The 123,198-nt window shown below is 66.3% G+C and overlaps 19 protein-coding genes and 1 long non-coding RNA gene across 25 annotated transcripts; 10 read left to right on the top strand and 10 right to left on the bottom strand.

The window, feature by feature from the left end:
• The first annotated feature begins 4,370 nt into the window (after positions 1-4,370).
• Positions 4,371-7,442, top strand: LRRC55 (leucine rich repeat containing 55). Its single transcript, XM_042785697.1, has 4 exons — positions 4,371-4,575; positions 5,160-6,021; positions 6,154-6,389; positions 6,579-7,442. Exons 2-3 carry the CDS (start codon positions 5,409-5,411, stop codon positions 6,387-6,389), a joined length of 849 nt encoding a protein of 282 aa, XP_042641631.1. The 5' UTR covers positions 4,371-4,575; positions 5,160-5,408; the 3' UTR covers positions 6,579-7,442.
• Positions 7,443-12,943: 5,501 nt separating this feature from the next.
• On the bottom strand, positions 12,944-14,887 carry APLNR (apelin receptor). Its single transcript, XM_032983299.2, has one exon. It carries the CDS (start codon positions 14,315-14,317, stop codon positions 13,205-13,207), a length of 1,113 nt encoding a protein of 370 aa, XP_032839190.1. The 5' UTR covers positions 14,318-14,887; the 3' UTR covers positions 12,944-13,204.
• Positions 14,888-17,575: 2,688 nt separating this feature from the next.
• On the bottom strand, positions 17,576-28,046 carry TNKS1BP1 (tankyrase 1 binding protein 1). Of its 2 annotated transcripts, none has more exons than XM_042785373.1 (13): positions 27,811-28,046; positions 27,457-27,560; positions 26,873-27,000; positions 26,074-26,710; positions 25,233-25,302; positions 23,151-24,458; positions 20,927-22,860; positions 19,598-19,889; positions 19,237-19,369; positions 19,008-19,147; positions 18,673-18,839; positions 18,171-18,236; positions 17,576-17,879 (listed from the first exon to the last, which is right to left on the bottom strand). In XM_042785373.1, exons 3-12 carry the CDS (start codon positions 26,958-26,960, stop codon positions 18,176-18,178), a joined length of 4,830 nt encoding a protein of 1,609 aa, XP_042641307.1. In that variant the 5' UTR covers positions 26,961-27,000; positions 27,457-27,560; positions 27,811-28,046; the 3' UTR covers positions 17,576-17,879; positions 18,171-18,175. The 2 variants fall into 2 exon arrangements, with proteins under 2 accessions (XP_042641307.1, XP_042641306.1); XM_042785372.1 differs by having other exon boundaries at positions 25,233-25,305.
• Positions 28,047-28,768: 722 nt separating this feature from the next.
• On the bottom strand, positions 28,769-35,869 carry SSRP1 (structure specific recognition protein 1). 2 transcript variants are annotated; one of them, XM_042784926.1, is made up of 17 exons: positions 35,650-35,869; positions 35,010-35,150; positions 34,459-34,647; positions 34,116-34,221; positions 33,393-33,583; positions 33,073-33,303; positions 32,873-32,976; positions 32,622-32,750; positions 32,094-32,315; positions 31,934-32,006; positions 31,299-31,437; positions 31,121-31,166; positions 30,269-30,392; positions 29,921-30,091; positions 29,604-29,695; positions 29,312-29,495; positions 28,769-29,102 (listed from the first exon to the last, which is right to left on the bottom strand). In XM_042784926.1, exons 2-17 carry the CDS (start codon positions 35,061-35,063, stop codon positions 29,034-29,036), a joined length of 2,124 nt encoding a protein of 707 aa, XP_042640860.1. In that variant the 5' UTR covers positions 35,064-35,150; positions 35,650-35,869; the 3' UTR covers positions 28,769-29,033. The 2 variants fall into 2 exon arrangements, with proteins under 2 accessions (XP_042640860.1, XP_042640861.1); XM_042784927.1 differs by having other exon boundaries at positions 34,459-34,644; positions 35,650-35,867.
• An 852-nt stretch (positions 35,870-36,721) lies between these two features.
• Positions 36,722-40,574, top strand: P2RX3 (purinergic receptor P2X 3). Its single transcript, XM_042784928.1, has 12 exons — positions 36,722-36,914; positions 37,356-37,491; positions 37,591-37,662; positions 37,759-37,825; positions 37,923-38,016; positions 38,120-38,197; positions 38,301-38,442; positions 39,166-39,302; positions 39,390-39,483; positions 39,565-39,630; positions 39,912-39,989; positions 40,209-40,574. The coding sequence occupies exons 1-12, from the start codon at positions 36,769-36,771 to the stop codon at positions 40,329-40,331; spliced, it is 1,233 nt and encodes a 410-aa protein (XP_042640862.1). The 5' UTR covers positions 36,722-36,768; the 3' UTR covers positions 40,332-40,574.
• Positions 40,575-41,668: 1,094 nt separating this feature from the next.
• On the bottom strand, positions 41,669-43,386 carry LOC122152539. Its single transcript, XR_006164643.1, has 4 exons — positions 43,225-43,386; positions 42,987-43,121; positions 42,110-42,221; positions 41,669-41,859 (listed from the first exon to the last, which is right to left on the bottom strand). It is a non-coding gene; the product is annotated as an uncharacterized LOC122152539 (long non-coding RNA).
• A 3,352-nt stretch (positions 43,387-46,738) lies between these two features.
• LOC116964355 (proteoglycan 3-like) lies at positions 46,739-47,928 on the top strand. The gene is made up of 3 exons (XM_033003830.2): positions 46,739-46,921; positions 47,391-47,502; positions 47,809-47,928. Exons 1-3 carry the CDS (start codon positions 46,739-46,741, stop codon positions 47,865-47,867), a joined length of 354 nt encoding a protein of 117 aa, XP_032859721.1. The 3' UTR covers positions 47,868-47,928.
• An 88-nt stretch (positions 47,929-48,016) lies between these two features.
• Positions 48,017-57,162, bottom strand: SLC43A3 (solute carrier family 43 member 3). Of its 3 annotated transcripts, none has more exons than XM_042784930.1 (13): positions 57,140-57,162; positions 54,539-54,752; positions 53,548-53,677; positions 53,046-53,092; positions 52,879-52,955; positions 52,682-52,774; positions 51,677-51,816; positions 50,866-50,966; positions 50,180-50,341; positions 49,956-50,069; positions 49,651-49,703; positions 48,660-48,783; positions 48,017-48,384 (listed from the first exon to the last, which is right to left on the bottom strand). In XM_042784930.1, the coding sequence occupies exons 2-13, from the start codon at positions 54,744-54,746 to the stop codon at positions 48,032-48,034; spliced, it is 1,602 nt and encodes a 533-aa protein (XP_042640864.1). In that variant the 5' UTR covers positions 54,747-54,752; positions 57,140-57,162; the 3' UTR covers positions 48,017-48,031. The 3 variants fall into 3 exon arrangements, with proteins under 3 accessions (XP_042640864.1, XP_042640863.1, XP_042640865.1); XM_042784929.1 differs by lacking the exon at positions 57,140-57,162 and adding an exon at positions 54,917-55,491; XM_042784931.1 differs by lacking the exon at positions 57,140-57,162 and adding an exon at positions 54,917-55,068 and having other exon boundaries at positions 48,102-48,384; positions 49,651-49,837.
• Positions 57,163-59,526: 2,364 nt separating this feature from the next.
• On the top strand, positions 59,527-64,019 carry RTN4RL2 (reticulon 4 receptor like 2). Its single transcript, XM_042785350.1, has 3 exons — positions 59,527-59,790; positions 61,887-62,371; positions 63,064-64,019. Exons 1-3 carry the CDS (start codon positions 59,757-59,759, stop codon positions 63,808-63,810), a joined length of 1,266 nt encoding a protein of 421 aa, XP_042641284.1. The 5' UTR covers positions 59,527-59,756; the 3' UTR covers positions 63,811-64,019.
• Positions 64,020-65,162: 1,143 nt separating this feature from the next.
• Positions 65,163-65,947, bottom strand: TIMM10 (translocase of inner mitochondrial membrane 10). The gene is made up of 2 exons (XM_042785352.1): positions 65,666-65,947; positions 65,163-65,404 (listed from the first exon to the last, which is right to left on the bottom strand). The coding sequence occupies exons 1-2, from the start codon at positions 65,734-65,736 to the stop codon at positions 65,203-65,205; spliced, it is 273 nt and encodes a 90-aa protein (XP_042641286.1). The 5' UTR covers positions 65,737-65,947; the 3' UTR covers positions 65,163-65,202.
• Positions 65,735-70,757, top strand: SMTNL1 (smoothelin like 1). The gene is made up of 8 exons (XM_042784895.1): positions 65,735-65,775; positions 66,559-66,667; positions 69,008-69,131; positions 69,272-69,305; positions 69,478-69,618; positions 70,124-70,226; positions 70,306-70,457; positions 70,534-70,757. The coding sequence occupies exons 1-8, from the start codon at positions 65,735-65,737 to the stop codon at positions 70,676-70,678; spliced, it is 849 nt and encodes a 282-aa protein (XP_042640829.1). The 3' UTR covers positions 70,679-70,757.
• A 210-nt stretch (positions 70,758-70,967) lies between these two features.
• Positions 70,968-72,697, bottom strand: UBE2L6 (ubiquitin conjugating enzyme E2 L6). Its single transcript, XM_042785351.1, has 4 exons — positions 72,633-72,697; positions 71,948-72,037; positions 71,373-71,559; positions 70,968-71,264 (listed from the first exon to the last, which is right to left on the bottom strand). Exons 1-4 carry the CDS (start codon positions 72,651-72,653, stop codon positions 71,098-71,100), a joined length of 465 nt encoding a protein of 154 aa, XP_042641285.1. The 5' UTR covers positions 72,654-72,697; the 3' UTR covers positions 70,968-71,097.
• Positions 72,698-73,591: 894 nt separating this feature from the next.
• Positions 73,592-77,159, top strand: SERPING1 (serpin family G member 1). Its single transcript, XM_042785285.1, is given in 9 exon segments — positions 73,592-73,694; positions 73,982-74,051; positions 74,136-74,634; positions 74,717-74,854; positions 74,926-75,129; positions 75,699-75,841; positions 76,139-76,234; positions 76,236-76,359; positions 76,859-77,159. Coding segments are annotated over 8 exon segments (1,524 nt in total). The 5' UTR covers positions 73,592-73,694; position 73,982; the 3' UTR covers positions 77,110-77,159.
• An 809-nt stretch (positions 77,160-77,968) lies between these two features.
• YPEL4 (yippee like 4) lies at positions 77,969-81,063 on the bottom strand. The gene is made up of 6 exons (XM_042784896.1): positions 81,044-81,063; positions 80,264-80,446; positions 79,436-79,766; positions 78,788-78,831; positions 78,513-78,621; positions 77,969-78,265 (listed from the first exon to the last, which is right to left on the bottom strand). The coding sequence occupies exons 1-6, from the start codon at positions 81,061-81,063 to the stop codon at positions 78,176-78,178; spliced, it is 777 nt and encodes a 258-aa protein (XP_042640830.1). The 3' UTR covers positions 77,969-78,175.
• CLP1 (cleavage factor polyribonucleotide kinase subunit 1) lies at positions 80,341-83,549 on the top strand. Its single transcript, XM_042785488.1, has 3 exons — positions 80,341-80,894; positions 81,042-81,667; positions 82,723-83,549. The coding sequence occupies exons 2-3, from the start codon at positions 81,062-81,064 to the stop codon at positions 83,392-83,394; spliced, it is 1,278 nt and encodes a 425-aa protein (XP_042641422.1). The 5' UTR covers positions 80,341-80,894; positions 81,042-81,061; the 3' UTR covers positions 83,395-83,549.
• A 341-nt stretch (positions 83,550-83,890) lies between these two features.
• On the top strand, positions 83,891-106,127 carry ZDHHC5 (zinc finger DHHC-type palmitoyltransferase 5). The gene is made up of 12 exons (XM_042784777.1): positions 83,891-83,984; positions 90,697-92,081; positions 100,322-100,443; positions 100,908-101,065; positions 101,179-101,351; positions 101,464-101,566; positions 102,082-102,173; positions 102,286-102,418; positions 102,841-102,964; positions 103,927-104,039; positions 104,207-105,087; positions 105,522-106,127. The coding sequence occupies exons 2-12, from the start codon at positions 91,978-91,980 to the stop codon at positions 105,685-105,687; spliced, it is 2,169 nt and encodes a 722-aa protein (XP_042640711.1). The 5' UTR covers positions 83,891-83,984; positions 90,697-91,977; the 3' UTR covers positions 105,688-106,127.
• A 607-nt stretch (positions 106,128-106,734) lies between these two features.
• MED19 (mediator complex subunit 19) lies at positions 106,735-109,524 on the bottom strand. The gene is made up of 5 exons (XM_042784778.1): positions 109,307-109,524; positions 108,616-108,872; positions 108,417-108,513; positions 108,234-108,328; positions 106,735-108,096 (listed from the first exon to the last, which is right to left on the bottom strand). The coding sequence occupies exons 1-5, from the start codon at positions 109,500-109,502 to the stop codon at positions 108,028-108,030; spliced, it is 714 nt and encodes a 237-aa protein (XP_042640712.1). The 5' UTR covers positions 109,503-109,524; the 3' UTR covers positions 106,735-108,027.
• A 228-nt stretch (positions 109,525-109,752) lies between these two features.
• Positions 109,753-112,448, top strand: TMX2 (thioredoxin related transmembrane protein 2). Its single transcript, XM_042784885.1, has 8 exons — positions 109,753-109,981; positions 110,525-110,585; positions 110,757-110,870; positions 111,269-111,345; positions 111,422-111,528; positions 111,620-111,685; positions 111,801-111,930; positions 112,052-112,448. Exons 1-8 carry the CDS (start codon positions 109,793-109,795, stop codon positions 112,196-112,198), a joined length of 891 nt encoding a protein of 296 aa, XP_042640819.1. The 5' UTR covers positions 109,753-109,792; the 3' UTR covers positions 112,199-112,448.
• A 177-nt stretch (positions 112,449-112,625) lies between these two features.
• On the top strand, positions 112,626-114,160 carry SELENOH (selenoprotein H). 2 transcript variants are annotated; one of them, XM_032985419.2, is made up of 5 exons: positions 112,626-112,890; positions 113,295-113,470; positions 113,558-113,703; positions 113,782-113,895; positions 113,968-114,160. In XM_032985419.2, the coding sequence occupies exons 2-4, from the start codon at positions 113,325-113,327 to the stop codon at positions 113,880-113,882; spliced, it is 393 nt and encodes a 130-aa protein (XP_032841310.1). In that variant the 5' UTR covers positions 112,626-112,890; positions 113,295-113,324; the 3' UTR covers positions 113,883-113,895; positions 113,968-114,160. The 2 variants fall into 2 exon arrangements, with proteins under 2 accessions (XP_032841310.1, XP_032841309.2); XM_032985418.2 differs by having other exon boundaries at positions 113,324-113,470.
• LOC116959808 lies at positions 114,161-116,366 on the bottom strand. The gene is made up of 3 exons (XM_042784898.1): positions 116,355-116,366; positions 115,245-116,111; positions 114,161-115,064 (listed from the first exon to the last, which is right to left on the bottom strand). The coding sequence occupies exons 1-3, from the start codon at positions 116,364-116,366 to the stop codon at positions 114,870-114,872; spliced, it is 1,074 nt and encodes a 357-aa protein (XP_042640832.1). The 3' UTR covers positions 114,161-114,869.
• Between the last annotated feature and the right edge of the window lie 6,832 nt (positions 116,367-123,198).

Raw genomic sequence — 123,198 nt, forward strand, 5'->3', positions numbered from 1 at the left:
TTCTCACACTTCGCGACCGTTTTGCACCCCATTTGTTCCCCCCCCCCTTCCTTTTCTTCTCTTTTCTTCTGGCTCCTTCCTTCTCACGCTGCAGTGGAGGGTTCTGCTGAAGGCATGGAGACCCCGGCACCCGGCTGCGGTAACTCAGCTGCTGGCACGTCTTGCTCAGCTTGGGACATGCCGGCGAGCCAAAAGAGCCGTGGCTGGGCAAGGTGGAAGGTAGATGGTGGCTTCTCCTTGAAATTCATCTTGCCAGGGAAGGGTCTGGTCGGCTGCCCCACCGCCAGCTTCATATGCTGGAGGAGGGGGCTCGGCTCTCCCCTGAGTAGGGGCTCCTGCAGTGGGAACGGGTCACATCACGGGCTTTTTGCTCAGGCAAAGAGCTTCAAGAACTCAGGCTGCCTTAGGGGTGACACACCTAAAAATCTAGTGGGATCTGCCAGAGCTGCGGCCAGGGGAAGGGGCAGGCTGAGGAGAAGTCCTGAAAGTGAAATTCAGGCTGAATCTGGGCTGCAATCCCCCCCGCCCCGGGCTGTTTGTACATGCCTGGCAATGAAATCCAGCCGTAAGCAAACAGCCGAGAGCGGCTTCATTGGCACATGGGCCGGGACAGGGTACAAAAGCCTCTCGGGCAAACGTGGCCAGCGCTGCAGGGAGGGCACGGGTGGGCGGGCGAGTGGGGGGTGAGGTGGCTGACCCCCCCCCAGGAAATAATTTTACGGTCCCGAGCGAGGCGCAGACAGGAGTACGCAGGTGCAAATAGAAAAAAAAACAAAAAACAAAAAACAACAACTCTAATACTGAAACTGCAAAAATGCCTCTGAGGCGCTTGCAGGAGGTAACAGCGTGCAGAGTGTGAAAAGAAACCAAGAGTGGGTGCTGCCCCACCTCCAGCTCCTGCCCGCCCAGCGCTGATGTTAATCGTGTTGGCTGAGAAAAACTGCAGTATCCCAGAGGGGGGGTCCCACTGCCAGGGTTTAACCCCAGCCTGCAGCCCAACCCCACGCAGCCGCTCACTCCCAACCCCTCCGTTGGAGGGGGTAAGGAGACTCATAGGTTGAGATAAAAGCAATTTAATAATTGAAATAAAATAAATTTAAAGTAATAATGGTAATAATAATAATAGAAAATACAAACAGGTAATGCATGGTGTGACTGCTCACCACCCGCTGACTGATGGCCAGCCCATTCCCAGCCAGTGATCCCAGAGAAGAGAGAATCCTGAAACCACCACCCCAAGAACATGAGTGGATCCCTCCTCGATCCACAGAGGATGACACTGTAGGATATGGAATATTCCCTTGTCCAGTTTGGGTCCGATGCTCTGGCCGTGCTCCTGCCCAGCTTCATGTGCAGCCGTGCACGGGCAGGACATGGGGAGTTGAAAAGTCCTGGATTTCTTAGGAACAACTAAAACCACCCGTATATTATCAACATTCTTCTCATACCAAATGCCACGCTGAATTCAAACAGCAGCACAATCCTAGCTGCTAAAAAGGAAGGGGATAAAAAAAAAAAAAAAAAAAAAAAAACAACAAAACAATTAGCTCTATCCCAGCTGAAATGAGGACATGTGTCCTGTGCAGCACGAGGACAAATAACACAGGAGCAAAACCAGCTCAGCCGACTGCGAAACCTTCCAAAGCTGTAACATCCCACCTTGGTGTGGACACCCCACGCTCGACTCTAAAAGCCCCTTTGGGGTTGGGATTTCTACCACCAGCTCGTGACTAGGAGTGTCAGCCAAAGGAGGAAAGTATCTTGGATGGAGAGAGACCCAAAGCAAAGTCACACCGAGCCCTGATGCCGCCGGGATCCCGGCACGCTCACGGTTCCCTGAGTTTGACCCGTCTTGCAGCGATGGTGTTCAGGCTGGGTTAGATGAGGGCAAACTCAGTAACGGCTGGGGAGCATGAGGTGGGTTGTTTTTGTTTTTTTTTTTTTATAAGGATTGGTGTGATGTGTTGAGAGTGACAGTGGGGAAACCGAAGGCCAATCTGGTGTTATTGCCGAGACACCGGTGTCACGGGGGCCGGCCCAGCGCTCGCCCTGCACCACGGCGGGACCTGGCACGGGGCTGCTCAGTGCCCCACGGCTCTGCCCGTGCCCCACGGCTCTGCCCGTGCCCCACAGCTCTGCCCGTGCCCTTCCTCTGCCCTTCCTGCCTGCCGGGGAGGCTCGGGGCTGCGGTTTGGCGGTTGCCGCTTCCCCCCGGCACCTGAAACAAAACCTCTGCATCCCACGCTGCAGCCCGACTGCCCGCCCGCCTCGCTCCTCCGGCGAAGGCCGGCGGCTGGCGAAACCCCCCGGGGCCAGGAGTGGACCCTGGACCCTGAGGTGTCCCAGCTCTCCCCCGGCTCGCCCGGGCACGGGGAGATGCTCAGCCGCCAGCCTCACCCCCTGCCCCGTTTCACGCCTGGGTGCTGGCAGCCGAGGTGGATAAAGTGACCCTTATTTTCCTTTGAGGGGCTGCCAGGGGCTGAGCTGCCTATGGACATGCCGAGGGGGCCGGGGACCCCCTGTTTGTGACCGACGGCTTCGCCCACCCGTCAAAAGAAGAGGTGTAACCACTCCTCTCCTTTCCTCCCCCTCTCCCAAACGTGCACACACACCGATTAAACGACGGGGGCTATCAGATGCTGCCCGCCCTGAAAGAGATAAAGCCCTCAATATAAAGCAGATTTATCCAGCCAGGCTCCTCGGAGCCATCCCAGGGGACCGGGGGGAGCCCGGCTGGTGGCTGCCGGCAAGTGGGGCCGAGTGGGAGAGGGGGCTGCCTTACTGCCAGCGGCCCCCCCAAAGAAGGGAGGGGGAATTAAAATTGGAAAGTGGGGCTGGAAGCAAGTTCGGAGCGACCATCCAAAAAGCCAGCACTCTCCTGCCTGCGGTTTTGCCCCATCAGTGCTGTTTCGGTGGGGCTGGGGTCTGTGGGTGGGCTGGTGGAGGGCAGCCCCGTCTCCGGGGGGGGTGGGGGGGGGGCGGTGCAGCTCCGCCGGGGATGCTCGGGTTGCCAGCCCCGCTCTACTGCGAACAAGCCGCAGTCGGGGTAATTTGCCGGTTTATTTGTTGCCAATGTAGCCCAAAACACTGGCGGGGGGTGGAAAAAAAACAGCGCAAATAGATGCTGGGGAAGAGCTCTGCAGCCAGGCTTGGGGTTTATCTCTAATTATGTGTCTGCCTGAGCTGCAGCTGGCTCCTGGGATGTCTGGGCGTATTTGGCTCCCGGAGTTTCCCTTGAAGCCTGCTGGGAGCCCGGGCTACCAGCAGCGCCAATTAATAGCCACCACGGGGAGAGGCAGCCGCCACAACGAGGAGCAGCCGTCCCATGGGATGTGGGGAGCAAACAGCCCCCGGGCGATGCCGCAGAAACACCGGGATGGGGCCGGAGGTTTCAGCTGGGGGAAGGAGCAACTCCAGGAAAACAGCAGGCGAAAATTAGAACAAGGGAACCCCCCCCACCCCGACTGCGGGCAGGCTGGGTTTTGAAAGTGCCTCCTTTCTGAAAAATGCCACAGCCGTGGTGTTGCAACATTTTCAGAGCAAAACATGGGCACCCTTTTGATCTGAAACGGCCACTTTCATGGTAAAAAGCCGGCCGCAGGGATGACAGCAGCTTGCTAAAACCCGCTCCATCCCCTCTGCATCCAAAAGGAGAAGGGAAACAGAATTTTTCGGCTCACACGGAGCAAAACAATCAGTGTCAACCTGAGGCATTTTCCAGGTCCACGAGCAGGGGAAAAAAAAAAAAAAAAAAAAACAACACATTTCTGCTTTTAGCAGGCTGGAGGGGGTTTTGTGTGTGCTGGGTTAGGCAGGCTTTTAAATGAAAATGCAGCGTTCCTGCTGCAGCCAGCACCCCTGCAACCCCCAGGTCAGCGGGTCCCTGTGGCCTGGGTGCACTGGGTGCAAACATTTGGGTAACGTTGCGCCCGGTCGGATCCGGGATGCCTTATTTTTCCCCTCTGCCGATACGTAATTTGTTTCTGTTTTCAGAGGCCAGGAAACCCTGATTCACCCCATCCCACGGGGGATGCTTCCCAGGGCCGGGGGCTGCGGGGAGGGCTGGGGACCAGCCAAGCCTGTGGCGGGGGGGCAGGATGCCACCCTCTTCCCACTCTGTCCCGCCTGGATGCCTCAGGCATTGGGGTGCGGGTTCCCCCCCCCCCATCCGGGGTGTCCCCGGGGCGGGGGCATTTCTACCCTCCGCCGTCTCCATCGCTCTGGCGGCTCTGCATCCAGATCTCCTGTTGCTCAGAGATGTGGAGGCAGTTGCTAAGAGACACCGAAACGTCAGTATCTGGCCCTCAAGGAAAAAAAGAGAGAGAAAAAAAAAAAAAAAAAAAAAAAGAGACAGAGAAAGAGAGAGACAAGGGAGGACGAGGAGGAGGAGGGGAGGAAGGAGGTGGGGAAAGACCTGCTCCCATTGCCAGGCTCGGCAGCAGCCTTGGCCGTGTCTGTGGGAGCCGCTCGCCCAACTTGTCGGCCTCGAGGGCGAGGGAGGCCACCTGGGGACCCCCCCTCACCGCCCAGGCCCCGTGGCTGTGGGGAGCCCAGCCCCGCTCACCCCTGGCCTGCGTAAGTACCCCGGGGGATCCCCGGCACGGCTGGAGGGATTGGGGGCCTGGGGAGAAGGAGGGTGGCCGGGGCGGTGGGGTCTATGTATCCCCCCCCCCCCGGTAAGATGGGGCAGTGGGGAGAGGATGGAACCGGGGGGGGGGAATGGGCGAGGGAGGAAGGAGCAAAGATGGTCAGGCAGTGGTGGGCGAGGGCGGGCTGGGGGGGGACCCCGGAGGGTGCCAGGGAGGGGGGTTATCCCCATGGGAGAGGACGGGGAGGGCATCCCGGGCACCGGGCTGAGCCGGTGGCAGCGGGGGGGCTGGTAGGGGGGCTGGGGAGGGGGGCACACCCCCGGCTCTGGCCACCGCCGGCCAGGATGAGCTAACCAAGGTCAGCAAGGCTGAGGGGCTCCTTTTGGGCTGAAATCCCTGGGAAGGAGGTGGAGGGGGGGGTTGGAGGAGCGGGGTGGCCCTGGCACAGGGCGGGTGCGGGTCCCCCACATGGCCACCCTGGCCGCACAAGCCGCGGCCCACCCCACACCCCCCCCACACACACCCAGGCGTGTGGCTGTGGTGGCTTCCTCCTGCTCCTCTTCCTCGCAGGCAGCTGACACCGTCCCAACGCCCCGGGGCTCGCCGTGCCCCTGGCAAGGGGGTGTGGGTTCAGCGTGCCCCCCCCCGCCCCGGATCCCGCCGGGATGCCCGGAGCATCGCTCCGCTAGCTCGACGCCAGGCCCCTCTCCCCGCCGCCGCTGCCGGCGGCCCTTTCCCCGCGGCGGGATGGCCCCCGCCGCCCCGTGAGGGTCCCGGCTTCCCCTCCGGCGGGGGGGGGCTCGCCGCCGCCACCCCGCCATGCTGCTGGGCCCCTGGCTGGTGGCGGCGGCGGCGGCGGTGTCGGTGTCGGTGTCGGCGGGCTGCCCGGTGCTGTGCACGTGCCGCGGGCAGGCGGTGGACTGCAGCGGGCAGCGGCTCTTCTCGGTGCCCCCCGAGCTGCCGCTGGACACCGGCAACCTCAGCCTGGCGCACAACCGCATCGCCAGCATCCCGCCGGGCTACCTGGCCTGCTACGGCCAGCTGCGGGCTCTCGACCTGCGCAACAACTCGCTGGCCGCGCTGCCGGCCGGGCTCTTCCTGGGCGCCCGGCGCTTGGCTCACCTCGACCTCAGCTACAACAACTTCAGCGCGGTGGGGGCCGACATGTTCCTGGAGGCCAGCGGGCTGCTGCGCCTCGACCTCAGCCACAACCCCGGGCTGCGGCGGGTGCACCCCCAAGCTTTCCGGGGGTTGGCACAGCTGCGGGAGCTGGACCTCAGCTACGGGGGGCTGTCGGCCATCAGCCTGGACGCGCTGGAGGGGTTGCCGGGGCTGGTGGGGCTGCGCCTGGGCGGCAACCCCTGGGTGTGCGGCTGCGCCATGGAGCCCTTCCTCAAGTGGCTGCGGGGACGCATCCAGCGCTGCGCCTCGGGTAGGTGCTGTGCATCCCCCACCCCCCCCCACCCCGCGCCGTGCCCCCCACTTGTGCCAATGGTGGTGAGGGTGGGGGGTCCGGCGGCCAGCCCTGACACCACGTGTGTGTGTATGTGTGTCCCCCCGGCAGATTCGCAGCTGGCCGAGTGCCGGGCCCCCCCCGAGGTGGCGGGGGCCCCCCTGCTCTCGCTGACGGAGGAGAGTTTCCAGGCCTGCCACCTCACCCTGACGCTGGACGACTATCTCTTCATCGCCTTCGTCGGCTTCGTCGTCTCCATCGCCTCGGTGGCCACCAACTTCCTGCTGGGCATCACCGCCAACTGCTGCCACCGCTGGAGCAAGGCCAGCGAGGACGAGGACGTTTAGGTACCGACGACGTCCCCCCCCTCCCGGCCGCCCCGGCGGGGACACCAGACTGTGCCTTGTCCCCGTCCCCTCCCGCCGCCCCCCATGCCGGGGTGGCCCTCGAGACGCCCGCCCGGCCGTGGCGGGGGAGACTGGGGGGACGGATCCTCGTCCTTCTGCCCCAAAACGGGGAGGTTTTGCCCCCTCCAGGATTGTTCCCCGCCGCACCGTGAGCTTGGACCCCCCCGCCCCCCATTCCTGCTACCCAGGCGGCGGTTCGGGGTCCCATGGGGGTCCCACGGGAACCTCCACAGCACCGGTCAGTGGGGGCCGCAGCCAGGGAGCACCCCCCCCCCGCTTGGCAGAGACACCCCAAAAGCAGTGTGCGCTTTGGGGGACACCGGCCACCCTCCCTGCGGGAAAACCGAGGAAATCCCTGCTTTCAGCCCAAAAGCAGCACCGGTGCAGCCCCGCTGAATCCTGCCCACACTCCCCGAAAAACTGGAGGATGGGGGTGGGGGGGTCAAGCCTGGGACCCTGTGCCAGCACCCAGCTCGGCACCATCGCTCCCGTGGGAGGGACCCGGGGGACGCCTGCGCCTTGCTGGTGACACCGGGCCGTGCCAGGACGGCACCGGGGCGAGCTGCGGGCGTCCCCCGGGGGTCTCGCGCAGGTTTGGGGCCAAACCGGGCCCGGCGGCTGCAGGACCCCGTCGCCTCGTCCCTGCTCGCCGGCGTGGAAAGGTTGGGAGGCCAAAGGAACGCCAAAAAAAAAAAAAAAAAAAGGACAAAATCAAAAAAAAAAAAAAATCAAAAAAAAAAAAAAAATCAAAAAAAAAAAAAAATCAAGCCAACGACCCCTCTGTCCAGCCGGGGTGGCCGCCATCCCCGTGCGCGTTTCACACCGTCTCCGCGGCCAGCGTGTGTCAGGCACGGGAGTGGGGCTGAGGGGGGCTCAGCACCCCCCAAGAAGGGCCTGCCCGTGAGTTGTTTCGTTTTCTTGCCGCGTTTCCCCCCCCCCCGCGTGGAGGCAGAGTGTAAATGTGGGTGCAGTTTAAAACCAAACCAACCAAAAAAAAAAAAAAAAAAAAAAAAAAAAAGCAGAAACAGGGAAAAATGAGGCAATGTGCTGTCTCGGTGATGCCACCCCCACCGCTGAGCATCCCCCGGGGCCAGGCTGGTAGTGACCCCCCCCCGGGGGCGTGGGGGCCTCCGACGGGACACCCCGTGGGGCGGGGCTGCACCCACGGGGAAGTGGGGCCCACCGCCACTTGCACCCACGGCCACTTGCACCCCCACCGTGGCTGCACCCCCCCACACACCCCAAGCCCCGCGTCCACCGGAGGGCAGCAGCCCCCGGCGCTGCGCCCTGGGAAGGGGCACTTGGGCGTTTTTTGGTTTATTTTCCCTTTTTTTTTTTTTTTCCCCCTTTTTGCTAAGTTTGAGACATTCCCCCCCACACACCCTCTGGACGCCGAGGACTGGACGCGCGGCAGCTCCGGGGCTCCGGGGACAGCGGAGGAAGAGCGGCCCCCCCGCCCCCCCGAATCTCCTGCCAGACCCATTTTCTCTCTTTCCGAAGCAAAACCGCCCCGGCCCGCTGCGGGGGGGGCTGGATCCTGCCAGTGTCTGCCCGACCCGGCCCCGCGTGGGTGTCCCGGGGTGGGTGTCCCTGCGTGGGTGTCCCCGGGTGGGTGTCCCCACGGTACGGCCACCTCCCTCCCCACCGGGCTGGGGAGCACCCGGGCACAGATGCAGCCGCCCTGCCCTTTGCCTCACCCTTGCCCTCATCCTCTTTCTCCGTTTTTCTTTTTCTTTCCCTTTTTCTTTTGTTGCTCTTTGTCTTTTTATTTTAATGTTGCTCTGCCTCTTTATCCCTTTCCTTTCTTCTCCTTTCCATCTTATGACTTTTCTCTTTTTCTTTCTTTTTTCTTCTTTTCTCTTTTTCTTTTTTCTTCTTTTCTCTTCTCTTCTCTTCTCTTCTCTTCTCTTCTCTTCTCTTCTCTTCTCTTCTCTTCTCTTCTCTTCTCTTCTCTTCTCTTCTCTTCTCTTCTCTTCTCTTCTCTTCTCTTCTCTTCTCTTCTCTTCTCTTCTCTTCTCTTCTCTTCTCTTCTCTTCTTTTCTTTTCTTTTCTTTTCTTTTCTTTTCTTTTCTTTTCTTTTCTTTTCTTTTCTTTTCTTTTCTTTTCTTTTCTTTTCTTTTCTTTTCTTTTCTTTTCTTTTCTTTTCTTTTTCTCTTCTCTTCTCTTCTCTTCTCTTCTCTTCTCTTCTCTTCTCTTCTCTTCTCTTCTCTTCTCTTCTCTTCTCTTCTCTTCTCTTCTCTTCTCTTCTCTTCTCTTCTCTTCTCTTCTCTTCTCTTCTCTTCTCTTCTCTTCTCTTCTCTTCTCTTCTCTTCTCTTCTCTTTCTCTTCCTCTTTTTTCTTCCCTCCTTCCATCTTTCCCCCTTTCTCCCCTGCTCACTACACCCGGTGTGGGTGGGTGGGGAAGGCGAAGGGGGAAAAGCCAAATTCCCCCCCGGGTCTTTGTATGGAGCACATTTTATAACCGTGGACTTTTGTAAAACGGCAAGCACTTTTTCAGAGCTGAACGTCAATAATAAAGAGCATCAGCGCAGCCTGGCTCGGGGCCGGGGACACGCATGTGCAGCGCAGACACACGTGTGCAGTGGGGACACGCGTGTGCAGCACAGACACACGTGTGCAGCAGGGACACACATGTGCAGTGGGGACACGCGTGTGCAGCACAGACACACGTGTGCAGCAGGGACACGCATGTGCAGTGGGGACACACGTGTGCAGCAGGGACACGCATGTACAGTGGGGACAAGTGTGTGCAGCAGGGACACGCATGTACAGTGAGGACACACGTGTGCAGCGGGGACACGCGTGTGCAGGGCGGGGGAAGGCGGCGGCCCACAACCTGCAGAAGGCATCAGCCGTGTTTTTCCCCTCCCGGCGCTTCCTGTTATTCCTCCGGCCGCATCTCCCAGCCCCGGCGGGGCCCAGCTGTCGGCAGCCGGGTCACCTCCGTGTCACCTCACTCCCCGGGACCCCCCTCCCACCCCGGGGGGGGGACACGGGGGCTATTTCAACCCACCGGAGCGGAGAGGTCGGGCAGCAGCTGGGCCGTGTCCAGCCCAGGGGGGAGCCGGCTGGGGGCTTTGCCGGGTGGGGGCAGCCCCCATTGCCCACCCGTGTCACAGCGTGACCCCACTCGGTGCCGTCCTGCCAGCTGGGTGCTGGCAGCAGTGGTCATGGGGTGCCTGGTACCCCTCTGCCCCCCAGCACTGCCCTGCGTGTCCCCCCACACTGCCGCAGCCAGCCAGCCCAAGGTCCTCCCACCCATCCCTCCAGCTGTCCATCCGTCCATGTGTCCTTCTCCCATCCACCCCTTCAGCTTTCCATCTGTCTGTCCTTCTAGACATCCCTCCATTCCTCTATTCCGGCACCCACCTTTCCCTCCCCCCCAACACCTGTCCGTCCGTCCATCCGTCCATCCATCCACCCATCCACCCATCCATCCATCCATCCATCCATCCATCCATCCATCCATCCATCCACCCATCCATCCATCCATCCTTCCTCCCACATACTCTTGACCACTTGAACCTCCAGAAACACAGGAGAGAAAAAAAAAAAAAAAAAAAAACAAACTCTCTCCTTCCATTTCACCCAATTTCCTCTCTTTTAACTCCCACCTCCTTACTCATTGCCTAAGCTCTCTCTCCCCAAAGCCCCCAGCACTTGCCACAAGCACCTGAAGCTCTTTCTTCTCATAACAAGGAGAAAATTGGTCAGATTTTGGGTCGGTCACCCAGGGTTTGGCATGGTGGGGACACACTGGACAGGGACCACCCAAAATGCCCCCCCCCCAACACATCGCTACCTCCAAAAGCCAACAGCTCTCACCCCAATTATTTTCTCTGCTATTTTTAAGCCATGAGGTCTGTCGAAAGCTCCTCTGCGTGGTAAGGAAGCATGGCTTTGGCAAATCCACATTTTCCCAGCATAAATCGGAGCTGGACCCCCCTTCGTGGGGATGCGGGGTCTCCCCTCCATTTGCTTTGGGGTGGGATGTGTGAAGGCAGCCCAGAGCTGGGTTGTAAACAAAGAGGTCACTTCAAAGGGGACACCCGGGGACATCAGCCTGGCTTAGCACACTGCCAAATTATTTTGGTACCCCCCAGGTGGGATGCTTGGGAGGGGGGGTGTTTGAGCCTCCTGCTCAGCCGTTTGGTAGCTTGAAAAAGCAGCTCGGGGCTGGGAGGCTCCCTGGGGCATGGGGGAGCTGGCTTTTGTCCCTGTCCCTGTCCCCATCCGCACTGGCCGTGCCGCACCCATCTCTCCGTCTCTCCCCGCCGCAGCCCCACACACTTTTTGCTCCAACCGAAAGCCCCTGTGAGGAAGAACCTCCTTTTTTTCCATTTCCACGTCCCCATGGCTCATGATTTGGGGACATCTGGCCGTGGCCCCAGCCCCCAGCCAAGTCTGAACGCACAGCGGGCTGCAGCAAGCCAAAGCATCGCTTTTTGGGATTGGGGGTCCCCAGATTCACCCCGGGGGAGCCCCCCCCCCCAGCTCCTTGGCCTTCACAGGGTTTTCTAAGGATGCTCCCAGTTTTAGCAGGGTCCTGCTCCCCATCCCCCCATCCCGTGGTCCTCCGCTGTCCCCCCTCTATCTTCCCTCCTCATCTTTCCTCCACCGTGCTGCCGCAGGAAGGCAACACCTTCCTTATCTCCTTCCGACGGGTGGTCCGGGCCCCCGCTGCCCCTTCCCCCCCACCGGCTCCAGCCTTGTTTTTTTTTTCTGAAGTGTCCCTGCATTTCCCCCCAGAGACTCCTCAGCTAAACATTTCCCTCCTGGAAGGGAAAGGGAAATCTCCAAGAGGCGGATAGAAAGTCAGCGGCTCCCGTCTCCGCTGGCACTGAGCCCTGCAGCCATTTCCGCGCCGGCCACCGCGCCGAGGAGGAAACCGCCCTCACCAGCCCCCCACCGAAAAACGGGGCCCCCGTCACCCCCATCAGTTCTGGGTCATTTGGGGCTGGGGGAGGGATGGAGGGGTGGAGGGGTAAAGGGAGGGATGGAAAGATGAAGGAATGGGAGGATGGATAGACAGATTAGATGATAGATAGATAGATAGATAGATAGATAGATAGATAGATAGATAGATAGATAGATAGATAGATAGATAGATAGATAGACAGACAGACAGATGGATAGATGGATAGAGGGAGGAATGGAGGCAGGGAGGGAGGGAGGAAGGGACGGACAGATGGATGGATTGATGGATGGACAGCTGGACTGACAAATGGACAGACGGATGAGCAGCATCAAGGGGTCTCTCCAGGGCAAGCGAGCCTGGAAGGCACCTCGAATGTAAACATGCTTCTTTCCCAAATTTCCCTTCAGATGCAGCATTTCCACCCCCACCCCAGACCCCCCTGGCTCTTAGACCAAACCAGAACCCTGGGAAAACACCCCAAAAATCCCCACCCGGGGTGAAAAGAGACACCATAGGCTCCCAACCCCCTGCACTGGGCAGTTTATCCAAACCACAGCCCCCACCAGCCCCCTCCTCCATTTACTTCATTAAGACAAAGGACCGTCCCTGAGGAGGGATGACTCCGGCTGGGTTGGCTCCCAAAATTAGGTGGTGGCAAGCGGGAAGGTTAATGAATCCACCCCCCCCCCCTCGACGGGAAGCTTCCCAAGGAACCCAGTAATGATCCCGCATCCTTTCCAAGAGGGAACAAAGGCTGAGGAGACAGGATAGTTCATCACAAGTAAATGAAGGATGTAAATAACAAATAGGGGGAAGATTTATTTAGAGCAAAGCCTCAGGAAGCGGTGGCCGGGGAGGGAAATGGGAGAGGAGCCATTTGGTGGTTCACCAAAACCCCGGGTAGTGTGGGCTGTTGTCCTGCCCATCACCCAAACACACACACACACACACACACACACACACACACACACACCCCCCCCCGTCCAAACCCAAACAGTCCCTTGTCCCCATCCATCAGGTTTTGGGTCTTTAATAGCATCAGCGTCCCGTTTTCACACCGCAGGGGTGAGTCACACAGGGCTTGTTCTGGCCTCAGATAAGGAGAAAAGCCTGAAAATGAGATTTGGTGGGACAGGGCGGCTGCCTGATGCAATCAGAGCTGCTGGGGTGGGGGGCTGGGGCAGGCGGGTGCCCACCCCATGGTGACACACTTCGGGGTGGGGGGTTTGCGCACTTTTTGATGTTAAAACATCCCGTCACACTGCGATGCTTGGGTGCATCGGGATGGGAACGTTTGTGTCTCCCAAAGTGTGTGTTGGGGAGAGAATGGGGAGAGTTTGCCCCAGGCTTGAGCCCCCATGGGGGGGTTGGAGGGGGCCAGGGGTATCCAGGAGGGGACGCAGGCAGCCGTGGGGTACAGGGACACCGCATATTGCACGCACACACACACACATGTGCAACACCTCCTGCTCACACACACCTTAAAACCCAGCCGTACCCCCCCCGCCATCACATCCCGTCCCCCCCGCCCCAACCTCACTCCCCATCCCCTCAGAGGGAACTGCGCACACCCTGCTCCTTTTTTAACAAAAATTCATTTATTTGTCACAAAATACAAAGCCCTGTGGGTGCCGGGGGGAGCCGCCTCTGCCCGAGGGTCTGCCCAGCCCCTGCCTCAGTTTCCCCTTCCCGCCAACAGGGCTTTCCAGCGGGGGGGGGGTCCCCAAAGCAAGCCAGGCTCTGGGGTGAGGAGAAGGTGGTGGGGTCCCCCCCAAGGAGACCAGCTCGGGGGGCACGGGAGGTGGATGGGGAGAGGGGGCTGGGGGTGAGGGAGGGTCTAGGCACGGAAGAGCGTCTCCTGGGTGGTGGGGTCCAGCTTGCTCCCCGGGACCGGCCCCCCCTTGCCGCCGGGGGGGTGGCTGTGCCCCGAGGAGTAGCTGGCGGAGCGCTCGGCCCCAGGGCCGGGGGTCCGGCAGCAGAGGAGGGTGGCGCAGGCGTGGCGGAAACGGGGGTCGAAGAAGGCGTAGAGGAAGGGGTTGAGGCAGCTGTTGATGTAGGCGACGCCGGTGCAGTAAGGGTGGAGGTTGTTGAGGAAGGCGTGGAGGCCGCAGGACCACGGCAGCACCTCCAGGTCCATCAGGACGTAGAGGGTCTTGACCAGGTGGAAGGGCAGCCAGCAGCCCCCGAAGGCGGCCACCAGCACCGTGATGATGGTGAGCAGGCGCTTGCGCTTGCGGGGCCCCTCGGCCCGTTCCCGGCGGAAGTGGCTGGCCACGGTGCGGGCGATGAAGAAGTAGCAGGTCAGCATGACGGCGAAGGGGGCCACGAAGCCCAGGGCGGTGGAGGAGAGCCCCAGCCCCACCTCCCAGGCGCCCTCGGTCCCCGGGGCTGCCAAGCCCCCGTAGTCCATGTAGCAGGTGACCTTGGTGTCCCCCCCCAGGGCGGCCGCCCGCCGCAGCACCAGGGCCGGCAGGGCTAGCAGAGCGGCCAGCACCCACAGGGCCACCGTGGCCACCAGCCCGCTGACCCGCGAGCGCAGCTTGGCGGTGGCCAGGGGCCGGACGATGGCCAGGTAGCGGTCGAAGCTCAGCCCCGTCAGGCAGAAGACGCTGGCGTACATGTTGACGAAGACCAAGTAGCTGCTGACCTTGCAGGCGGCCGTGCCGAAGGGCCAGTGGTAGCCCAGCCAGGCGTAGGCGGCCCAGAGCGGCAGGGTGGCCACGAAGGTGAGGTCGGCGGCGGCCAGGTTGGCGATGAAGGTGTCGGCCGAGCGCCGGCGGTCCCGGCCGCCCTTGAAGACGGTCCAGAGGACCAGCCCGTTGCCCGCCGTGCCCAGCAGGAAGACCAGCAGGTAGATGGTGGGCAGCAGGGCCAGCGAGGGGCCCCACTCCGCGTACTCGCACTCCGTCTCGTTGTCCCCGTAGGCGTAGGCGTCCGCCGCCTCCTCCATGCCGCCGGGCTCAGCTCAGCTCAGCTCATCCCGGGCTCACCGAGCTCCTCCGGCCCTCTGAGCCCGGCCCGACGAATCCCACCGCGTTACCTCCCCTTCCTCCTCCTCCTCCGCCCTCCTCCTCCTTGATGGGACGGACAGGATGGATGGATGGATGGATGGGGGGGAGCCCCCCGTGGGAAATTTCACAGCTCACCCTCCACCCTCCATCTGGCTCCTTCCCGGGGGGTTTTACCAATCTCTCACCCAAGTGTCAAAGCGTCAACCCCCTGAGATAACCCCCCGTCCCCGCTCCCGGGGGGATTTCGGTGCGCCCGCGTTCCGTGCCGCGGCTCGGGGAAGAGGGGGCTGAAGGGCCGAATTTGCATTTGGGGTGTCACCTTCGGGGCGGCGCATTCGGCGTTTCGCACGGGGGTGCTGCACGCCGGGTTTTGCGTTGCGCAGGCGGAGCGTTGCACCGGGCGCTCTGCGTCGGGGCGGTGCTCTGGGCGGGGGGTCGCGTTTGGCGTTCGGGAGGTCGCATTTGGCGTTTTGCATTTGGCATTTTGCACTTGGGATTTTTCCATCTTTGCTCCCAGGGTTTTGCATTTTGCAAACAGTCGTGGCACCGGGAGAGTCCCAAATTGCCAGGGCCCTATTTCAAGCACAACACACTGGGGAGATCTTTGTGCATTTACCAAAAATCTGGGGAGGGGAAGCGCTGAGATTTCCCCCCAGCCCACAAAAACACCATTTTGCAAACCATCTTCTGCAGACAGCGACGAGGGGCCCTCCCTGCATCCCAGTTCTGTGCAGGTTTTGCTGCCCAGTAAAGGAGCCGAACGCAGCAACACCTTCAGCTGAGCCAAGAGAGAAGAAAATTCACCCCTAGCCCAAAAATAAAATAATTGGAGGCAGCAGGAGGAAGAGGGAAACTCCCCGCCGTGGCGGGGCAGGGCCGAGCTGGGGGACGGGGGAGTCCCGCTGGGGCTGAACTCTCACTTTGGGGAAAAGCACTGGAGAAACTGAGCGGGACTTTGTAAAAAGTAAAGTCTGAAAAGCCACGAACCTCCCAGTGGTCCAGGAAAGGGTGGGGGGGCTGGGCCAAGGAGCTGGAGCAGCTTTTTGCTGTCGGAATAGGTAAATCATGAGCGGAACGGGCTGCAAAAATGGAGAAGGTAAAACCCAAACGGCGGCACGGTGCAGGAACCGTGGGGATGGAGGCGGGGGGCAGCGGGTCCCTTTTCCCAGCACAGCGGTGTAAAGAAAGGGGATAGTGGGGCAATTTTGTGGCTGAAACGAGGGCAGAAGCTCAAGAGGGTCTCCAAAATTAGAAAAAACAAGCGGTAGAGGAGGGAGAGGGGCTGGGAAATGGGGGAGCAGCGGGAGCCCCAGAGGGGTGGGTACAGCAGCCCCTCAAAACCATCAGCCAAGGAGAACAAACCAGGGCTTAAGGGGCTGGAGATAATGAATAATAAAATATGCTAATGACCCAGGACAGACCCCTTGGAAAGGCGCACGTCAACTCCGCAGGGTGAGGTGCTAAGACCAGCAGGTCTTTGAAGAATTAAAATAAAAAGCTGCTAAAAATTGACACGTACATGTGATGGCTGCTGAATGAAGTTAAAACCCAAAGTTTGTTTAAAGAAGGGATGGACCCCCCCCCCCCCAAACCAAGCCTGACGAAGACGTTACTTAAGCTTATTAGCTAATAAATGGAATAAAAAAGGGAAATAAAAGAAATGCTAATTAGACCCTTGGTATTGCCAGGAACTGATACAAAGGGAGATGTTCCAGCCCGGTAACGAAGATCACTATTAATAACAATATCTCGGCTATTTTTGTCTTCTGTGGGTAGCGCAGAACGGGTAACCCTTCCCAGCCCCTTGCCGAGCCGCCGGTGATGCCGGGGGGGTTGCTGAAGGGCCCCCAGACCGCCCCCCCCCAGGCAGTGGGGATGGCCCCACTCATGAAGGGTCCGGGCGAATGGCCCTGGGGAGGGGGGGTGGGGGAGAGGGGGGGGGGCACGGGGTGTTATCACCCACCGGGGTGGCGGGGCTGATAACCAACACTGTTATCTGCAACTCGTTAGGCCGCAGGAATGCGGCTGGGGGTGCGGGGGGTGCGGGGGGGTTTGGGGCAGCAAGGGGCTCTGCAAGGAGCCCGTTTCGCCCCAGCAAGAGGCTGCGGGGCCGTCGCTCCAAATCCCCGGAGGTAAATCCCAGAGCTCAGTAGCCAGCGGCTCCCCGGGGACGGGGGTGCAGAGCTAAGCCCCCCCCCCCCAGCCCCGTGGAAGGAAGAGGTTGAGATTTGGCTGCAGGGGGTGGGGATGCCCGGACACCCCCCCACACACCCCCTGGCAGGAAGGGCAGCGAGTGGCCGTGGTGCGAGGGGGGATTTGGTGATTTCCTCTGCGGGTGGCCGCGGTTACTCACATCCTACCCCCGTTCCTACACCCCGTCCCCCGCTGGGTCTCCCTCCTTCCATCAGGCTCTGCTGGGAGAAACAACTGGGGGGTCCCATCCCGGGGGGGGGGGGGTGTCCCATCCCGGGGGGGGGGTCCCATCCCGGGGGTTCGTGCCCAAAGAGCAGCCGCGGGGGCAGCTCGGGTCACTGACTCAGCCAAAACCAAGGCGGGAGGGACGTGCCCGGGGGCAGCGCTGCCCCTTAGGGGGGTGTGAGCCACAACCCTGGGACCCCCCCCCCCATTCCGCCACGGCCAGGCCTCGCTGCTGCCATCCCGGGGGGGGCCGCGGCCATCGGCCCCGCGTGGGTGGGAGGGGGGCTGCTCAGCGTGACGGAAGGTTTGGGGTCGGGGTGGCATCTGTCCCCACTCTCCCTCGGCGTGACCCCCGCCCCCCCACCCCCACCCCAGCCAGCGCAGGGGGGGCAGGGAAGAGGCAGGATGGTGCAGGGGTGGGTGTGCGTGGCCGGTTTGCACACGTGGGCAGAGGTGTGCACACACGTGTGTGCAGCGAGTGTGCAAGGAGCTGCTTCCGCAGAGGGATGCTGGGGGGCGGGGGGGGGGGGGCAATAGGGGTGCAGGTACATATGGGGCACAGTGCATCAGCCCACACAAAGGGGTCTGCAATAGCTCCACGCACACCCCCTGTGCAAACACCCACGGGGATGTTTCTGCCCCCCCAGCCAAGCAGCACCCACGGGTGTCCTGGCGTGGGGCCCCGGCTGCGGGCAGAGAGCTCCTCCTGGTGGCAATGCCCACGGCAGCGTGTGTCCCCACCCCGCGAGGGCTGAGAGAAGAACCAGGGCCCCCCCCCCGAACCAATCAACAAAGTTTTATTGTCCTGTCAAAGTGGCACCAAAATCCTGACCTGTTGCTCTTTGTCTGAGGGTGATACAAGAGCAGGGGGTGAGGGGAAGGGAGGGGGCTCGCTGCCCACCCCCCAGCCCCCAGGGACTGAGAGGTGGGGGGAGGCAGGGGGGGTGGGGGGAAAGTGCCAGAGAGGGGGACGGGGACCCTGCGAGCATCGTACAAAGTGCATAGATGTGTGTGAGTGTGTCCCCGCGTGGGGAGGGGACCGTGGCCGTCAGCCTCTGGGGACGTGCCGGCCCGAGACCGAACCTGGAAGAGACACAGCAGGGAGAGGGGGTGAGGACCCCCCCGGGGTGACTCAGCCCTGGGGGTGACCCCAGCTGCAGCAGGCAAGAGGGAGGGGGCTGCCTAGGGGGCATGGGGATCCCCCTGCCTGCACATCCCCTTCCAGCTGTGCCCCCCCCCCCCCCCAGACACACAGTCCCCAGGCAGGGATTGTGGGGAGGGGGAGGCCCCCCGCTGTACCCCATCCCAGGCACTGGGAGGGTCCCATGTGGGTTGGGGTCCATCCCCCAGCATCCCCCCAACTCCCACACTCACCCCACTCAAGGCTTCTTCTTTTTCAGCTTCAGTGCCTGCAGCCAGTGTGGGGGGGAGGCGTCGGATCTGGGAGGTGTTGGCACGGCCTCAGCACGAGCCCCCCCAGAAACACCCCCAGGACCCAGACCGACCCCGGGGGCTCTAAGGGCTTGGCCACAAGCACAGTTTGGGGTGGAGCAGCCCGGGTCCCCAGCCAACGTGCCCTGGGAAAGCTGGGCTCAGATAAGCCCCCCCCTCCGGCAGCCACTGACAGCCCAGACAGCCCCAGCACCCCTCCAGATCCCTTTACACCCCTGAAGCACCCCAAAACCCCCATGCCTCTGGAAAAACCCACCTCAGCCCTGCTTTAGTGGGGCACGGACCTGGGCAACAGCCCCCCAGCACCCACGGCATCGGCCCCATCTGCCCCCAAACCCACATGCACACCCCTGCTAAGCCCCCCGGCCCGGCCCCAAGGCGCAGCCCCTGGCTCCCCACGAGGGTCCTGCACCCCAACACTCACCCTGAGGACTTCTCTGGCTTGGGGGGCAGCGCCAGGGGTTTCCCGCTCAAGCCGGGGATCTTGCAGGACTTGGAGCGCTGCACATGGGGGTCCTTGGCGGGGGTTGCCTTGCTGTCCCCCGGCGGTGCCCCCTCCTCGGCCGAGCGGTTTCGGCCCCTCAGCTTGGCCTGGGCGCAGAGGAGCGAGGTCAGGCAGGCAGAGGGTGCTCTGCCCCCTCTCAAATCCCCCCACCACCTCCTCCCCACGCCTCTCTGTGCCACCTGCCTTTGGCCAACCCCCCAGTCCCAACCTGCCTCAGTTTCCCCTCCCTCGCTCGGGGTCCCAGCGAGCCCCACCTTGAGGGCGGAGGCGTTGAGGCCGGGGAACAGTGGCACCTTGACCCCCTTTCCCGATGGAGACGCTCGCACCCGCCGGCTCTTGGGTTCTTCCGCTGCCTCCTCGTCTGAGGACGCTGCCGGGCGGGCTGGAAGGGGCTCTGCAGGGAGGACACGGGGTGCAGCGTCACCGTGAGACACCCCCGCCCCGGACAGACGGCCCCGCCGCCACCAGCCCGCGGCCTCTCACCTGTGGAGTCCCGAAAGATCCACCCGTCCCCGTCCGAGGAGGCCCCGGGGCGGAGGGCCGGGGCGCGGTGCCGGCGCTTGCGGCCCAGGCTGGCCTTGCTGCGGTACACGCTGCTGTCCAGGACCTCCGTGTCCTGCAGAGCCCGCAGGGACTGGTCACTGTACAGACCCCTGGGACCCCCACCCCACCCGCAGCAGCACCTGGGGGGGCCCTGAATCTGCAGCCTGCCCCTCAGGATAGGGGAAAGCCCCCATCCCCAGAGCAGGATGGGATCAGGGCCCCCAGACCCAGACGTCTCCGTGACAGCCAGGCTCTCCCCAGGTCCTGGGAGGGGGCTGGAAGCAGCCCCCACCCCACTCACCTCCAGGAAGGTGAATTCCTGCCCGGCGTGGTCTGTGGGTCCCTCGGGCTGAGGGGTGTCCAGGGAGAGCCGCTTCTCCTCCCAGCTCAGTGGTCTCTTCCCATCCGGGTGGTCCGAGGGGGCTTCTCCGCTCTCTGTGTCCGGCAGCAGAGGGGAGGCCCTGGGGCTCCGTGGGGCAGCGGCCGGCTCGGGGAGGTCCCGCTCCTCCTCGGTGGGGCTGGGCGGCTCGCTCTGGGGGGGCTCCGCCAGAGCATCATCCATGGGTGGGCTGGGGTCCGAGAGGCGGATGCTTCTGCTCGGAGAGACAAGACAAGACACCAGAGTTCCTCTGGCTCCACTTAAGAGAACCCCTATCCCCTGCCCCAAACCTCGCCTCCGTCAGCCTCCGGGGGAAACTGAGGCACGGGCAGGGAGAAGCGCTGCTCCCATGAAGTCAGGGCAGGACCCAGGTGTCCAGAACTCTCTCCTCTCTCCCAGGATGTCACACCAAGGCATGTGGCACCTCTGAAAAGTTCCCCCAAAGACTCATCCCAAAGGCTGGGACATAATTTGGGGACTGGGAAGGGCAAGGAGGCTGCCAGGCTCATAAGGGACTCAGGCCAACTCCCCTCCTTGGGGCAGAGAAAGGGGTCAGGCCCCCTGGCAGGGTGGGCACCTCCCAGGACGTGGCCAGGGGGACCCCAAGGGCAGGAGGAGGATCAGGGCCAGACAGCGTGTGGGAAGGTGTTGGCAGCAGGAAACTGCCCAGCTCTCAGGGCAGGGGGTGAGGGATCCCCGCTGCCTCACATGGGTTGACCAGGCTGAGGCCTTGCTGAGGCCCATGGGGCTTCGCCTCCCTCTTCCTGGGATCCTTATTTTCGGGCAGCTTGAAGGAATTTATCATTTTGGGAACCCCCAGCTCTGTAAATTTGGCTGAAATCAGGGTTCCCACATCGTGGTGAAGCATTAAGGGCATGGGGCTAATTCTGCCACTTTTTTGAGGGGCCAAGGGAACACCAGCAACCCCCAAACTTGGTACATGGCCGCCCACGTTGGAGGGAGACCAGCACAAGAAGCTTCAAGAGCATCACACCCTCCTGGATCAGCTCAGGACAGCAGATCCTGCTGGGACAAGGCAAAACCCACTCCCTCAAAACGTTCCCACTCCAGCTGTGAGGGAAAAGGCTGGGGAAGAGGAGCTCTGGCAGCCCGGGGTGGAGGTAGCAGGGCGCCCAGCCACGAGTGAGGCACGGTAAGACACAGCACGATGCCCGTGGCATCGCACCAGCACCCGACAGGGATAGATCCCTCCCCAGGGCCGCACTGCCACCCCCCCAGCACCCTCCTCACCCATCCGCCGAGCCAGCGTCATCTAGCAGGCTCTGCTCCCCGCCGCCGAAGTCCCGGCTGCGGGCCGCGCAGCGGGCGCCGAACGCGCTAGCCCACTCCCGGCGCTTGGCCTCGGCGTCGCGCAGCTCCGCGCTCCAGTCGACCGCGTTGAGGTCCTGGCTCCAGCCCGGCTCTTCCAGCACAGGCTGGGCAGAGCTGCAAGAGGCAGGCACGCTGCCCAGGCCCTGACCCCAGCCTGACTGGCCCGGTCCGGCCCCGCCGGCATCTCCAGTGCCCAGGCAGGTGGTGGCATCCGAGCTGCGGAAGGAGAGATCGCTGGGCCAGTCGCCCAGGGGCTCCTGCCGGCCCCCGGGCCTCACTGCACCAGCCCAGGACACAGAGGCATCGGGTGACGCTCCAGCACTGGAGGGATCTGGCACTCGCTCCGTCCCAATGATGCCAAATTGGTTGTGGCGCTCGGCTCCTCCGAGCTCTTCAGCCCAGTCCCTGCTATCGGTGGCACCATGCTCCCGCCGGTCGGTGCTGCCCCAGCCGGGCTGCGGGGCTGGGGCGTCGGGGCCACGGCAGCCAGGCAAGTCATCCTTCCCGACACCAAAAGCATCGACCAGCTCGGTTTGGCCGATGCTGCGCTCACCAGCCCAGCTCAGCCGGCCAGGACTAAACTCCCTTTCTTCTTTATCGGTGTTTGCAGAGCTGTACTCGCTGGCCCAGGCCGGTCTGCTGGGGCTGAACTCCCGGTCCTGGCTCTCCACGTCCCTGCTGCTGTACCCGTCATCCCAGGTCGGTCTGCTGGGTTTGAACCCACTGTCCTGGCTCTCCACATCCCTGCTGCTGTACTCGCTGGCCCAGGCCGGTCTGCTGGGGCTGAACTCCCCGTCCCGGCACTCCACGTCCCTGGTGCTGTATCCGTCATCCCAGGCCGGTCTGCTGGGGCTGAACTCCCCATCTCGGCTCTCCACGTCCCTGCTGCAGAACTCGTTGGCTTCAGCCGGTCTGCTGGGGCTGAACTCCCTGTCCTGGCTCTCCATGTCCCTGCTGCGGTACTCACTATCCCAGGCTGGTCTGCTGGGGCTGAACTCTCTGTCCTGGCTCTCCATGTCCCTGCTGCGGTACTCGCTATCCCAGGCTGGTCTGCTGGGGCTGAACTCCCTGTCCTGGTTCTCCATGTCCCTGGTGCTGTACTTGCTGTCCCAGGCCGGTCTGCTGAGGTTGAATTCCTTGTCTGGGGTCCCAGTGTCCCCAGTGCTGGATCTGCCAGCCCATCCCAGCGTAAAATCCTTCTCCTGGGTCTCAGCATCCCTGCTGCTGTATTTACTGGCCCAGTCTGGGGCGAGCTCCCTGTCCTTCATCTCCGCATCGCTGGTGCTGTACTCACCAGCCCACGCAGGCGTGGTCTCCCTGTCCCGGCTCTCCGGGTCCCCTGTTCCGTACCTGCCAGCCCAGCTGGGCTGCCCAGGGCCTGGCTCCTCATCCTGCTGCTGGCTGTGCCCCACACCGTAGCTGCTGCTCCAGTCGGCCTTCCCAGTGCCAGCCTGCTCCCTGCTGCCCGCGCTCTCCAAGCCGTAGCCTGTGCCCCACTTGGGTTTGCCAGCACTGAAGTCTTGGCCCTGCAGGCAGCTTTCCCCCGCGCCGCAGGATTTGGACCAGTCGCCGCAGCCCAGTCTTGTTTCTTCCATCAGCTCCGTCTCTTTGTAATCGTTGCCCCAGTCCCTCCCGGCAGTGCCGAAGGGCCCATCCTGCCGGTCCCCATCCTTGACGCTGCAGGTGCTGTCCCAGCTTGATTTGGTCCCAAATTCCCGGTCCTGCTCCGTCTCACCGGGCCAGTCTCTCTCCCTGGCCACAGCCTCACGGGTCCAGTCGAAGGTGCTGGTCTGGCGAGGGCTGCCGATGCCAAATTCGCTGCACAGGTCCTTCCGCGACCAGCCCAGCAGGTCCTGGGGGAAGAGGGTGAGAAGGGGGGAGAGGGGGTTAAAGCGGGGAGAGGGGGTGGCGGGCCCAACCCACAAAGCAGAGAGGGGACATGGAGAGGAAAAGCAGGAGGGACAAACCCTCGTACGCCTGTGGGACACAGCACCAGCAGGATCCCGTCCCGAGGGGCAGCCAGACCCCGCCACCTGCCCCCCCAGCCTCGGGACCCCCGGTTCCCAGGGTTCTCACAGCCGCCATCCCCACCCATCCCTCCCCAGCTCGCCCCAGTGTCCCCCAGCTCCCCACACCCCCTTACCTCCGGCCCCTCCGCATCCGGAGAGCCATGACCCACAGCGTGGGCCCCGGGCGACGCCAGCAGCTCCGTCAGCCAGCCCGGGTCGGGGTGGGGGTCGGGGCCCCCCGAGGACCCTTCGGCCTGGCCCGGCCCACCGGGGCCCTGCAGGCTCACAGGGGAGTCACCCACCGTGGTGGGATCCGGTGGGGCGGCCTCAATAAGGAGGCCGGGCTGGGGAGGGGGCTCGGGCTCAGCCGGGTCCCAGCCAGGCTCCGTCACGCAGAGAGGGGAGCGGGGCAGGGTGGCATCCTGCTCTGCTTCCCCTTCCTCCTCCTCCTCCTCCTCCTCCTCCTCTCGCTGGGCCACAGGACCCCCCGGACACGGAGCCCCCTCCGCTCCCCGGCTGCTGGCTGCCGCAGGGCCAGGCCCCTCAGACCCACTGTCCCCCTGGGAGTGTGGGGGGCTGGGGTCCAGGTCCTCCCCGTCCGACTCGCCCTCTTCAGAGAGCCCCGAGTCGGCCGTCTCCCGAATGGGGGACCGGGATGGGGATGCCAGCCGCCGTGCCCCCCGCGAGGGGAATGTCCACTCGAAGGACTGGGAGAGGCTCCAGCCGGACTCGCTGCCCAAGGATGGCTCTGACAGGGGGTCACCAGGACGGGGCAGGGCGCTCAGAGAGCCCCCCAGCTCCCCCAAACCCTGCCCCGCAGTCCGGGGCTGCAACACCCCCTCTGAAGAGCGCCGGAGCCCCGAGTCCCTGGCAGAGGGCGCGAGGCTGAAATCAGAACCCTCGGGGTACTGTGGGGACACTGGGGAGTCATCAGGTCCCTCGGGGTACTGTGAGGACACTGGGGAGTCATCAGGTCCCTCCGGGGAGCCTGGGGGACGAGAGGCTTTAGTAGGGGGCTCAGGGGGGGGGCTGGGGTGGCCTGGGTACTCAGGGGCAGCCTCAGGAGAACCAGGGGGGCAGGTGACTCTGGGGGGCAGTTCGGGAGTGCCGGGGGGGCTGGCAGTATCGGGGGATCCCTCCCCAGGAGTGTGGGGGGAGCCGGGGGAGCAGGACACGCCGAGGCGGGGTTCAGCGGCAGAGGAGGGAGCACCCGGGGCCTGGGTGGAGGTGGCCGAGAGCTCGGCTGGAGCCCGAGGCGGGGATTTGGGGGAGCCGGGGGCCAGGGTGGGGGAGCCGGGGGCTGGGAGCTCAGGGGGGGCATCGGGAGAGCCGGGGGCCGAAGCAGAGGGCTCGGCGGGCTGGAAGGGAGCTCCCGGGGCCGGGCAGGTGGGGGGCCTTGGGGAGCCGGGGGGTCCGAGGGCACCCGGCTGGAGAGAGGAGAGCTGTGAAAAGAACAGGAGGGGGGGAATGGGGCGGGGGGGGGGGGGGGGGTGTCATGTCACTCGAGAGGAACCTCCCAGGCATCACCCGCCCCCAAATCACAGCCCCCCGCTCCCGGCTGAGGGTCCCTCCCCACCCCAAACCCCAGGCAGGAGGTGCCCACGCTTCCCGCCAGCTTCCTGCGTGACTCAGCCCGGGCGGCTCCCAGCAGCCCTGCTCCCTGCCCCAAGCCCCCTGCCGCTGCCCCCCTCGCGCACCCAGACAGATGGAGAGGAAGAAATGAAGCAGGAGGAAGTAAAAACACCGCCCAGACTGGACCCCCACCACCTAGGAACCCCCCTTGCAGGCGTCACCCTGCCCAGCACTGTCGGGGTTAGTCCCCCACTGCAGAGTGACCCGGTGCTGCTGCCCCAGCTGTCACCCCCCACGTCCCCGTGGCCTGGTGCCCCCATCACCGCGGGGAGGGGAGAGGGGGGCTGGCGGGGTGCCCCAAAGGGCCTGTCCTGCCACATACCTGCCGGGTCACCAAACCCCAGCCGGTGACTCACAGCTGCTCCCTGCCCACGCCTCGGCAGCGGTGCTGGCACACGCCACCCCCTTCAAAATAACCTGGCCCCGCGCCCTGGCACCCAGCACGGGGGGCGCCCGGCACCCCGAGGAGAAAGGAGAGACACGCACCCCGCAGAGAGGGAGCCCCGGAGGAGACAGGAGAGCCCCGAAGGAGAGAGCCCAGGAGCAGAGCTGCCGCGGCGCGGGAGGGCCAGGCGAGAACTCACGTCACGGGGGGATGGCGGCCTCCGGCGTCCGCGGGGGTCCCCGGCACAGCTTGGGCCGGCTGGGGAGGAGCCGCTGCCAGGGAGAAATGGGGAAGGAGGATTAATTTCCCCCCCCCACCCCGTGTGCCTCCACTCTGCTCCGCCACCGCCCGGCCACAACCCACCCACTCCGGCCGCAGGAGGATGGGCTCGGGTGAACCGCAAGAGGCCTGTCAATCACTGCAAACCGTACCCAAAACCGGCACCGTGCTACCAGCCGGGTCGGGACCGCAAAGGGGAGGGAGGCAAAGCAGCCGCAATCCCCTTTCCGGAAAGCTTTCGGTCCTTTGGAGAGCGAGTTTCTCACACTCGGGTTTAAAATAGCCCCCGTCTCGCTCTCCCGGAGGTGCCCGGCTTTTGGGAGCGTGGCCAAGCGCTGGCTCTCCCCCAGGGCACCCTGCAGCCAGGAGTCCCCCACACCCACCCCCACCCTCCACGCTGGCATGGCCCGGTGGAGGAAAAAAAAAAAAAAAGAAAAAAAAAAGAAAAACAACAAACAGCAAAGATGGGGAAAAAGGAGCATTTTGCAGGGGGAACTACCCCCTCCCCGTTACTCCCAGCCTCGGGGCGGCCCGCCCGGCAGCGGGACGGGCTGGCTCCCTTCCCGGCCCCCGGGGGCGGCGGGAGCTCCCCAACCGGGACGGCCCGTTCCTGCGGTCTGAGCAAACCGCCCGGCGCGGCGGCAGTGGCCGCGGCCTTCCCACGAAGGCAGCTCAGGGCGCTGGAGGAACGCCGGCCCCGTGCCGCCAACCAGACCTCAGCTCCGTTATCCCCATTCCCAGGACACTCCCCGGCCCCTCACCTCGTCTCGGCGACCGGGTGCCCGTCGTCCCTCGTCCCCAGCTCGCCCGCCACGGGTTGGGGTGTCTGGCCGGGGGGGGCCACGTCCACCTCCCCGCTGGGACGCCTTCGGAAGGCAGTGAAGGTCTTGGAGCCGAAGCGTGAGGAAGGGTCGGGGCAGAAGGGTGAGAGCCGAGCCCGGTCTGGGCTGCCCGGGCCCTCCCTGCTGTCCATTTTGGCCAGGATCTCCTCCACCGTGGTGCCTGGAAATCGCTCCAGTTTGGTGGCCACCAGCACCGGCGTCACCTTGAAAGGAGCCGGGCCCTTGCGAGAGGGGGTCGGCGGGGTGGGGGGCACCTCCTCGCCAGGGGTCAAACCCGAGTCCTCAGCGGCTGCGACCGGCGGGGACAGGAGCCCCTTCCCGTTGGGGGTCTCGGGTGACTTGAGGGTGAAGGAGGGGCGCCGGAGGGGCCCCCCCAAGCTGCCCCCCCCATAGGGCTGGGGCCCTGCCAGGCGGTTCATCTTCTCGGCGGAGGGCAGCTCAGGGCGAGGGTGCCGTGGCCCCGGGGGGGTGGGCGGCAGGGAGGGCTTGGCGGGCACGGCCGGCTTGGGTAGCACCCGGGGTTTGGGGCGCACCGGTGGCTTGGGGCGAGCATTGCCTGGAAAGAAGCGAGGAGAGGAGAAACACTGCGCTGGGGGGGCTCCCTGGGCTGAGAACTGCTCCGGGGCACCCACCTAGCACCCCCAAGGGGGCTTTCCCAGCGCAGGCCAGCCCGGCAACCCCCCCGCCCCGCACCCCGATTTCCCCTGCTGGGACAAACCTTTCTCGGGGCTGCCGGCCACCAGCCCGGCCCCCCCGGCAGCGGCGCAGGGCAAGGCAGGGCGCAGGGGCTGTGGCTGGGAGGCCATGGCGAAAGCAGGGCTGGAGGACACAGCGTGGGGTCAGCCCCTGGGGAGAGAGGAAGGAGTGAGAAGCATTTTGGGGGACCCCCTTTGCCCGAGGCCGGTGGGTGGGAGCCAGCCTCTGCCGGCCCGTCCCCAGCAGAGTGCCACACCGGGCAGCCCTCTGCCAAACCAGTCCCCCTCCTCACTGCTGTTGCCCTCCATCCACCCCCCCGAGCTCCCTTCGGGCACAGCGTGCTCCCCCCAAACGCCACAGTGACACCCCCCTCTGCCCACACCCACCGTGTACCCCCCTGAACACCCTATGGCTCCTCTTTTACCAGCCCCACGTTAGTCGCCCCCACCGATCCGTGCCAACCCCCCGCCCCCCTCCCCGCACCAGTCTGCCCCAGTAACCCCCCCAGCCCCGGTTTGACTGTGCCAACCCCTCGCCCAGGCCCGAACGCCGCCTGCCAGCCCCCTAGCAGCCCCCACCCCGATCCCCGCGGGGTGCCCCGCTCACCTTCCCCACGGCAGCCGCATGTCCGGGGTGGGCCGGGGGGGGGGGGGGGGGGGTTGCCGTCCCCACGGGTCTCACGCCGCCGCCGCTCCCGTGACTCACCGGGGCTGCGGGGACAGGAAAAACCCGCTCGGTGCCTCCTCCCGGCCCTGCCCTCCCGCTCCCCTCCCCTCCCTTCCCCTCCCCGCTCCCTCCGGGCCCCCCCCCCCACCTCCTCCCCGCTCCCTCCACAGGGGACCCGCCGTCACGGCCACCCCAGCCCACATCTGGAAGCCATCGGGCCCCTTTCCCACCCACCCCGGGACGCGGGTCCGGCCCGTTGTGCCCCCCCCCCCCCAAAACCCTGGCGGGGCCTACTCGCGTCGCCGCGGCAACGAAGCCCCCGCTCGAGTAGCTGGGTAGGCCGCAGCCCGCGGGCCTAGGCCCGTCGCCGTGGTAACGGAGCCCCCCACTCGATTTTGGGGGGGGAAAAAAAAAAAAAAAAAAAAAAAAAGAAAAGAAAAAAAAAAAAAGAGATCCCCGCGGGGCCGGAGCGAGAGGGACCGCCCCCGCGGCGTCGGGCCCGGCGACCCCGGAGGGTCCTGGTTCCCCGGAGGCGCGACCCCCGCTCACCCGCCGCCGCCGCTGCATATTCATGAGCGCCCTCCCCGCCCACCGCCGGGCACGCCCCGGCACGCCCCGCCCCCTCCGCCAACCAGCGAGCGCGACGGGCCAGAGCGGTCCCGGCGCCGCGTGGCCGGGCGGACCACAGAGAGGAGGTGGCTAGAGAGGCGCCGAGCCCCGCCCCGGTGACACCCCGGTACGGGGTACGACCCCCCGGACCCGCCCCAGTGACACCTCCGCAGGGCCCACAGCCAGTTCACAACACCCCGACCCCTCCCCAGTGACACCCCAGTACGGCTCAGAGCCGCCCCGGCCCCCCCCCCCCCGCCGCGGCGCCGGTAATGCTGGGGGCTGGCGGGAAGCGGGCGCTGCCGGGGGGGGGGGGGGGGGGGGGGGGGGCGGAGCGGCGCTAATGGGATCAGGGACCCCCCGATCGCATCAGGATGGAGCCGGGGGCCATTAGCGGGGGGCTGGGGCCGCTAATTGGGACTGAGCTCAGCCCGGGCCCGGGTTCAAGGAGGCGGGGGAGGGCGGTAAGGAGGGGGGAGCCGGGCCCGCACCCGCCGCGGCTCGGCACCCACACTCACACCCTCGGTGGGGTTTTTTTATTCAATCGGAGTTGCCATGTGAACGGACCCAAAATACAAAAAAAAAAAAACAAACAAACAAACAAAAACAAAAACAAGGAAAGAGACAGAAACAAACCCGAGTATTTAAAAAAATAAATTGATGCGAAACAGGGCTGAGGTGGGGCCCTCCTGCCCCCACAGGGCCCCGCTCCCCCCCCAGGCACTGCGGGCTCAGTCGGGGAGGGGGGGGGGGGGGGCCGGGGGACGCCCACCCTGCTCCGGGCATCACAGCAGGAGGGTGCAGAGCAGCTGGGGGCGGGGGGCCAAGAGCCAGGTCCCTGCAGGGGTGGGGGGGGCGGCTGGGCCACCCCCTCCTCGCGCCGATCGGAGAACTCAAGAGGGACGGGGCTAATCCGAGCCAGACGCTGATTCCTCCGAGCTGGGGGGCAAGCTGGCGACCCCCTCCTCCTCCGAGTCCTGCGGGCAGGGGTGAGGTCAGGGGGGGTCGGGGGGGGCAGCTCCCCACCCCTCCCACACCCCACAGCCAGGACACGGTGATAGCTGTGGCCTGGGGACGTGTGTCACGCACAGACAGGCCACCTGCACCCTGAGGGATAGGACCCACGTCCCAGGGACAAGCCCCAAGGACCACCCTGAGCCCCCCCAGACCCTCCCCCGGCCCCCACCTCCTTCTTGCTCTCCCCCGAGGAGCTCTCGTCGCTGGAGACAAACTCCTTGCTCTTGAAGCTCTCGCTCATGTTCTTGGCGGGGGACTTGGAAGAGGACAGAGACTTGGAGCCAGCGCCTTTCCTCTCCACCTTCCCCTTCATCTGCTTCTCCTGCTTCTTCTTCTTCTTCTTCGACCTCTCCCTGCACACGGCGGGAGGGCGAGCAGAAGCGTTACCCCTCCCGGATGCCCGTCGCCCCCCAGCCCCGTGGCAGTGGGGGAGCAGCCTGCTGTGGGGAGGGCAAACTCACGCCTTGGAGCTCTCTGACTTGCTGCCCACGCTGTACTCCTTCATGGCCTTCTCATAGTCCCTCCTGGCATCTTCAGCCTTGCGATCCCACTCCTGCAGCACGACCACAGGTTTGGGGAGCTCCCCAGCACCCACCACCCCCATCGCCACCCTGGGCCGAGCCCACGCTCACCCAGCAGCTCAGCAGCCCCAAGGGCGTCCCGACCCCGCCCCCTCCGTGGAGCACCTGTGTCCCCAGAGCAAGAAAGACCCTGCCCGGCCCCCCCAGGCTCAGCTCGCCCCACCCACAGAGTGACCCAGGGGCCCTGTCCCCCCCACCTCCTTCTTCTCCTTGGACATGGCTTTCCAGAGCTCCCCGGCCTTCTTGGACAGGTCCGTGATGCTGATGCCGGGGTGGTCCGACTTGATCCTCTCGCGGCTGGCGTTCAGCCACAGCATGTAGGCCGACATCGGGCGCTTGGGCGCGTTGGGGTCCTTCCCCTTCTTGCTCTGGCAGGGAGGGAGGACACAAGGGTGAGAGGCTGGAACAGCACCGCTCACCGCAGACCGCGGGGCTGGGATCCAGGGGGGGCACGGCCACCCCTGCTCCAGGAGCGGGTCTGGGATCCCGAGGGGGCACAGCAACCCCTGCTCCAGGAGCGGGTCCAGCTCCCCACCACCTCTCACCTCCAGCTGCTTCTTGCGGGGCTTGCGGTCTTTGACGATCTTGGCTTTCTTGGCTGGCTTCTTCTCGTCCCGGTCGCTGTCACCGTCACCACTGGAGGAGCTGGCCGAGGCGTTGCTGTCAAACCTGTGTGGAGGTGCTTGGCTTCAGCGACAGCTCGAGACCCCCACCCCAAAAAGGTGAAGCACGAGGTGGGGGAGACATAGCAGCCACAAGCAGGCAGCAAGACTTGGCCCTGAACCCTCCCAGCCTCCAACAACCCATAATTCAGAGCCTTCCTGAGCGGAAGCTGTTATGTTCGTGCTTAACAGCTCTCAGGGGATTTTCCTTCCACGAACACGGCTCATCATTTTCTGACTTCCTGTAAATTTTAGGTACTCTCAGCGCCGCACAGCTCAACCCCACCGAGATCCACCTCCTCCTCCCCCTCCTCGGGCTGAGCCCGGCTCCCACCAGCGCACATGATGGCCCTTTGCGCCGGGGCAGAGGCGGCGATTCTCACCCGCCCTCTCCCCCAGCTCTGGATCTGAGGGAGCTGTGGCCCATCCTCCACTCCAACGGCTGAGGCCTCACCTGGGAGCCCCCCAGTTCCCCCCGAATGCCCCTCGCAAACCCTTTCCAGTTGTGCCGTGTCACTGCAGCAGCACAAGCCCAGAACCGCACCCGCTCCTCAACATCAAGTTCAGGCATTTATACGGCTGTGCCTTTTGGTACCATGATAAGGTATCAAATATCAAAATACCAAATCAAAAATTATACCACTCCCCAACGTTCACACAGCCCTGCACAACACCCCCAAACAGCACCTTCCAACTCTCCCCCCCTAGACAGATCCCTGCCCTGCCCCTACTCACTCTTCAGCCACATCATCATCCTCTTCTCCAGGGTTGAAGGACTCATCTGGAAGGAAAGCACCGGGGTCAGCTCACAGCGAGGCGAGGACGGACGGGACTTCGCTGGAGTGAGGGAAGAGGACCGAGGACACCCCCACCCCCCAGCAGTGCCTCACGCCTCCCCGGCCTCCACCCTCACCTGTCTCCTCCCCAGAGCCGTCGCTGCTGTCGTTGGCGTTCTCCTCCCGGATCTTGCCCTCCTCCTTCATCCTCTCCAAGTAGGCGTCGTGCTGGTCCTCATCGGAGTCGGCGTATTCGTCGTAGCTCTGCTTCATGCCCTGCGGGGAGAGTCGGTGTGAGAGCTGCCCCCCGCGCTCCCCCCAGCCTGCACACACCCCTTCTCTGGAAAATGCAACTCCTGGCATGCTCCTGGGTGGGCACGGCCCCCGACGCATGCATGGCACGGACGGGACACCCGCCACGTCCCCTCCTTCTCCCCATCAGGGCTCCAGAGAGAGGGGCAGAAAAGTTATGGGAGTTAGGGGGGGGGCCCCTCCCGCAAATCATGCCGGAGTTACTGGGTTTAGTCAGGGACCACCACAGCCATGCAGAGGAAACCTGCACCAGGAAGAGGAAGAGGAGAAAGAGGAAGGGATATCGCACGGACCTTTTTCCTCTACAAGGGCAAGGAGAGAAAAAAGAGGTGAAAAAAAAAGAAAAAGGGAAAAGCAGCAAAATTTCGGAGAGAAGACAGCCCCCAACCCTCTCCCAACCCCAGGCGGCGGGGCAGCTGTTCCAGCGGGGCATGGGGAGCCAGCCCGGCTCAGCAGGTACCTCCTTGAGGCCTCGGTTCTTGATGTTCAGCTTCTTGGCATTGACGAAGTCAAAGAGCTTCCCGTACTCCTCCCTGCGGGACAGGTGGGGCAGTCAGGGCTGGGGGGGCCAGCGAGGCCAGCGCCTTGGGGCACAGAGCGCGGCACGGCCCCGCGCCCACCTCTCTATGCTGCTGAAGGTGTACTGCGTGCCCTGCTTGGTCTCGATCTCGAAGTCGAAGGAGCGGGTGGTGGTGGTCCCACGGGCAAAGTTGACAAAGGAGATCTCGTCGAAGCGGATGTGCACGGGAGGCTTGTGCACATAGATGAAGCCCCGCTCCAGCGGGTAGAGGAGCCCCGAGCTGGCCTTGTAGGAGCAGGTGATGCATTGGGCTCCCGAGTGCCTGCGGGGGCAAACATGGCTGTCTGACACCCGTGGGTGGCAAACGCCCCCCTGAGCCCACCCCCACAGCAAGACAGAGCCTGGCAGCCGCTGCCCCAGCACGGATCTCAGAGAGCCCCTTCCCTCTGAGCGCAGAAGCGAGAGAGAGAGAGGGGCTGGTCATGCTGCCAGATTAGGGAGGGATCTCAAAGAGCCAGCCTCGGGCTGCCAGCCCAACAGCCTCTGCACCTCTCCCCATCTCCGCACCCTTTCCAGCAGCGGGGAGACCCCACATCCCACCATCCACACCTGCCCCAGCGCGCCTCACCCCTGGAAGTTGCCAGGCACGGTAATCTTGCGGTTCACCAGCGCCTTCATGACTCGGCTGACCATCTCGTAGAGGGAGCCTGACATGTTCTTGGTGAGCCGCCCCTCGAAGCGTTTCTCCACCTCCTCCCTGCATGACCAAAAGAGAGGGCAGCGCTGAGAAGGGGAACCCAGGAGGTTTGGTACCTCCCCCCCGGCTCCCCGCGGCCCCCGGATCCAGGGATGGGCTCGAGGATGCAGCCTTGAACTCACTCGTTCATGTTGAGGGTCAGGGAGATGTCCTCATCCTTGGAGAAGAGCAGGATAAGGAAGTGGTAGCGGGTCTGGCCTTGCTTTATCGGGGGATCCAGGCTGATCTGAAAAGGGGAGAGGAGGCGAGGAGCTGAAATCCCCCAAGGCTGTCGCTTGCCACCCTCCCCTGGGGGACAGAAGCCCCCTCGCCCCCCGCTCACCACAAAGAACATCTGCCGCTGGTCCTTGTGCGGGAGCAGGAAGAGGCGCAGCACGGTCGTGTAGGGGATCTTGTAGTCGAAGGTCTTGCCGTGGAGGTGCAGGAAGGTGGGGTAGATACGGATGTCGTACCGCCCGCGTGGCGTCAGGCACTGTAGCTCGCGGAAGATGCAGATGGCATCGCCGGTGGCCTGGATCACATCTGCCTTGGAGAGGACGTTCTGAGCGAAGGCCTGCAAGGGGAGGGAGTTACGGCTGGGCGGGGGCACCCAGCTACCCGCTCTGCCTGACCCACTGAGCCCAGGGCCCCCCCCCCGCTCACCTCCACGGGGTCCACGCCGTCCTCCTGGGTGGGGGGCACGTAGAAGCGAACCTCCATGAGCGAGACCTCGGCGTCATCGTTCTGGTGGAACTCCAGCGTCACCTCGTTCTTGCCCGTCGTGCACTGGGAGACGTTGCTGAGGGGGATCTCGAACACCGGCTGCTCCCCGATGTCGAAGGAGAGCAGCTGCCCTGGAGGGCCAGGTGCGCAGGGTCAGCACAGACCCTCAGCGTGCCCCTCCGTCCCTTCTCCAGCAGCAGCCCCTGTCCCCTCCCTCGGTCCAGAAGCGCCTCTCCTCTCCCCCCCCGGCTCCCTCCCAAATCTCCACACTCTCTCCTTCTGGCTGCAGCCCCAGAGACAGACCCTGCTCAGCCATGAGCGTGAGGGAACCATCTGTTCCCACATCCTGCTGCTCTCAGAGCAGGGAGAAGCATCCACCAGTTCCCCCAGTTCCATCAGGAGCGGGATCTGCCCCGCGCTCGCAGCTCCCACGCCGACCTTTCTTTTATGCTGACCGTTCCCTGCCCACAAAGCCTTCCCTGGGGATTTGGGGCCCTGTCGCGTTCCTGCAATGGCTAACGTCCTCGCTGTCCCTGAGGACACGGCCAGGAAGCGTGCAGCTGCCCAGGGGACCAGCCAGGTGCTGCAGCAACCGCTGCACTGGTGGGAAACCGTCCCAGCCCCACCCCGCACAGGGGATCCCTCTCCCCAGTAACTACTCACCTCCAAACCTCACTGTCCCCCAGTTCCAGCCCTTCACACACAGATCCTTCTCCGCCAGCTCCAGGCGGTAGTGGGCCTTGAAGAAATCTGAGAGTTTATCAAACTCCTGTGCCGGGGTGAGAAAGAGGGAAGGGCCGTTAGAAACCATCACGCACAGGCAGGCGCTGCCCAGAGCCCAGAACTGGGGCACAGCCACTCCCCAGCACAAGGGAAGCGGTGAGAAAAGGGGGGGTCAGAGATGCTCCAGGTGGGGTCAGCCCCGCCAGACGCAGGACAAGCACAGGCCAGCACGAGAAGAGCCGCCAGCCAGGGACGAGGACACGGCAGCAGCCGCGGCGCTCACCGATTCCCGGAAACCATCGTATTTGTAGACGTGGCCATTCTTGGTGAGCAGCTTGAGGCCGTGGCCCAGCGCCACGCGCCGCCACACGCCCTCGGCCAGCTCCGAGGCCTGGATGTTGTCCACTTTCCCCGTCTTGCTGTTCTTGAAGATGACGCCTTGGCGGCTCAGCCGCAGCCGCCCGTCGTTCTGCTGGGAGAGGCGGCCATGAGGCGGGGGGAACCACTGCCCCCCCGGGCACGACGGGCCCCTGTGACCCAGACATGGCACCTCCTCCGAGCACCGGCCAGCTTCAGCCCCCATGCGCTCCCCACCGCCCCGCCAGCACCCTCAGCACCACCCGCATTTTGGGGGCGATACCGCTACTGTCCGAGGGCTGGGGGGTGACCCAGAAATGCCCAATCCCACCGAGCGGGCTGGCCTCCCTTCTCCCCGCTCCCCGAACCGCTCCACAGCCCCCGCCAATGCCCCAAAACGCCTCAGCCCCCCTCCCTCCCACAGGGCGCAAGTGGGGGCCCCCCGGGACCTGTCCCCATCCCCCCCAGCTCACGCACCATGGATCCTTTCACCTCCTGATAAATCTCGTTGAACTCCAGTGTGTCGGCCATGGCAGCTGGGGGAGGCGCGGGCGGCCAAGCGCAGCAAGGGGCTCAGCTCCCCCCCCTCATGCGCGGTGACCCACGGGGACAGCGCAGCTGCGTGGGGGGGATGGGGGGTGAGCGGGGCCCGGCGCGGCGGCTCCCCGGGGGGAAGATGGCTTCCGCGGGGGGGAGGGGAGACTCGGCGAGTGCGGCCACCCCCGAAACCAAACCCCGGGTTGTCCCCCTCCCCCGCTCTCCGCACCCCACCGGGGCGCTGCCGCTTGGGGTAGAGCCGCCCCAGACCCCCCCGGGAACCCCTGCCCCCCTCTTCCCTGGCGCCCCCCCCGCTCCCCTCCCTTGTGCCCCCCCCCCCCCCGCCCCCGTAACCCAAATCCCGCCCCCCCGCTGCTCCCGGCTCCCAAATCCACCCCCCGGACCCTCAGCTCACCCCCACCGGGGATCCCAGACACCCCCCCCCCCCGCCGTCCCCCCCTTCCCCGGGGCTGCCCCCGCCCCCCCGGGAGACCAGACCCCCCCCGGGAGACCAGACCCCCCCGGCCCCGCTCCCACCCCCCCCCCCCGCCGCCACTTTTCCCGCCTGCGCAACACGAACCTCGCGCGGAGCCTCCCCCCGCCGCCACCGCCGCCGCCGGAAGTCGCCCCCACTTCCGCCATAGAGAGGAGCCTCTCTGGGCGCCGCCGCGGGAGGACCGCTCGGCCGCGGCGTGGGCGGGGCCATAGAGGCGCCGGGAGGACTCCGGCTAGAGAGGACGCAGCGTCCCGCGGCCGCCCCGCCATAGACGCGGGGGAGGCGAGAGCGGCCGATTCTCGCCTGCCGCGCTGCCCCGCCGGGCGCCATAGAGTGGCGGGAGACCTCCGGCCAGCCCCCCACCCCATTGGTCAGCGCTGGGTGATCCCCGTGACGTCACCGCGACGGCCCGGGGTGGGGGGCACCCCCAAATCCGAGGCGCACCCCCCCCAAAATGGGGGCCCCAAAAAACAGGGGCGCCCCAAATAGCAATCACCCCCCAAAGCCCGGGGGTCGTGCACACGGGGCATCCCCCCCCATGAGCACCCCAAGAACCCCCCAGCGCCCCCCCACGCCCCCCATGAGCACCCCCACACCCCCCAGCGCCCCCCCACGCCCCCCATGAGCACCCCCACACCCCCCCAGCGCCCCCCCACCCCCATGAGCACCCGCAGGCCCCCCCAGCGCCCCCTCACACCCCCCCATGAGCACCCCCAGTGCCCCCCCATACCACCATTAGCACCCCCGGACCCCCCAGCGCCCCCCCACGCCCCCCATGAGCACCCCCGGACCCCCCAGCGCCCCCCCACGCCCCCCATGAGCACCCCCAGGCCCCCTCAGCGCCCCTCCACGCCCCCTATGAGCACCCCCGGACCCCCCAGCGCCCCCTCACGCCCCCCATGAGCACCCCCAGCGCTCCCCCGCCCCCCAATGAGCAACCCCAGACACCCCCCAACGCCCCATCGCGGGGCTGCCCCGCCCCTCCCACGCCCCAGGAAGGGGGTGCGGCCCCTCCCTCTCCCCCCCCCCTCGGGCTGTGCCCCCGCCCCCCCGGCCCCTCCCACATCGCCCCCTCCCCGCCTGCCCCCCTGCCCGCTCCGCCCTGCCCGCGCCGCCCTCGCTGCCTGTCCCCCTCGCTGCCTGACCCCCCGCCCGCACCCCCTCATCGCCTGTACCCCCCCCGACCCCCCGCCCGCCCTGCCCATGCCCCCCCCGCGCCCCCGCCCCCGCCCCCGCTGGGTGACCGAATTCTTCTCCTACGAGACCACCAAGTCGGTGGTGGTGAAGAGCTGGGTGGTGGGGGCTGTCAACCGCGGCGTGCAGCTCCTCATCCTCGCTTACTTCGTCGGGTGAGACCCCCTCCGCCCCCGCGACCCCCCCACCCCGCGATCACCTCCCCTCGCCCAGGGCACCCACGAGTGGGCGACGCGGGGGGTGCCGCGAGGGGCACCCGGCGGGTGACGGTGGGGATGGGGGGGGGGGGTGGGGTGGGGGGTGAGTGGCGGTGGGTGACAAGGGTGTCAGCGCGACGTGGGGTGTCCTGTCGCGGGTGACACGACGGGGACAGCCCGTCGTGCGGGTGACACGGGGGGGGGGGCCTCCGGGTGACAGAGCCGGGGGCGGCGGGGGGGGGGGTGCCCCCGTGCCCAGGCTCTCCCCGCGGGGTGTCGGCGGCCACCGGCGCGGCGTGGGGGGAGGTGGGGGGGGGGGGGGCACAGGCAGGTCCCGTTGGGGGGGGGGGGCTGTCCCCACCATCACACACACACCCCCCCCCGCGGGTGTTGTCCCAGGTGGGTGTTCCTCCACGAAAAAGCCTACCAGGTGCGCGACACCGTCATCGAGTCCTCGGTGGTGACCAAGGTCAAGGGCATCGGGCGCTATGCCGGCCGGGTGCTGGACACGGCCGACTACGTCACCCCCCACCAGGTGGGGGGGCGGGGGGGGGGGGGGTCCCTCACTGCCTCAGTTTCCCCTCTCGGAAGGAGCAGGGTGATAGTGATGGATGTGTGTGTGTGTCCCCCCCAGGGCACCTCGGTGTTCGTGGTGGTCACCAAGCAGATCCTGACGGAGAACCAGGCGCAGGGCGTGTGCCCGGAGGTGCGGGGCTTGGGGGAGGGGGGGGGGTGTGCTGCGGGGGGGGTGTCACACCGGGCGGGCCCCCCCGCCATGCTCACACACCCCCCCCCCACGCAGAGCGAAGCCGAGTACCGCTGCACGGCCGACCGCGACTGCCGGGAGAAGGGTCCCGCCACGGGCAGCGGTGAGGGGGGTCCCCGCCCCTGGGGGGGGGGGGGTCGAGGGGGTGGGGTGGGGGGAGTCGCAGGGCCCCCCCCCCGAGCTGACGGGGGGTCCCGCAGGGCTGCTGACGGGGCGCTGCGTCCCCTACAACGGGACCCTGCGCTCCTGCGAGATCCGCGGCTGGTGCCCGCCCGAGGTGGACACGGTGGACGTGTGAGTGGGGCCGGGGGCGGGGAGGGGGGGGGCTCGGGGGGGGTGTGCCCCTCCCGCCCCGCGGCCCCAGGGACACCCCCTCTCCCCGCCCCCCCCCCCCCAGCCCCGTCATGCTGGAAGCCGAGAACTTCACCCTCTTCATCAAGAACAGCATCCGCTTCCCGCTGTTCGGCTTCGAGAAGTGAGTGGCCGCGGGGCCGCGGGGCCGCGGGGCCGTGGGGACAGCGGGTGGCTGACACCCCCCACACACACCCCGCGCTCCCCCCACCCCCGTGTCCCCCCAGGGCCAACCTGCCACCCCCCGGCAGCGGGGGGGAGCTGGGGCGCTGCCGGTTCCACCCCGAGCGGGAGCCCCTCTGCCCCATCCTGCGGCTGGGGGACGTGGTGCGCCTCGCCGGGCAGGACTTCCCCACGCTGGCTGCCACCGTGAGCCGGGGACACGCGTGGGGACACGGAGCGTGGGGGCGGGTCGTGGGGACATGGGGACACGGGGACATGGAGCGTGGGGGCAGGACGTGGGGACACAGAGTGTGGGGACAAGGGGACACGGCATGTAGGGACATGGGGACACAGAGCATGGGGGCAGGATGTGGGGACACGAGGACACGGAGCGTGGGGACACGGAGTGTGGGGGTGGGAATTGGGGACACAGTGGGGGGGGCAGGACATGGGGACACAGGGACACGGCGCATGGGGGCAGGATGTGGGGACATAGGGCTGTGGGGCAGGGATAGGGGGGCATGGGGATGCAGGGGCACAGGGATATGGGGCATGGACCTTGGGGACACCGTGACATGGGACATGGGGATGTGGGGAGACGGGGACATGAGACAGGGGATGTGGGGACATGGGGATGTGGGGAATGGGGACACAGAGATGTGGGATGTGAGGACATGGGGAGACGGACCTTGGGGACACAGAGATGTGGGGCCATGGGGACGCAGGGATGTGGGGACTTGGGGCGTGGGAGTGCAGGGATGTGGGATCTAGGGAACGGGATGTGGGACGCGGGGACGAGGGGATGTGGGACTTGGGGATGTGGGCACCTGAGGCCATGGGGCTGTAGGGCATGGAGTGTGGGGCGTGGGGCAATGGGGCGTGGGGCCGTGGGGCGTGGGCGAGCGCCCGCTCATGCTGCGGCCGGGGCAGGGGGGGGTGCTGGGCATCAAGATCGGGTGGGTGTGCGACCTGGACCGCGCCTGGGAGCGCTGCCTGCCCCGATACTCCTTCACCCGCCTGGACGGCCGCGCCCGCCCCCCCGCCCCCGCTCCCGGGTACAACTTCAGGTACGGCACGCGCTGCCGCGCGGGGACACACGTGTCACACGCGTGTGCACAGCCCGGCATGGCCCCCCTCCTCGTGTCCCCATGCAGGCACGCCAGGTACTACCGCTGGCGGGACGGCACCGAGCGCCGCACCCTCACCAAGGCCTTCGGCATCCGCTTTGACGTCCTGGTGTACGGCAACGTACGTGGGGGACTCGGGGGGCCCTAGGGGGGCCGTGGGGAGCGGGGACCCCCCCACCAACTGGGCTCTCTGCACCCCCAGGCTGGGAAGTTTGGCATCGTCCCCACCCTCATCAACACGGTGGCGGCTTTCACCTCCATCGGTGTGGTGAGTTGTGGCCGTTCTCGGCCCCTGTGTGGCAGCATCTCCCTGCCTGAGGGGTGGGGACTTGGGAGAGGCCCTGTGCACCCCACAAATATGGGGTGGGAGGGGGGAAGTGGTGCCCCATAGTAATTGGGAGGGGGATGGAGGAAGACCCCATAGCTGCAGGGCGTGGGGACAGAGTAAAACCCTGGTGTGATGGCAGCCTGGCTCCGCGGGGGGCTGTGGGGTGTCAGGGGGGTGCCCCATAGCACGGGGCCCCCACACCCCAATGCTGCCGCCCCCAGGGCACGGTCCTGTGCGATATCATCCTGCTCAACTTCCTGAAGGGAGCCGAGCACTACAAGGCCCGCAAGTTCGAGGAGGTCAGCCGTGGGGCTGGGGCCGCTGTGGGGCTGGGGCTGCTGTGGGGCTGGGGCTGCTGTGGGGCTGGGGCCATGCTGGGGTCAAGTCCAGGGGGGCTTCATCGGATCACGCTGGGGGATGTGTGGGGCTGGCTGGTGTGACAGATGTGCGGGCAGTGCCCCGAGCTCCTCCTGGCTATGGGGCAGGGACTAACCCGGTGTCCATCCCCTGACCCACAGGTGCCAGAGGCCAGCGTGCCCGCGCCCCCCGCCAGCCCCACAGCGTGTCCCCTCGGGGCGCTGGGGGGCTGCACCCGAGACAAGCAGTCCACTGACTCGGGCACTTTCTCCCTCAGCCTCTAGCCCTGGGTGCCGTGGGGCAGCCCCCCACCTGCCCCCCACTCTGTGGCAGCCCCCTGCCTGTGCCCGGCTGGGGGTTCCCCTGCACCCTCCCCCTATCCCTCCCAGTGGATGGCACCCCCTTTCCCACACTATCAATGGGACAGGGCACAGGGGACCTATGGGGCGGTGCGGGTGACGCTGGTGGCAGTGGGGACAATGTCGAGGGTGGCAGCAGGAGCACAGGGGACAGGGTGGCACCGGGGATGGCAGAGGGACGGGGGGGGTAAGGGGGTCAAAGGGGCAGGGTGGGGATGAGGGACATGGGATGAGGGACATGGGGTGGCCCCGGGGGTGGCAGAGGGGCACGGGGCTCCGGGAATCCCCCACAAGGGGCACCCAGGTGGGCACCAGGGCTGGGGTGCCCAGGGTGTGGGGATGGGGGTCACCCCTCTGGGTGCCACTCTGCTGTCCCCCATCACCCCGTGACCCCCCCAGTGCATGTGTGCCCCATGTCCCCGCAGGAACCCAACCCCCAACTGCAGCCCCATCGTCCGCAGCTGGGTGGGGGGCTGACCAGAACTCCCCCAGTGCCCCCTGTCCCCAGCATCCTGTCCCCCCCGTCCCCGGTGCCCATCCCTGGGTGCCCCAGTCCCAGTGCCCCCACCCACCCCAGTGCCCCCCTCAGCAGGTGCCACCTGGCCGGGGGGGGTCCCGCCGGGGGGGTCCCACCCCACATCCCCCCAGGTCCCCACAGCTCCCACATCTCTGTCCAGGGGGACTGGGAGGGCCCCCCAGGGCTGGGTGCTGCTTGTTGGTGCAGTAGGTCCTGCTAGGTGACAGAGGTGACACCCCACAGTCCCCCCGTTCACCTGCTGCCTCAGCCCCCCCAGTGTCCCCCCATACCTGCGACCCCCCTTGGCACCTCCCTGCTCCCAGCCAGCCCCATACTGGGGGGATGCACCCCCCACCCCAATAAAGCTTTGTCTTGCAGCACCCATCCATCTCCAGCCTGTGCCGGGGGGGTCAAGGGGTGGCTTTATGGGGGGGGTCTGATGGGAAGGGTTGGGGCACAGGGGTGGAGGAAGGGGGGGGCCAGGGTGATACCACCGATTTGGGGGGTCCCACGGGGCCCGGTATCAGGGTGCCACCACAGCCCCTGGGGAGGGGACCCCCCGCTCCCCTGCTGCCCACACAGGGGCCGTGCAGGGTACTGGGAACACCCCCGTCCCCAAATCTCCCCCCACTGTGCACCCCAGCGTGCTTCCCACTCCCCCACCCCCCATTACAACCCACACTGGGGGCCCCCAGGACCCCCACACACCTGCCCAGGGCCCAAACACAGAGATTGGTGCTGGAAGCTGACACTTTATTGAGATCTGGGGTGGGGGTGCAGCCCCCTGCCATGGGGCCAGTGGCAGGGGGGGGCTGCAGCAGGGGGTTTCCCTGGGGGTCCGCAGGGCTGGGGGGCACCGCGGGGGGGGCTGAGCCCCTCAGTACTCGCAGATGAAGGGCAGCCTCACCTGGCAGTTCAGGCTTCTCCAGCGCCCATCTGGGGGGGGGGGGGGGGGGGAAGGAGAGGAGGGGTCAGCCCTGGCACCCCACAGCACCCACTGCCCCAGGAACCAGCACCCAACCCCCCAGGGACCCAACCCAACCCACCGCTGTTGCCAGCCCGCCCCCCCACCCCCCCCCCGTTGCCATATCACACACCCCCCCTGCCCAGGACAAGCCCCCCCGGGTCGTGTCCCCCCCCTCCGCCAGCACCCCCGCCCCCCGGGGTGCCCCCCCGCCCCACTGACTGTTGGTGCAGAGCGAGGTGCAGTAGCCACTGTTGCGCAGCGGATAGCCACGCTGCCAGTGCGAGTAGTTCCAGCGGCTGCGGTCTGTCCACTGGCAGCACACGGACCTGCCCTGCGAGGAGGGGTCAAGGGCATGGGGACACCCCCCGGCACCGGGCAGGGGGGGGCCGGGGGCATGGCGGGCTGGGACCACCCGGGGTGGGCACTGGGACTGGGCTGGGGCACCCGCGGTGGGCACTGGGGACACTGGGACAGGGCTGGGGCACCTGAGAGTGGGCACTGGGACAGGGCTGGGACCACCCGGGGTGGGCACTGGGGACACTGGGACAGGGCTGGGACCACCCGGGGTGGGCACTGGGACTGGGCTGGGGCAACCAGGGTGGGCACTGGGGACACTGGGACAGGGCTGGGGCACCCGGAGTGGGCACTGGGACTGGTCTGGGGTACTCAAGGTGGGCACTGGGGACACTGGGACAGGGCTGGGGCACCCGGGGTGGATACTGGGACAGCGGGACAGGACTGGGGCACCCAGAGTGGGCACTAGGACAGGGCTGGGGCAACCAGGGTGGGCACTGGGACAGTGGGACAGGACTGGGACATGTGGGCTGGGCACTGGGGACAGCGGGACAGGGCTGGGGCACCCGGGGTGGGCATTGGGGACACTGGGACAGAGCTGGGGCACCCGGGAGTGGGCACTGGGACAGGGCTGGGGCACCCAAGGTGGGCACTGGGGACACTGGGACAGGGCTGAGGCACCCGGGGTGGGCACTGGGGACAGGGTGGGACACCAAGGGATGGGCACTGGGCACAGGGGAGAGGGCGGGTGGTCCCTAACCGGGCAGGGTGCCATGAGGCGGAGGGGCTGGGGGTCTCTTACCACGGGGCGGGTGATGGCACCGATCCAGACCTGCCCGCGGTTGGTGCGGAGCCGGGCCTGGTGCCACAGGCAGGCGTTGGTGCGGGAGCCGTGGATGGAGGCGAGCTGCCCGCGGTAGCACCGGGCACAGATGTACTGCAAGGGGACCCCCCCCCGCCCCGGTTACGGGGGTGTCCGGGGTGGGCACAGGGTGTCCCCTGCCCCGAACCACCCCCTCCCCCGGCCCCCCCCTGCCCACCTGGGCGCCGTGGAAGGTCTGACAGTTGTTGATGATGATGTAGCGGAAGGTGGTGGCACCCGAGGGGCAGGGGACGCTGAGCGCCTGCGTCTCGCTCGCTAGCGGGCACCGGGCACCCTCCTCCTCCTCCTCCGGTACCTCCAGCGCCGCGGCCTCGGGGCTGGCGAGGGCTGGGGACACCACGAGCGTCACCCCGGGGGAGCGGCGTGGTTCCCCGGGGTGTCCCCGTGGGGTGGGGGGCGTGGGGGGCACTCACCGGGGCGGCTGGCGGAGGCCGTGGCCAGCAGGACCAGGGCGAGGAGCAGGCAGGGCGGCATGGTGGGGTGGGGGACACTGGTGGTGCTGGGGACACTGACGAGGAGGGGGGACACCGGCACCCTCGGGAGATGCCGTGTCCCCGGTCACCCTCAGCCACCCTGGGGCCACCCCTGTGTCCCTCTGCCCCCCCCAGCATCATCCCACCCTCCCCACCTCCCCTCTGCCAACCCCACCATGCCCCCGTGTCCCTCTGCCCCCCCCCATCCCCAATCTCTCTCCACCACCCCCAGTGCCACCCTTCCCCCCCGTGCCCACCACTGCCACCCCTGGGACCCCTCTGTCCCCCAGGGACCCTGTGCCACCCCATCTCCTCCCCGTCCCCCTGGCACCCCAGTACCACCCGTGCCAGCCCCAGGGACACCCACCCTGGCCCCCAGCCCCGGCATCCGGGGGCTGAGCCCCCCCTGCTGTCCCCGCTCCTCACCTGGGACTTGGGGGGGCTCCACGCGCTGCAGGCTGGGGGGCTCTGCCCGCTGTCACCCTTATAGGGGTGACAGGGCCACGTGTCCCCAACCGCAGCCTTGCACCACTCCAGCCCCAGCCCCACCGCGGCCCCCACCAGCCAACCGCTGGGCACGGGGGGGCGGCACCCGGGGGGGCCCTGCCTGCACCCCGCCTGGCCAGTGCACAGGGCAGATTTGGGGAGGGGGCTGCAGGGGATGGGGGCTGCAGGGGTTTGGGGTGCAGGGACAGGAGGTGGGGGCTGCAGGGGGTGGGGGCTGCTGACATGTAGGGTGCACAGGGCATGGGGTGGGGGCTGTAGGGGTGGGGGTGGAGGGATTTGGGGTGCAGGGGCACAGGGTGGGGGCTGCTGGCATGTAGGGTGCATGGGGTGCAGGGTGGGGGCTGCAGCGGTGGGGGTGCAGGGGTTTGGGGTGCAGGGACAGGGGGTGGGGGCTGCAGGGGGTGGGGGCTGCAGGGGTGGGGGGTGCAGAGGTTTGGGGTGCAGGGGTCAGGGTTGCAGGGGTTTGGGGTGCAGGGGCACGGGGTGGAGGCTGCAGGGGTTGGGGGGTGCTGGCATGTAGGGTGCACAGGGCATGGGGTGGGGGCTGTAGGGGTGGGGGTGGAGGGATTTGGGGTGCAGGGGCACAGGGTGGGGGCTGCTGGCATGTAGGGTGCATGGGGTGCAGGGTGGGGGCTGCAGCGGTGGGGGTGCAGGGGTTTGGGGTGCAGGGACAGGGGGTGGGGGCTGCAGGGGGTGGGGGCTGCAGGGGTGGGGGGTGCAGAGGTTTGGGGTGCAGGGGTCAGGGTTGCAGGGGTTTGGGGTGCAGGGGCACGGGGTGGAGGCTGCAGGGGTTGGGGGGTGCTGGCATGTAGGGTGGACGGGACATGGGGGTGCAAGTTGCTGGGGTGGGGGGTTCACAGGGTGGCCCAGGGGAGGTGGTTGCTTGAGGTGGGGGTGCCCAGGAGAGGGGTGCAGGGGGCACGGACATGGGGCCTGCAGGGTTTTGGGGTGCCAAGGGGCACAGGGATGAGGGCTGCAAGGGGTGTGGGGTGCACAGGAGAAGGGTGCAGGGGGCCCAGGGGAGGGGGCTGTGGGGTGCTGAGTCGTGAGCCCCATGGGGCTGGGGAGGTGGGGGGGGTGCCGGCCCCGGGGAGGGGGGAAAACAGGGGGGGGCTGTGGGTCAACGGCCCAGCTGGACTCTGGGGGCCACGGCCGTTGGGGAGGAAGCGGCCCTTGGGCAAGCGCTGCCCGGCGGGAGATGGTATCAGCACCCCCCAGCACCCCCCCCAGCAACCCTGGCACCCCCCACCCACAGGACTTGCTGCACCCTACACATCCCCCCCAAGCACCCCCCACCCCTGGGCTCCATGCACCCCCCAGCAGCCCCCACCCCTGGGCCATGTGCCCCCCACTCTGCACCCCCTGTCTCCATGCCCCAGGGGTGCTCCATGTGCCAGGCAGGGTCCCCCCAAGGCCCCCCCCCTCCAGTGTCCCCAGCAGTTGGCGGGTGGGGGCCAGGCTGGGGTGGTGCAAGGCTGCGGTTGGGGACACGTGGCCCTGTCACCCCTATAAGGGTGACAGCGGGCAGAGCCACCCAGCCTGCAGCACGTGGAGCCCCCCCAAGTCCCAGGTGAGGAGCGGGGACAGCGGGGGGGGCTCAGCCCCCGGATGCCGGGGCTGGGGGCCAGGGTGGGTGTCCCTGGGGCTGGCATGGGTGGCACTGGGGTGCCAGGGGGACGGGGAGGAGATGGGGTGGCACAGGGTCCCTGGGGGACAGAGGGGTCCCAGGTGTGGCAGTGGTGGGCACAGGGGGGAAGGGTGGCACTGGGGGTGGCAGAGGGGACGGGGCACAGCGTGGCACTGGGGGTGGTGGAGAGAGATTGGGGATGGAGGGGGGGGCAGAGGGACACGGGGGCATGGTGGGGTTGGCAGAGGGGAGGTGGGGAGGACGGGGTGATGCTGGGGGGGGCAGAGGGACACGGGGACATGGGGTTGGCAGAGGGACACAGGGGTGGTCCCAGGGTGGCTGAGGGTGACCGGGGACACGGCATCTCCCGAGGGTGCTGGTGTCCCCCCTCCTCGTCAGTGTCCCCAGCACCACCAGTGTCCCCCACCCCACCATGCCACCCTGCCTGCTCCTCGCCCTGGTCCTGCTGGCCACGGCCTCCGCCAGCCGCCCCGGTGAGTGCCCCCCACGCCCCCCACCCCGCGGGGACACCCCCCTGGGTGCCCCCCCCGGGTGCCCCGGTCACCCCGGGAGAGGTGCCGTTGCCCCCCTCCTCCACCCCCCCACCTGGCCGGTGCTGCGTGCCCTGGGGGCTGGTGGCGGGTGGCAGAGGGACCCCCCCGGGTACCAGCCCTCGCCCTGTCCCCAGCGCCAGCCCCCCGCCCCCCCCAGGGGGTCCCCGCAGGCACGGCCAGGGACGGTCAGAGGCTGTACTACACCGTGGTGACCAGGCGCCTCAGCTACTCACGTGCCCAGGTGAGGGGATATGGGTGCTGGTGGGAGCCGGTGGGTGCCAGCGGGTGCTGGTGGGACCCGGTGGGTGCTGGTGGGACCCGGTGGGTGCTGGTGGGTGCTGGTGGATGCCAGCGGGTGCTGGTGGGACCCGGTGGGTGCTGGTGGGACCCGGTGGGTGCTGGTGGGTGCTGGTGGATGCCAGCGGGTGCTGGTGGGACCCGGTGGGTGCTGGTGGGTGCCAGAGGGTGCTGACGGGTACCAGTGGGTACTGGTGGGTGCCTCTGGGTGCCATGGGGTGCCAGTGGGTACCAGTGGGTGCCAAACTGTGCCCCGTCCCGCAGCGGCACTGCCGGGAGGTGCTGGGGGGGCAGTTGGCCTCGGTGCACAGCGCTTCCCGCAACGAGCAGCTGCGGAACCTGGCACGCACCTACACCCGCCGCGCGCCCTGGATCGGGGCTGTCACCAGCCGCACGGTGAGGGGTGCCCAGCCCACCCAGGGGGGGCTGCGAGTGGGGCTGGGGGCTGGATGTGGGGGGCCGGGGGGTAGATATGGGGTGCAGGGGCTGGGTGTGGGGTGCCGCAGATGGGTGCAGGACCTGGGTGTGGAATGCTGGGGCTACTTTTAGGAGGTGAAGGGCTGGGTATGGGAGGGCTGGGACTGGTTTGGGGGGTCAAGGAGCTGCGTGTTGGGGGCTGGGGCTTTTTTGGGGGGCAAGGGGCCAGGTATGGGGGGTTGGGACTGGGTTTTGGAGGGGAGGGGCTGAGTGTGGGGGCTGTTTTTTGGGGGCGAGGGGCTGGGTATGGGGGGGGCTGGGTATAGGAGGGCTGGGGCTGTTTTTTGGGGGCGAGGGGCTGGGTATGGGGGAGCTGGGGCTGTTTTTTTGGGGGCCAGGCGCTGGGTGTGGGTGCCAGGCACGGGGTGCTGAGGCATCGCCCTGGCAGAATGGGCAGTGGGGGTCGTACTGGGAGGACTCCAGTCCCTGGAACTACGCCAACTGGGCGGCCACTCATCCCCACCACCTCCTCACCACCTGCACCACCCTCAGCACCTACGGTGAGAGCACCCGCACCCCCACCCACCGCACTGGTGGCACTGGGAGCACAGGGCTACTGGGGGCACTGGGAAGGGGCACAGGCCACTGGAAGTAATGGGAAGGGACGCCAGGAGGGGGCAGTGGGAGGGGGCACAGGGCTACTGGGGGCAATGGGAAGGGGCACGGGGGGGGCCACAGACCACTGGAAGCGATGGGAAGGGGCACAGCACTACTGGGAACACTAGGAGGGGGCAGTCGCCTACTGGGGGCAATGGGAGGGGGCAGAGGGGCCACCCCATGGCACTGACGCTGGCCCCTGTCCCCAGACGGACTCTGGAGAAGCAGGGCCTGCTTCCAGCTGCGCCCCTTCATCTGCCAGTACTGAAGACCCCGGGGGTGCTGCCATGGCCCCCCCCGCCCCTGGGGACCCGCAGTGGCCCCTGTCCCCAACCCAGTAAACCAGAGGTGCCTTGAGGTTGTGTGTCTGTGTGTACCGGGGGTCCAGGGGGAGGGGGCTGTGCCTCCCAGCCCTGGGAGGCAGTGGGGTGCTCAACCCCATAGCACACACTGGAGAAGCCCCAGCGGCTGGAGGTGCTGGGAGGGAGCAGCACAGCGAGCATCAGGAGCATCGGTGTTTATTCCCTTCCCCCCCAAACACACCCCATCCCACCGGCACAGCACCCCCCCAAGTCCAACAGAAAAACGGGGTGCAGCAGGCGCTGGGCTGGCAGCGGGGGGTGTGGGGCTCAGCAGGGCGCCTCGGTGGGGGTCTCGGCGCCGGGGGGGGCTGCCAGGGGGGTGCCAGCCGCCTCCAGCTCCTTGGCTCGCCGCCGGCACTCGCGGGCCACCACCACGGGACTGACGAAGGCCACCAGCACCACAGCGATGAGCCCCAAGTTCAGCTGGGGGTGAGGGGGGGGGGGGGAGAGTGAGGGTGTGGGTCTGGAGGGCTGACCCCCCCCACACAGGGGAGCCCCTGGGCCAGCCCCACAGCCCCCCCGTGCTGGGTGCAGCACCCTCCACTCCCCACAGGGCAGGACCCCCGCCCCTCCCTGGGGCGGCACCTCTTCCCCCGTGGGGCAGGACACCCACCCCTCGCCGTGGGGTGGCTGTGGTGCGGCTGTGGGGCAGGAACGCCCACCCCTCGCCATGGGGTGGCCGTGGGGCCAGTACTCACGTAGAAGGGGTCCCCGCCGAGCGGGCCGCGCACCAATGCGACGCAGGGGTACTGCAGCAGGGCCACCAGCGCTGACAGCGCCATGGCCAGCCCGTACAGCTTCCCAAAATGCTGGGGGGGGAACCTGCCCGGCACCCCCCCGTGTCACACCGCCGCGCCCCCTGCCCCGACACCCTGTCCCCTGACACACACACCACAACCCCCCCCCAACCCTTCCACCATCCCCTGACACCCCCACCCTGACCCCGTCCCCCCTTGTGCACCCTGCCCCTCCCGCGCCCACTCACACAATGACCTCGTGGCCCCCCCCCCCCGCTCCTTTCTCCCCCGTCACACCATGCCCCCCTCGGCCCCCCCCCCTCACACCATGCCCCACCTCATGTCATGCCCTCCTTTGCCCCCCACTCATGCCATGCCCCTGCTCACGCCATGCCCCCCCTTTGCCCCCCCTCACACCATGTCCCCCCGTGCCAAACGCTCACGCCATGCCCCCCCCTCACGCCATGCCCCCCCCGTCCTCCCCCTCACGCCATGCCCCCCACTGATGCCATGCCCCCCCTGCTGCCCCCCCCTCACGCCATGCCCCCCACTGATGCCATGCCCCCCCTGCTGCCCCCCCCTCACGCCATGCCCCCCCCTCACGACACGTCCCCCCCGTCCTCCCCCTCACGCCATGCCCCCCACTGATGCCATGCCCCCCCGCTGCCCCCACCCCACGCCATGCCCCCCCCGTCCTCCCCCTCACGCCATGCCCCCCCTCACGCCATGCCCCCCCGCTGCCCCCACCCCACGCCATGCCCCCCCCTCACGCCATGCCCCCCACTGATGCCATGCCCCCCCTGCTGCCCCCCCCTCACGCCATGCCCCCCACTGATGCCATGCCCCCCCTGCTGCCCCCCCCTCACGCCATGCCCCCCACTGATGCCATGCCCCCCCGCTGCCCCCACCCCACGCCATGCCCCCCCCCCCCCCCCCCGCGCCCCCCACTCACGCCAGCGCCAGGAAGGCGGCGTTGCCCCCGTAGAGGAAGGAGCGGCTGATGACCTGCAGCGCGAAGGTGCCGAACTGCGCGGGCAGCAGCGGCACGGCCGCGCACACCGAGAAGAGCGCGCACAGCGCCGCGGTCACGGACAGCGAGAGCACGGCGGCACGCAGGTCTGCCAGCACCCCCGGGGGCCCTGCGGGCGCGGGTGGCGGTTCACGGCGGGGCACCCACGGACCCCCCCCGGGGACACACGGACAGCGGGAGCGCGGGTGCGCCCGCCGGGGTGGGGTGGGGGGGGGGTGTTCGGTTACCGTCGGGGCGGGGGGTCCTGTCCCGCTTGTGCCGGTCCAGGATGAGGCCGTTCCACGGGGCGCAGAGCACCCCGCAGAGCTGCGTGAAGGCGAAGGCGTTGGTGTAGGTGCTCACTGCGGGGACGGGGCGTCAGGGCGGGGCCGGCCGCCACCGGGGGGGGGGGGGGGGGGGCGGGGGAGGGTGTGTGCCCCCCCCCGGGGGTGCGTGTGCCCCCTCCCTGTACCCTGGTGGGGGTCTCCGCGGGCCAGGAGGTGCAGGAGGGGGTTGAGGGTGCCGATGAAGAGGTAATGGCGCAGCTGCATGACGGAGAGCCACACCACGTGCCACGCGAACAGCGCCGAGCACACGCAGCCCACGAAGGACGCGCCGGGGGGGGCGCCGCCTCCTGCGCGCGAGGGAGGGCGGGGCACAGCTGGGGACACGCCCCGGCCACGCCCGGCCATGGAGACGCCCCGCTGCCACACCCAACTGCCCCCCCCCCCCCCTGAATCCACCTGTGTGGCCTCGCCCCTTTAACTACGAGGCCACGCCCACCCTCTGACCACACCCACACACGGCCGCGCCCAGCCCCCAGCCCCACCCCCTTCATCTGCATAACCACGCTCGCCAGTTGACCACACCCAGGTAAGCCCACGCCCCGCCCCGCGGCCCCTCCCCCTGCATCTGCATCATCACACCCACACTCTGACCTCACTCCTGCGTAGCCACGCCCACCCCGCGCTCCCGCTATCTGCATAGCCCGGCCCCCAGCTCGCCCCGTGGCCACGCCCACCTCGCGTACCTGCCACTCACCGACGCGTCCACACCCACCCGCCGTGAGCCCACGCCTGCCCCACCCCCCCGCAGCCCCGCCCGCCGCAAACCACGCCCCCGCTCAAGCCCCACCCCGTCGCCAAGCCCCGCCCCCACCTCGCAGCGCGCGCGGCTCCAGGGGGGTCTCCTCGGGCCCCGCCCCCCCCCGCTTCTCCTCGTAGGTTCGGTACGAGCGGGACCGGCCCGGGCACCGCAGCCTGCGGCAGCGCCCGCGTCACCCCGCGGGACGGGACCCCCAAACCCCGCGGGACGGGACCCCCACCCACCGCTGGACAGGACCCCCAAACCCCGCGGGACGGGACCTCCCACCCACCGCTGGACGGGAGGGACACCGCGGGACGGGACCCCCAAACCCCGCGGGACGGGACCCCCACCCACCGCTGGACGGGAGGGACCCCCAAACCCTGCGGGACGGGACCTCCCACCCACCGTGGGACGGGAGGGACACCGCGGGACGGGACCCCCAAACCCCGCGGGACGGGACCTCCCACCCACCGCTGGACGGGAGGGACACCGCGGGACGGGACCCCCAAACCCCGCGGGACGGGACCCCCACCCACCGCTGGACGGGAGGGACACCGCGGGACGGGACCCCCAAACCCCGCGGGACGGGACCCCCACCCACCGTGGGACCCGACCCCCTAACCCCGCGGGACGGCACCCCCCAGCCCCCGCTGGACAGGACCCCTAACATGGGACGGGACCCCCAATCCCCACAGGACCGGATGGACACCCACCCCCACGGGACGGGACCTTTCCACCCCCCGCCGGATGGGACCCCCAAACCCCACCATACGGGACAGGACCCCCCAACCACCCGCAGGAGGGATGGGCACCCCCACCACGGGACGGGACCCCCAAGCGCCCCTGGGACAGCCACCCGCGGGGGCAGGCAGAGCCCCCCTACCCGTAGTCGTAGGCGGGGGGCAGTGGGTAGGGGATGTGGGTGCGGGGCATGAGGAAGAGGGTGCGCAGGAGGTGCCAGGCGCCGCAGGCCGCCATGAAGAGGAACATGGCGCGCAGGGACAGTCCCTGCTCGTACAGCACCTGGGGACGGGACAGGCTGACACGGGGACACGGCTGCATCCCCCCCCATGTCCCCCCAGATGTGTCCCCAACGTCCCCCCAGCTCTGTCCCCAACTGTCCCCCCAGCTCTGTGCCCAACTGTTCCCACTGTGACCCACCTGTGTCCCCCACTGTGTCCCCAGATCTGTCCCCAGCTGTCCCTGCTGTGACCTGGCTGTGTCCCCAACTGTCCCCACTGTGACCTGGCTGCGTCCCCCCTGTGTCCCCAGATGTGTCCCCAGTGTCCCCACTGTGACCCACCTGTGTCCCTCACTGTCCCCCCAGCTTTGTCCCCACCTGTCCTCACTGTGACCCGGCTGCATCCCCCACTGTGTCCCCAGATCTGTCCCCAACTGTCCCCACTGTGACCCAGCTGCATCCCCTACTGTGTCCCCAGCTCTGTCCCCACCTGTCCCCACTGTGAACCACCTGTGTCCCCAGATCTGTCCCCAGCTGTCCCTGCTGTGACCTGGCTGCATACCCCCTGTGTCCCCAGATGTATCCCCAATGTCCCCCCAGATCTGTCCCCAATGTCCCTGCTGTGACCTGGCTGCATCCCCAACTGTCCCCTCAGAACTGTCCCCACTGTGACCTGGCTGCGTCCCCCACTGTGTCCCCAGATGTGTCCCCAACTGTCCCCACTGTGACCCACCTGTGTCCCCCACTGTCCCCCCAGCTCTGTCCCCAACTGTCCCCACTGTGACCTGGCTGCGTCCCCCACTGTCCCCCCACCTGCGACCCAACTGTTCCCAGCCCTCCCCACAGTGCCTGGGGTGGGGACAGGCCCCTGGGGGCATCCAGCACCCCCCCCCTGGCTCTGCCATGTCCCCCCAACCCTGCACCCACCTTGATGATGAGGAAGATGGCAGACGAGGAGTCGAAGGCCCCGTTGTAGAGGGTGATGATGATGGAGCGGTACTTCCCAAAGAGGTTGCCCACCTGGCACAGACAGACACACACCCCCCCGCACCATCAGCCCCCCCCCAGCACTGCACAGGGTGCCTCAGCCACTGGGTGGGGTTCAGGGTGCCAGGAAAACTCACCTGCATGTTGGTGAGGATGAGGAGGATGCCGCCCACTGACAGCATGGACATGGCCGGGAAGAGCAGCACCGCCAGCTCTGGGGACACGGGGGTCAGCGGGGACACAGGGGGGTCCCCACCAAGTGCCCCCCCTGGGGATGGGGCACCCAACAACCACAGGGTCTCACCTGGAGTGGAGAAGGCGACGAGCAGGGTCCCGCCAGTGTAGAGGGAGCTGGGGGGTGGGAACAGCGGTGACACATGGAGACAGGGTTCTGGGGGAGCCACTGGCTCCCCCGCACCCCAGCACACAGCACCCCAATACCCCATGGGTGCCCCACCACCGCCTGGCACCCCCAGGGCGGAAGGATGTGGGGACACGGGGGGTCCCAATGGTTATGGGGGTGCCTCAGGGACATCAGGGAGACATGGGGGGCTGGGGGCCCCCTGGAGCAGCAGGGTGCTTGGGACATACTGGGGATATTTGGTGGCACTGGGGGGCAGGTGCCAGGATGGGCTGTGCCCCCAAAGGGCACGGGTGCCCCCCACCCCCCCCCCAGCACGGGTGCTCCCCCCAGCACCTGCCCCACCCTGCCTGGCTGCCTCGATAACCGCCCCGCTCCTGATAACACCCGGCACCCCAATGACAGGCACCCATGGGTGCTCCTGCCCCCCCCCGGCACCACTCACATGGCGATGAGGCGGGCGACGGTGGTGCCGAAGCGGTCGAAGATGAAACCCATGGGGAAGGTCATGAAGTTGTTCATGAAGGAGCCGATGGTGAAGACCAGGGAGAACTGCTCATCCTGCTGGCTGCAGTCTGCGGGGACACGCGCATGGGGACACGGGACACAGGGACACGCGCATGGGGACATGGGGACACGGGCATGGGGACACGGGCATGGGGACATGGGGACACAGGCACATGGACACGCGCATGGGAACACGGGCACACGGGCATGGGACATGTGGACATGGGCACATGGGCATGGGACATGGGCACACGCACATGGGGACATGTGCACGAGGACATACAGGCATGGGGACATGGGACACAGGGACATGTGCATGGGGAAACCAGGGACACGGAGACATGAGGACACAGGCATGAGACACAGGGACACGTGCATGGGGACATGGGGACACAGGAATGGGGGCACCGGGGACATGGGCATGAGGACATGGGCACGAGGACACTGGGGACATGGGGCACAGGCATGGGGACAGCGGGGACACAGGGCACTGCAGGGCATTAGGACAATGGGGACATGGGGACACAGGGCACCACAGGGTGCTAGGACAATGGGGACACAGGGACATGGGCATGGGAACACAGGCATGGGACAGCAGGGACACAGGGACATGGGGCACCATGGGGCGTTAGGACAATGGGGACGTGGGACATCACAGGGTGTTATGAAAACGGGGACACAGGGAGGCAGGCTTGGGGACAGCAGGGACATGGAGCGCCACAGGGAACAGGAAAATTAGGGACCTGGGGCACCATGACAGCGGGGACGTGGGGCACTGGAAAAGCTGTGAGCTGGGGCACTGGGACACCACAGGGCACGGGGACAGCAGGAATGCGGGGTGCCGGGGACATGGGGCACCTTAGGCCACCGGCACCTGGGGGACACTGGGCAGGGGGACAGCAGGGCCGGGGGGGGGCCGGGGAGCGTACCGGGCAGCAGGGTCTGGTTGGGGCCGGCGGTGGCCGCGGGCTGGCACAGGCCCCCGAAGTAGCCCAGGTCCTTGAGGACGAAGACGAGGGAGGCCCAGCCGAAGATGAGGCCGCAGAAGGCTCCGCACTCCAGCAGCCCCGAGAGGAGGGTCGCCAGGCGCTTGGCCACCCCCGCGCCCCCCCCCGCCATGTCCCCAGCCTGGGGCATCCACGCCTGCGGGGTGACAAAACACCGGGGGTTCGCTCCCCCACACACACATCCCCTGGGCAGGGGGCAGCGGGCGAAGAGCCGTTGCGGTCCCCGTTTTGTACACAAGTGTGCACACGTGCTCACACGTGGGCACCCCCACACCCCCCCACACCCCACCCCGCACCCACCTGCGCAAGGCCGGGCCCTCCCGCCGTCACCGTCGCCGCCGCGGAGTTTGGACCCTGGCACGGGGTGCCCGGGGTGAGCCGCGCACACCCTGGGCCCCCCGCACACCCGGCCCCCCGCACTAATCTCCCGGGAGCACCTACCGGCCCCCCCGGGGCTGCCGGTACCCGATAGTGGCTCGTGTGTGTGTGTGTGTGTCCCCCCAGCACCGCGCCCCCCCACTACCTCCTTATCTGTGCGCACCGGCCGTCCCCAGCACAGCCCCTGGGGACGATGGCACGCTGCCGGCACCCCAGTCCGTGCACTGGGGGGACACTGGCACAGCACACACACACCCCCACAAACACACACACCCCCCCCCCGGGGACACTGGCACCCCCAGGGTCCTGGCACAGCCGCTGGGAACCTGGCGCCGCTCCCCGGGGACAATGGCAGAGCCCTGGGGACATTGGCACATAGCCGGGCACGCCGACACACCCCCCGGGGACAGTGACACACCCCTCCCGGGGCCCCAACACACCCCCCGGGGACACTGGCACGGCCGTTGGGGACCCCGGCGTGGCCGTTGGGGACCTTGCCACACCTTCGGGACCCTGCCCCCCCCCCCCCCCCCCGGGACCCCGGCACACCGCGGGGGACCGCGACGTGACCCCCGGGGACACTACCAGCCCCCGGGGACTCCCCTGGGGACACTGTCACCTTCCCAGGGAGCCCCCGGTCCCAGGGCACCCCCTTTGTGGCCGTCACCCCCCAGCCCACGTGGCCGGGACCACCGGCGTGGCCCGTGGCTGGGTGTCACGGGCCCCCCGGCCACGTCCCCCGACACCCCCACCCCCCAGCCCCCCCGTCACCGTGTCCCCGTCCCAAGGCCTGTCCCCGTCCCCGTCCCCGCTCCGGCCGGGTGTAATGGCCGTTAATGAGGCCTCATTACAGCGGCGGCGGCTAAAGATTAACCCGCCCGGGCGGAGGGGCCGGATCCCGCCGGGGGGGCGGCGGCGGGGCGGGGGGGGGGGGAGCTGCCCGGCTTCAGCGGCCCCGCGGGGATCACCCCTAGATGCCCCGCCACGCGTGTCGCTGCCGGGGGCACCCCGAGACACCCACATTGGGCGCCGTTTGGCACTAAGCCTGGCGAGCCCCAGCCATACTGGTGTCCCCAAGCCAGACTGGTATGTCCTGCCCAGACTGGTGAGCCCCCCCCCCCCCCCCCCAGCCACGAGGAAGCAGGAGGAGCTGGGGGGGGGCCCTGGCACCCGTGACTCCAGCCCCTCCAGCCGCGCTGGCACTGCCGTGTCCCCCCAGTTCCCCCCGAGCTGTAACTGGGTGGGCGGGGGGGGGACAGGGGACGACACCACCACCACCCCCCCACACCCCCCCCCCAGCAGCCGGGACCCCAGCATCCAGCGGGCACGGGGTGGCTCAGGCCTCGCTCCAGCTGCTCCAGCCTCGTTTGCTTTAATAATTAATAGTAACGAAGGTCAGTTGTTCCCTGCGGGGGCTGCCTGGTCCCCAGGCCGCTTGTGGCTTCTCCAGAGGCTGCTATGGGGCTGGGGTGCGGGTGCCCGACGGGTCCCCTCCTCGCCCCACATCCCTCCTGCGTGGGGCAGGGGGTGCCCCCGGAGTGGGCAGCGGCAGCACCCCCCAAAGCGGGGGGGTGGGGGTGGGGGGCGGCGGCGTGGGGGCAGCCCCGGCCGTGGGGACTTTGCCCGCGCACGTGGGGGGGGGAGGGCACACGGGGGACGCACGTGCCCACGGGGTCACCGGGGCACCCTGCAAGACCCCAGAGTGCTGGGGGGGGGGGGGGGGTGTAGGGCACATGGCACATGGTGGCAGGGGGACAAGCGGGGGGGTGTGGGGCAGAGTCCCCCCAGGCACAGCCTTGCCCCACAGCCCCGGGGCAGACACAGCTCCCGGGTCCGGCCTGCCACGCACCCCCCGACAACCCCCCCCCCCCCGATCACCTCCCACTGCATCCACGCATCCCCCCAGCTCCCGGCCCCATGGCCCCCCTCACTCCCAGCCCCGCAGTCCCCGCAGCCCCACGCCCCCCCCCAGCCCCACGGCACCCCCCCATTCCTAGCCCCACGGCCCTTCCACTCCCAGCCCTGCCATCCCCGCAGCCCCACATCCTGCCGCTCCTCTCGGGGGGGGGGGGGTTGGGACCATCCGGGCCCCTCCGCTCCCGCTGGCCCCTCCCGCCGCCCGCAGCATCCCCGGCCGCTGCTCACCCGCGTCCCGGTGCGGCGGGGGGGGGGGGAACCGGCGCAGCCCCCCGGCCCGGTGCTCCCGGCGCTCCGGCGGCGGGAGGGGCGGAGCGGGGCGGCCCGGCCCGGCCCCGCCCCCCGGGCGCGGCGTGGAGGGGCGCGGGAGGCAGCCCCGGTGGAACGGCCCCGGCGGGGTCGCCCCGTGGGTCCGCCCCGGGAGGGGCTGTCTCGGCGGAGGGCCCTCCCCGCGGCACTGCCCACCCCCCCGGCGTGGCCCCCCCTTGCCATCCCTGTGCCCCCCCCGTGCCATCTCCGGGTGGGCCACCCGCTTACCTGATGTCCCCGAGATGTTCTCCAGCCGTGGCCACCCTTGGGCCACCTTTGGGTCACCCTTGGGCCACCCTTGGGCCACCCTTAGGTGACCTTTGGGTGACCTTTGGGTCACCTTTGGGCCACCCTTGGGCCACTGTTGGATCACCCTTAGGCCACCTTTGGATTACTTTTGGGCCACTCTTGGGCCACCTTTTGGCCACCTTTGGACCACCATTGGGCGACCTTTAGGCCACTCTTGAGTCACCCTTGGGCCACTCTTGGGCCACCTTTAGGCCACCCTTGGGTCACCCTTAGGCAACCTTTGGGTCACCCTTGGGCCACCTTTGGGTCACCCTTAGGCCACTCTTGGGTCACCCTTGGGCCACCCTTGGGCCATGCCTGGGCCATCCCAAGCTGTGGCACCCCAGAGAATCCCCTGGCCAGGCCCCCCCATGCCACCCCCCTGTGCCCCGCCAGGCTCTGCCCCCCTCCCTGCCCTGGCCATACTGCCACCAGCCTGTCCCTGGTACCTGTCCCACTGCCCACCTGGCCCCGTGCCCCACCCGGGGTAGCCCCGTCCCCCCCTTGGCTGCCCACGTCACATCCGCTCCTCCATCCGTCTGTCTTCCCGCCGCCCCATCTGTCCACCCGTCCATCCATCCGTCAGCACTTGCAGCCCCCTGTCCTGTCCCCACCCATCCCCACCCCTCCAGCCAGCCATTCATCTGTTCAGCCAGCCACCCATCTGTCTGTCCGTCATCCATCCATCTGTCCATCATCCATCTGCCCGTCTGTCCATCACCCATCCATCTGTCCATCATCACCCATCCGTCTGTACATCACCCATCCATCTGTCCCCCTCCAACCACCGCTCCACCCGTCCTCGCGCCCAGCCAGCCGTCCGTCTGTCCCCCCACTCGTCCCGCTGCCCGTCACCTCCCCTGTCCTCCCCTCCACCCATCTGTCTGCCCGTCCGTCCGTCTGTCCTCCTCTCCAGCTGGCCTCCACCCATTTGTCCTTCCACCGGCCCCATCGTGGACACCCACAACCCATCTTTGCCCACCTGGGCCCAGCCGGTGGGTTCAGGGCCCGTCTCCCTGCCCACCCCATCCCCAGGCCCCCGCAGGCAGGTGGGTGCATGCACCCACTGGTGGGTACGCTCCCCCTGGGCCCCCTGCAGATCCCACAGGGTGGGGCGCACCCCCCTCTCTCTGCACAGCTCCCGGGGGGTTGCTGCATCCAGGGTGGTGGCCGTGGGCCCGTGCTGGGGACGCTGGGGGCACCGGTGGGGCGGGGAGCGGATGGTGGCCCCCTGAGTCAGCCCCGTGCCGCCCACGCCCCCACCCACGGGTGCCCGCCGCGCCTGCCGCGCCAGCTTGTGGTATTTCGCTCGCCGGGAGCCGCGCCGGAGACGGCGCCGCAAACACGCTGCCGGTGCCAGCTTGTGCCGCCGCAGCCTGGCGTGGCCACGCGTGCCCCCCTCCCCACCCCACGTGGGCACCGGCGTGGGGAGGGGGAGGGGGGGACCGATGCAAGGCTCGTACACCCCACATCCCGCCGGCGCGGCCCCACGCGGGGGGGAGGTGGTGGCTGTCCCGGGTGGGAGCGGTGCGCTCGGCACCATGGACAGCGCCGGTTGCGGGACCGCGGACAGCGCCGCGGTCCCGCGTGGGAGTGGAGCGGGCACCGCCTCTTCCCCCTCCCTGCTCAGGACCCCCCCGGCGGTCCCCAAGGCGCCGGGCTCCCAGCCCCGCCGCACCCACCCGTGAGCAGCCCCCGCTGGGCCCGCGAGGGGTCCGTGCGGGCACCGCGGCCCGGCGCGAGTCCCGAGACCGTGGGCGGGAGGGAGGGACACCCCCCGCCGTGTCCCGCGATCATAGCCCCACCACCACCACGCGAGCCCCGCGTCCCCAGTGGAGGACACCCCCGCCCAGCCCCGCGTCCCCCCGCTGGCGTCCCCTCCATGGGTGCGGCCGCGCGTCCCCCTCTCCCCGCCGGGGGTCCCCCGTGGGCCCCCTCCCGCGTGGGGCGGGGCGGGCCGGCCCGGGAAGGGTTAAGCGGCGGGGCCGGCGGCGGGGGGCGGAGCGCGGCCGCCCCGGGATAAGGCGCGGCGCGGGGCAGGGCTCAGCCCCACCGGAGCCGCGGGCAGAGCCGTGCCGAGCCCGTGCCCACCCGTGCCCGCAGCCCACCCGTGCCATGCCCCGGGGCGGCGGCGGCTGCTGCTGCTGCTGCTCCCGGCGGCGCGGCGGGGGTGAAGGGGGCGAGCAGCCCCCCCGGCACCGGCCATGAGCCCCCGGGCAGCGGGCAGCGCCTGAGCGGCCGCCCCGCCATGCGGCCCCCCACGGCTCGGGACCTGCCCCAAGGTAGGCGTGGGGACGGGCGGGGGGGCCCACGGGTGTCGGGGGAACCCCGGTGTGCCACCCTGGCGAGCAGCAAGGTCCCGGCCGGGGGTGCCCCGCGGCTTTTGGGGCGCCCGCGGCAGCGCGGGGCGCGGGTGCCCCCGGGTGCGTGGGGAGCCCGGAGCGCATAACCCTGCGTGGGGGCGCGCCTCCGGGGCGCCCCAGGGCGCGCCTCCCCCCCCGCCCCGCGACCCGCGGGCTGCCCGGTGCAGCTCCGGGGCGCGCAGCCCGGCGTGGGGGTGTCCCACGACCCACGGGGCGCTCGGTGCAGCTCCAGGTCTCACAGCCCCGCCGCGTGGGTGCCCCGGGACCCACGGGGTGCACAGCCCGGGGTGTGGGTGCCCCGCGACCCACGGCGCAGCCTGTGCGGCACCGGGGTGCATAACCCGGTGTGTGTAAGGGGGGTACCCCGCGACCCACGGGGTACCCGCTGCCACCCCAGGACCCTTCAGCCCGGCGTGGGGGTGCCCCCCGCGCCACACCCGGTGCGGAGTGCCCGGGTGGGCACCGTGCGGTACCCACGAGCGTCGCGCCGATTCCGGACCAGGACTCGGCGGAGGGAGGGTGGGGGGGGAGGAGGGGCGTGGGGGCGCGGGTTGGGGGGGGTGGCAGGGGGGAAAAAACGGTGCCTGGGAACCGGTGACTTCAGCTCCCAACTGAGTCAGCCCGCGGCGAGGGGGAGTGACAGATGGGACGCGGGTGGGGGGCGCACGCCGGCACGGGGCGCCGGGGGAGGGGGGCGGCGCTGAGCAGCTGCGCCGGACGCCTCCGTGGGTGGGTGGGGGGGTGTCGTCCCCCCCTTCCCCTCCCCGTGGCGCACCGGGGGGGGGGGGGGGGGGGGGGCGGCCGCCGCGCCCCCTCCCCCGGTACCGGCGGCTGGGAGCATCCACGCATCCCTGGGCGTGGGGCCAGGCAGCCGGGCTGAATTATGGATGAAGCTCTCGGGTTGCAGCCGTGGGGGGGGTGTGGGGGGGGATGGACAAGGAGCGGGGGGGTGGGGGAGTGGGGGGGGGGGGGGGAGCCGGGGGAGAAGCGGCGGCGCTGAACACCCGGAGCGGCGGCGGCGGCGGCGCGTGTCACCGGCGAGAGCGTCAGCCCGCGCCCACGCGCGCCCCGCCCCGCACGTGGCCGCGGCACGCGCGCACGTGGCGCCGCCCCGTTGGCGGGGCGGGGGGGGGGGAGGTATGGACCCCCGGGGGGTGGGGGGCTCCCCGGGGGTGCGTGGCCACGTGGAGTGGGCAGGGTCCCTGGGTGGTCCCAGGGGAACGCCTCCGGGTGAGGGTGCTGCTTTTCAGTCCCGTGGGGCAGCAAGGGCCCTGGGGGGGTCTTTGGGGAGCTGTGGGGCTGTGATGGTCCTGGGGGGCTCCTAGAGGAGTCCAGCTCCGTGGGGTGAGCACAGCCTTGGGGGTCTCCTAGGGGACCATGGCCACGCGGGGGTCAATGGCCCTTGGGGGGTTCCCCTTGGGGGGTTCCTGGGGTATCACGGCCATATGGGGTGTGCATAGTCCTTGGGGTTCTCCTGGGGGGTCTGTGGCCATATTGGGTGGTCATGACCCCTAGGGGGTCCCTGAGGGACCACGGCCATATGGGTGGTCATGTCCTTGGGGTTCTCCTGGGGGGTCTGGACATATTGGGTGGTCACAGCCTTGGGGGGTTCCTGGGGCACCGTGTCCATATTGGGAGATCATGTCCTTGGGGTTCTCCTGGGGGGTCTGTGGACATATTGGGTGGTCACGGCCTTGGGGTTCTCCTGGGGGATCATGGCCATATTGGGTGGTCATGTCCTTGGGGTTCTCCTGGGGTACTGTGGTCATATTGGGTGGTTACGCACGACCTTGGGGTTCTCCTGGGGGGTCTGTGGCCATATTGGGTGGCCACAGCCCTGGGGGTTCCTGGGGCACCGTGGCCGTGTGGGTGGGCACAGCTCTCGCGGGTCTCCCCGCGGGGCGCAGTTCCCGGGGTTGGGGCTGCTGGGTCGGTGGGCGGGGCAGGGCAGGGCAGGGCGGGGCAGGGCGGAGCCCCAGACGACGCCCCGCGCTGACGCCCCACTGTGCCCGCAGGCGGGCGCCTGGCGGCCCTGCTGCTGGCGGCGTTGGCGTGGGTGCCCGGCGGGGCTCCCGCCTGCCCCGCGCTCTGTACCTGCTACGTCTCGCCGCCCACCGTCAGCTGCCAGGCCAACAACTTCTCCTCGGTGCCCGCGGGGCTCCCGCCCGGCGCCCGCCGCCTCTTCCTGCAGAACAACGTCATCGGGGCGCTGCGGGCGGGCACCTTCGGGCCCAGCACCGTCACCCTCTGGCTCTACTCCAACAACATCTCCTCCATCCAGCCGGGCACCTTCCGCCACCTGCCCGCCCTGGAGGAGCTCGACCTGGGTGACAACCCCCACCTCCGCGTCCTGGCCCCCGACACCTTCCACGGGCTCCGGCGCCTGCAGGCCCTGCACCTCTACCGGTGCCAGCTGGCCAGTCTGCCCAGCACCATCTTCCGCGGCCTCCACAGCCTCCAGTACCTCTACCTGCAGGAGAACGGGCTGCTCTACCTCCAGGTCTGCCCCGGCCCTGGGGCTGCCCCGGCCCGGCCGTGGGGTGCCCGGGGGGCAGGGGGGTGGTGGGTGCTGCCCGTGGGGGAGATGCTTAAAGCAGGGTGACGGGTGATGCCTTCAGGGCATGGGCTCTGTGATGGGTGACACCCGTGGAGCGGGGCCACGGGGCAGGGTGGTGGGTGACACCATGGAGCCAGGGTGCAGGGACAAGGTGACGCTCGTGGAGCCAGTACGTGGGGCAGGGACACGGGACACGGTGATGGCCATGGGGCAGTGTCACGGGTGACGGCAGCGGGGCAGCAACATGGGAGGGGGCTCTTGGTGATACGCATGGGATGACATGTTGGGTGACCCCCCATGGAGCAGGGACACGGGGCAGGGTGATGGGTGATGCCTGCAGGATGAGGACACAGGGCACGGTGATGGGTGACCCCATGGAGCAGAGACACGGGGCAGGGTGATGGGTGATGCCTGCAGGACAAGGACACGGGGCAGGGTGATGGGTGACCCCATGGAACAGAGACATGGGGCAGGGTGATGCCTGCAGGACGAGGACACGGGGCAGGGCTCTGCAGGACACCCCTGGGCAGGTCTCCAGGAGCTGCCCGTCATGCGGGGCAACGGGGCAGGGCTGGGGGCTCCCCGGTGGGGCCGCACCCCCCATACCCACCCCTCTCTCCCCCCCCACACCGCAGGACGACCTCTTTGCAGACCTGGCCAACCTGAGCCACCTCTTCCTTCACGGGAACCGGGTGCGGGTGCTGTCGGAGGGCGTCTTCCGAGGGCTGCCCAGCCTGGACCGCCTGCTGCTGCACGCCAACCGCCTGGTCGCCATCCACCGCCGCGCCTTCCGGGGCCTGGCCCGCCTCACCATCCTCTACCTGTTCAACAACAGCCTGGCCGCGCTGCCGGGGGACCCGCTGGCCGCCCTGCCCGCCCTCCAGTTCCTGCGCCTCAACGCCAACCCCTGGGCGTGCGACTGCCGCGCTCGCCCGCTCTGGGCCTGGTTCCGACGCACCCGCGTCTCCAGCTCCCCCGTGCCCTGCGCCAGCCCCCCGCACCGCCGCGGCACCGACCTGCGGCACCTCCGCCCCCGCGACTTCGACGCCTGCCCCGAGGAGGAGGAGGAGGAGGAGGAAGAGGAGAAGGAAGATGGTGGTGGTGGTGGTGGAGGGGTGGCGGTGATGGGCACCCCCGGGCGGGCGCTGGGTCGCCCCGGCACCCTCCCGGCCGCGCCGCCCTCCGCCTTCTACCGCGACGGGCTGCCCCCCCACGACCTGCGGGGACCCCAGCCCCGGCCGCCCCCTCCTTCCCGCGACTCCCGTGGCCCCCCCGGGGATGCCCGCTGCCCCCAGGCACCCTGTGGCCCCATGGCCGCCGCCGCCCCCCACCAGCCCCACGTCCTCCTGCCCCTCCTGGGTCTGCTCCTGCCCTGGCTCTGAGCACCCCCCCCGGCACCCCCAGGGGGTCCCAGCTCCTCAGGGTGCTTGTGCCCCCCTTCTCCCCAGGGGGGGCTCGTAGAACTGTGGGGGGGGCAGCCGGGGGAGGGGGTGCAGGATGCAGGGGGTGCCCCCCCATCCTGAGCAGGAAAACCCCCCAACAGGAACCAAAAGGTGGGAAATTATTTATTAAAAATGGTCTTATTTTGGGAGAGCGGGGCCTGGCTGCTGCAAAGGGCCGGGGGGAAGTGGGGGGAGCCGCTGCGTTTCCAGGTCACCGCCTGCTCCTCCTGAAATATTGATGGGACCGTGGCCGGAGGGCAGTGAGGCGTGCACAGCTCGCTGTGGGGACAGGCGGACGCAAGGGGGGGGGGGGGGGGGGGCGGGAGGGATGGACAGACAACCCCCCCCTGCAGTGCTGCACCCCGAGCCGCAGGGTGTGCAGGCAGAAGCGCCTGCAGCACGTGCCCGTCACCGCAAGGCCGGGTGACACGACACCCCGGGCAGGGTGCTGGTCCCGCTGGCGGGTGTAACGGGAGCTGCACCGTCACCCGCACCCCCCCACGGCCTGACCCACTTCCCGGCGGGCGCCGACGCACAGGCTGTGCGCGCACCACCAGGCTGCAGACAGACACACGGACGCTGCCCACCCACGGCCGGGGTCCCTTGGGGTGGGTGTCGCTCCAGGGGTGTCCCGCTGTGGTTGTCTTTCACCCAGGGTCGGGGCATCCCCGCAGAGTGTTGCTGTGCAGGGGGAGCTCTCCGGGTGTCCATGAGTGGGTGTCCCCTGGCTCTCCCTGACAGTCCCTCTGGGCACGTGGGTACAGCTCTGCGTGTTCGGGCTGTCCCCGGGTGTCCCTGTGGTCCCTCCCCGGGTGTCTCAGGGCTGTCCCTGCTCGGAGGGTCCGTCCCCAGCAGCTCATCCCCGGCTGTCCCCATGTGGGTATCCCCAACCAGGGCTGGGTGTCTCAGGGGTGTCCCCACATGGGTGTCCCTGCTTGCCTGACCCACTCCGGCTGCTCTGGGGCTGTGTCCCTCTGCGGGGACCCCCCCTGGCTGTCCCCAGGTGGGCAGGGAGGGGCAGAGCCCCATCCCCACCCCGCGGGGGATTACGAGGGGCTCAGCCCGGCTCTGCCTAATCCCGGGGATTACATGGGCTGGGCCTGGTCAGGAGGCAGGGGAGGGCGCCCAGGGGTGCCCCCCTCAAGGACACGGCACATGGCAGCCAGGGACAGCGAGGGGGGCTCCCCAGCAGCTTCTGCCAGGTCTGACGTGTACCCCAACACATCACCACGGGATGGTTTGGGGGCGGTGGGGGAGGGGGGGGCCGGTGGCAAGGGAAGCAAACCAGCAGGCACAAAGCCTCCAGTTTATTGGGGGGTCCGGGGGGGGGTCTCAGGTGGTGCTGGTGCCCTGCTGCATGCGCTTGAGGAGCTCCTCGTCCTGCAGCGACAGCTCCGTCAGCTTCTTGCCCATCCTCTCGTGGACCTCCAGGTACTTGGCCACGCAGCGGTCCAGGCACACGCTCTCCCCCTTTGACAGCTCCGCTTCCTTGTAGTGGGGGGGGACGCACTTTCGGTGGCACGCCTGCGTCATCCTGCACGGCACCCGTGCCGTCAGCCCCGGCAACCCCTATCCCCCCCACCGCCATCCCCACAGCCCCCACGTGTCCTCCACCCCCGGGCATCCACGGTGCCCCCCCATTTCCCAGGACCACCCCCCCACTGTCCCCCAGCAGCACCTCAGCCCCAAGCGCCAGCGTCACCCCAACGCCCCCGGCACCTCCCAGTGACCCCCCAGTGCCCGCAGCTCCCCCCAGTGCCCCGCCCAGTGCCGTCGCCCCCCCGGCCGGGCGCACCGGTTGTACATGTCGGCCATCATGTCAACCTCCAGCTCGGCGGCCAGCTGCTGGGCCCGCAGCGGGTCCATGGCGGCCGGGCCCGGCCCGGGGGGGGTCGGCCCGGCCCGGTGGGGCCCGGCCCAGAGGGACTCGGCCCGGGAGGGGCTGGGATCGGTGGGGGTGGGCTCGGTTCTCCCGGTTCAGCTCGGCCCGGGACCCCGTGGCGGCTCCCGGCAGGAACCACGTGGGCGCCGCGCTTCCGCCCACGCATCACATCGCCCCGCCCCGCCGCCGTCTTCGACCAATAGTAGCCGGGGGGGTGGGGGAAAGGAGGTGGGCGCCCCCAGCGCTGATAGGGCGCCGCGGGAGGGGGCGTGGCGACCCGCAGCCAAGGGGAGGCGGTGGGCGGGCGAGGCGCACGCTGTGACGGCCGTTCGCCCCGCGGGGGGCGGGGCCACCGCCGCATGGGGCGGGGCCAGAGCTGCGGGGGGGCGGGGCCAGCACCGGGCTCCGCCCCCGGGCCTGGGCGGTGGGGGCACCGCTCCTGCCGTGACCCCGCCGTGACCCCGCCGCCCTCCCCGGCCCGTGCCGTGCCCCCCACGTCTCCCCGTGACCCCCCGTGTGTCTGTCGCCACCGCATTGTCCACCCGTGTCCCCGCACTGTCCCCTCCGTGTCCCCCCGTGTCCTTGTGCCCCCTCCCGTGTCTCCCCGTGTACCTGTGCCCCCCTAGTCTCCCTGTCCCTGCCTGGGGCACACGTGTCCCCCCTCTGTCTCACCGTGTCCCTGTGCCGCCCCCGCGCCTCCCCATGTGCCTGTGACCCTGTGACCCCCGCGTGTCCCCTGGTGTCCCCCCGAGTCCCTCCCGTGTCTCCCTGTGCCCCCCCCCCCACGTCACCCCGTGCCCCCACAGTCTCCACCGTGTCCGTGTCCGTGTGTGGGTGTCCCGTCGCCCCCCCCCCCCCGCCCCGCGTGCCGGCCCCGGCCCCCACCACGCGTGCCCCGTGCCCCGCGGGTGGGCGGTGAGTGAAGGCGGCACCTGCCCCCGCCGGGTAAAAATAGCCCCGGGGCGGGGTGGGGGGCGGGGGGGGGGGTGAGGGGCCTACCCGGGGCTGCGGGAGCGGGAGCGGGACCGGGAGGGTACGGGCCGGGGTGGGGAGATTGGGGGGCGAGGTTGGGAGTTTGGGGGCCAGGGGGGCGGGAATGGGGGCTTGGGGGCCCGGGAGGGGCACATCGGGGCGGGGGAGGGAAGGAAGGAGAGTAGGGGGGTGGGGACGGGGGTTAGGCGTCGGGGGGGGGGGGCCCGGGGGGTGGGCGGGGATGGGGATTTGGGGGCCCGGGGGGGCTCGGGGTGGGTGGGAGGGGACATTTGGGATCAGGAGGAGGTATGGGGGGGGCGGTACGGGGGCACAGGGGTGCCTGGAGGGGGTATGGGGTGGTGGGATGGGACATGGGGGGGCGGGAGGGCAGTGGGGGTGTCAAGGTGGGAACATGGGAGGTTGGGAGGGGGAATATGGGGGTTGGGAGGGGGGTAAAGGGGGGTTAGGGAGGGATACAAGGGTGCTGGGGTGGGAGGGGGGGGCTGGATGGGGGGCCAGGATGGGAATGGGGGGGTTGGTGTAGAGCATGGGGGGGCTGGAGGAGGTGTGGGGTGGCCAGGCTGGGGTATTGGGGTGAGGGTTGGGGGCTGCAATGGGGGGTGCTCCGGGCAGAGGGGGTGCATGGGGGCAGGGGCAGGGTGTGGAGTAGCCTGGCTGAGGGGTTACGGGGGGCAGCGGGGGGCACCCTAGTGACAGCCCTGTGCCCCTGCAGCAGTGACTGCAGCAGCATGGAGCCCCAGGGAGACAATGACACCCCCACCTCGGGCACCCCCACCTCAGGCACCCCCTCTCACCCCCCCGCAGAGCCCATGGATGGGGGGGCAGGGGGGGGCAGTGGGGAAGCAGCAGTCCAGACTGACGGGAGGGACCCCCAGACAGTGGGGGGCAATGGGGGTGATGGCCAGGGGGCAGGGTCAGCAGGGGACACAGGAGGGGGCACCAGGGCGGCTCAGGATGGGGGGGGCGATGCCGAGGGAGCAGGGGATGTAGGGGGGGATACGGAGGGGAGCGGGGGGGGGGGCAACGAGGGAGAGGCTGCAGAGGATGTGGGGGGGGACACCAAGGCAACTCAGGATGGGGGGGGCGATGCCGAGGGAGCAGGTGAAGTAGTGGGGGATACGGAGGGGAGTGGGGGGGGGAGCAACAAGGGAGAGGCTGCAGGGGACGTGACGGGGGACACCAGGGCAGCTCAGGATGGGGGGGGCGATGCCAAGGGAGCAGGGGACACGGGGGGGGACACTGAGGGAGAGGCTGCACGGGATGTGGGGGGCGATGCCCGGGGTGCCGAGGATGTGTGTGGGGGTGCTGGGGCTGGGGGGGGTGCTGAGGGGGGGCCGCAGCAGGAGGCTGGGCTGGGGCTGGCAGCAGCGGGCAGCACCCAGGGCCGGCAGGTGAGAGGGGATGGGGGGGGGCACGGCCGGGGACATTGGGGTGGTGGGGTGGGCACAGGGGTGACAGTGCCAAGGTCAGGGTGACATTGCCAGGGCAAGGTGACATTGCCAAGGTTAAAGTGACAGTGCCAAGGTCAGGGTGACATTGCCAGGGAAGGGTGACAGTGCCTGTGCTGGCAGTGCCAGGGCAGGGTGACATTGCCAAGGTCAAGGTGACATTGCCAAGGGCAGGGTGATGGTGCCATGGCAGGGTGGCAGTGCCAAGGGCAGGGTGACAGTGCCAAGGTCAGGGTGATGGTGCTGAGGTCAAGGTGACAGTGCCAAGGTCAGGGTGACAGTTCCAAGATCAGGATGGCAGTGCCAGGGCAGGGTGATGGTGCCAAGGTCAAGGTGACAGTACAAAGGTCAGGGTGACAGTGACAAGGGCAAGGTGGCAGTGCCAAGGTCAGAGTGACAGTGTCAAGGCCAGGGTGGCAGTGCCAGGGCAGGGTGGCAGTGCCAAGGGCAGGGTGACGGTACCAAGGTCAAGGTGACAGTGCCACGTTCAGGGTGACAGTGCCAAGGTCAGAGTGACAGTGTCAAGGTCAGGGTGACAGTGACAAGGGCAAGGTGGCAGTGCCAAGGTCAAGGTGACAGTGCCAAGGTCAGAGTGACAGTGTCAAGGTCAGGGTGGCAGTGCCAGGGCAGGGTGGCAGTGCCAAGGGCAGGGTGACGGTACCAAGGTCAAGGTGACAGTGCCACGTTCAGGGTGACAGTGCCAAGGTCAGAGTGACAGTGTCAAGGGCAGGGTGGCAGTGCCAGGGCAGGGTGGCAGTGCCAGAGCAGGGTGACAGTGCTCGTGCTGGCAGTGCCACCCCGGCTGTGCCTGCAGGACCCCACCTGGCTGCAGGATGAGGAGGACGAGCTGTGGCCCGAGTTCCCCCCCTCCTCGTCCCCAGAGGGGGCCACCAGCCCCACGTCTCCCCTGTCCCCCACGTCCCCAACGTCCCCCACAGGTAAGGGCCATGCCGGCCATCCCCCCACGTCCCCTCCCCATGGGGGTGGACCTCCAGCCCCGTGCCCCAGGGATGTCCCCCCACATGGGACTCTGCCAGTGCCCCTTCCACCCCGCTGACCCCGCTTCTCTCCCTTGCAGTGGGCACCGCCGAGGACTCGGGGAGCAGCAAGAGGTGAGTGTGTGTGTGGGGGGGGGGGGCACAGCCCCACAGGTGCCCCACGGTCCTGCCCCACAGTGCTGTGTCCCCACGGGTGGCACCCCACAGTCCCCACCCGCGTGTGCCTGTGAGCAGCACCCACAGCAGTGCCCTCACCCCACCCACTGGGCCACCCGTGTGCCCGCAGGGCTGTGCCGGTGGGGGGGCCGCGGGGCCGGGTGCCCCCTGGCGCAGTGGGGCCAAGGCCGAGGCCAGAGTGGGCCGGGGGGCGGCCACGTTTGAGTGCCCGGGCACAGGGGCGCAGCGCCATCCTGGAGAAATTCGGAGGGTGAGAGGGGCCTGGCCCCACGGCGGGGCTGGGGGGCATGGGGCAGCGGGGGTGCTGGGGGGGGCACAGAGCAATGGGGGAGCCGTGGGGAAATAAGGGGTAGGAGGTGACTGGGGAGCCATGGGGCAGTGGGGGTGCTTTTGGGGGGCACAGAGCAATGGGGGAGCCATGGGGAAACAGGGGGTAGGGGGTGACTGGGGGGCCATGGGGCAGTGGGGGTACTGGCACAGGGACACGGGGCAATGGGGACTTTGAGGGGGCTGTGGGGAAATGGGTGGTACAGGGGGGCTGTGGGGGGCATGGGGCAGTGGGGAGTACTGGGGGGGACACAGGGCAATGGGGGGGGCTGGGGGGGGTCAGGGCCACTGGCTGCTGGGGGGGTTCCGTTGGGGCAGAGAGTGGCCGATGGGGAGTCACTGGGAAGTTTGGGCCAAGGGGGGCCCACACGGGGGGCAGTGCTGGGGGGGTGCGTGGGGTGCCCCATGGCACCCGGCCTCACCCGCAGGGCAGCCACGGGGCCGGCCCCACACCTGAAGAGGTTGGGGGGCACGGCCTCGGTGAAGGCCATGCTGCTGGAGTGGTGCCGCTTCAGGACCCGCGGCTACCAGGTGAGAACCGGGGTGGGGGGACACGGGCACCCTGTGGGGTGGCCGTGGGGCGGCCTGACCCCCCACCCGCTCGCGGCAGCACGTGGAGGTGCAGAACTTCTCGGGGAGCTGGGGCAGCGGCCTGGCCTTCTGCGCCCTCCTCCACAGCTTCTTCCCCGACGCCTTCGACTACAGCAGCCTGGAGCCCGGCGCACGCCGGCACAACTTCACCCTGGCCTTCGCCACGGCTGAGTGAGAGCCCCCCTGCTGCCCACCCCCCATGCCCCCTGTGCCCCCTGCACCCCCCCTGACCACCGTGTCCCCCCAGGGAGCGGGCGGGCTGCGCCCCGCTGTTGGAGGTGGAGGACATGGTGCGGATGCCGGTGCCGGACGCCAAGTGCGTTTACACGTACCTGCAGGAGCTGTACCGCTGCTTGGTGGCCAAGGGGCTGGTGAAGACCAAGAAGCGCTGAGGGGGGGTCCCCCGCCGCCCCCCACCCGTGACATCCCCCCCACCGTTTCGTCCCCCACCAGTAAAGGCTTGCAGTGCCAGAGTGTGGGGGCCTCATCTCTTGGGGGGGGGGGGGCACAGGGACACTGGCACCAGGTGTCGGGGGGATTGGCGTGAGCCAGCACGGCCCCACTGCCCTCCAAGGAGGGGACAGGCAGGTGGGGGTGGCACCCCCCCAGGGCTGGCACACGGGGGGGGCAGCACCTCCCCGCTGCCCCCCACCACCCCAGCGAGGCATCGCGTGGCCAGCGCAGGAGCGGGAATAAATTTATTAACTTAAGTACGGGGTGGGGTGGCCCCTGTAAGGTGCCAGACTGGGCGCCTGGGCCCCAGCACCCAGGTGGGGGCCATGTCAGGGTGCCCCCCCCAGGTATGGGGGGCTCAAGGCTGTGTGTGGGGGTCCGGGCGTGGCTCGGCGTGGCGGCAGGTGTGTTCCTGTGCCCGGCACTGGAAAACCTCGGGCTGGTGCTGGAGCTCACGGGCCAGATCCGGGCGCAGCACGCGCTGGGGGTCCGGGTTGTCAAGCAGCACCAGCAGGTCCTGCAGCACTGCGGGCACCGGGGGGGGGGGGGGGTGTGTGTGTGGTGTGTGTGTCAGGGTGGGCACCCCCCTGCCGCTGGGGACACCCCCCCCCTCCCACCCCCCCAGGAACCCACCTTGGAGGGCGCGGGTGGTGGGCACCCAGTGCTGGGTGGAGGTGAGGGGCTGGCAGACGATGCCGGAGGGGTCCACGCCGGGGTGGTAGATGCTGGTGCGGAGCGTGGCGCGGGGGGGCACCAGCGGGTGGTTGGGGGAGAAGCTCAGCTCGAAGCGGAAGGCGCCCGCGTTGTACGGGGGGTTGTTCTGCCGGGGGGGGGGGGGGACGGGGACGGGGGGACATCTCAGGCCTCCCCTGCCGCAGCACCCATCCCGGGGGGGTGGGGAAACACCCCTAACCCCAGCCCTGATCCCCCCCCGGTGGAGACATCCCACCCCCCAGCCTGAGCCCCCCAGGAGGGGAACCCCCACCCAGTGCCCCCCAGCCCAGGGTCCCCACACGGTGTCCCCAGGGGGACCCTTCCCCGTGTTGCCCTGATAGTGCCCCCCAGGAGACCCCCCACCCCCGTGCCCCCAGGGCCCATCTCCCCTCCAGGCCCCCTGTGTCCCCGTACTCCCCCCACGCTCGCGAAGGGACCCCCAAAGCCCCCAGACCCCCGTGCCCACGGACCCCCCCCCCGGCCCCGCCACTCACGGGCAGCAGAAGCCCCTCCCACCGCCGCGCGTCGCCGCCGATTGGCCGCACGCCGCAGGCCCCGCCCCACTGCCGCACCTCCTGCAGCTCCTGCGGAGGGGCGGGGAAGGGGGCTGGGTCAGGCTCGGACACGCCCACATGGGCGGGGTCGCTCCTGCCCTAGCCACGCCTCTATGGGCGGGGCATCACTGAATATGCATGAAGGCGGGGCCGCGCATCCTGGTATTCCACCTATTCGTGGGCGGGGCCTCCGCTCGGGCCGCACCCTCCAGGAGCGGGTCCGTCAATATGAACACGCCCCCAGTGGGCGGGGCTATAACTAAACCACGCCCTGTGCTGACCCGCCCCCGCCGAGGAAACGAAACCGGAGAAATGGGGAAACACCCCCCGTACCCCCCGCACCGGCACCGGCACCGACACCCCCCGTACCCCCCGCACCGGCACCGGCACCCCCCGCACCCCCTGCACCGGCACTCCTGGCACCCCCTGCACCCCCCACCCCCGCACCGGCACCGGCACCCCCCCGCACCCCGGCACCACCGGTACCCCTGGCACCCGCCGCACCGGAGAACACCTCCCCCGGTACCGCCCGCCCCGGCGCTTGACACCGGCCCCCCCCGCGCCCGCCGCCTGTTCCCCCGGTGCCGGTGCGGGGGTGCGGGGGTGCGAGGGCCCCCCGACCCACCTTGGCGATCCTCCCGTTCATGGCCACCAATGCCCAGCGCTGCTGGGCGGGGCTCCTCCCGACCACGCCCCCTGGGAGGTGGGGCATTATTATCCAGCCCCGCCCAAAACAAAGGGTTGTGGGTGGGGCCAGACAGATGTTGGGTGCCCTGGGACCACAGAGACGGGTGGGGATGAGGGTCCAGACAGGTCTTGGGTGCCCTGGGACCACAGAGACGGGTGGGGAGGGGCCAGACCTGCCCCACCCGGCCGTAGGCATGGCTGCTGTGACAGGGTGGGAGTCCCAGAGGTGTCCCTGCCCCAGGGAGGGGGGGGGGAGGGCAGCCTGCCCCACAGCGAGCTGGCCCAGGGGCCATAGGTTGGGGCTTTCCTGCTTCTGGGGTGGGAGGGCTCCTTGAGGACCCCAACCTCCCAGTCCCAGGCCCACCACCAGGCCCAGGGGACCATAGAGTTGATGTAAGAGCAGCTAGACTCTCCCAGAGCCACCCCGGGTGCTGCAGAGGTGTGGGGCAGGGAGACCCCCAGATCCTCCGGTGCTGCCGGGGCAGAGGCATGCTGAGGGCAGTGCTGGGGGGCAGAGGGGCTGCGTGGTGCCTACCCCATCCTGAGCAGCAGAGAAGTGGGGAGCGAGGTACCCCGGGGCGGGGGGGGGGTCACACCTCCTGGGCCTCCTCCTGGGTCACCGGTGGACCAGGGAGACACGGACAGGGAGACTGTGCTGGGGTGCGAGCGGCGGGACTGCCCGGTGTCAGCACGGGGACCGCGGGGGGGGTCAGCACCCCCAGGGTGTGGGCCCGAGGGGGTCGGTCCTCCAATGCTGGGATGTGGGTCTGGAAGGAGGGGGGGGGATGGGGACAGGGGGGGCGTGCCCACATTCTGCCCTGGGTGCCTCCGCCCAGCCGGGCCCCACTGGCTGCCCTGTGCACCCCCCCAGCTGCCAGACCGCCTGATTTACGGGAAGCTGCCCGCCGCCCTCCTTAATCTTTAACCAGGCAGGGCTGGAGCTGCCAGACCCCCCCGCGCCCGCCGGCACAAGCAGGGACCTGACCTGCCGGGCACCCAGGTGAGCCTAGGGTGCTGCCCACCCCTGCCCCCGCACCCAGCTCCCCGGGGGGGTGCCAGGCTGGGGGGCAACCCTGGGTGGGGGTGCAGGCAGTGTGGAGTGGTGGGGTGGGGCAGGAGGGTGCTGGGTGCCAGGGGAGTTGCTGGAAGCTGGGGTGGGGGTGCTGGGTGCCAAGGTGGGGTGCTGAGAGCTGGGGTGGGGGTGCTGGGTGCCAAGGTGGGGTGCTGGGAGCTGGGGTGGGGGTGCTGGGTGCCCTCCAAGCCCTTGACCCGTTGCTTGTCCCCCAGGATGCCCCCCGTGCCGCGCTGGCTGCCACTGGTGTGGCTGGTGGCCACAGCCACGGCCACTGTCACCCCGGTAAGTGGGTGCCCGGCTGCCCCTGTGCCCACCCCCCCCACCCAGGTGCCCCTGTACCCCCTTCACCCAGGTCCCTGCACCCAGGTGCCCACACCGGAGCCCTCTCCCAGCACACTGAAGCTGCTCAGACAGCACCAACCGCTGCTGGTGCCCACCACCACCACCCCAAGCACGCCAGGGGACACGGAGACCCCCACCCTGCCTGCACCCACCCCGCTTGCCCACCCCGAGGAGCAGCTTGGCTTGGGTGCCCCCCTCGAGCCCACAGACCCCCCCAACCCCGAGGCTCCGGAAGGGGCACCCGAGGAGCCGGGCACCACGGCCGGCGGGAGCACGGCAGGACCCAGCACCGCTCAGGGACCCCCCAGCACCCCAGGCGCCAGCGCCACGCCGTGCCCCGGGGATGAGGAGCCGGCCGAGGTCTGCGGGGAGCCCACGGGAGAGCAGCGGGCAGCTGTGGCCGAGGCGCTGGGCACCTTCGCCCTCCGCTTCTACCAGCGAATGGTGGAGGCGGCCCAACCCGAAGCCAACCTGCTCTTCTCCCCCATCAACGTCGCCATGGGGCTCTCGCACCTTCTGCTGGGTGAGGCGCTGCCTGTGGGCACCAGCACCGGCACCAGCACCGGGCAGCCTTGCTGAGCATCCTCCCCTCCCCATGCCCGCAGGCGCCCGCGGCGAGACCCGTGAGCGCCTGGCTGCCGTGCTGTCGTTCCCCCCGGCGCTGCCCTGCGTGCACAGCGCCCTGCGGCAGCTCGCCGGCGCCCCAGGCCTCTTCTCCGCCGCGCAGATCTTCCATCACCCAGGTGAGGTGGGCACTGGTGGGGCCGGGGTGGGCGCCGGGGGGGTACCGATGCCAATTGGTGCCGCCGGGCAGAGCTGCGCCTCCGGCCCCGCTTCCTCAATCAGTCGTGGCACCTATACGGCGCCCGCCCGCGGGCGCTGAGCGGCAACGAGAGCCTGGACCTGCTGCACATCAACGCCTGGGTGCGCGAGGCGAGCCGGGGGCTGCTGCCCACCCTCCTGCCTGCGCTGCCCCCCCAGCCCCACCTGCTGCTGCTCAGCGCCGTCCACCTCCGAGGTATGGCATCGGGACGGGATCTGCCCCAGGATCTGATCTGATCTGGGGGGTTGGCTCAGGGATCTGCCCTGGGATCTGCCCCGGGATCTGATCGGGGGGGGGTTAGCTCAGGGATCTGCCTCAAGATATGTTCAGTGATCTGTCCCAGGATCTGCCCTGGGATCTGCCTCAGGATGTGATCTGGGGGGTTGGCTCAGGGATCTGCCCTGGGACTTGCTTTAGGACCTACCCTGAGGGTTGAGTCAAGGGTCTGCCCCAGGTGTTGGATTGGGAATCTCCCTCGGGATGTGCCCCAGGATCTGCCTTGGGATCTGCCCAGGGGATTGGCTCAGGGATCTGCCCTGGGGATCTACTTAGAAGGTTGTCTGAGGGATGTGCCTTGGGATCTGCCCCAGGACCTGCCCCGGGATCTGTCCTGAGGGTTGGCTCAGGGACCTACCCAGGGATCTATCCCGGGATCTGTCCCGGAACGTGCCCTGGGATGTGCCCAGGACCGGGCGTGGGGCTGAGCCCAAGGTCGTCCCGCACGGCCCCCCAGCCTGCCCATCCCTGGTGCCGTGTCCCCGCAGCCACCTGGCGCATACCGCTGGAAGCCAAGCGGACGGTGCCGCTGCCTTTCCTGCTCCCCGGGCGTCCTCCCCGCCTGGTGCCCACCATGACCAGCAAGAAGTACCCAGTGGCTTCTTTCACTGACCCCCGCCTGCAGGTCCAGGTACCCCACCGCCGGCCAGTGCCTGTGACATCACTGCCGTGGCACTGGGGGGGGATAACAGGGTGTGATGTCACTCTGGTGGCACTGGGGGGATGCTGGGCTGTGGTATCGCTCCCCTAGCACTGAGGGGGAGGCTGTGACATCACTCCCGTGGCACGTGGGGAGGATGCCAGGCTATGATGCCGTTCCCCTGGCACCGGGAGGGGTGCCAGGCTGTGACATCTCTGCGGTGGCACTGGGGGGGTGCTGGGCTGTGGCATCCCTGCGGTGGCACTGAGGGCTGGGGGCTGTCCGCAGGTGGGGCGGCTGGAGCTGAGCGGGGGGCTGAGCCTGGTGGTCCTGGTGCCACAGGGGCCCCCGGGGGCACTGGGGGCCCTGGAGCAGGCGCTGGACCCCCCCCACCTTCCTGGGGCTGCTGCGGCGGGTGGCCAGCACCCCACCCCGGGCCACCGCCCTGGCCCTGCCCCGCCTGCGCCTCGACCAAGCCCTGGATGTGGTGGCCCTGGTCCACGACATGGGTAAGGCCATTGCCCCCCCGCCCCGGGGCCAGCCAGTGACATCACTGCTTGGGCTGGGTGGGCTGGGGGCGATGTCACTTCCTGCGTGGGAGGTGATGCGCAGTGATGTCACTCCCCGCAGGACATCACTGGCCCCTCCCCGCTCCCCATTCAGGTCCCATTTCCCAGTGTGTGTCCCCTGGTGTCCCCATGCCTTTGGTGTCCCCAGCGTCCCCCAGTACCCCAGTGTCCCTGGTGTCCCCCATGTCCCCAATGCCCCTGATGTGCCCCCGTGGCCATAATGTCCCCCTTGTCCCCGGTGTCCTCGTATTACCCCTGGTGTCCATAGTGGCCCCAATATCCCACATCTCCCTTAATGTCCCCCAGTGCCCCCCATTTCCCCCAATGTCCCCGGTGTACTCCTGGTGTCCCCCACATCCCCGGGGTCCCCAAGCCCCCCCCCCTTTCCCCAGCGCCCCCCGTGTCCCCACGGGGGTGGCGCTGAGGACGGGTGCCGCAGACTACGGGCTGTTCCTGGACGCGGAGCTGTGCGGGCTGGCGCGGGGGCCAGCGGTGGCGGTGGACACGGCGCGGCACCGGGCAGTGCTGGCTCTGGACGAGGCTGGCGTGGAGGCGGCAGGTGCCATGGCCACCTCAGTAGCCCGCACGGTGATGGTGCTTGAGGCCCTGCGCCCCTTCCTCTTCGTCCTCTGGCACGATGCCGGCGCCATCCCCCTCTTCATGGGACGCCTCAGCGACCCCCAGCCCTGAGCCCTCCCTCTTCTCATCCCTCCCTCCCTGCTGCTTTCCCTCCGGCCCTTCTTCCCTCTCCCCCTTGTCCCTACTTTCCTCCCTCCTCCCATCCCTCTTTCCTGTGTCCCTCCTCCTCTCCCTCCATCCCTCCTTCATTTCCCTCCCTCAACCCCTCGTCCTTCCCTCTCTCCCTCCCTTCTTCCCTCTCCCTCCCTCTTTCCTTCCAACCACTCTCCAGGCCCCATCCTTCCCTCTTTTTTCCCTCCCTCCCTCCTTCCCCCCAGCCCCTCTTCCCACATCCCCTTGTCCCTACTTTCCTCCCATCCTTCCTTCCCATGTCCCTCTTCTCCCTGCATCTCTCCTTTTCCCTCCTTCCCTTCCTCCCCCTCCTTTCCTTTTTTCTTCCAACCACCTTCCAGCCCTCATCCTTCCCTCTCTTTTCCCTCCCTCCTTCCCTCCCCCCCACTTCCTCTTCTCCCTCCCTCCCTCTTCCCTTCCCTCCTCCCATCCCTCCCTCCCTCCAGTTCTCCTTCTCTCCCACCCTCCTTCCCCACCTCCCCCATTTCCCCACCCTTCACTCCCCCCGCAGCCCCACAGGGCAGTATGAGGTCCCTGTCCCTCTGCTCCCCACCTCGTGCCTCAGTTTCCCCATTGGCTCAGGGCCTGAGGCCCCAATAAATGCACTGACCACTGCACGGCTCCTGCATGAGGGGAGGGGAAGGGGCACCCTCTGTGCCGGGGGGGCAGATTGGGGGCTATCAGGGATGCCCCCATCCACACCAGGGTGCCCACGGGGCATCCGGCTGCGTGCCAGGCATCACCCCAGGGTGCCAGGGGAGCCGGCAGCACCGTGGACAGGTGACATCCAGCACCCTCCTAGAAAAAAAGAAGCCTTTATTGCCCTAGAAAAGCCCCCGCAGCCCCCTGTGTGCTGGTGACGGGCACCGCACCCCCCCCGGGGGGGCACCGGCTGGCACTGGGAGCCCTCGGGGCACCGAGGAAAGTGCGAAGGGGGGGGGGCGCACCCACTGCCAGCACCCCGGGGTGGGGGTGCCACTGGGTCGGGGTGTCCCCGCCGTGCGCCTCAGTCCCAGCCGTTCTCCTTCACCATGTGCGACATCTCGATGATGAACTTCCCCTCCTTGTACTTCTGGCTGCTCTCGAAGGCCTGCTCCTGGGGCGGAGGGGGGAGACAACGTGAGACCCCCGCCCCCCGCCCGAGGCAGGGTGCCCACGCCACCGCCCAGGCCCTGGGGTTGGGGTGCCCGGGGTGCTGCCTTCGCCGCAGCTTTGGGGTGCCCACATTACGGGTTTGGGGCGCCCAGACGAGGGATTTGGGATGCCGGGGGCAGCACCCACGGGCTGGGGTCGGGGTGCCCGCAGCGGTGGTGGTGGTGGGTGCCGGGTGTGGGGGCACTCACGTATTTCCAGCCCAGGGTGGTCTTGCAGCTCTGGCAGAAGATGTCGGCCACCGAGTGCAGCCCCGTCAGCAGCAGCCGCTGCTCCGCCGGGCCGCAGCCCACGTTCACCCTGTGCCCGGAGAGCGGGGCAGTGGGACACGGACCAGACCGGCTCGGCACGGTTCAGTTCGGCTCTTCCCGGCCCAGCCCCGGGCCCCCCCCCGGTGCCCGCAGCCCGGTCCCCGCCCGCGGCCACCGCCCCCCCCCCCCCCCCCCCCGGTGCCGGTGCTACTCACACGGAGTTGAACAGGTAGGCGCGGCCGTGGCTGCCCTGGAAGGACTGCGGGGAACGGCACAGGTCACCGGCTGCGCCCCGTGCCCCGCGGACCCCCCCCCCGGAACCCCCGAGCCCCCCCTTCGCGTCCCCCCGCATCGCCGCCATGCCTCGCAGCAACACGGGGACAGCGAGGGGGGGGGTGTGTGTGTCACTCACGCCCTGGGGACACCGAGGGGGAGATGGTCACCTCCACGGGAGCACCACGGGGCGCGGGGGGGGGGGACGACACTGGGGTCACACTTACCACCACGGGGGGCACAGTGGGGACAACAGAGGGGGACGGCTCACCACCCCGGGGACAGCACGGGGAGGGGGGGGGGGAAGGACACGACACACTTGTCACGCCAGGGGCCACTGTGGAGGGGGACGCTGGCTGTCCCAGTGCCACCCCGGGGAAAAGCTCCCAGAACTCTGGGACATCGCGGGGAGGGGGGGGGGGCCGTGAGGGAGGTGCCGGGGGGACGTGGTCGCTGTCCCGAGTGGGGGAGGAAGCCACGGGGGGGATGCTCGCCGTCCCGGGGCCGTGGCCGGGGGAGGGGGGGACGCTGGCGGTCCCAGCTGCGGCGGGGGGCCGGGGGCGGGCCGTGGGTGCAGCGGGGGGGGGCACCTTGGAGATGAGCTCCTCATGCCTGGCCAGGTGGGCCCGGCAGTGCACGCAGCTGTAGGTGCGGTGGGAGCGGGGCAGGTAGCTGCGGAAGGTCCGGGGGGGCAGGCGGGCGGCGGGGGGCAGGCGGCGGCGGGGGGGGGGCATGGTCGGGGGCAGGGCCCCAGGGGGGCGCGGAGGGGCGGGGGGCACCGTGCACCCCCCGCAGAGCCGCTCGCAGGGGAAGCAGCGCAGCAGAGTGCCGAGAGCCGTCGTTCCTCCCGCGCCGAGGTCGGGGGGGCACCGCCGCCCCGGGCCCCCCCAGGTGAGAAGGAGGCGGAAAAGGGGGGGCGGCCTGCAAAGGGTTAAAAGGGGGCGGTGAGCGGGGGGGGCGGCACTACCTGGGCCCCCCTCCCCAGTATCCCCAAATCTCAGCCCCGCCTCTCCCCCTCCCCCCCCGCCCCGATGGCTGCTGAGACCGGCCCAGCTCATCGCAGGAGCGAGAGTGGCACCGCCCCGTCCCTGATGTCCCCAGGGTGACCCGGGGGGGCCCTGAGAGAAGGCGGGGGGGGGGCAGAGGGGAGCCCAATGGTCTGGTGAGAGGATGGGGGCGGGGGTCTGGGAATAGGGGTCCCGGGAGGGGATGTGGAAGGTCCCGAGGGGGGGTGACGGGGGTCCCAGGGAGGGGCTGGGGTCCCGGGGGCAGGATGTTGGGTGTCCCGGGATGGGAGGAGGGGAGCGCCGGGGGGGCACGATGGGGGTCTCGGAGGGGGACGATGGGCATCCCACGGGACACAAGAGCGGGGCCGGGGAGGGGCCGGGGGGGGTCCCGGGGGTCCGCCCGCCGCTCACCGCCCGCCGCGGTCCCGCTGCCGCTGTCGCCGCTGCCGCTGTCCCCGGGGCGGGGGCACCGGCGGGGCGGGGGCGGGGGGGGGCTCTGCGTGCCCGGGGACTGCATCACGGCACCGTGACTCATCCCCCGCCGCCGCGACGTCACCGCCCGCACCCCGCTGCCGTGACGTCACCGCCCGGCAACTCCGACGTCAGCCCCGCCGCCGGGGATGCGCTGCGGGCGCCGCCCCCCCCCCCCCCGAGGGGGGGCACACGCAAATGAGATGTAAATCAAGCGGGAGCAGGGAGCGTGTGTGTGTGGGTGTCCTGCGTGCAAACGAGATGCAAATGATATGCAAATGAGCCTCGGACCCGTGCCGGAGGATCCGGCAGGCATAGTCTAATCAGATGCAAATGAGACGGAGGGATGCGGCGCGGGGTCCCGGGGCGGTATGCAGATGAGATGCAAACGAGCCCCGCGGACCCATCGCCGCCCTCCCCCTGCGTCAACACGTCATCACGTCGGCCCCGAGGGGCTGCCATGGCAACCCCCCGCCGCCGCTCCCCCCGCCCAGCGCGCCGGGCGCGCCTCTCTGACCTCACTTCCGGCGCAGCCCTGCCGTCCGTTCCGGAAGCGCGGCTGCGGCGGGAGGTGAGTGAGGGGGCGGGCGGGGGGGCGGTGGCGGGTTCCATGGCAACGGGCGGGGGGCGGCGGCAGGGAGGGGCCCTGGGGGCCACCCAGGGGCGGGGGGCGTCCCGGCACGGCCCGGCCTCACCGCCCCCCCGCCGCGACGGTCAGGCCTGGCCCGCTGCCCCGTCATGGCGGATGATGGCGGCGAGGAGAAGAAGCAAGTGGCCAAGTTCGAGCTGGAGCGGGAGACGGAGCTGCGCTTCGAGGTGGAGGCGTCGCAGACGGTGCAGCTGGAGCTGCTCACCGGCATGGCCGAGGTCTTCGGCACCGAGCTCACCCGCAACAAGAAGTTCACTTTCGACGCCGGCGCCAAGGTGGCCGTCTTCACCTGGCACGGCTGCACCGTGCAGCTCAGCGGCCGCACCGAGGTGGCCTACGTCTCCAAGGACACCCCCATGTTGCTCTACCTCAACACCCACACGGCCCTGGAGCAGATGCGGCGGCAGGCGGAGCGGGAGGATGAGCGGGGGCCCCGCGTCATGGTGGTGGGACCCACTGACGTGGGCAAGTCGACAGTGTGCCGCTTGCTGCTGAACTACGCGGTGCGGCTGGGGCGCCGGCCCACCTTCGTGGAGCTGGACGTGGGACAGGGCTCCGTCTCCATCCCCGGCACCATGGGTGCACTCTACATCGAGCGGCCTGCCGACGTGGAGGAAGGCTTCTCCCTCCAGGCCCCACTCGTCTACCACTTTGGTTCCACCACGCCTGGCACCAACATCAAGCTCTACAACAAGGCGAGTGTGGGGAGCCCCTCGGGAGCGGGGGGGGGGTGTCTCTCTGCAGGGACGGGCCCGTTTTGGAGCTGTGCTCTGGAACTCCCTGCCCACCTGGGACTGTCCTGGGTGTTTTTCCACCAGGTAAGACCACAGTGTGTCCCCACCCTGAGTGCCGTGCTGGCTTCTGGGTGCTGTAGCTCGGCTGGGGCGGGGAGGAGAGAGGCACAACAGAGGCGGTGGCAGGGCTGGGGGCTCCCGAGGGGCCTCGGCTGAGCCCGCCTCGCTGCCCATGAGCCCCCACACCAGGCCCTTGGCAGGCTGTGAGTTGTGGCTGGCTGCGGTGAGCCAAGCCAGAGCTGTGGGTCTCAGCAAGCCGGTATGGCCCGCGGGGCTCATTCGCTGAGAGGGGAGCAGGGCATGGCCTGGTCGCTCCCATGCGGAGTGAGGTGGCCATTGCTGCGCAGCATCCCTCCCCTGCAGGGTGCCCCCCACCCTGCTGCCCACAGCCTGCGTTCTCTGTTCGCGGAAACGTAGGTGGAGAGGAGCCCAGGAAAAACCTGAAGACGCCCAGAAAGCTGACCCAAGTCCCCAGTGTCATCCTGCCGCTGTGGTTTAGTGACAGAAGCTGCTGCTTGGCTGAAGGACACCACAGCCCTCAGGACAGAAAAGCCATAGCGGAGCACCCTTGGGTGCTTGTAACATGTTTTAGGAAGGTCTTTGGCCCCCTGCGGCTGTCGGTGGAGGGCAGGGAGGAAGGGATGTCATCCCAGGGGCCTGCTCCTGCGCCTCAGCAGTTGATAACCGAGCGTGTTAGGAGCAGTATGGAGGATGGTTGTGCCCCGAAGGAGTGGGACAAGGCCTGGCTCAGCCCCTTCCTGCCCCTGGACGCCGTGCGGGGTCTGCCCGCTTGCTCCCCTCAGCTGCTCGCCCAGTTGGTGCCAGCACAGTGCCACTGTGGGGGTGTTGAAGGGGGTGGGGCCAGAGTTGGAGAGGGCCAGCTGTGGTCAGGGGAGGCGGGTGCCCCCCAAAAGGTCTCTGTGTCCTGATAGCTCCACCCTGTCCCCCCCGCACAGATCACATCCCGCCTGGCCGACGTCTTCAACCAGCGCTGCGAGGTGAACCGCCGCGCCTCTGTGAGCGGCTGCGTCATCAATACCTGCGGCTGGGTAAAGGGCTCGGGCTACCAGGCGCTGGTGCACGCCGCCTCCGCCTTCGAGGTGGATGTGGTGGTGGTGCTGGACCAGGAGCGGCTCTACAACGAGCTGAAGAGGGACCTACCCCACTTCGTGCGCACCGTCCTGCTGCCCAAGTCCGGCGGGGTGGTGGAGCGCTCCAAGGACTTCCGTCGGGAGTGCCGAGACGACCGCATCCGGGAGTATTTCTACGGCTTCCGGGGCTGCTTCTACCCTCACGCCTTCGACGTCAAGTTTTCCGATGTCAAGATCTACAAGGTGGGAGCTCCCACCATCCCGGACTCCTGTCTGCCCCTGGGCATGTCACAGGAGGATAACCAGCTGAAGCTGGTGCCGGTGACGCCGGGGCGTGACATGGTGCACCACCTCCTGAGTGTCAGCACCGCCGACAGCCCCGACGACAACATCTCGGAGACCAGCGTGGCCGGCTTCATCGTTGTCACCGGTGTTGACCTGGAGCGCCAGGTCTTCACCGTCCTATCCCCTGCTCCTCGTCCGCTGCCCAAGAACTTCCTCCTCATCATGGACATCCGCTTCATGGACCTCAAGTAGAGGACGAGCGGGCCTTCCTCCTGCCCGTGCCCGCTCCTCCTCCTCCTCTTCCTCGTCTGGCGGGGTCCCCTGCAAATGCGGGGGGACGAGCACAAGTGCCCGCACCTTGATTTTGTACTTTTTGTAGCGTTTGTTATTAAATCTCGAAGCCTTTTGCTGGTGGGTGGGTGTCTGCCCGGCGCGGGGGGGGGTTCACGGGTCCACCCTGGGGCGGGGAGGGGGCGGCAGAAGGGGGATCCCCAGCGGGGGGGGCTTGGTCCCGCGCCCCGCAGTGCGCGGCGCTGAGCCCCGTATCCCCACCTCGCCCCCGCGGCATGGTACGTTCCGCGCATGCGCGCTCCCCCGCCGGGCAGGGGCGCCTCCTCCCCGAGCGCATGCGGCCTCGCCTCCCCACCCAGCGCTCGCGCATGCGCGCCGCTCCTCCCGGGCGGTTCCCGGTGCGGTGGCCAATGAACGGCGGCGGCGGGGGCGCGCGCGACCGGCGGGCGGTGCGCAGGCGCGGCTGTGACGTCGCACGCAGCCGCCGAGCGCGGCGACGGTTCGTGCCCGGGAGCGCTGGCCGCGCGCTCGCGGCCTCCCGCCCGCCGCCGGTGAGTCACGTGGGCCGCCCGCCCTCCCCGGTGCTTTCCCCCCCCGCGGGCACCGGCGCAGCCCCGGCCGCTCCCCCTGCCTCGGCCGCCCGGTCTCCCGTGCCCTTCCCGGGGCCTGGCCGCCCCCGCGGCTGCCTCCCGTCTGCCGCCGCCGCCCCCGGGGCCGTGCCCTGGTTTCCCCCCCACCCTGCGCTGTGCTCGCCCGTGGACGCCGGCGGCGACCCCCCCCCCCCCCCCCCCGCTCGGGTCCCGGCCCGCCGAGCACCGCCCCGGCTTGGCCTGTCCCCCCCCCGACCGCCCCCGGTGACGGGGCTCGCACCCCCGCAGCGCCGTTCCGCACGGCCGCCCCTGCCCGCCCCCATCTCCCGTAACCCGGCCCTGCCCAGTGGCCCCAGTTACCTCCTGGACGGGAGCTCCGCTTCCTCCTGCCCCCCGTTTGCTGCGTCTTCCTTCCGCTGCGCCCCTTCTCCTCACCGACACCCCGCTGCCCGTCGCTCCCGGGGAGCCTCTCCGGGGAGGGCTGGACGTTGCCCGAGGCCGGGGCGTCGGTGGGAGCTGCGGCCCTGGGGGTGAGGGGCCGTTCCGGTGGGCGGGTGGGCCGTAAGCACACCCGGGGCGGTGGGCTGCCTGGGGCGCACCCCTCTGAGCAGGAGGAGACCGCAGCCCTGCTCCTTCGGCCTCAGCGCCCGGCACGTCTCCTTCCCAGCGCTGCCCGGCTGCGGGGAACGCTCACGTGGACGTGTTTGGTCTCCTGTACCCGGGACTGTCCCCGGTGCCTCTGAGAAAACCTTCAGGTCTTTGTTTTTTTGGAAGGCTGGCATCTGAACGCAGGTGCTTTGACTCTTACGGTCTGCCGAGGACCAGAAGTTAAAACCCCTCTCTCCAGTCCCGGAGTGCTGTCCCGCGCGTGCAACGTGTAATTCCTTCTCAGAGCGCGTTTCCGCGTTGCGTTCCCTGATTTTGGCAGGGTAATGGGTTGCACTAGCAGGTGTTCAACTCGAGTTTTCCTCAGAAGTCCCAGATTCTAAACGTAAGGTGTGCAAATCCCAAGTTACTGCATCTGTGTATTCGTCACATCTCCCCCCATTGAGATAAATCCCCAGCATTCTGCCCCCCTTTTCAGCTTGCTGATTTGGGAGTTGGTCGGCTGTTCCTGCATTTCTTCTGCTGCCCTCCCAAGTGCCTCCCTGGGAAGCAGTTTCCCCTGAATCTGCCGGCTTTTGCTCTGTCACGGATCTGAATTTGGGTGTTTAGGGAAGCAGGCTTTTCTGTACTAGGTGCTACTGATTTTTTGGGGGGGTATAAAATATGACTAGAGCCTTGTCTGGATCAAAATGAGGCGAGTTGATCTTGGAGCGTTTTAGTGGGCCTAATCTAATTATCACCTTTGCTACCGCCGGTTGAGGCAGCGGTTGTTCTTTAGCAGAGCGCTTTATTCCTGTTGGTTTCTGAGGTACGAGCCCTGACTGGAGATGGAGATGGTGGTAATTAGGTAGAGCTGACGGGAGACCTTTAACTCCTGTTTTAGAGGCCTGTTTGGGGACGTTTACATCTATCCCTGTGACCATTGTTTCCGTTGCTGACTGTTGCATCTCATAATGCGATGGCAAGAGGCTGGATTTGTTCCTCACTCGCTGCGGTGCACAGAGACATGGCTGCAATGGATGAGATGACATTCTTCCCTGCTTTGTCCATAAAATGGGGCTAATCCCATGTAAACCAGTGAGACGGGCAGAGGAAGGAGGATGGGAGTGGTGTAAGCCAGGCCAGGAGATAAGCACTGAGTGAATGCCAGCCTTCAAGCTGTTGTCTGCAACAGAGTATTTGTCCATTTTCTGTATCTTATTCTCTTTTAAAAACCTGTCTGTCTAACTGCGGAGAAAACACGGTTATGTGAGATGTGGGCCCTTTCACCTGAAGCCAGGAGGATGGCCGTGGAAGCCAAATTCTGGCCAGGTTTCCAAACTTCCCCACAGAGCAAAAGTGTCTGCTACACATTGCTGTGCATCCTTCTTTTGAATTAAAAGTGGGGGTGTCACTAAATTGTCTCTTTGAGGCGGGGACTCCTATTTACATACAGTGCTGAGCACAGTAGGGCCTGAACTCTGTATTACCATGGTACAGGTGATAAGAAAATTGTCTTCTATGGGGAGACCCCACAGCTTCATGTTGTGGTGGGAGTCCCGGTGTTTATTTTCCCCGTGACATCCAGCTGTTTGACGCTGACGGCTTTGCCTTTTAGTTTGTAGCCTGCATCTCAGCAGTCGATTTCCAGTCCTGTTTTCTGGGCTGAAAAAAGTCCTCCTTTGACTTGTTGCTGCCCGGGTTTGGTGAATGCAGAGACCCCCTGCAGCAGAGGGGTGCTGGCTGGAGCCTGTTCCTGATCTCAGGGTACCTCTCCATGCTGGAGGACAGGGAGGGTGGCAGAGGGAAGTGGTGGTCTAATACAGCGCAAAACGTGTGCTCCAGGTCACTTGTGCTGCTGGCTGGCAGGTTTGAACATTTCTGGACTCTCTGCTAGTTTTTAGAGTATTAAATCTCAGCAGTAGTTGAGAGCTGGTTGTGCAACGTCAAAATTAGCAGAGAGAGCCTGTGGAGGGAGAAAAAGGGGGTCCTTGATCTCAGGCTGGCCTTCGTGCTTGAGCTCAGCAGTGAGAGGTTGGGGGGTGCTGAGGCTGATGACAGCAGTGAGCTCTGGAACGGGCTTCTCTGCGTAATTCCCAGCTGTAGTTAATCAAAACACGATGGGAACAGGTAAAGCACATCCTGTCTTTGTGCGATCCTGGATCTGCCCCGTCTGAGAGTTGCCTCACGTGGAAGGAATTGCTTGTCTGTTTGACCTGCGCCATGGAAACCCGCCTGCTTTGGGGTAGGTGGCTGCCGATCGCAGTGAGGTGACGCATGTTTAGGAACCAGCAACTGAGAGTGAACTCTCTCCTCCCTGTGCCATTACACTCCCGTCCCCGGGGGGTGATGAAAGGCAGCTTGTTTAAGGGAAGCTTGTAATGTTGATGTCCGTGTTTCCTCCTTCCAGGGGTAGGAGCACGTTGAGGAGCTGCCGTGGTTATCGGCAGCAATTGAAATAAGGAAGGGAATGTTGTGAGCTGGTCACACATGTTTTCCCCAACCCAGCAAAGGTGGGGAGAGCCTGGTGAAGCGTGTTTTTGTGTCCTGTCTGGTGCTTTGGAAAGATTGAACCATGAAGTACCCAAATCTTCAGGCTACTTCTGGGTAGATTGCTAGAGAAGACGGTGAGAAAAGAGGGCTTGTATCAGACTGAGTAAAGCAGGGTGGAAGGTGCTGTAGGAAGGAAAGGAGCGTAGGGCTTCAAGAAGCAAGTGCTATGAGAAGAGGAAATTAGAGTGAGATTTTTTACAGGGCCTAAACTGAAGAAAAGGGGACTCAGACTGAAAGAAATGGAAGGTGGCAGCAGTCATGCTTGCAAACGTCTGGAGGGAAGGAATTCAAAATTAAAGGAAGTCTCCAGATACGGAGATGAGGGGAGATAGAAGCAACTCCTTGTATGAGTAGAGGGAAACCCTTGAAACTGGAGAAGAGTGGTCTGGAGATGGCTGAGCAGAGCAGAGCCAGGAAAATACTCTGAAAAAGGGGTGCTAGGATTGGAAAAAAACAGGTGGAATTCCTGAGGAAGAGGGAAAGGGGAGCCACCAGCGACACACGCTCAGTTTGATTGGGAGAGGACAGAGTAGGGCTGAGTTGAGGGCAGGTCCAGAGAAGCTAGAAGGGAGGAGTTGCTGGGCTGGAAGTGGCAGAGGCAAAGGAATCGGAGGCAGGAGCGGAGCCTGTGTAAGCCTCAGGTAAGCGAGAGGAGCTGGGGACTGTTGAGCAGGGAAGTCTGTGAGTGGCCTTTGTGGATGGGGACAAAGTGGCTAGAGAGGCAAAGGGTTTGTAAAGAAGGTGGAGGGAAATGAGGAGTTGAGAGGCTGGAGGTAGACAGGTTGCAGGGCTGCAGAAGGGGAAAGCTAGGGTAGAAAGCGTGTATTTGGGAGAACTGGTGTTAACGTGGCCTAAATCAGTGTAATCTCTGGGAAGTCACGGTGGATTTTGCTTGTGTTTCTCCCACACACCAGGGAAAGCGACAAGGATAGTCAGGGTGAGGTAAGCCACATAGCCCAGCCCAAAGAAAAGAGAAAAATACACCTTGAAGATGGCACAGGAGAAATCCAGGCACACTGTGCCGTGCTGTGCCCTCGGTGGCTTCAGCAGCCCGGATATTCCCAGCTGTGGGAGGATGGGACCTGCCGCCCCGCGGTCAGGCCACGCAGGCATCCCGGCTCTCGGGGGGGGCCGCAGGCTGTGCCTCCCCAGTGCCTGTCTGCCCGGGCCTTTCGGGGGGGGGGGTGGCCACTGCTGCAGGGCTGACGGGCTCTGGAGGGGCTCAGCACGCTGCGGGGCTCGAGCAGGGAGTCTCCGAGCTGTGTGGTGGCTCTGGGAGCCGGGTGGGCTCATCAGCCTTTTGTAGGTTTGATGAGTTGTGGAGTTATTCTTGGGTGAAGGCGGCAGGGAGCCAGGGATTATATTTGCATTGGGTGTCACTAATGACAGCGTTTGGGATTTCTCCCCCACACATAGCGCTTGTTCAGGTAGACTGTCCCATGAGCAATTATCTCGGCTCGTACATTCTTTATTTGATGAGGAGCTTGCTCCTGCACTGCCTGGTGATCATTTCTGTACTGGGCGGAGGTGGCACACAGACCTTTGCAAAGGCACCATGTGCGGGGTTGCCCGTGTGAATGGTTGGAGCCCTTGAACTTGTGCCCCCCCCCGTCTTCAGGTGGGACAGCTGAGGCAGAACAGAGCAGGACCTGGTCGAGGAGCACACCGATTGTGCTGTGCGAGGAAGGGGGTGGAGAAGATCTCTGGGGGAGGAATATCACAGGAAAAAACTCCAATTTGGCAGTATCTGTTTGAGTTCGAGGTGTGGCTTTGTTTTCATGGCGGAGCCCTTCAAAGGGCTGGGGTGTTCTGTTACAGCAGATGAGCGTGTTAGCAGATTGCTTCTGCTAAAGTAATTAGCAGTGATGTCATCTTTAAACTTCCGAGTAACCTATCCCTAGAATTGCTGTCAGCCTGCACCACAGCAGCTAGCTCAGATGACGAGCACTTCCCTCCCTGGGTGATGGCACGGTGGGGCTCATCTTTGTGGGGTGTCGGGCTTTGCCCCAAATGGTGCGTGCTGGGGCTGGTGCTTGCCTCTCGTTGGAGCTCAGTATCATAATGGGGGAGGGTAGAGCAAGGCCGGGGAGCTGCTGCAGGAAACAGAAAACAACTCTTTTCTCTGGTATTACTGTTAAACTCACCATGGTCAAGAGCTGCTACCAGGTGAAACCAGAGCTTTCCCCAGCCAGCATGCAAGCACCAGTCCAACATTTCCTCTCGGTCACAAGGGCAAAAAAAAATTGGTTTAAGAAGTTGAGCTTCGTGTCTGCAAAGGAAGAGCTGCTCTGCAGTGGGAGCGGTTTCTTCATTAGTCAGCCAAAGTGTCTGACGCCTTGTTATGTGACTGAACCGATTCAATTGTAATATATTCTTGTCATTAAATGTGCCTTTAATTTTGTGCCGCAGTTCTCTCAACCTTCATGGGTGTTTAGTCAGCATTAGATATTTTCCTGTCCACCCCGAAGAAAAAAAATTCTGAGGCAGAAGAAGAGAAAACTGGAAGGAGAAAGCAAATGAGTCGTAAGGGCTCTGTACTTGGACCTGCAGTGCAAGGGAGGCCTTGCGACAGGGCAAAGAGGCAGCGAAGTGGAGAAAGGGTGATGAATTGAGGGGCAGTTGCTGTAGCAGTAATAACCGATGCAGTGTTCTCGGTCTCTGGCTCATCCCTGAACTGCTGACAGGATCTTGGGTGTTTGGAGTTTGGGGCAGGTTGGTGCCTTCTGCTTCCCTTTCCAGAAAGGTTTGGTTTCCCATACTTTCTGTGGCACTCCCTCCTGTGTCCTCATGATCAGCCCAGGGGTGGCACATTCCCCAGGGTACCCTAAAACAGTCGGGGATACCTAGTGAGAGCCCAGCTCTCCTTCGTCCAGAGCTACAAGTACCTCTTCTGGTCAAGAAACTGGTGTTTTCCATGGGCCTCTCCCGTCTCCTGCCCTCTGGGGGAAGGGGACGGGGTTCCTGACTGTCTTTTCCTCCTGTGATCTCCACCCTCATATTAAGCCTCCAAGCCTCTGACCGGCCCCTTCAACTCAACAGGCATTCTCTAGAATTCGGACTCGAGCTGTAACTGCAGAAAGGTGTTGGGCTAGGTGTCGTAGGGTCGTCTTCTTCGGGGCTCACCGTGGATTTCTCAGGTGGTTTCAGATGGGTGAGGTCGCTCTGCTTTCTCTGCAGCAGCTGCCACCGAGCCTTGGGGTGAGAAGGGAGACGGCAGGCTGCGGCTGGGCTGCCCTGGCTAATCACAGCCTCCACCGAGTGGTCATTACTCCGGTTTTGCAGATGTGGAAAGGGACGCTGATGTTATGTGATAGGCCTGGGGCTACAGCGTCGATCTGTGTCAGAGCTGGGCTTGGAGATCGGCATCTTGCTGATTGCGACTTGCCAACAGGGTTTTAAGTCTACCAGGTGCTGTTTCCATCTTCCACTAAACGTCTGCTCCATGTCCTGGGGTGCTTGGAGTTATTTTAGTGAGTATTTTTATATGACTGTCTCTTCTCTTGCCTTGTTAATTTCTTTTTTTTTCTTTCCCTAGGTGAGGCGTGACGTACCAGATGTCAAGTTTTAATGATTTTATGTAGCTTTTTTTTAAAGACGAATGGATTAATGAAGAAGTATTTTAGTGAAGGAAGGGGAGGAAGAAATGGAGCAATTTGGAACAAACTGAGAACTTCCCCTGCACCCCTCAGGCCATGGGTGAGACAGACCTATTCAGCACCATTTTCTCCATCAGTTGTCTTCTGGGGTTGTAAAAGCGCTCCCTGAAAGCTCCCCTCCAGATCTCTCCGTTAACCTACCCTGCGCTGCTTGGAAATGGTTGCCGCAGAAAAGATTTAATGAAATTCCTGTTGATTCCCAACCATCGAGTGGATACTAAGCCCGTGGAAAGGCCTGGGGGGCCAGGAGAAAGGAACAAGTAGGAAGAGGACGAAAACACACAATCTGCTGGACCTTCCCCTCCCGCCCCCCTTGCAAAGAAAGGATTTACAGCTCAACCTTGCACCAGCTGTTCCTCGGCTTTAACAGTCAAGAGAGAAATAAATAAAATTAAACGGCCACCGCCAGCCAGCCAGTCCCGGATCCTGGTGAAATCAGGGAGAGTGTTTCTGTGACCCCCTCCGACGAGGCGGGGAGGAGGAGGAGGAGGTGGCACAGCAGTGCTGTGAGGAAGCTGGGCAGATTGCTTGCAAGACAACCCCCTCTTCCCGTGCAGCAACCGGAGGGGCTGCAGCACATCAGAGGGCAGGTTAAAAAGAAGTGGCTTCCCTGAGACTCCTGGAGTGGCTTTTTTGCAAAAAGTTTACCAACACCTTGCTCTTTCCCAAGGTGCTCGCTGGGTGGGAAGGTGCACCCAGCTCCTCACCTTGCACACTGTGCTCGTCCCTGCCCAAGCCTTCCCTTCCCTTCCCTTAGAGCCCAGCTGCCGCCCTCAGCCCTGTGGGGACCTGCTTTTTGCAGGCTGTTGCCCAGCCGAGGGAAGCTTGTAAAGGCTCTTGGCATTCCTGCCCCAACGGCTGTTTTAAATCCAAATCCAGTTCTCTGTTCTGAATTTTTAATGTTTTTAAACCTCCTTCCCAGCACCCGCGAACTCTTGCGGGGCAGAGCGTAGTGTGGACTCCTCTCCTGGGCCCCGCGCTCCAGAGGCTGCTGGGGACTTCTCCGGACTGCCTGCTCCGGCCAGAGCTCGCCCCGGGAGCAAGCGCGGAGGCTGGGTAGCAGTTTGCCCCCGTCCCTCTCCCCTCCCCTTCTCGTCTGGCTCTGACTCCCGCTGGGCCTGGGCTATGCTGCGGGGCGGATCCCCCACCACAGCTCCAACATGCCAGCAGCATCTGGAAAGAGATTCAAACCCAGCAAATACGTCCCGGTCTCAGCTGCTGCCATCTTCCTAGTGGGAGCCACCACCCTCTTCTTTGCCTTCACGTGAGTCCCAGCTACTCAACCAAAGAGTGGGGAGGGTGAAGGGAGACCCGGGGACCCACCCCCCTCTGCGGTGCCATGAGGTTTGGGGGGGCTGAGATCACACGGGGGTTATCTGGCAGATGAGCTGTGACTTCTTGCCGGGCTAAAGGTGGGATATCGTGCTCTGGGTGCTACAGAGTGGATGATGGAGTAGCCCTGCGGTCCATCGGAGCAATTCAGCCTCAGCTGGACCCGTTTCACTCGGTTTTCCCGTGAGGTGAGCCAGAGGAAGTGGGGCACGGTGGATCCCGGCGAGGCACCTTGCCACTGCTCGGCTCCGGTTCCTGGCAGCCACTCCTCTCCTGTCTTCGAGTGTTTACACAACTTGCTGGTCTCACGGGCAACTCTCTTGCAAATCAGCCAGGCTGGGAATTAGTTTGTGACCTGTAGGTGGAAAATGGCATAGATAATTTTCTCCTTTGCAGCTAAGTGAAGTGGTTTGGTGGACTGAGGCGAGCTCCGTGTTATTTTTAGACTTCCATAACTGATTTGTGAGCCACAAAGGAAAGTTCAAGGAGAAGTACTCTGACCCCTGCGTGGATTTCTCACTGCTGTTGAAGTCAGCCTTGCCCTAAGGAGACGAGGGTTTGGTCTCTCTGGAGAAGACTCGAAGGAGGTGGCCTGCCAGTGGGTCACTGGGGCCTGAGGCAGATGCCTGTGTTGGCCTTGGAGCTGGAGGGGAAAAGCCAGGGTGTAAAATGGTACCAGTTGTTGCTGGAGAGGGCCAGGCTGTACCGTAGGGATCTCCCTGGGCTGGGAGAGGGGTCAGGCTGCTGCTCACGTTAACGTTTTCCTTTCCTGGGTGACAAACGTCTTATTAACACTCGCTCAGGGCTGAGCTGAGCCGGTTCTGGGTTGGCAACAGGCGCAGAGACAGGACCTTGGGGTGCCACAGAGGCTGCTGAGCTGCCGTGCCAGCGACGAGCCCCTGGCAGGGAGCTGCCTGCGCTCCCCGCTTGAGCGGCTGCAGCCGGGCTGGTGCTGAGACACCCACGTGCTGGGCAGGAACTCTGTAGCGCAGCAGCTGGGACTGGCTATCAAATCCTGCAGTGTGTGTTCCCGGGGTCAGGGTCTGAGAGGGGATGTGTTTTGGGGGGACAGCGGAGAGATCTGTAGGTAAGACAAGCGTGTTTGTGCTCACACTTCGGAGGGCTTGATGGTGGCTCTGTGTGAAGGGCTCGGGATTGTTAGGGCAGTCGCTTGGACCAGGGGTGCAGGCAGGGGAGAGGAAGGTGGTGGGTGAGTGCTGCCTGCACCCCCTCGAGCAGGGTGCCCTCAGCTCTGCTTTGCCTCTTGACCCCCCCGCTCTCCCTCCTGTCTCCCCCCCACACCCCAGCACTGCAGAGGGGCAGCCCACAGCCTCAGTGGTGCACTCTGTCCTTCCAGCCCTCTCCAGGGAAGCAGGGGATCACTCAGCTTCCTTTTTCCTCCTGGCTTAACCAAGTGTTTCTCTTCGCTGCTGGCTGCTACTGGCAGGGCAGAGAGGGAGGTGCACTCCCTGCTCATGGGGAGCCTCATGCTCTCGGGGGGCAACTTTCCTTGCGCTCCGCCGCGGGTTTTATGCTGGGGCTGGGCTGGCGGGGCGGTGGGAGGCAGAAGGGCTGGACGTGATAGCTGCTGCTGCTCCCTGGGATGGAGCCATCCGCGGCTGGAAGGTCACCGCAGCTTCAGCGCCTGGCAACAACCGGGCAATAAAAGAGTAATTTGAGGACTAAGGGACAGAGCCGGTTTGATTTACTCGGCGCAGCGACCGGAGGCAGCTGGTGGCGTCGCTCAGTGTTGCGCAGCCGTCCCCCTGCCGAGATGGAGCCCTCCTCAGCCCAGGGCTGCTGCCGGCCCTGGGGCTGCAGGCTTTGCTGCTCCGGGCTCTCAGACACTTGCAGGAAATCGTTGACTCTGTGCTACTGCTTCAGGGGGATGAAGGAGAAGAGGAGGGAGCAGGCGATGTCCCCTGAGCAGCTGTGCGTGGCACACCATGACTCGGAGGGACGGGCACGCCTCTGCTTAGTCACAGCAGGCTGTTTCGCTGATGGGGGGGGGGCAGCAGGGCAGCCCAACCTCCCCAAACCTGGTCCTGGCTGCTGCGGCCGGGGCCGCGGTACCTGGCTGCGAGCTGTCGCAGCAGCCGATTGCAGCCGCTTATCAGCACGGTGCGAGGCCTCACCGGGAGCAGGAGCTGGTGCGGCGGAGCAGGTTTGTTCAGAACAGGAACACCTGGGCAGGGTCGCTTTAATTGTAGGTCAGTGGATGTTATTTAACCTACTTTAAAACATCAAATTAAATCTCAAGCAGAGCGGCGAAGCGCAGTGTACTTTCACACGAGTTATTTGGCGGGGAGCGAATTGCGTTACTCCCTGGTGTTACAGTTCTCTCAGGGCAGTTTCCGCTGGGCTGCTGGAGTGGGGTGGAAGGATGCACAGAACCACGGCGAGGTTTGCCTCCCATCCCGTAGGTTTGGTTTCCCACCCATCGCTGTGCCCCATTCCCTGCCCGGCGAGCGGCTGCCGGCCCCCACCTGACACGGAGGCAGGACCCCCCCCCCCCCCCCCCCCCCCCCGCCGTAGCACTTGCCGTGTCTGCTGCAGACCTGCTCGGGAGGGTCACGCTGTCAGCATCGGACCCAAAGCTTGCAATTTGGGAAGTGAGCAGGAAGTTGTGAGGCTGGGGGGGCTCTGGGACACCTCCTGTGGGGCCGCCTCCCAGGCAGAGAGCAGCCAGGGCTCAACACAGCTCTTGAAAGGCTCCAATTGTGTTATTTCTAGTGTATCCGCTGGATACCTTTTGGTCCATCCCCAATGGCCCAGAGTTTGTATCTCTGGGCTAAGAACTCTATTTAATTGATTAATTTAATTAGGAGATGCTGCAGAACATGTGGCAGCTGAAATGAGCTGAGGCTGATTGCGCTGGAGAGAGCGGGCAGCAGGAAGAGGGGATGTTTCTGTCCTCCCTCTGGAAGGAGTGGGGGTCTCTGACTTGCTGGGGTCTCAAACAGGTGCTGCTTTTGGACCAGAATTCCCCCGTGGGATCAGTTTGTCCATTCCTGCATCTGCCTCCTGGCCTATACTGGTCCTGGCTCCTTGTTCAGTCGATGCTCAGCCTCTCCTTCCCCTCGGGAGGCAGGGAGTTTCCTCCGAGCTGCCCTTGGCAGGTCTCTGGATAGTGTGCCATCAGTCGGCCTCCTCCTTCTGTTTGCCTCAACTCTTCCTTGTGGCCACGGCTCAGTGTGGCTTTTGAGGCTGTGTAAAAGCCTGCAAAGTATAAGCTGTTTCTTGCAGTTAGGTGAATCTGTCTGTAAAACCTCTGAGCCTGACTCTTCCTCCCACCCTCACAGCTGGGAAGGCTGTTTGGGAAAGGAGCTCTCGCCTCTCCCAGTGTTGGTGGAGGAGAGAGGAAGGGGAGGCATGAGGACGGGGACACTGGGGCGGGAGGCAGCAGTCCTTGCTGCCCACGGTGCCTCTGGAACACGGACAGGCACGCTTCTAGTTGGGGCCAAACCTGTGTGGCCAGTCGTGGTGAGCAGGGGTTGTGTTTGCAGCAAGGCTTTCGAGAGAGCTGGGGAGACCACGAGTCCAGCCCTCCTGCAGTGGGTCAGCGAGATAAGCCCAGCCCTAGTATGGCCTCGGGGCAGAGTCCAGGGGTGCAGGCAGCGTGGGGACGGTGTCCTCAGGGATGGCTTTCTTCTGGGAGAGGGCAGGGGAGAAGGGGCTGCAGGGTGGCTCTGGTCTTACGGAGAGGAGGAGAAGCCAGGCTGGGGAGTGACGGGTTTCTCCTGGTATGACTAGTGGCAAAAAGCCCGTCTCGGATCCAGTTGTGACTCAGTTTGCCCGAGGTTCCCCGATTTCTCTTATGTGCTGCCAGAGACAAGTCTCGACAGCTCTTCTAGCGATGGGCGTGCTTGGCATCCCAATCTGGAGAGGGAACTTGGTGAGTTCTCTAGGACCTGCGTGGCCACAATGGCGAGCAGCCTCCTTCCTCCTCCCTGCAGAGCCAGAGCCCACGGTGTCGAGGCAAGGTCTGCAGCCCTGTGCTCTCTGTCTGGGAGAGCAAAAGGCAGGAACACATCAGTCCTTCTGATAACAAGGTGTCCCCTCGGGGATCGGCAGCCACCTTTGCTCCCTGTGCTGCAGAGGACCGTGTTCCCTCCCGCGGGGTGGGGTTGATCTCGGGGAGGTGACTCCCTTGTGTTTGGGACCATGAGCACGGATGCCAGCAGGCGCTTTGGTTCGAGTAACGTATGGTCTGTGTATTGTGAAGGATTTCTTCTTTCCTCTCACGGTGTGGTGGGGTCCCTGGGTATGGAGAGAGCCGGGAGGGTGGCAGGCAGTGGGCTGCCGTGCTTGGGAGCACCGGGGAGGAGACCCCCAGCGTTGTGCTTGTGACCTGGGAGTGCTCGGTGTGATGCTACCCTCATAAGCTGTGGGTCCTCGTGGCCCCTGGGAAGGGTGTTCTGCTTGCCCTGTCCGGTGAAATCCCACCCCGGGGTGGCTTTGCATCCCTGGCTGGTTGTTGAGGGTGTAAAGTTCACTCTGTGCAGAGCAGCCCCTGTCAGCTTGCCTGTCCAGTTGCACACAGCTGGCAAGACCTGGTAAGGACAGGGGTTGTAAGTTGACCCTGAGGTACCACACCAGCTTCTCTGATCAGTTCTGCTTCCTGACTCTCTCATCCCTCTGCGGAGTCTGGCTGGCAGGGTGGCGCTCGGAGTAATCGGGGTCTTGCTGTAGGGTTCGTGGCCACCCAGAATGGAGAGCGGAGGCTGGGTCTGGAGGATGCGCTGCATCGAGCCCCCTGCCCCGTCTGCAGCTGAAGACGTGGCCCCCAGAGCAGAGCTGGGCTGGCAGGGGCTCGATGTCCCCAGGCAAGTCTCCTCCGTTTGATCCATTGGCATCCTTGGTCACCCTTTTAGAGCTGTGGCTGCGTCCTCCTCAGTGCCTGGAGTGCTCCCTTGGCTGAAGGGTCGGTCTTTCTGACACCAGGGACCTGCTGGCCCCTGTCCTGTCCCCAGGAGCTCTGCTTCCTCCTGGGAAGGGTTAGGTGCCCAGGCAGCACTGGAGGTGATGGGAGAGGTATTCCCTTCCCCCTGGAAGGCCAGTCCTTCCCTCTCTGCCTGCCCCAGAGCTTTTCCTCTGCGCCAGCCTTCGCTGAGACAGCTCCGTCTTTCCCCTGCCTTGCCAGGGTCTGTCTGTCGAGGATTTGGGCTGTATGCTTGGCTCAGCTCTGCTGTTGGCATTTCTGTTGTGCAGGGATGGCTGGCGTGCAGTGGGTCTCCCTGGCTCCCCTCCATCCCTTTCAAGTAAAGATTTGGACTGGGATTTCGCTTTCTAGAAAGAGGAGCTCCTTGCTCAGGGTTTGTGGAAGGGCTTTTCCTGCCTTTTGGGCTCATCTGAGCCCCCCTGCCCCTCTGGCAGTCTCTGCTGTTCTTACCTCTGCAGCTCGACAGAGAGCAGAGCCGGGGAGGCTCCTCGAGGTGGGGTGCTTGGCTCTGCCCTTCCTTGGGACAAAGTGATATTAGGAGTGGCCACCTTCCCCTTGGCAGACACTTTGTGTCTGGTGCCCAGGGCAGGAGGGGGGAGAGAGAAACACCCCTCCAAAGGGTCTGCTGTGCTATGAGGGCAGAGAGCAGCCCTGCTGGGGACCCTCAAAGACCTTGAGACCGCGCTGCCAGCCAGGCCCCCAGCCCTGGAAGCTGTGGGGAATGGGGGGTTTGCCCCTTGCCCAGCTCTGCTTTGACTGCTGGTGAGTACCTGGGGGCTGCCTGCTCCCTGCCTTGCCAGCCTGCCCCGCCACAAATACGTTTCCCTTCTGCAAGACTGGGAGACTTTCTCGCCTTCATTTTCTGCAAGCCACTTAAACCACTTGAGCGTTTCTTGCCGGTGCTGTTTGGGTGGGTGGCCGGGGGCAGCCCTGGCAGCAGGTCAGTGCTGGCGCGGGTGGGACGAGCCCTCTCCCCCCGGCACAACCCACCCGTGGGAGGGGAAGGGGAAGCTGGGCAAGGTGTGAGCTCCTTGCTGCTGGCATGGCTTCCAGTCCCGTGGCAGCTCCCAGCGATGCCAGTTGTACTGGGCTAGCTGGGCTCGACACGGCTAGCCTGTTCTTCCCTTGCTCAGGTCTTGGCCTCGCAATGTTGTGTATGTCCTGTACCCCTCCAGAGCTGCTCTCCAAGGGGTTTGGGGCACAGATTGGAGAGGGGTCCTCCTCGCCAGCCTGTCCCAGCTCCGCTCTGCCGAGAATCCGCTTGGCCAGCTTCCAGAGGAGACGCAGGGCCGGGTGTCTCGGGAGGCAGAGCCGGCGTGGCCGGTGCCATGGGGGTTGTAAAGGAGCCGCTCCCCGCCCTGGAGGAGAGCTCTTGGTGAAGATGCTGTCCTGGATACGTGGAGGTGGGGAGGCATCGCCCAAGGTGCCCGGGGGAGCGAGGCTCCCACCCCAGCGAGGTGCTCGGGGGCTCCTGAGCGGCATGGAGGAGCAGGGTGGGGTGTGGAAGAAGGTTTTGGAGAAGACAGTTTGCAGGTGCAGCCCTGGTCTGGTGTGCAGGGCCTGGAGGTGCTGCTGAGGGTGGAGGCATCAGGCCCCGCCTGGGGAGAGGAAGAGGAGGAAGAGGAAGAGTGCTGGTTGGCAGAGCAAGGGCTTGGCTGCCGGTGCACTGCTGCTAGCCAGGGGTCTTGCAAAGCCCAGAGGCTTTGTCCTCCCGCTCTCCTCTTGCCCTTGTCGCTGTGCCTGGACGGGGACTGCCGTGTCCTTGGCCAGCGGTGGGCAGGTCCCGCTGCTGCCTCGCGCCCTCTCCGGTGCAGGGAGGGGCTGGGGCGTGGAGCCGTGCCCGGTGCCTGGGTGCGCCCTGCGAGCCTCTCCCTCCTCCGCTGCCAGGGAGGTGCCAAGGCAGGTCTGCCCGCTCCTCCAGCCCGGACCCATCTTCTCTCCTGCCTGCCACTTGCCTGGAGGCAGCCCTCCGCCTGGCACTGTCCCCTCACACGCAGGAGCGTGTCCCTGGACTGGGCTGAACTGGAGGGAGAGCCCTGGACCAAGGGTTCATTCCCAGTTGGACCCTTGCCGGGGCTCCGAATGGTGCTATGACAAGGACAGGGGCCACCTCACCAGTGATGGGACCTGTCCCCTGTCTGAGTCACAGCGGGTGGTGGCGGAGGAGGGGACGGGACCAGCGTTCTCCCCCTTCACCTCTACCTCTACCTTGGGGGCTGCAGGCGATTACAGTGCTGGCACCATATGTCACCCTGCCCGCCAAGCCCTGTGCTCTGCCCCTCTCTCTGTTCCTGCTGCCTAAATCCATCTGCACTTATCGCTGCGGGGAGAAGAGAGGGGCAGATGCTGTCCTAGATCTGCGGGATTAAACTCCCAGCAGCAAAGCAGATTAGGGTATTACGCTGGCGCCTCTGAGGGGGAAGCCCACTGTCCTGAGCCCAGCCCGCCCTGGGCAGGGAGAAATGGTGGCGATTCCTTTGCTGTGCTCCCACAGAGGAGCTGAGTGCTGGTTGGGGCTGATGAGGTCCCCACGTGCCACCAGTTGTCTCCAGGCTGGGCTCTGGCTCCGGGATGTGAGGAGCAGGAGCAGCTCTGGAGGCACTGGAGCTGCTGGTGGTTCTGCATCCCCTCACAGGGTCCCCTCTGCCCCCCCGTGCTTGCCGGTGTGAGGTGTGGAGGGGGATGCTCAGGTGCCGTGTGCCCGGATCCCTTCGGGGTGTCCCCCGTGCCCTTGGCCTGGCTCACCCTGTCCTCACCACCGCCTGCGGGGTCTCTCCCCATGGCAGCGGGGTCCTGCGCTGGCAGTGCCCCTGGGGCCGTGGGTGCAAGAGGCGGGCGGTGGTTTTGCTCTCTGATGATTTACCAGAGTGAGATTTTTACAGTTCCAGTTTAGGTGTGGAAGGCACCGGGTGAGAGCAAAATGAAGAGTTGGTGACAGGGAACCTCCCCAGACGCCTGCCAGGGCAGCAGCCTGGAAATACAGCCCGAGAGCAGGGAATGTGGACTTCCCAGCCAGGCCACCGCCGAGCACAGCAGGAACGGCTCCCAGGGCCGGCTGCGGGGCTCGGAGGGGGCGAATAGCACCTGCTCGGCCCTTGCTTGCTCCGAGGGCACCCTCGGAGCTCGGGGGTGCCTGCCCGGGGCTGTGCGGGGAGGCGACGCGAGGGGCAGCTCGGGGGAGCGGCCTGTGGAACGGGGCCGGGGGGGTCTCACTGCTTTTGTGCCTTCAGGTGCCCGGGGCTCAGTCTGTACGTCTCCCCAGTCATTCCTGTGTACAATGCCGTCGTCTTCCTCTTCGTGCTGGCCAACTTCAGTATGGCCACCTTCATGGACCCAGGCATATTCCCGCGAGGTGAGTCTCTCTCTGCTTGGGAAGTGTCTGGGATACAGCTACCTCCTTCCACCCTTCCTCTGAGGTAGAGAGGATTACCTGATCCCAAAAGGCTTGAGGAAAGCTCTCCTTGCCCTGCCCGGGTGGGATCGGGTGGTGACACAGGCCATGGGGACGGTAGCTCTGGGTTTGGCACCCAGCCTGCAGGACCAGGTGATGGAAGCAGTGTAAATCCTGGCACCTTGTATCAGATACCTGGGGCTCAGGTGGGTGTCATGGTTTCAGGGCAGGACCTGGGAGAGCCACCCCCCTCCTCTACCTGTATTTGGGGGTCCCTGGCTGGTCCCTGTGCTGCGTGAGATGGGCCTGGTGACAGAGGGCGATGCCGGGCATCTCCAGCTCAGGAGGGTGGGAGCTTGGCTGGGCCCTGTCATCACCCTCCCCCAACACCCTGACATGTGGCTGTGCTGGGGTTTCCCCATCAGCCGAGGAGGATGAGGACAAGGAAGATGACTTCCGAGCTCCGCTCTACAAGACGGTGGAGATCAAGGGCATTCAGGTGCGCATGAAATGGTGTGCAACCTGCCGCTTCTACCGGCCGCCACGCTGCTCCCACTGCAGCGTCTGCGACAACTGTGTGGAGGTGAGAAACTGCTGGCTCTCAGTGCCTCTTCATTCCATGTAGAGTTTAACACATAGCACAGGCAGGGAGCCCTGGCAGCCAGGCCCTTCACCGTGTCTTCTCCCCCCTGACAGGAATTTGACCATCACTGCCCGTGGGTCAACAACTGCATCGGGCGGCGCAATTACCGTTACTTCTTCCTCTTCCTGCTGTCGCTCACCACGCACATCATGGGGGTGTTTGGTTTCGGCCTGCTCTACGTCCTCTACCAGGTGGAGGAGCTCTCCGGCGTCCGCATGGCAGTCACGTATCCTCTGTGAGGCTGCAGGAGTGGGGCCGAGGCGGGAGGGTGTCGGTGGGGCCGGGGACAGCGGGCCGTGGAGCAGGGCTGCGGCTCTTCCTTAGCTGGCTGCTGACAGCATGGTGGTGATGTGCGTGGCCGGCTTATTCTTCATTCCCGTCGCCGGCCTTACGGGGTTCCACGTGGTGCTCGTGGCGAGGGGCCGTACTACCAACGAACAGGTATGCATGCCTGCAGGGCTGATGTGGGGCTGCTGGCTCCCGCCGGGCCCCATCTGGATACGTTTCGGGGCTCCCTGGGAAGAGATGGACACGGACAGGCTGGCTTGAGGCAAGGGAAAGGCCACTGAGATGGTTGGGGGCTAGAGCACAGGGTGCCTGTGTGGGGAGGCTGGGAGCACCTCCTCCGTGCAGCCTGGAGGCTGGGGGGGGGTCTTTACTGCTCTGTCAGGGGTGGCTGTAGAGAGGATGGAGCCGGGCCGGCTCTTCTCGTGGCACAACTTGAAAAGAGGCAACTTTGTTAGACGTTAGGGAAGGGCTTTTCCCCCTTGAGGGTGGTTGAACGCTGCAACAGGGACCTGGGAAAGGGGGGGGGAGTATCTCCAAATATCTCTGCCCTTGGAGATGGTCACGAGTGAGCTGAACAAACTCTGAGCAACCTGACATGGCTGGCTGGACCAGGGACCCCCCGAGGTCCCTGCCCACCCCGGTATGCTGCGATGCTCCTCATCCCACAGGTGACGGGCAAGTTCCGCGGTGGTGTCAACCCCTTCACCAACGGTTGCTGTAAGAACGTCAGCCGGGTCCTCTGCAGCTCCCCGGCCCCCAGGTGAGCCCGGCACAGCGTGGCAGTGCCCCCCCCCCCCCAGCCCTGCAGCACCCGGGCACACTGCTCCGTTCTGAGCTCCAGGCCTTGACCTTCCTCCCACCCCTCTCCATAGGTACCTCGGGCGCCCAAAGGCTGAGCAGACGGTGCTGGTGAGACCCCCCTTCTTGCGGCCCGAGGTGTCAGACGGTCAGATCACTGTCAAGATCATGGACAACGGTATCCAGACAGAGCTGAAGAGGACGAAGGTGAGGAAGGCGGGGATTAGCGCTCCCTGCGTTGGGGCCCTCCATGGAGCCCAGGGGTGCAAGCCTGCATCCGTGAGTAAAGAACCGAGTGAGCCTTGTCACGTCCCCTGTCCCTCTCCATGTCGTCTTGTTCTGTGTCCCCATGGGACGGAAACCATGTCCCTCCCATGCAGCAGCGATCCCATGAGGTTCTGCCCCCTCCACTGCCCTTCCCCATCCCGTCCTTCCCCCGCACAGCACCCTTTGGAGGTTCCCCCTTCCCCAGCACCCGAGGCACGTGCCACCTTCAAGCACTCAGAACGTTGGATGGCCCGGGAGGCAGCGAGAGCCCCCTTCGTGCTGCTGCCCGCTCCCTGCCTGCCGAGGGGAGGGCTGAGGCCTTGGCACCCCCCTGATCTTCCCTCTGCGCTTTGTCTCTGCAGTCCAAAGGAAGCCTGGAGGTGACGGAGAGCCAGTCTGCCGACGCCGAACCGCCACCCCCACCTAAGCCAGACCTCAGCCGCTACACGGGCCTGAGGACACACTTAACCTTGGCCACCAACGAGGGTAAGGAAGGCACAGAGGGGCCCCAGCAGCCGCTGGGAGGGGAGCCCAGGGCTGCGCCAGGCAGACCAGGAGCCAGGGCCGTAGGTGGAACAGGCTGCAGGGCAGACCCGAAGCACATCAGCACCCCCGCGTTGTGGGGCAGGACATGCCTGCGTCTCTGGGCTGGCCTTTGTGGCCCCTTGCACTTGGAGAAGCCTGTGGGATGCTTACAGCCAGCTCCGCTCCATCGGGGAGGAGCAGGAGGCCGAGCCGACAGCGCGGTGCTTGTCTGGAGCCACTGTGAGCTGCAGTGGCCTGCGGCGGGCCGGCTCGCAGGCTGCCGCGCTGCAGGCAGGCGCAGGAGCATCGCCGGGATGGAGGCGGCGAAGAAGCGGCAGGCCTGGCTTGGCAGCAGAGAGCACGTTTGTGGCAGCCTGGGTGAACTCGCTTTCCCCGCTTCCCTGAGCGCCGGCGAAGCAGTGCTCGGAGCTGCCTGCGTGGGCTTGGCGAGAGAGGTGGGATGTGAAAGGCAGAGCTTGGACTGCTTCCCGCAGCGGGCTGGAAGCCTCTGCAGCTCTCCCTGTCCCCCCCCCCCATGGCTGGGGTGCAGCCTGCGTCTCAGTGGGGTGACCAGCCCGCAGGTCCGTGGAGAGCCCGGGCACCCACCAACGCCTCCATGCAGCGCAGACCCTGTGGTCCCCAGTGTCACCCAGCTGGGGCTGCTGCAGGGGCATGGAAGTGCCAGCCCCAAACACGTTGCCACAGGGACACGTTTTCCATCCCGCTCCGTTTCACCCGCCCCTGGTGCACCTCTCGTTGAGCCCATCCCTCTCTCCACCTCCGCCTCCCTGGTCTGTCTGCCCCAGGCTCGGAGCCGGTTCTTGGGGAAAGGAGGGCAGGGCTCTGCACGACGTTCCTGCCCCTGCACAGCCCCGGGGACCCGATGCGTGTCTGAGCCTCTTTCTCTCTTCCCCCGCCTGCAGACAGCAGCTTGCTAGGCAAGGACAGCCCCCCGACTCCCACCATGTACAAGTACCGACCTGGCTACAGCAGCAGCAGCAGCTCGGCGGCCTTGCCCCACTCCACCAGCGCCAAGGTAAGGCCGTGCCTGCCGCCGCCTTCCCGAGGGGCAAGGGGGGAATCCAGCCTCGAGGGGATGCCACCACGTTCCTGGCGGTGGGGTTGGGGTGGGCTCGGGAGCTTTGCGGGGGGGGGGGGGGGCCCCGTCTTTCTGCGGGTGACGGCTGTGTCTCTGCCCCTCAGCTGAGCAGAGTGAACAGCCTGAAGGAGCCCAACTCCATCTGCGAGAGCAGCCACAAGCCCAACTACCGCTCGGAGCCGAGCCTGGAGCCCGAGAGCTTCCGCTCGCCCACCTTCGGCAAGAGCTTCCACTTTGACCCGCTCTCCAGCGGCTCCCGCTCCTCCAGCCTCAAGTCGGCCCAGGGCACGGGCTTTGAGATGGGCCACCTCCAGTCCATCCGCTCGGAGGGCACCACCTCCACCTCCTACAAGAGCCTGGTGAACCAGACGCGCAACGGCAGCCTGTCGTACGACAGCCTGCTCACGCCCTCCGACAGCCCCGACTTCGAGTCGGTGCAGGCGGGCCCGGAGCCCGACGCGCCGGTGGGTTACACCTCGCCCTTCCTCTCGGCCCGCATCGCCCAGCAGAGAGAGACCGACCTGCACGGCCGCTTCGCCGGCGTCGTCTCGCCCAAGCACCCGCCGCCCCGCGAGCCCTCGCCCGTGCGCTATGACAATCTCTCCCGGCACATTGTGGCCTCCATTCAGGAGCGGGAGAAGCTGCTGCAGCAGCCGCCGGCCCCGTGCAGGGAGGAGGACGCGGGGCTGGCGGACTCGGGCATCCAGTCGACGCCAGGTTCCAGCAACGCCCCCCGCACCAGCTCTTCCTCGGACGATTCGAAGCGCTCGCCCCTGGGCAAGAACCCGCTCACCCGCCCGGCCCCACCCCGCTTCGGCAAGCCCGAGACCCCCCACGCGCTCCGGGTGCGCTCCCTGGGCTCCCCCGACCAGCCCGCCGCCCCCCACCTGGGCAAATCCGTGTCTTACAGCAGCCAAAAACCAGTGTCTCAGGCCAGCGGCCCCGAGACGGAGGAGGTGGCCTTGCAGCCCTTGCTGGCACCCAAGTAAGTACCAGCGCCGGCCGCCTCGCGTGCAGAGCGGTGGGGGGGGGCCCTCGCCCTGGGGGGAGCCGGCTGCCCATCGTACGTGTGTGTCGTCCCCCCGCTGCCTGGTGCCCCCTCCAGACCTCCTTCCTTTGCACCAGCTCCTGGGGGCAGTGAAATGCCCCTGTAATCTGGAGAAGGGGGAGGGAAATCCCCCTCCTCCTCCCAGAGCAGAGCTGGTGCCCCCCTCTCCCCTGGGGACACCCCCCCCCCAGGCCTCTCAGGGAGCTGGAGTGGTGTGTGGGTGCCGGAGGTCCCCAGGGCTGTGGCTGCGCTGGGTGCTGCGATCCCTCCTGGGGGTGACAGCAGCCCCACAGTCCTGTCCTTTCCCCACCACCACCCCTAACCCCTCCCCGCGCCCTCCCCCCTCCTCACGCTCTTCCTTCCCTCCCCAGGGACGAGGCGCAGATGAGAACAGCCTACAGCAAGTCCAACGGGCAGCCCAAGAGCCTGGGCTCAGCCCCTCCGGGCCCGGGGCAGGTGCCCCTCAGCAGCCCCACCCGTGGAGGAGTCAAGAAGGTCTCCGGCGTGGGGGGGACCACCTATGAGATCTCGGTATGAGGGGCAGAGCCGCTCGCCCCCCACCTCCTCCCCGGCTGACACCCGCCGGCCCCGGAGGGACGTTCTGCAGCCGGACGCTCTGCGGACTCCAGGGAGAGCCGGGCTGGGGGGAGACGGGCCAGCGGCCCCCACTGCTTTTCTCTTTCTCCACCCCTCCCCAGGACTTGGGGGGCTGACACACACCCGAGCGGGGCTGCTCTTCCTCCGCCCGCCGAGGACTGCCCCTGGCCAGGGGCGGGGGCTCGGGGGGGGGGGGGCTGCAGCCTGCAGCCTCGCGCCCCGGCACCATCTCGGCTGGGCCAGCCACTTGTGGGCCTTGTGCAATCAATCGCTCGCCTAGCGTGGTAGGAATGGATTGTTTTTAAACCAGAATACTTTTTTTTATTATTATTGTTACGGATTCTATTTTTTTTCTCTTTCTGAGTTATCAGGTGTGTGTATATATAAATATCTATATATATAAATATAAATATTAAAAAAAAAAAAAAAAAAAAAGCAGAAATTATATATCTTACCCAGAGAGAGGAAGAAACTGCCGGTTCCCTGCCCAGAGCATGGGCCACCCCTCTTGTCCCTGTCCCCAGAGGAGGGATGTGGGGCCAGGGCTGCCCCCCGCGCTCCTGGAACGAGCCAGGACAGGGGTCTGGTGCTGCTCTCCCACGCGAAGCGGGGCCAGCAGGGCTGTGGGATGGCAGGTGCCCCACTGGGGTGCCCCGTTCCCCCCGCCAAAGACCGAGGCGCCTTCAGCTGAGGACACTCCCCTGCCTGGTTCTTTGCTCGTGCCGCCTCCAGCCCTCGCTGCTGCGGCCCAGGGACGAGGAAGGGCCGAGGGGCAGCCCCCTCCCCAAACCCAGCCATGAGCTGGCACAGGTGGGTGCTGGCTGGTGCGGAGGAACACTTGTGGGTTCCAGCCTTTCCCCGCCTGCGGTTTTTTGCTCTTTTTATGTTTCCCCAGGGTTTGTGTTGGTTGGTGGGGGGTTGTGTTGGTTTTGTTGCTTTTTTTTTTTTTTTTTTTTTTTTTTTTTTTTTTAAATGGGTCTGATAGGGTTTTCACGTTGTCACGTGGTTGATTTTATTTCCGTTCGGGGAAGAGGAAGGCCAGCGGGGTACATCCCCGTAAAGCAATATTTTCTCCTCACATGCCAAAAAAAAAAAAAAAAAAATGCAGCCAAGGAGCCCAGTGCTCCCCATCCCCCCGCCCCTGCCTGGGCAAACCACCCCACGCAGGGGCCCACAAAACTTCAGGCACTACTTGATTCTTTCTCTACGGCAATATCTCTCCCGTGGCCTCTGCAGAGCCACACCATTGTTTTTTTATTAATTATTATTAGCCATTTTAAAAATGAGGAATAAAAGGATATTTAATGAGCCACCCCGGCGGGCATGTGTGTGCTTTGTTTAGCGTCCAGGGACAGAGGAGCTCCTGAAGGGTTCCCATTTTTCAGGGTCTCTGCCTTCCCCCTCCTCCTCTCAAGGGGGAGAGGAAAGGGGGCCTGAGGAAAGCTGAGCCTGGGGTCCCGTTTTGGGGAGGCACCTCCCGAGGGTGCTTTTGGGTGAACTCTGCTCCCCCAGAAGGTAAGTTTTTTTCAGGGCACGAGGAAGGCAGCTCTGGGGAAGGTGTCACAGGAGCTGGTGAGGCTCAGGATCCTGCGCAAGACGCTGGGACCGAAGGATGACAGCGGCGTCGCGCTGTGGCTGCTGCTGGAGCTCCCGGTGCCCACAGCGGCAGCCCCAGATTCTCTGCACCAGCCACCTCCATGCAGGGACATGGTGCCCCTCCAGGGCTGCTCCTGTCCCTGCCAGGGTTGGGAGGGGAGGGCTGGAGGAGCACAGAGCCCCTCGACCCAGCCCAGGAGCCCCTCAGCCCTGCTCGGGCAGGGGAGGGGAGGAGATGGGCTGAGAGCTGGAGCTTGGCCGCCGTCCTCCGTCCCAGGCCACGGCGTGTTGGGGCAGCGCCAATCCCACACGCCCTGTGGACCTGCTCGGGCTCAGCTCCTCACCTCACTGCGACAGCTGAGGGTCGCAGCACTAACCCTTCCTCAGAGCAGAGACTTTAATTAAAAGGTGACTAAAAAAGAGAGGTTCCCCCCCATGCACCAGGTTGTTTTGGTATAAAAGGCTGAGGTCAGCAACCCCAGTGCCAGCAGGGTCTGTGTCCCCTGGTCCCGGTTGGCTGCACGACGCAAGCGGGGGGTTGCGGGGGTGTCCTCTCTGCTTGGGGGGGGACGCAGGCCAGCCCGAGCCCCCCGGCCGAGCGCTGCAGGAGAGACGAGTCCCTCCTGGGTCAGTTGGGGCCGTTCCTGTCGGCTGGGGGATCCCCGGGGCAGCGCCAGCGCAGCCTCACCGCAAACTGCTGCTGCTGCTGGCCTGGGAGCTGCCCACCCCCGGGTGCTCCGGGCTGTGTCGGTTCTGTGGAGGAAGGACAGACACGTGCCCCGTGAGGGCTCCTGCTCAACAGCAGCACCCCTGGGGAATGGCCGCTCCCTGCCCGACAGCCCCCAGCATGGGCACAGGCTGGGAATCGGAGCCCGGTGCTCCCCACCCACCTTCTTTTTCTTCTTCTCTTTCTTCTTCCTCTTCCGTTCCGGATCCTCTTCTTTTTTCTTCTTTTTCTTCTTGTGGTCAGAGTCCGAGGGGGTTTCTGGAGAAACAAGAGCGCCAGGTGAGCCAGGCATCCTTGTGCTGGATGGAAGAGGGGCCGGCTGCAGCAGCGAGACGCAGCCCCTTACCTGGGGGGACGGGATCCTGGGTGCGGCTCTGCTTGTGCTTGTGCTTGTTCTTCTTCTTGGGCGGCTGGATGTGCATCAGCCGGCACTGCTCGGGCAGCTGCGGGGAAAGAGACGGAGCTGGTCAGGCCGGGCCGGGCACCTCCCACCCTGCTGCCCCCAGCCCCAGCGGCCGCCCCCCAGCTCCCAGTCCCCGGCTCACTGGGCCAGCGTGGAGGCGGAAGCCTGTCAACATGGTGCCGGTGAGGGGGGTGAAGGAGCTCCCGCAGATGGGGGGCTTCTCGATGAGGGAGCGTAGGCTGCTGTTGTCGTGGGAGCCGGGCAGGTCGATCATGCCGGGCAGGTCGGGGAGGAAGTTGCTGAGCTTCTCCTTCACCTTCTTGCCACAAAACTTGTTGTAGGCGTGCTCCAGGTTGTAGTGCGTGATCAGGTTGGTGCTCCCCGTCAGCTCCGTGGTGCCTGCGCCCGCCGCGGGGAGGGGATAGGGTGGTGCTGCCGCCCAGCAGGGCCCCCCCGCCCCACTCGCCTTTCCCACCCTCCCAGCACCGGGGACTCCCGGCCCTGCTCCCCACCCCGGCGATCCCCCCCAGCACCGGGGACCCCCTGGTCCCGCACCCCTCCCCTGCCCCCCCACCGGGGACCCCTGACCCCGCTCCTCTTCTCCCCTCCAGCACCAGGACCCCCCGGGCCCCCTCAGGGCCCCATTTCCCCACTCGACGACGGGGCTGCTTGACCCCGCCCCCTGAACGCTCATTGGCCTGCCGCGCTGTCAGTCTGCGCCTACCCGCCCACCCCCCCAACCCTCATTGGCCCGTCGCGCCGCCAGTTCCCGCCGCGCCCCCGCTCCGCCGCGCCGATTGGCCAAGCGCGGCGCCCGCGGCCCCGGCCCGCACCTGGCAGCTCCCGGAGCAGGTAGAAGGGGCCGCCGGCGGCCTTGCGGGCCGCGTCCTCGCCTGGCGGCGGCGCGGCGGCGGCGGGGGGCGGCGCGGCCCCGGCGCCCGGCGTCTTGGCGGGCCCGAAGCCCAGGGCAGCGGCGGCAGCGGCGGGCGGCGGCTCGGCCCCGCCGAACAGCGCCGAGAAGTTCTCCATCTTCCCGGCGTGCCCCGCGCGGGGCCGGCTCCCCGCCCCGCCCCGCGGCGATTGGCCCGGCGCCGCGGAGGCCCCGCCTTCCTCCCCGGTTGCTACGGGAGACTCCGTCCCAGCCTTGTGATTGGCTGCTTCTCCCTTCCCATCTCATTGGCCCGCCGCCGCACGGGCCGTGCCTGACGGCGCCGCTCACTACTGGCTAGCGATAAGGAGCCCCGCCTCCCGCGGACGAGCGGGCGGGCGGCCCAATAGGAGCGCGGCAGCTGCAGGGCGGGCGGGGCGCGGAGGGCAAGATGGCGGTGCTGGCTCCGCTGCTGGCGCTGCTGTACTCGGTGCCCGGGCTGTGCCGATGGCTGGCGCGGCCGTACTACCCGCTGTCCGCGCTGCTGGCCACCGCCTTCCTGCTCGTCCGCAAGGTCCCGCCGCTCTGCCAAGGGCTGCCCTCGCAGCGGGAGGATGGCAACCCCTGCGACTTCGACTGGGTGAGGCGGCCCGGCCCGGCCCGGTCCGCTCCGCACACCCCGGGAACGGCCCCGCACACCCCGGGAACGGCCCTTCCCTGCCCCCGCACCCCCCGGGATCAGCCCGGGCCCTCCCCCGCCCCACCCGGCTCCCCTCCTACCCCTACAGCCTGGCCCCCTGGGTCTGCCCTCCTCGCCCCACTCCCCGTGCCCCTGCATCCCCGGCCCAGCTGAGGGAAGGGGTTAGTGCCGTGGCCGCTGGCATGGCTCTGCCGGTGCCGTCCCAGTACCGGGAGGCTCCCCAGGCACTGGCAAGGATGGGAGGCTGTGCCTGTCCTTGTAGGGGCTCCCCCCTCTCCTTGTCTCCCCGTCAGGATTCATGAGGGAACAGGCAGGGACTCGGGCCTGGCGCGGCCGCTTGTCCCCGTGCCAGGCTGGGCCAGGAGCAGCCTGGCTGCAGGAGGGTGGTGCGGCGGCGGCTGTGCCAGTGGCTGCTCGCGGCAGTGCTGGGCGGCTGCGGGGTCCTGTGGGTGCCTCCTGCTCACGCCATCTTCCCTGTCGCAGAGGGAGGTGGAGATACTCATGTTCCTAAGTGCCATCGTGATGATGAAGAACCGACGCTCCAGTGAGTTGGGGCCTGTGCTGTGAGGGGGGCTGTGGGGCTGCTGACGGGGCCTCCCCCGAGGAGCTGGATGGGTTTGGATCTGGAGGATCAGATCTGTCCCTCCCTTAGGATCCCCCCTTGGTCTTCTGGGGGGATCCAGCCCTGTATTCTATCCCTCTCTCCCATCCCCAGTCACTGTGGAGCAGCACATCGGGAACATCTTCATGTTCAGCAAAGTGGCAAATGCCATCCTCTTCTTCCGCCTGGACATCCGCATGGGCCTGCTCTACCTCACGCTCTGCATAGGTGAGAGCTGCTGGGGGGGCAGCCCGTAGTGCTGGGGGCAGCGGTGGTGCCCCCCTGGCACGGCTCAGTCTGCCCTCAGCTCCCGCGCTCCCTGCCTGTCCTCCAGGCCACTCGCCTGGAAGGGCCAGAGCTCCCCCCCCGCTCTTGCCATGGGGCTGTCCTGTGGCCTTTGCTGCTGGAGGGGGCAGCTGGTGTCAGTAATCTGTGGGCTCAGGGGCAGCAGTGGGCTCGAGGGGGCTCAGGAAGAGCCTGGAGGGGGATGTCTATCTGCCCCAGGTCTGGCTTTGCCTTTGTTCCCCTGGGCTGCTCTGGGGAAGAAGGAGCCTTATCCCAAACCCTACTTGGGCCTTCCGGGCGCTGGGGGGAACAAAGGGGGCTCAGGGGTGCTGTTGTTGCAGTGTTCCTGATGACCTGCAAGCCCCCCCTCTACATGGGCCCTGAGTACATCAAGTATTTCAGTGACAAGACCATAGATGTGAGTATCCCCACCCTGGGGGGGTGCTGGGGGGCCCTGCCTGCCACCCCCTGCTGAGCTCTGCGCCCCTCGGCAGGAGGAGCTGGACCGGGACAAGCGGGTGACCTGGATCGTCGAGTTCTTTGCCAACTGGTCCAGCGAGTGCCAGTCCTTCGCCCCCATCTTCGCCGACCTCTCTCTCAAGTGAGTGGCACCCACCGGGGCCCTCAGTGAGCTGCAGGCCCAGGGCTCGTGCCCACCCCCACGCTCAGCCGCATGTCCCCCTCCTCCCCAGGTACAACTGCTCGGGGCTGCACTTCGGGAAGGTGGACGTTGGCCGGTACACGGACGTCAGCACCAGGTCTCAGGGCAGGCACCTGGGAGTAGGGCCTGTGCCAGGGCAGAGCCCCCGGGGGCCCCCAGCCCCCTCCGGCTACCCGGGGGTCACCATCAGCCTCTCCCCCCTCCTGCCACAGGTACAAGGTCAGCACCTCCCCCCTCACCAAGCAGCTGCCCACCCTCATCCTCTTCCAGGGTGGGACAGAGACCATGCGTCGGCCGCAGATCGACAAGAAGGGACGGGCCGTGTCCTGGACCTTTTCTGAGGTGGGTTCCAGCCCTCTGCTCCCCCCCCCCCACTCCCTGCCTCTGGGGCAGGATGGGGCTCAGCCCCCGGGCAGGTGCTGGGTGGGCACCTGGGGGTGCCAGCGCTGCCTTTCGGCCGCAGGAGAACGTGATCCGGGAGTTCAACCTCAACGAGCTGTACCAGAAGGGCAAGAAGCAGGCGAAGCTGCGGGAGGAGGGCCCTGAGGAGCCCCCCACCACGCAGGTCCCCCCCGGACCCCCGGACGGGGAGGCCAAGAAGGACAAGTAGGAGCTGCCCTGTGCTGCTGCCCATCACCGCATCACCGTCGCCACGGTGGCACCGGCCCCGCGGGGCCCGCCTGGCCCCCCCCGGCCCTGCCTGGGGCCCGCCCGCGCACGGGGGGGGGGGGGGCGCGGGGGAGACCCCCACCCGTGGGTCCACAGCCCCTGCGCGCCTGGACAGGCAGGGCCGCGGGACAGACCCCGCCCTCGGTTAACGCTCATCCTCATCGCTGACAATAAACGGCCGTGTCCGTGTCCGTGTCCGTGTCCGTGTCCGTGTCCGTGTCCGTGTCCGTGTCCGTGGGGCGGGGCCTGGCGCCTCGCGTGCCGCCGGGGGCGGAGCCGCCGCGAAGGCACCGTGCTCTGATTGGCTGGCTCCGCGGCGCCGGCTGCGCGGGGGGAGGGGGGAGCAGCGGGCGCGCGGGCGGAACCACTGCGCCTGCCCGCGGGGGAGGGGACGGGACGGGAGTGGTGTTCGCGCAGCCCCCGCCGCCCCTCACCGCTGACCCGGGAAAGGCGAGGGGGTCTCACGGCGACGTGTGGCCGGGGGGAGCGCAGAGACGGCCCAGCTCCCCGATCTGCGGGCTCCGGAGCGCCGTTCAGCGCCGACCCCCCCCCCCTTCCGACACCCCCCGCCGCCCACTCGGCGGGTCTGAGGCCGCGCGGCGCCCCGCGCCTGGCACGTGGTCGGCGCGGCAGGTAGGGGTGGCGCGGCGCCCCCGGGAACCCCACACCCCCCCGCCCATTCCCCCAAAGCGGGGCTCTCGGGACCCCCCTTCCCACCCCTCTCCCCCAAAACGGGGTTCTCGGGACACCCCCCCTTCCCACCCACGCACCGTGGCGGGATCCCTGGGCCGCCCCCCCCCCCCCCCGCCCCTTTCCACCCTCTATGGCAGGATCCCAGCAGGGACCCCCCCTTTCGCCCCCATGGTGGATCCGCGGGGACCCGCCCTTCCTGAGCCCCCCCCCAAAGCAGGATCCCTGTGCGGACACTTCTTTCCCCCCGCCCCGCCCCCAATAGCGGGATCCCTGGGGTCCCCCTCTTCCCTCCCCTTGTCAGCATCCCCGGGCCCCCCCTTTCCCGTTCCCCCGCCGTTGCGCAGGCCCCCATCGCCCCGGCGGCTCTCCCCAGGATGGCTCCCCGCGGGAGGAAGCGCGGGGCCCGGCAGCCGGCAGCGGCCGAGGCACCGGAGCAGGCCAGTGCCCCGCAGAAGCGGGCCCGTGCCCAGGACGAGGGCAGCCCGGGGGGCACCGGCCCCCGCATCATCATCGAACACTGGTGAGCCTGCCCGGATGCCAACGGGAGGGGGGTGTCCTTGGGGTGCCCCCACGGGGGTGCTGACCCCCCCCCCCCGTATCCCCCCAGCAAGAGTTGACGGGTGTTCGGGCGCAACGCGGCGGCGGTGAGCGAGGCTCTGCGCGGGGCCATGGCCCACCTCCCCGTGGAGATAAACCCCCAGCAGCCGCGCAGGAACAGCTTTGAGGTGTCGCTGGTGAAGGAGGACGGCAGCAGTGAGTGCTGGGTCTGGGGGGGGGGGGTGAGGGGGGGCTCCCCGGCACCCCTGACCTGTCCTCCCTTGCTCTCCCCAGCCGTGGAGCTGTGGAGCGGCATTGGGAAGGGGCCCCCCCGCAAGCTGAAGTTCCCCCAGCCAGAGGCTGTGGTGGAGGCCCTCAAGAGCAGCTTGGCATAGAGGTGGCGGCCAGGTGAGCAGGACGGGGATGGGACGGGACGGGGACGGGGACAGGGACCACACACCGACCGCCCTCTCCCCACAGCCAAGCCGGGACTGGCAGCTGCAGTGCGAGCGTCCATGAAGAGGCGAGATGAAGTGGGGAGCACCCGCCAGCCCCAGTCCCGTCTCTGATGCTGCAGCTCAGCCACGAGCAGCCACTGCCAGAACCCCCGGCTCCCTCCACATCCCCCCTTGTCCCCCTGCCGTTCCCCAATAAAGCTCAGCAGCCCCAGGGAGCAGCTCTAACGCTTTATTTCAATATCACGCAGCCTGGGGCTGGTGCAGCCCCTTTGCCTGGGGTGAGGGCAGCCCTGCCTGCATTGTCCTGACTACAGGCAGGGGCAGGGGGGACAGAGTCGGCCCCCCTAGGTGAGAACGTCCACCTCCTCATCCGACTCAGACGAGGGGCAGGGCCAGACGCAGATGGTGCCGGGGGGCAGGCACGGCTCCACCGTCCCCACATCTACCTCCTCCTCGGGGTCACCTGGAGGGTCTCCCAGGGGCACTGCCTGCCCATAGCCCTGCTGGGGTGTGGGGGGCACCTGGCCCTGCTTCTTCCAGGCCACCCAGGGCGGGGAGCGCCCGCCTGCTCGCCCCAGTGTACCCGCATCCGGGGGGGTGCGTGGTTCTGCCACCCCCCCATCGCCCGCTGCCACAGCGCCGGGTGCGGTGGGGGGCTGCCTCTCCTGCACCACCTCCCAGCACCCCCCACTCTCCACCTTCCGCAGCTTCACCCGCCTCACAGGGCCGGGGCTGGGGTGCATGGTCTCCGGAGAGCATGGCTGCCCCTCACTGGTGTTCCCAGGAGGGATGCCGGTGCCGCCGGGCTCAGCCCTGTCAGCCAATGCCACGGGGCAGCCGTGCTGGGGGGGGTGCAGGCAAGAGCGGTCAAGCTGCCGCTGGGGTCCTGGCCTCACCAGGCGTCCCCCCTGCAGCTGCAGCGACTCAAGCTCGGTGACGCGGAGACGGCGGGCAGCTGCCAGCACCTCCTGCACCTCCTCCCGCGTGGCCTCCAGCTCGGCAGTGTAGAGGAAGCGCACCAGCTTGCGCAGCACCCCGATCTTCAGCCCCCCCAGCTTCAGCACCACCCTGCGACCCGGCGGGGGCAGCTCCCGGGCCAGCTGCTCCATGAAGAAGGGGCTGCAGACGGAGAGGACACAGCAGTGGGCCACCACCGCCTCACCTGCAAAGCAACAGCGTCTGTCCCTGCCCTGCAGCCCCTTCCCCGCTCTGCCTGGTCCTCCCTGGGGGGTTGCAGGGACCCTGCCCGCAGGTCTCCCGTGGGCACTGGCACCCCCGTGGGCCACCCTGCCCGCTCACCTTCAGCCTGCAGAACCACGTCGCAGAAGACATCCGCTCGCTGCTGCTGCTGGTGGAGGTGCTGGAAGGCCGTCCGGAGCAGGCGGGTGCTGCGGTAGAGCAGCCTCGGGGTGGCTGATGGGGAGCCCATGGGCACCCTGCGGAGACAGCGTGGCCCTGGGGACACCGGGGTCTGCGCTCACCTCCCCCGCTCTGGACTGGTTTGGGACTGGGATGCAGCAGGGCCGGCGCAGGAGCGCAGGTGCAGGCACGTTTCGCATCACCCGTGCAATGACTGCACGGCCGCCGTGCAAAGCACCGTGCGCCCGTGCAACGGCCCGCGCAGCCGTGCAACAGCCCTGCAACAGCCCTGCAAAGCCCTGTGCGCCCGTGCAGCGGCCCACGCAGCCGTGCAACAGCCGTGCAACGGCCCGTGCAGCCGTGCAACACCCGTGCAAAGCCCTGTGCAGCCGTGCAACAGCCGTGCAAAGCCCTGTGCGCCCGTGCAACGGCCCGCGCAGCCGTGCAAAGCCACGCGCCCGCGCGGAGCCCCACCGGGCCGTGAAACCACCTCGGCCGCCAGAGGGCGCCAGCCGCGGCGGTTTTCGGGGGAAAAACGGGCGGATTTGGAGCCCTCGGCCCGCCCCGCTCTGAGGCGCGGCCGCGGGCCCTCGGTCCTCGACCCCGCGTACCTGCCGGCGGGGCGTGGAGGCTGCCGCCGAGGTCCCCGGGCGCCCGAGGCCGAGGAGAGGACGGGCAGGGCACGGGGACGGGCACGGGGACGGGCACAGGGACCGGGCGGCCGCGCTCCCGCCCCAGAGCACGTGCCCGCCTCACGCCCGCCGCCTCGCGTGGCCCGGCAGCTCGCCCCGCCCAGCAGCCGCCCCGCTATTGGCCCGTCCCGGCAGCCAATCGCGCCCTTCCCGCCAATGGCGGCGCGGCAGCGGCTGTGGCGGGAAGGGCGCGAGGGCGCGGGCTGAGGGCGGGCGGCCATGGCGGGCGGCCATGGCGGGCGGCCATGGCGGCGGTGGGGGAGAGGCCCAGTGGCCGGGGGGAGCCCCGGCAGGAGGCAGAGGGGCCAGAGCGCTGTGGGGGTGAGCGCTGGGCGCCGGGGAAGTGCCTGCCGCCAACCTCCCCCGCCATGTCCTGCCTGGTCATTTCCCTCAGCTCTCCTCTAGCTGTGGCACATCTGCGCTGCACAGGAGGCTGGAGGCAAACGCTTGTGGTCTGCTGCAGAACGGTGTTCCACTTGGGGTTTTGCAAAAAGCGGCCCCCGGGCTTCGGAGCGCGCACGGTGTCAGGCTGTGGGACCGACCCCCGGCTGCAGTGCACGAGCAAGGGGACGGCCCTCCCCGTGCTGGCCTTTGCCATCGCTTCTGCGGGGCTGCAGACCAGACAGCCGTGCCATAATTTGAGGAAAGAGCTCCATGTCGCTTGTGGTCACCGTCACTATGGCACTAAAGCACAAGATAAATAACTGGGGAGTGTGCTGTCTGCAGAGCAGCTCTTCCTGGCAGAGTGGCACTGGAGTTCATTAGTTCAGAGCCCTGTGCAGGGCCTTGTTTTGGATTTTCAAAATCTATTGTGGCCTTTCGTGTGAGAAATGGCATTTTCACGGCTCACTGACGCCTCTTGGGAGGAGCGGGGCACACACGTAGACAGTGGGCTTCTGAAGGGGAAGATTGATTGTGGGTATTCTGGAAGCAGTCCTTCATGCAAACGATGCTGCCTACTTAGTTTGAAAGTATTTTGTCATTTTATAAAGCATCCATTGTAAAAACATCTGCGTCAGTCACTCCACACACATGAACAACAATTATAATAATCCCAGCCCGATTGCCCGGAGATACTAGCTGTTCTTACAAACAACCAAAGTGGGTGGAAATTTCAAGAGCTACAGAAGAATAGGAGTCTAAATGACGCCAGAGATTTAAAATCTACAAAGTTTTCAAATGCGGTACCATTCCTTGATATTTTCTGTGGCTTTGCAGATGGATTTTCATCTGGTTTGACATGTGAGGATGTTTTTTTTCCTCCACTTTTGCTGCATGCAAAATGGACATAGACCAAGAAAGAAAGTGCCTGATGATGGGTCTGTGCCAGCGGCTGCTGAGGTTAGTGGCAGTCTTTCCACTGACCTCGGGTGGCTTGGAGCCCAGCCGTAAATACTGAGGGATACAGCACAACAAGTAATTTTGTATCAAACTGCTATCATATGTTCACAAAAATAGAAGAAAAAAATAGCGATGTTTCCTCCCCCAACCCTTGAAATCTTTTGGAATTACAATGGTTGGAGCTGTCACTTGGGCAGCTTGAATTCACCAGGCGCGGATGGATCCAGATACTGATTGAGGGGCCTGCCTGCCGATTTTAGAGCCCGACTACCGCTGCCTCATGTTTTTAAATTCATCCCCAGCCTGGTGATCTGCCTGTGGGTCCATGTCAGCCCCCACGTCCTTGGTCGCATCCCTGGAAAACTCCCTGTGGGAAGCACCTTCACCTTTAGAGAAGACCTCCACAGCCCTACAGGAGAGATGTAACTGGCCCCAGGACATGGTGAGCCGTCTGGACTTCCTCAGTGCTGTGTAGTATTTTGTGTCGTGCCCCAACCACACTGAGACGGCAGAGTAGGCAGAGGGGGAGTTTACTGAGTGGGGATCAGAAACGAAGCTGAGAAGAAAAGCCCTTCTTTAGCCAAGGTTGCGGTGCAAGTGGATGCTCTGATGTGGAGCCTGCAAGTGGGGGGACATCAGCACTGGAAAACACTTTCCAGCCAGGTAAGCCAACTGAGGCAGAGATGTCAAGGGAAAGACACAGAACTGGGGTGAAGTAAAATTACAAAATCCCAAGGCACTGGTATCAGAAGACTTCCCCTCGAGATCAGCAGGTGAGGCAGCGCCCCAAGTACTGAAGAAGCCCGAATCTTTGGTGCTGGCTCAGGATGAGGGACAGGACTTGCTCCCCTTCTCCAAGCTCACCTGGTGCCCCTAAAACCCTGCTGCAAAGGGAGAGAGAGCAAGGCTGCCCTCGCTTTGCAAGCTTCACCAAGAGCGCCAGTCATCAGGAGGGGAGAAATGCCCAGCGACTCCTCTGCTCCCTTTCATGTGTCTTGAGAAATCCCCTCCCGGGCTAGAAGCAGAGGCCAAGTTGTTCACTGGCTGTGGAGAAACAAGCTGCATTTTCTTGTCCACCCCAGGGAGGATGCCAAGGCATGGCTGGGCTCTTCCCTGTGTCCCGCTGTGTCCCTCTTACCACTCCTGAGGCCATCCCAGGAGCAGGAGTGACAAAAGGGTGAGTGACCCGTGTCTATCCCTGTCCTGGGACACCCTCAGGGCTACTGACAGCTCTTCCGTCTGCCGGAGGAGCAGAGAGCTGGCCGCTGCAGCCACCTCCTCGGATGGGGGGTGAACGCACACCCTGCACCCCTGGCAGAGACTGCAGGGGGTTTGGCTCTTGAGCTCACAGATGACAGGAGGGACAAAGTCCGTCAGCTCCAGCAGCAGTAGTTGCGCTCACATGGTGCAAAACAGCTCCCACATGTCCTCCCGTGAAAGGGCAGAGTCCACCCTTGCTGTACAAGCCTCCCCAGCCTATGGAAAGTGTTTTTCAGGTGGAATGTGGCACAGACCCTCCTCCGCCTCGTGGGCCCGCTGTGGACAATGGGATCCCAATGCCTGCAGAGGCAGCCCTGCTGCCGGGACCCGAGCCATCCCGTGGTGCGTCCTGTGACAGTGAGTGGGACTGGAGGCCCGGCAGCAGCTGTGGGAAAGGGTGGCTGTCACGTTTCCTGCGTCTGGGGCAGAGCACGCGGCCGGCTCGGGGTAGTGGAAAAGCCTGCGGGTGGGATGGGCTGTCCTTGAGTCAGACTCAGCACCCCCCGAGGGCTCTGTCCCACGCACAGAGCTGCTTTCAGGCAGTGACACACGACCCCGGCCCCAGCACAGGCGACAGGCCTTTTGCTTTGAGGCGGTTTTAGTATGTCACGGAGGCAATGGCATTAATCCCTGTCACGCAAAGCCCAGTCCTCTGCTGCACCCCCAACAGATGTGGTGCTGCCTCTCCCTCCTCGCCAATAGCATTGTCTGCCCTTAAAATTTACAGTTATATGGTCTGGCAATACTAGCAAACATTCACATTGCAGATACGCAAAAGAGGCCTTTTAGGAGCGTAACTTTTACTAGTACCCAAAGCCACATAATCTCCACTGGGAAAAGCACTGATACCCTTTTGCCCCACTGACCTGTCTCTTTAGACACCGATGACTGTGTTTGCTGCCAGAATTTGCTGGCTAAAAATATGTGACTGTAAGCTCTCACCGCCACACCAGCAAAATGTGTGAGTCAGTGAATCTTTCTGTCCACTTTCAGGTGCTCAGAAGCTGGCTACCTGCGGCACAGCCCTTGCTTTGCTGAGGCGGGGACTCAGGCGCCTGACCTTGGCGGGTGGCTGGGCGCAGCCCTGGGTGACTCAGTGGATCTGGAATGTCAAGCTGGGTTTATCTCCTGGTGGGATTCACTGGAGAGGGGAAGAGAAGGTGGCTGGATCTGGAGGTAGCCTAAACATGTGCTGGTTATCCAGGCTCCCTCTGCAGTTGATAGGAAGAGAGGCCTCCCCACAGGACAAGTCATGCCTGCCCAGTGCCTCCCAAGCCCTCAAATCAGCAGATTCTGAGCTGGTTTCTTTAAGAGAAAGGAAATTACCATCTTGAGTCTCACAACCACGATTGTTTTTGAGCAATGTTCCCTTTTGCTTGTGTTGCTACACTGCAGTGTGTGAGCTGCTTCTGTTTCCCCGTTCTCAGGATGTACCTCGTACTTTGCTGCAGCTGCCACTGAAGGGAAGGATGAAGGCAGTGGTCTGTGGCTGGGAAAAGAGCTGGAGGTGGAGAGAGGAAGAAGAGCCTGTAAGTAGCGATGGATCATTGCAGGGCTGGGGGGGAAGGAGATTTCTATGCATGCTTCAGTCATTTGCACGTTTGAGCAGCAGAGGTGACAGGAATTTGACAGTCCAAGAGCACAGTGGGATGCAGCCAGGTCAGATGTCAGAGGTTAATAGTGGGCCGGTTTGCAGGCACGGGAGAGCCCAGGCACAGCAAGAGGCAGGCGGTAGGCAGATATCACGCTTTCCTCTGACTCAGTGCCATGCTGAGCATGTGGAGCTGCCAGACACTGCTCCGGGAAGGTGTCAGGGTGGACTGTGGACTTGCTTTATTGCCTGGCATCTTTGAATTAGGGCTGAAAAGTTCCCGCAGTCCCAGCTTCCCTCCTCCACTTTAACGCTGATGTCCGATGGATGAGTCGTTTCACCCCCCCTGGTGCCACACTTCCCCTTGTGCAGGGGGAAGACAACAACCTGTCAGGATTCCCATAGGAAAGGGGCTACGGAAGTGCCTTGTTATCCTGATTTAGAACAATGCCGGCCATCTCTCTGAACCGCCTGCGCTGGACCCAGAGACGGCAGCCTCCCCTTCCTCCTGTCCTCCACCGCCAAGGAGCACTGGTCTGTCCTGTAAACAAGTCGTCTTGCTCTGTTCCGGTGGTAGCTGCCTTTTCTGGGCAACTCATCTGGGTAAGTCATCAGCAGCACTATAGGATGGATGAAAGGGGATGTGCAAGATGTTATTACACGTAATTACTGTAAAAAGTCAAATTTTCCTGTGCTAGTAATATATCTCTTATTTGCTTCCCAGAAAGCAGTGGAACAGACTCCTCTGCCACAGTAGTTATATTCACCTGATCTACTGCTGGGTGAGCCAAAGCCAGAGGATCAGGGTTCAGCCCGTCTTCAAAAATAAGCATGCATTACTGGGTCTTCTGGCAGTTACTGGGGCAAGGCTGAATCGGGAGTTCGAGTTGACAGTGTGCTGATAGACCCTGTCCAGCTCCATCCTGCAGCCCTCGGGACAAGAGGCACTCCTGTGGCTTCAAAGAGATCTGACTCCAGCTCCAACTCAGAGCCAGCAGAGGTGTGTTCACAGTGGCGCATTTAATCTCTGAAGAAACTGAAGACTTTAAAGGCTGTTAAATTTCTGGGCTGATTGGAATGGCAGCGATGCGGCCATCTACCAGGCACATCAGAAGGCTGCCCTGGGCTTTCTGCACCAGCGGCCACATACCTGTTGTCTGCATCAGGGGCAGCCATCTGCCGTGCACAATCCCCTGCCACACGTGGGGGTGGGCTGCCCACCTCTCCCACTCTTTTACACACAGGTGAAGCCTTAGCACGACTTGCGCACCCTGCTCCTGGCCACCCACTTTCCTCAGAGTGGGGCAGGGGGGACCAGATAATTCAGAGGGTGATAGGGGAGGGTAAGGAGGGGCACCGGAGGCCATGCTTGGAGTCCACTTGTGGACTGGTAATTTGCAAGCTGATGTGGAACAGCTCCATCTGGTGATTCCCCCATACCTGTGGCTGAGGTTTTGTGCTGGTTTCAACCCTGCTTTGCCAAGGGCAGAGGGTTTGTGCGAGCGCGCGGGGCCCACGCGTGTGCCCCACTGCCAGCCTGTTGTCCAAACAACCTGGGCAGGGGCCCTTAAGGACGTCTCATGGCAACCGGTGTTGGGATAGAAGAGCGAGGTGTCCCTGATGCTTTTTCCCTAAGGGAGAGCTGTCCCTTCGAGGTATCAGGAGTCCCTGGGACAGGCAGATGAGGACTCTTCTTCCCCGAATGAATTGCAGGAGCACCTCTTCTCCCTCCTTGTCCCCAAGACTCACGGGAGGCACCCACCTTCCTCCTTGTGTGAGTGAAGAGGAGGGGAGGGTAACCAAGGTTTATTTGCAACCTGGGAGCAGTTCTCAAAGTGCAGGACCAAGAGGGGCTCTGAATTGCTGATTTTGGGTGACAGAGGATGAAGAGGCGTGGGGAGAAGGTCACAGTTCCCTGCTGTGGGTTGGAGGAACCTCCCTCCACCCTAGGAGGGATGGAGGCCAGCTCTCTCTGCTCTTTGCAGCCAGCAGATTGAATGATCTATTTTACAAATAAAACATCAGGGAGGGTTTGGGGGGTCCCATGCCCTGATAATCTCCCTAAATGTGTCCTTCATACGCACTGAACTCCATTTCTCCTCATTACACCTTATTGCAACACCCTTAGCAAACCCCACCCTGAACTGGGGGATTTGAACACCCCCAGCTGTTCTCCAAACATTCGGAGGCTGCTATCGCATCTCCCCTACCTCCTCCTCACCTCACTGAGCAATGCATATTTACCCCAAGAATCACCTGTCCCCACCCAAAACCTTCCTCAACTCTTTTCCTCTTGTCATTATCTTACTAACAGTTTGGCAATCAGGAGCAGGCAGGATTCTCCCAGTGCCTGGATCCCACCAGCCCAAAGCCAGAGCAGAAAACTGTCACCTTCAGGGGACCTGGATCCGGACTTTTCCCAGGTGAGTGCCACGGACTGCGGGACGGGGCCAGCTCTGCCTCACTTCCTCGCCCCCCTGGGAAGGGGAAATCCTCCACCACCAAGGTGCAGGTGCAAGAGTGCTGGCAGCAGCTTCCCGCCTGAGCTCAGCTCCAATCCCGTAGCTGTGGAGCGGCAGCAGCAGGCCCCGGGATGTGACACTGCTCCTTCCCAGAGTGCTACTCGCTCTGGAGTTACATTTCTCTGGCTGGATTAGTTGTAATTATTAAACCTCACATTTGAATTTCCTGCCCTGGGTCTCTGTACTCCCCCGGTCCCCTTCTACTATTTCTCTGCGTCAGCAGGGATGGCAGCACCATTTGATGCGGTGCTGTGGAAGTCAAGCAGAGCAGGATTGTTTCGCCTGGGTTGAATCCGCATTTCTTTCCTTGTGACAGGCACCATTAAGGCAGCGCCGAGCCCCCTCCTTGCCCACCTCACCCCTTCCCCCCCCGCCTTCCCGTGGCGTATTTTATCTGTCCTTTCACGTGGCTCATGCCAGCCCTCCCCTGTGTTCAGCTGGCCATGCAGCCTTGGCCATGCAAGGGGCCTCCCCAGATTGGCCATGCT

The sequence above is a fragment of the Tyto alba genome, unplaced genomic scaffold (assembly GCF_018691265.1).
Source record: "Tyto alba isolate M040663 unplaced genomic scaffold, T.alba_DEE_v4.0 Super-Scaffold_8, whole genome shotgun sequence".
Taxonomy (NCBI): domain Eukaryota; kingdom Metazoa; phylum Chordata; class Aves; order Strigiformes; family Tytonidae; genus Tyto; species Tyto alba.

Excerpts from the sequence above, each read along its gene's own strand:
- TIMM10 (XM_042785352.1), bottom strand. The coding sequence starts at position 65,736 with ATGGACCCGCTGCGGGCCCAGCAGCTGGCCGCCGAGCTGGAGGTTGAC. Across the intron at positions 65,405-65,665 it reads ATGGCCGACATGTACAACCG|GATGACGCAGGCGTGCCACC; the intron begins GTGCGCCCGGCC and ends GGTGCCGTGCAG.
- TMX2 (XM_042784885.1), top strand. The coding sequence starts at position 109,793 with ATGGCGGTGCTGGCTCCGCTGCTGGCGCTGCTGTACTCGGTGCCCGGG. Across the intron at positions 110,871-111,268 it reads CTACCTCACGCTCTGCATAG|TGTTCCTGATGACCTGCAAG; the intron begins GTGAGAGCTGCT and ends CTGTTGTTGCAG. Across the intron at positions 111,346-111,421 it reads TCAGTGACAAGACCATAGAT|GAGGAGCTGGACCGGGACAA; the intron begins GTGAGTATCCCC and ends GCCCCTCGGCAG.
- LOC116959808 (XM_042784898.1), bottom strand. Across the intron at positions 115,065-115,244 it reads CGTGGTTCTGCAGGCTGAAG|CCCCTTCTTCATGGAGCAGC; the intron begins GTGAGCGGGCAG and ends CTCCGTCTGCAG.
- MED19 (XM_042784778.1), bottom strand. The coding sequence starts at position 109,502 with ATGGAGAACTTCTCGGCGCTGTTCGGCGGGGCCGAGCCGCCGCCCGCC. Across the intron at positions 108,329-108,416 it reads CCAGGATCCCGTCCCCCCAG|AAACCCCCTCGGACTCTGAC; the intron begins GTAAGGGGCTGC and ends TTGTTTCTCCAG. Across the intron at positions 108,097-108,233 it reads AAGAGAAGAAGAAAAAGAAG|AACCGACACAGCCCGGAGCA; the intron begins GTGGGTGGGGAG and ends CTTCCTCCACAG.
- LRRC55 (XM_042785697.1), top strand. The coding sequence starts at position 5,409 with ATGCTGCTGGGCCCCTGGCTGGTGGCGGCGGCGGCGGCGGTGTCGGTG. Across the intron at positions 6,022-6,153 it reads CATCCAGCGCTGCGCCTCGG|ATTCGCAGCTGGCCGAGTGC; the intron begins GTAGGTGCTGTG and ends TCCCCCCGGCAG.
- SLC43A3 (XM_042784930.1), bottom strand. The coding sequence starts at position 54,746 with ATGCCCCAGGCTGGGGACATGGCGGGGGGGGGCGCGGGGGTGGCCAAG. Across the intron at positions 53,678-54,538 it reads CAACCAGACCCTGCTGCCCG|ACTGCAGCCAGCAGGATGAG; the intron begins GTACGCTCCCCG and ends GTGTCCCCGCAG. Across the intron at positions 50,967-51,676 it reads CCCCCCGCCTACGACTACGG|GCTGCGGTGCCCGGGCCGGT; the intron begins GTAGGGGGGCTC and ends GCGCTGCCGCAG.
- SMTNL1 (XM_042784895.1), top strand. The coding sequence starts at position 65,735 with ATGGCGGCCGGGCCCGGCCCGGGGGGGGTCGGCCCGGCCCG. Across the intron at positions 69,132-69,271 it reads GTCCCCAACGTCCCCCACAG|TGGGCACCGCCGAGGACTCG; the intron begins GTAAGGGCCATG and ends TCTCCCTTGCAG. Across the intron at positions 69,619-70,123 it reads ATCCTGGAGAAATTCGGAGG|GGCAGCCACGGGGCCGGCCC; the intron begins GTGAGAGGGGCC and ends CCTCACCCGCAG.
- UBE2L6 (XM_042785351.1), bottom strand. The coding sequence starts at position 72,653 with ATGAACGGGAGGATCGCCAAG. Across the intron at positions 72,038-72,632 it reads TGAACGGGAGGATCGCCAAG|GAGCTGCAGGAGGTGCGGCA; the intron begins GTGGGTCGGGGG and ends GCCCCTCCGCAG. Across the intron at positions 71,265-71,372 it reads CACCACCCGCGCCCTCCAAG|TGCTGCAGGACCTGCTGGTG; the intron begins GTGGGTTCCTGG and ends CGGTGCCCGCAG.
- CLP1 (XM_042785488.1), top strand. The coding sequence starts at position 81,062 with ATGGCGGATGATGGCGGCGAGGAGAAGAAGCAAGTGGCCAAGTTCGAG. Across the intron at positions 81,668-82,722 it reads ACATCAAGCTCTACAACAAG|ATCACATCCCGCCTGGCCGA; the intron begins GCGAGTGTGGGG and ends CCCCCCGCACAG.
- APLNR (XM_032983299.2), bottom strand. The coding sequence starts at position 14,317 with ATGGAGGAGGCGGCGGACGCCTACGCCTACGGGGACAACGAGACGGAG.
- RTN4RL2 (XM_042785350.1), top strand. The coding sequence starts at position 59,757 with ATGCGGCCCCCCACGGCTCGGGACCTGCCCCAAG. Across the intron at positions 59,791-61,886 it reads GGCTCGGGACCTGCCCCAAG|GCGGGCGCCTGGCGGCCCTG; the intron begins GTAGGCGTGGGG and ends CTGTGCCCGCAG. Across the intron at positions 62,372-63,063 it reads ACGGGCTGCTCTACCTCCAG|GACGACCTCTTTGCAGACCT; the intron begins GTCTGCCCCGGC and ends CCCACACCGCAG.
- TNKS1BP1 (XM_042785372.1), bottom strand. The coding sequence starts at position 26,960 with ATGGCCTCCCAGCCACAGCCCCTGCGCCCTGCCTTGCCCTGCGCCGCT. Across the intron at positions 25,306-26,073 it reads CACCCGGTCGCCGAGACGAG|CGGCTCCTCCCCAGCCGGCC; the intron begins GTGAGGGGCCGG and ends TCTCCCTGGCAG. Across the intron at positions 24,459-25,232 it reads GGCCGCCATCCCCCCGTGAC|CTCTCCTCTCTCCAGCCGGG; the intron begins GTGAGTTCTCGC and ends TTCTTTTCACAG.
- YPEL4 (XM_042784896.1), bottom strand. The coding sequence starts at position 81,063 with ATGACGGGGCAGCGGGCCAG. Across the intron at positions 80,447-81,043 it reads ATGACGGGGCAGCGGGCCAG|TTGCCGGGCGGTGACGTCAC; the intron begins GCCTGACCGTCG and ends CTGACGTCGGAG. Across the intron at positions 79,767-80,263 it reads CAGCGGGACCGCGGCGGGCG|GCCGCCCCCCCTTTTCCGCC; the intron begins GTGAGCGGCGGG and ends AACCCTTTGCAG.
- ZDHHC5 (XM_042784777.1), top strand. The coding sequence starts at position 91,978 with ATGCCAGCAGCATCTGGAAAGAGATTCAAACCCAGCAAATACGTCCCG. Across the intron at positions 92,082-100,321 it reads ACCCTCTTCTTTGCCTTCAC|GTGCCCGGGGCTCAGTCTGT; the intron begins GTGAGTCCCAGC and ends TTGTGCCTTCAG. Across the intron at positions 101,352-101,463 it reads GGCGTCCGCATGGCAGTCAC|CATGGTGGTGATGTGCGTGG; the intron begins GTATCCTCTGTG and ends GGCTGCTGACAG.
- P2RX3 (XM_042784928.1), top strand. The coding sequence starts at position 36,769 with ATGCCCCCCCCGCGCCCCCGCCCCCGCCCCCGCTGGGTGACCGAATTC. Across the intron at positions 37,663-37,758 it reads CGCAGGGCGTGTGCCCGGAG|AGCGAAGCCGAGTACCGCTG; the intron begins GTGCGGGGCTTG and ends CCCCCCACGCAG. Across the intron at positions 38,443-39,165 it reads TCCCCACGCTGGCTGCCACC|GGGGGGGTGCTGGGCATCAA; the intron begins GTGAGCCGGGGA and ends CGGCCGGGGCAG.
- SSRP1 (XM_042784926.1), bottom strand. The coding sequence starts at position 35,063 with ATGGCCGACACACTGGAGTTCAACGAGATTTATCAGGAGGTGAAAGGA. Across the intron at positions 31,438-31,933 it reads AGAACCGAGGCCTCAAGGAG|GGCATGAAGCAGAGCTACGA; the intron begins GTACCTGCTGAG and ends CTCTCCCCGCAG. Across the intron at positions 29,496-29,603 it reads AAGTCAGAGAGCTCCAAGGC|GGAGAGGTCGAAGAAGAAGA; the intron begins GTGAGTTTGCCC and ends CGCCGTGTGCAG.
- LOC116964355 (XM_033003830.2), top strand. The coding sequence starts at position 46,739 with ATGGGGTGCCAGTGGGTACCAGTGGGTGCCAAACTGTGCCCCGTCCCG. Across the intron at positions 46,922-47,390 it reads GGGCTGTCACCAGCCGCACG|AATGGGCAGTGGGGGTCGTA; the intron begins GTGAGGGGTGCC and ends TCGCCCTGGCAG. Across the intron at positions 47,503-47,808 it reads CACCACCCTCAGCACCTACG|ACGGACTCTGGAGAAGCAGG; the intron begins GTGAGAGCACCC and ends CCCTGTCCCCAG.